The sequence below is a fragment of the Dipodomys merriami genome, unplaced genomic scaffold (genome assembly GCF_024711535.1).
Source record: "Dipodomys merriami isolate MVZ:Mamm:240054 unplaced genomic scaffold, mDipMer1.0.p SCAF_9, whole genome shotgun sequence".
Lineage (NCBI taxonomy): Eukaryota > Metazoa > Chordata > Mammalia > Rodentia > Heteromyidae > Dipodomys > Dipodomys merriami.
Window position 1 is genome coordinate 8,957,660 of NW_027206512.1, and position 121,792 is coordinate 9,079,451.

The 121,792-nt window shown below is 37.1% G+C and overlaps 2 protein-coding genes across 2 annotated transcripts; one reads left to right on the forward strand and one right to left on the reverse strand.

Annotated features, from left to right (window-relative positions):
* The first annotated feature begins 16,141 nt into the window (after positions 1-16,141).
* Asic5 (acid sensing ion channel subunit family member 5) lies at positions 16,142-43,951 on the forward strand. Its single transcript, XM_070012562.1, has 10 exons — positions 16,142-16,181; positions 20,398-20,704; positions 25,196-25,433; positions 27,886-28,011; positions 29,802-29,951; positions 31,038-31,185; positions 33,733-33,789; positions 35,856-36,024; positions 41,707-41,798; positions 43,761-43,951. The coding sequence occupies exons 1-10, from the start codon at positions 16,142-16,144 to the stop codon at positions 43,949-43,951; spliced, it is 1,518 nt and encodes a 505-aa protein (XP_069868663.1).
* A 20,871-nt stretch (positions 43,952-64,822) lies between these two features.
* Positions 64,823-118,900, reverse strand: Gucy1b1 (guanylate cyclase 1 soluble subunit beta 1). The gene is made up of 14 exons (XM_070012997.1): positions 118,792-118,900; positions 118,125-118,198; positions 99,832-99,932; positions 97,751-97,869; positions 82,309-82,506; positions 79,896-80,126; positions 78,393-78,509; positions 77,394-77,527; positions 73,410-73,607; positions 69,668-69,905; positions 68,313-68,453; positions 67,649-67,803; positions 67,260-67,386; positions 64,823-66,224 (listed from the first exon to the last, which is right to left on the reverse strand). Exons 1-14 carry the CDS (start codon positions 118,792-118,794, stop codon positions 66,201-66,203), a joined length of 1,860 nt encoding a protein of 619 aa, XP_069869098.1. The 5' UTR covers positions 118,795-118,900; the 3' UTR covers positions 64,823-66,200.
* Positions 118,901-121,792: the final 2,892 nt, after the last annotated feature.

A 121,792-nucleotide genomic window follows, 5' to 3' on the forward strand; every position in this document is an offset into this window, starting at 1 on the left:
TAACAACCAAATGAGAAGAAATCCATCTAAACTGATAGAGTAAAATGTCAACAAGACACTAAGCGATTCATGCTTCTAAACCAATAACAGGTGAAATGGTTAATTTTTTTGGGGGGGGAGATCTGGTCGTGGGGCCTGAACTCTGGGCCTGGCGCTGTCCCTCAGCTCTTCAGCTCAAGGTTAGTGCTCTACCACCTGTGCCACTTCCGGCTTTTTTCTTTTTGCTTATGTGGTCCTGAGGAATCGAACCCAGGGCCTCATGCATGCAAGGCAAACGCTCTACCACTGAGCCACCTTCCCAGCCCGAAATGGTTAATATTTCTACACACTCTTTACTACTTTTTAATACTTTAAACAGAGCATGGGGTTTCTCTCTGAAATGACAGAGAATCTATTTAAAAATTATATTTTGTAGTAAAAGCCTCGTAGACTAATCTCCAAATAACAAAAAACAAAAACAAAACAAAACAAAAAGCCACTCAAGTGGTAAGCTCTAGCCTTGAGCAAAGAAAACTCGAGGACAGTGCCCAGGCTCTGAGTTAAAGCCCCATAGGCCAAGCATCAGTGACTCATTTCTGTTAACTCTAGCTACTCAGAAGACTGAAATCTGAGGACAAGGTTCAAAACAAGCTTGGGCAGGAAAGCCCATGAGACTCTGACCTCTAATTAACCAGCAAAAAAGCCTGAATTGGAGGTAAGGCTCAAGTGGTAGAGTGCTGGCCTTGAGCAAAAAGCCAGCTACTCAGGAGGCTGAGATCTGAGGATCAAGGTTTGAAGCCAGCCTAGGCAGAAAAGGGAATGAGATTCTTTTCTCTAATTAATCACCCCCAAACCAGAAGTGGAGCTGTGGCTCAAAGTAGGAGAGCACTAACCTTCAGCAAAAAAGCTCAGGGATAGCTCCTAAATCTTGAGTTCAAGTCCCAGTACTGGCATGCATATGTGTGCGAGCATGCGCGCGCGCACACACAAACACACACACACACACACACACACACACAAACAAAATAATAGACTAAATTAAGGCCTGTAGCTAACTGTAAGTGTGCTTACCCAGCACATGTGAGTCTCTGATTTACTCCTTAGCACCATAAACAAAATGAAATAACATACCACAGTACAAGTCATTTTAAGTGCTGGTTTAACCTTATTACCAGATTATTTATGTTTGTAATAAAAGCCTTCCTTCAGTCAGTGTACTAAAACTGCCTATGTTACAAATTAGGGTCTGAAATCCTGGTGTTGAATTAATAAACAAGACAGACGCAAAGCTATTTTCTCACTAATAGTGAGAGGGGAAATGGCCATAAAAATGAAAACAAATTCCCAACAAAAATGGCAAATTTAAATCACAATAAAAGAGGGTAAAGAGATAAAAATCACACAAAATGATTTGACCCAGAAATAGGGTGGATCAGCTACTAATATAAATCTGTGCTTGCTTGTTTTTGCCTTGCTGGGATGGAGCCTAGGGCTTTACATATAGTAGGTATGTCTTCTCCCACTAAGCTACTTCTCAATCTTCAACACAAGACATTTTGTTGAAGATTAAAATATACACAGTTTGCCTAGGAAGTTTTTTTCCAAATCTACTATTGTTATTCATCACACAAGGGAAGGCTATGGAGTAATACTTCCTCCATGTTCTTAAACAGTAGTTACAGAAATTAAGGTTTCTGGAATCAAATGCTAGCTCTACATACAGATTTAGATTCTGAATGGATTTGTAAAAACCTTCAAAATGGCTAAAGTATAAGGTGAAATTTAGAGAAATTTAAATTTAAAATTTAAAGAAATCAGTCAATAAACTTTTGCTGGACCGAACACAATTGGAAAAGTCCTAGTCTGAACTCATCAACACTGTCTCCCTCACATAAGAACTTGAACATCTTACCTGGGAATTCAGAACTTCCTGTGTGGGCAGGTAAATTTAAACATAGAAGAAGGAGCATGATAACGTAACTAGTGGTGAATTGGCCTTGATACTCCTTCCAAGTGACAGGAAATCCAAATATGACTAGAGTTTTCCATGAAGAGGGAGTTTCTGGTGTTTGTTGGCTGTGGTCTTGCTACATGAAGGGACAACTCCAGCCTCTTATGATTCCTACATGTGGTGCAAAATACTATGGGTGAACTGGATGCCAGTGGGTCATGCCTGTAATTTTACCTACTCAGGAGGCTGAAATCTGAGGACTTCAGTTCAAAGCCAGTCTGGGCAAGAAAGATGAGACTCTTAACCACCAAAAAGCTAGAAGTAAAGCTGTAGCTTGAATGTTAGAAGGTGAGCCTTGAACAAAAAAGTTCAGAAACAACACCCAGGACAAGTTCAGGTGTCAGGACTGACACACAAATACAAATATGGATGATCCATGACAATTTTTATTTTATATATTATGTCTTCTCTGAATGGCTTCCTCTTGTAGTACTTTTCAATGGAATTCCTTTGATCTCAGAAATGGGTGCTTGTTTTGCTTGTTTCTTGGTAAAAGCTAGTGTTTGTATTGTATACAATGGACACTCAAAAGAATTACTATTAGGTCTTTTTGGTTGTTCTTCAATTTTTATCCTACTGCTTGTTTAAAATACACACACAAACACAAACACACACACACACTCACACAAAGTAAAAAAATTCATTCACTTAACAATGCTTTAGACTACCCAATGTTTGCTCCAAGGGAGAGGTCCTAGCAAATTAAAAGACTTCAAGGAAAAAAATGGTCTTTGATATTTTTGCCTTAATATTAAATATATACATCATAACAAAATAGCTATATGAAAATACAGCACTGATCAACATGCCATTTCATTTACCAGTTTACCACCTCCAGGAAACAACCAACTATTAACTTGAATCATATCATCTCCAAATTTTTCCATACCTTGAAAAAAACCCAATGGTTCTAAACATAGTTTTAGGCAAGACTTTCATTTCCATTGGAAGCTGTCTCTCTCTCTCTCTCTCTCTCTCTCTCTCTCTCTCTCTCTCTCTCTCTCTCTCTCTCTCTCTATATATATATATATATATATATATATATATATGTATATATATATATATATATGATTTGCTAACTCTTACTACACAGTTTTGCAAAATCACATTCATAAAAGTGCAAGGGCTATTTCATCTGGTTTATCTTACTCTACTGAAAACCTCCCTAAAAACATTGGTTCCTGGAAGCTGAAGCATATGATGCCTATTCTAATCCCCTGGTCCTTGAACCACTGAGACCTGGAGATGAGTTCAAAATATTCCTCTTTCATAAAACAGTGACTTGCTATGTATGAGTAACCTGAGGATGGTTGCAACCTCTCTGTCTTCCTTCTTTTCAAATACTGGGTTACAGGTAAGCATTACCAAGTCTGGATCCTATTCACATCCTAATTTATTTATTTGTATTTATAATCCTGGGATTTGAACTCAAGGTCTTGCTCTTGCTAGGCAAGTGTTCTGCCACATGAATCACACTCCTAACCCTTTTTGCTTTAGTCGTTTACCAGATTAGGCCTTAAATTTTTGCCCAGGGAAAAATCTTATATAAAGGCCCTCCTATCTATACCTCCCAAGTAGCTGGGACTACAGACACACATCATAACCCTCAGCTTTAGAGTTATTTTGAAATAATTCTTTCTCTCTCCCTCAAAAACCCATTCTCCTTATTGTTGCTATTTTCCACACCTTCTGCATCACCTTCCTCCACTATTACCTACCTTGTCTACTAGCATCTTCTTCATTGTTCTCCTTTTTGATTTCCTGAAGCTTTCAATCTCATGTGAGTGAATCAAAAACAGCCTGGCTTTTCAACTCTTTTTTTTTATTGTGAAAATACCATACACGGGGTTTATAATTACATAGGCAAGATAATGAGTACATTTTTATCAAGCATTGTTGCCTCCTCCTTTGTTTCCCCTTCCCATCCCTTCACATACTCCGCTCCCCACCACCCTCCTCCCTCACCAAGTTGTAAAGTTCGTTTTTCCACATAACAACTTGTACATCTCAATGTTGCAATGGGTCCACCTGCATCCTTATTTAAACGATTTGTTTTTTTCCCCTCCCCTCCACAAATTATACAGTGAAAGCAGGGGTTATACCATGGGGGAGGGACATACAAAGCAACAAAGAAATCATCTTATAAATATGTTAGAAACAATTGCATGAAAGAAAAAAAAACATTTGAGTACTTATCTTGGGGTTCATTTCCCTCAAATCTACTTTAAGATATCACCTCAGCCAGTACTGTAGGAGTTAGTGACTAGACCTGTACTTCCCATACTGATCATTTAAACTATGGCTGTCCCACATTGATATTTGAGTATAAAATGCACACCAGCTTATAACAAAAATAAATAAACGATACAAAACACCTGAAAAATAGTTGCCTACTATAATCTTTTATAGCATATATAATCTATTTATATATTATACATAATATATTTTATGTATAATCTTTTATATTATTTGTTTAAATGAAGTTTCTAGGATCCATTTCTTAGAGGCTATAGGAGGATTTAAAATTGCACATGTCTTGTCCTTTGTTTCTACTGGATATAAGCTTACACCTATCTCCAGCAAACACCTGTTACCTTTTGTCATTTTAATTTCCTGCATACCTTTTAATTCTACCCTTTTCTATTCACAGGTCACTCATTCTTCAATTTTGATTCCACAATCTTCTTAATACCAAGAGGACTTTGAGCTAACTGAGTTTTCCCTTTTCCTCTCCTCTTTTATGTCCTCATATCTCCCCATCTGGCTGCTCTTCACTGACCAGGGTTTACAACAACATCTTTCAGTACCAGCCTAGCTACATCTCATCATTTTTTGCTCTGATAACTACATGAGGCTTGAGGAAAGAAACTCAAATTATGCTTACCTTGATATATGTCAAACTCTTCACCATGCAACTCTTCTTAATAACCCTTTTGTTGAGGAAGTTGGAAACATGTTGTTATGCCCTCATCAAAAATCCATCTGAGCCAGGCACCAGTGGCTCACACCTATAATCCTAGTTAATCAGGAGGCTGAGATCTCAGGATAGCAATTTGAAGCCAGAGCAAGCAGGAAAGCCAATGAGACCCTTATCTCCAATTAACTACCAAAAAAGCCAGAAGTGGAGCTCTAACTCAAGTGGTAGATCGTTAGCTTTGAGCCAAACTTCTTCATGGACAGTGCCCATGCCCTGAGTTCAAGCTCTAGGACCAGCATGCCCTCCCCATCCCTGGCTCAAGTCATCTGATTTTTGTGTGTGTTACCTAGGGCTACTGTGAAAGAGTTATACAACCATAAGAGAGACCAAAGTATGGGGCTACTGTTTAAATCACCACAAAACTGGTGGTCAGAAGTAAAAAAATCTAAATGGCTAAGGATGGAAAGTCAACATGCCACAAGGGCCATATTCCCTTCAAAGACTCTAAGGAGAATCCTTGATACATCTCCAACTTTGGGGGCTCCTGGCAGCAATAATCTTACCATCTACCTCTATCTCTACCTAACCTTCTTTTCTGTATTACTCAATATCCACATCTCCTTCTCTCTGGCTCTTATAAAGAAAACTTGAATTTAAGAATCTTGTAAGTAAAGCCCGGCATCAGTGGCTCATACCTGTAATCCTAGCTACTCAGGAGGCTGAGATCTGAGGATCATGGTTCAAAGCCAGCTCAGGTAGGAAAGTCCCTGAGACTCTTATCTCCAATAAACCAGAATCTTGTAAGTAAAAGATGATTTTTTATGAGATCCTTAAACTGTGACATTTACAAAGACCTTATTTAAAAAATAAGGTCAAAATTCTAAATTTCTGAAGACACTTACTTTTTTTTTTTTTTGTCAGACGTGGGGCTTGAACTCTGGGCCTGGGTGCTATCCCTCAGCTCTTCAGCTCAAGGCTAATGCTCTACCACTTCAGCCACAGCTCCACTTCAGATTTTCTGGTGGTAAATTGGAGATAAGGGTCTCGCAGACTTTCCTGCCCAGGCTGGTTTTGAACCACAATCCTCAGATCTCAGTCTCCTGTGTAGCTAGAATTATAGGCATGAGCCACCAGCACCCAGCTGAAACTTAAATTTGGAGTAACTATTTCTTCTACTATGCTATGTGAAATCTTTTTGGAGAAAAAAAACTTTAAATCATTTATATTATTTGGTCTCTGGTGATTTGTGATTTTTTGACTGTTTTCCATCTTTTTGTTTTTGTTGTTTCACCTTGTATTTCCACATGACTTTTAATTTTGCATTAGCAGTACCTTCAAAGGTATAGAAAAACAATATATCAGTATTTTGCTTTTGAGTACTTAAAGGGTAAATTTCTCCCAAATGTTCTATTACACAAATATAACAGATCCAGACACACTATCCAAGTAACCTTGACCCACCATGGCTGGTACTGTATGAACACACTCTGTTGCAACCTCATGGGCTTACAAGTTAAGCATTAGTAACACCCTTCCCCCTACCTTAACCAGTAAAGTGACACTTTTGATACTTCACAGGAAATCTAGAGGGTGTTTAAACAGGGGCTGTGTCCCTCATGGCTTGGTCACAGCTGAGAAACAAACAGAAACCGCCCACAGGCTGAGCCAATGACAGAACAAGGCAAAACACGGGAGCAAAAAGCCGTCAGCTTCTCAGAGCCTTTATCTGTCAGAAGATGGAGCACAGAAGCTAGTTAACGTACAAATAAATAGGAACAGTTCATGACACTTTAAATTAATACTTGTCAGTGATCAACGCAGACATGTAATATTTTACTTCCTCAACATACAATGTTTCTACATATTATAAAGAGATTCCTCCTATATTTAAAGACCTAAAGATGCACATTTCGTTGAACTAGGATTTATAAACAAATGAACTCTATTCTGGTGAAAAGTACAATATAACAAATATAGAAAATAATAAATATAGAATAAAGAAATAATATAGAAAAAAGAAATGGAAAGGGTGAAGTTTGTTTTCTCCTGTCCAAAAAGTTTATAAGTATGGTTTCTAGTATGTCTGTCTAATATATACATATATATTGTACATATGTGTGTATATGTATATATGAAATATAAGATATGTATGTATGCTATATCAGGAGTAACATTTTGAGTTATTTTTACAAAGCATACAGAAGTCAATATAGTTGAAACCATTCAAATAATTGAGAGCTAAGATAATAACAAACACACCTCCTTTTCTCCTGTATGATTGATCTATCTTAAGACATTACAAGTTTGAATGCTCAAATTATTTTTTCTTCTACAATATATTTTGAGTTTTTTGCTATTAGCAAATGGTTATGGAAAATTGGTAAACACACTAAACTAGTTTTACTTAGTTTTTCCAGTAAGTGAGTCAATGTAAAATAACTTTTTAAATGACTAACCAGTGAAATAATTTGCAACGAATTGAAAAACTATCCATAAATTGACAAGAGTGATTTGTGGTTTTTATGAAATCAAGAAGGTCAGAAAGGAAAAGTCAGTAAACAATACCAACAAATAAACCCAGAAAGCTTGAAATATATATAAATATATATTTTTTCTTTTTCTAAACATCATAGTCTTCATTCTTCCTGCAGAGATTCATTAATTTATGCAAAATCATTGTAGGACAGATTGGGAACAAGATATTCTTTTCTCAAATAATTGCCTGTACAGATTACTTATTAATTACGAAATGGCAAAGGTGTTTCACAAAGGAGAAATCTGGCAGGTATCTCTTTACTGGACAGGAAGAACTCACCACACCAAGCACGCAGGAGAAACTGAGTGTACCTCCTTGCTTCCTGGATGCACGATGAAGCAAATGTCAGGTCTCTGACTCCTACATAAATATTTGACCTGAACCCAGTCATGAAGCTAGGCTGGACAAACCTGAATGGAGAGGTCTGCAAAACATCTGACAGGGATTCTTTTAAAACAGCAAAGAAATGAAAAGATAGGGATTTCTTCTGGATTAAAGAAGACTAAACATATAAAAACTGAAAGCAATCTATGATCTTTGTTTTGATTCTTGTAGAAATTAAATACTATAAAGTTAATTTGTAGAAGAATATTGACTATTTGAACATAGATTGAATATTAAATAATAGTGTCGTATAAAGGTAAGTTTTCCTGAATGAGGTCCTAATGTTACATTTATTCAGAAGATGTTTGATTCTTAAAAGGCAGAAGATGATACATTTAGGGGTGATGATCAAAAATGTGGAATTAGGATAAAAATTGCTACAATACAAAATATTTATGTATGCATTTCTTCTGAGTAAAGACATATACATTTAGTCACATAATCACAGTATGGGGGAAATTATGAGTATGACTTCATATACTCATTTAAATTCAAAACCTTATATACTCTATTTTTTTCCTACAAAGGAGAGAAGAAAAGGGAGTTTTGGGTGAATGGTAAATGATTGTTTTAGGGGAATCCAGTGGCTTTGGAGAACAGACAACAGCCTGGGGCAAAGTTCATTTAACAAACCTAAAACAGACTGAGATGATAAAATCTTCTCTTTGAGATAGAAATAAAGGACAATGGCATGTGACAAAATTTTCCTAGTGTCTTGACATTCTTCAATCTTCTTCTTCTTTTTTTATAACACAAATTCATTTTTTATTCTTCTTTTATCTTGTGGTAACACAACCGTGGAATATTTTAATTCACTTTTTATTAGGCTTTAAAAAGACTAATATTGCTACAAACATTGCACAGTAGAATTATTCTGCTAACAAGTGACCACAAAACTTCCACAGTTCAAGCAAACCAAAACTGAATATGGATCTTTTTAAGATGCATAGACATTTGGCATTCATGAATATTACTTCAACTCTCTCTCTTGGAGATGTCTACTACTCTGTGCTTTCAATATCTAATTTCTTAAGGGCATAACATTTTAAAGCTAGATTTAGAATGAAAATTTTATTAAATATTATCTGGTTAACATTCTCAAAGTAAATCAAATTAAGTAAGAATTTAATTAATGAAAGCTCACAGAAGGGACTTAAGATCTGGTATTTTTTTTCTTTTTTTCCTTTGATGGGTCTGGACTTTGGACATTTGCAAAGGGCTTCTTCCTGGGCTAGGAGGGGAAGAAAGGAAGGGAGCATATGAGCCTTGATTCTAGGGCAAACTCTCTGGCCTTTTAATTTCCTCTGTATTAAAATGCTCAGCATGCTAGAACATGCCATCCCGTGGGGGGGGGGGGAGGCTGCCAATTCCCCAACTTTTCTCTTTTGCATCTGGTTTGCGTTTACTTGACTTTTTTTTTAATCCAACGATATTTGTTTGCTTCTAATGACTGGAAAGCACTCTCAGGTATGAGGATCATTACGACATGCGTGACCTTTGGGTCTAGTTTCTCTCTCGCCTCTGCACAGAAAGAGTCAAAGGGTAAGAATTGAACTGAACTTGGCAGTTTCCATAATGAGATGGAGGAAATATATGGTATGGACTACTTTGTGGGGGTCTAATGAGACCTAAAATATGGAGCAAATGATGGGTTAGAGAGAGGTGCCTAATGGCTTGTATAGATTATTACTACAAGGATAGGCAGACACTTGTAAGGAAATGAGTATGTACACTTTTCCTGGGAAGGAGCGGAAAAGTCGCGATGTTGTTTGCATATTTTGGGAGTAGCATGTGGGTAGTTCATCATCAGTTTCTTGGAATGAGAGGAAGCATATCTAGTTTCCCGGGAAAGAGAGCAAGTCAAGATGATAGATCTGCATTTCTTAAGGAGGACTGCTCTTTTTTTTTTAATTTAATTTAATTTTATTTGTGAACATACTGTACAGAGGGGTTACAATTGCATGGGCAGGATAATGCGTACATTTCTTACCAAGCACTGCAGGGAGGACTGCTCTTGACTCCACTCTTCGGCAACTGCTGACATGGAAGCTTCTTGGTTTTGATTGTGGTTTACTTCCTTGAGTTTTGCTCTGTGCTTCTTGGAACAAATCTGGAGTAGTGTTGTTCGTTTTTGAGGCTATTTTGTCTTTAAGGCTCAAGTCTGGAGATGAGATCTTGCAAAGGATATTGAAAATTTCCAATGGTTCCTCAGCAAATAAAGTTCTATTTCTTTCAAAAGTTTTCTAAGCTTGTCCGGGGAAAGAGTACAGAGCCTGAAACCTTCTAATCCCCTGTGTTCCTACACTGAGTCACAAAGTTTTAAAACATAACGTTATAAAGGCTTATTTTACTGTAAGTATGCACTTTTTAAAATAAAATGTTGATTAAGAATTAATAATGAATAGTTTAATAATTTCCTTATGTCACAATCGTATCTACAATAAAAGTACAAAGCTGGAACAGATTATTTAGTCTTGCAACAGTATTATTGGTTGCCTTTTATCTACTTTATATTTTAATATGGAGTTGGATAGATAACAAACTAGGCCAGCAGGCACAATGCCACATTTCTGGATATTTTATTCTTCCTTCTTTTTTTCCCCTAAGCTGACTAAGAAAATGAAGTAAGTTGGGCCCCCATAGCTCATGTTTATTATCCTAGCTACTCAGAAAATTGAGATCTGAGAATACACATTTGGAGCCAGGCTCAGCAAAAAAAATCCAAGAGATTCTTCTCCCCAGTTAGGCAGCAAAAAGTTGGAAGTGGATGTGTGGCTCAAGTGATGGAATACCAGCCTTGAGCAATAAACCCAAGCAAAAGCACAAAACCATGAGTTCAAGTCCCAGGACTGGCAAAAAACAAAAACAAAAACAAAAATAGAATTAGTGAAGTATTCCGGGTCATATCTTTTCAAGTAAACCCTGTAGTCTCAAACTTCCTTGTCTAAATCTAAAGGAATATTTTGAAATAGTCTTCTTATCAATGTCCATTTATTGTCCTACTAGCAGAGCATTTGCCTAGCTGGTGAAAGGTCATGGGTTACAACTCCGCAAAGAAAACGTAAAAACAAAAGCAGGAGCCATATATGCCAGTTCAACAAAATAGAACTTAAAGGCCTTAAGTAGTTTTCAAAAAAATGGAATTAATCGAAGATAGTTGAAGAATGCCCACCTGTGTCTGGGCATAACTCATACTGGTGAGAATAAGCATATCTTCCTAGACACTGGACACTGATTGCAAATGCTGCTTTGTTTCCTGAGGTTACAACAAGGTCAGATAAAAGGTTTATTTCTTAATCTGTCTGTACTCTTTTATTTGACCTTTTGAATTTTTTAGTATTAATGGATCATTTTCTGCTGTTGGTGTGGGTAGTAGAGGGGTGGCAGGTGGTGATAATTCAGAACATCCTTCAATCTTACTGAGTTAGGTTTGTTATTATTTACCCAGTTCTATGTGTGAGTGTAGTGAGGCTGGAACAAGAGAAGACATTTGAAAATCTCTCTTCTGTCTTACATCCTAGCTATTATCATCAGCTGCCCTGACCTGGAAGGCATAAGAAGAGAAGTACGAATTTAACTTTATGAGTTTATTTTAAAGAAAGTTAACAAATGATTGTTTAAGAAGAACAAGAAATACCTAACTTTTGACTTTAAAAAAGAAAATAAAGGAAAATGACAAAATAGTTCCTAACTATACAAGAATTTGAAATTAAAACTTCATGAAGTCACTAACAAAATAGCAGTAAGGAAAGAAGTATATTTTATAACAGAATAGAACTATATGTGGCTGGTGACTATAATGGATTACAGTCCAGAGGGGACAGATTGAGAGAATCATGGTTCCAGGCCAGCTTATGCAAAAAGTTAGTGTGACTTCATCTTAACAATTAAGCTGGGTATAGTGGAATAGATCTATTTCCAGGCAGGTGGTAGACACAGGGAGGTGGATTATGGTTCAAGGATAGCCTGAACCAAAAGCCTGAAATGCTGCCATTAAAATAACTAAGGCAAAAAATATGCTGGCAGTGTGGCTTAAGTGTTAAGAGTCCAAAGTTCTGAATATAAACTCCAGAGCACTAAAACAACACACAGAACATTTACAAAACAAAACATGGGAATTATTAGATCAGTTTAACAAAGATCAAATACTTTCATTGTTTTTAATGTCATAGGAGAGAGAAACAAGTTTGAGCAAATAAATCATAATAAAAAGTAGTAGCTTTCTTAGGTATAATTAATAAATATATCCAGATACACGCAGGGTCATATACACAAACATATTATGAACAAGAACATATTATGGTATTTGTAGGGGAGAATTCAAATGGTGTAACACCTTTGAACAACTACCATATTGTCTAACAAAATAAATACTAGGGCTGGGCATCAGTGGCTCACATCTGTAATCCTAGGTACTTAGATGGCTAAGTTCTGACAATCATGGTCCAAAGCTGGCCTGGGAAGGAAAGTCTGTGAGACCCTTATCTCCTATTAACCACCAAAATGCTGGAAGTGGAGTTGCCCAAGTGGTAGAGCATTAATTTTGAATGTAAATGCTCAGGGACAGTGTCTAGACCCAGGGGTCAAGTCCCAGGACTGACACCAAAAGATAAAAATAAACGAATAAATAGCATGCATGCATATATACATACACATACATACAAGGAAGCTGGTACTTGAGGTGGGGGGGTCAAGGGAAGGGGTAGACAAATGAAGAAAGAAGGGGGTTGTAAAGAATACAGTAACAATATCCAATGCATAGCCTATGAAACTAGGAAAATTGAAGAGTTGCTAGAGTTGAGAGGTTTACATAGGAAAGAGTAATGAAAGGGGAAATACAGATCTCCCCTGACATATTGGAGTGTAACCTCCTTTCACAGTGACTTAAAAATAATAAGAATATATTTTTAAAAAATAAGTTCCTTGCTTTTCTTTAATTTCTTGCCTTTCTTCCATGCTGATTTTCTTGCCCCTTTCTTTTGTTGTACAGAAGCATTAGAGAAGGGCATCAAAAATTTGTGGCCAAGTAATAAAAGAAAAGTAAAAGTAGTTAATGGACTTGAGGCACATTTGCACTGGTGACTTAGGCCATGTAGCAGAGGGAATGTAACTCTGGAGGGCACTTTGGCCATTCTTTCCACATTTCATTCCAGAGGAGCACTACCTCCCATAGTCTTTCCTGCAGCCCCTTCAAGCCTGGCCTGCCTTGTATGATTTCACTCTACTTTTTACCAGGTGAACAGCAAACATAAAGCAACTTATGGACTTTTCCTTTTGCAGTCCGAACAATGAAAATAAAAATCTAGGCTTTATTTGGCATATTAACACATACTTGTGGACATCCTAAATGCCCTGTGGAGAACTATTACAAAAGAAGAAAGCTGGTATTCTTCTCAGTAGTACCAGAATTCTTAAGACTATACCTGAATTTGTAATTAATTCAAAAGGAGATCTTTCATGAAGAAACTCATGCATTATATTACCGCAGATTAAATATCATTTCTTTCTTTGTTTGCTTCTTTTTTTTTTTTTTTGGTCGGTCGTGGGGCTTGAATTCTGGGCCTGGGCACTGTCCCTCAGCTCTTCAGCTCAAGGCTAGTCCTCTACCACTTGAGCCACTGCGCCACTTCCAGTTTTCTAATGGTTTATTGGAGATAAGAGTCTTACAGACTTTATTGCCCCAGCTGGCTTTGAACCTCCTCGATCTTCAGATCTCAGCCTCCTGAGTAGCTAGGATTACAGGCTTGAGCCACCAGCGCCCAGCAGCTTGTTTGTTTTGATACTGATATTTGCACTTAGAATCTTGGCCTTCCTATGCAGGATCTAATTTTTGAGCCATACTTTCAGTCCACTTGAATGTCTTAGTTTTCTCCCAGTAAGACTAATTTGAACTTTCATGACTAAGAGTTTTCATGTTCCTAAATGTATGTAAACTATTTATACTGTAACTCTATTGATGGTAGATGCTTAAGAAACATCACCATAGTAATAGATTCCAAGAGATACATGCAATTCCTAGGTGCTATCAACAGATGGCAGCATTTACACAATAATGTATAGCCTCCAGTTCTCAAAAAAGATTACTATAAAATTAGCCCATGTATTTTACTTAATTTATACTATTTTTGTAATCTAAGGTGATATTATCTAGTGTTTCATTTTTTTGCTTTTTGCTTGTTAGGAAAAAACTTCAAAGAAAATATATTCTTTTCCCCCAAAAACTCATTCCAACTTCATTTTGATTCAGAGTTGCATGAAGAGAAAGGTAGACCCACTATCCCAAGTGGGTCACGTCAGTGTCCTCAGGTTGTCAGAGGCTGCAGTCTGGTGGCGCATGTCTGTAATTCTAGCTACTTGGGAGGCTGGAAGCTGAAGTTCACAGTTGAAAGTCAGCCTGGGCAGGAAAAGTTCTTGAGATTCTTGTCTCCAATAAGCTGCCCCACCCCCCACCCCCAACCCAGAAGTAGAACTTTGGCTTAAGTACTTGAGTGCTAACCTTTAGCAAGTAAAATTTAGAGACATCACCTAGACCCTAAATTCAAGCCCAGGACCCAGGCAAAAACGAATAAATACCTAAAATAAAACAAAAGCACAGATACATGGCAGGATTTATCATTGGATCAAGAAAATGTGGTATATATACACAATGGAATTCTATGCCTCCATCAGAAAGAATGACATTGCACCATTTGTTAGGAAATGGAAACACTTGGAAAAAATTATATTAAGTGAAGTAAGCCAGGCCCAAAGAAACATAGGTCCCATGGTTTCCCTTATTTGCAATAACTAGTATATGTCTGAGTCAAGCAGAAAAGGTCAGAAAAGTTGATGTTAGGGGAATGAACCCCAAGATAAGTATTCAAAAATTTTTTTTGTTTTTTTTTTCCTTTCATGCAATTGTTTCTAACATATTTATAAAATGATTTCTTTGTTGCTTTGCATGTCCCTCCCCCACATCATAACCCCTGCTTTCACTGTATTTGATGTTGGTATAATTTGTGGAGGGGAAGGGGAAAAACAAATCGTTTAAATAGGGACACAGGTGGACCCACTGCAACAATGAGATGTATTTTATGTGGAAAAACGAACTTTACAACTTTGGTGGGGTGGGGGGAAGATCGGGTGGGGAGTATGGGAAGGGATGGGAAGGGGAAACAAAGAGGAGGCAACAATGCTTGATATGAAATGTACTTGTTATTTTGCCCATGTAATTGTAACTCCTCTGTATGGTATTCTCACAATAAAAAAAAAAGGGTTCCAGCACAACTGTTTATCACAGCATTATTTACCATAGCTAAGATATGGAACCAACCCAGATGCCTCTCGGTAGATGAATGGATCAAGAAAGTGTGATATATATATATATATATATATATATATATATATATATATATATATATTCCTCCATCAGAAAGAATGACACTGCCCCATTTGTCAGGAACAGAAAGACTTGGAAAAAATTATATTAAGTGAAGTAAACCAGGCTCAAAGAAACATAGGTCCCATGGTTTCGCAATAAATAGTATATGCATAGGACAAGCAGAAAAGCTCAAAAGCTATGCACATATGACCATATAAGATGGATCTAAATGAAAGGAACCCCAAGATAGAGACACAAGAGGTTTTATCTTTGTTGCTGTTGCAATATATATATATATATATATATATATATATATATAATGTACTATGTGATTTTTTGTTTGTTTGTTTCTTGTGTGTGTTCTTCCCCATGGTATAACCCCTCTTTTCACTGTGTTTGATTCTGGTGCCTTGCATCTTGTATATGCATTTTTCTAGTTTGGGGAGGGGAAGGGAAATAATAAAATACTGAAATAAGGATACAGGCTGGCTCATTGTAACAATGAGATGTACAAGACACTATGTTGAAAACAAACCTTACAACTTCAAGGTGGGGGGGAAGTTGGGGAGATGGGGAGGGAAGGGAGGGTAGGGGAAAACCAAAGGAGGAGGTAGCAATGCTCAATAGGAAATGTCCTCATTACCTTATTCATGTAACTGCAACCCCTCTACAGTATCTTTACAATTATATATATAAATGGTTTCCTAATGACACTTTCTGTTTTTCACTCTAAGGTAGCTTCGCATTAGCCCACAAATGCCCATAGCTGCTTCTGTCAATATTTTTGGTCTGTAGATTATGTACTTTATGAGGTTAAACATAGCAACACAAATATTTAAATTGCACCCACACTTTATGACCTCGACCGCCATATTTTATATAAAGGCCACAAAATGAATATTATTATGGATGAAAACTGAGTATCGCTGAGGACGCCTGCTCATTGTAGTCAGGATGGAGCCGAGCGAGAAATCCAAAGTGTGTTCTGAGAAAGGTATGGAGGGAGGTAAGCCATCGGAACCATGAGTGCACTCACCCCAGACAGGAGCAAAGGGAAAGGTTTTTATTTCATTGTAATAGATGTAATTTCCAGTATCACGTCCAAGTGAAAAATATATTATTCGTTATTTTGGGAGAGTCATCTGTTTATAGAACTCAGAAATAGTTGTAAAATATCACTGTGTTAGAATCGGTTTATGTTGTTTCATTTCATTTGGTTTCCATCTGTTGCATTGTGTGTGATTTTTAAAACACAATATAACTTGTTCAGAGTTCCTGGAAATGTTACTACTATGCGCAACACCTGGTGCTGAGCCTTTTCCTGTAATTCCTAGGGTATGATGAAGTCAGTTCTATTCTTTCTGGGTGGCATATGTCACCATGCTTCTTCACTATTCATCGGAAATGCTATTAAAAAAGACCTTGTTAAGTCTCTAGAAAGTAGCTCAGAATTCCTGGGGAAGGCAGAAGAAATCGTCAGGGAGTGTATCTTCATGAGTGAGCTGGTTTCTAAAGGCAAACTTGCAACTTGTGTGTTTAGGGCAATGCTTCCCACCTGTTATCCTCTGCTGGCTTGCCACGGACCAGTAGAAAAGTCTTCCTCACCAGGGGCTTTGGCTCGTTTCAGAGAACAGGCTTATGTTGTCAAAAAACTAAGTTGGCTTTATGTCAGGGTGAATTCACCTTCGCTTCAATAGTTCAGTCATACAGAACATGTCCTGGGCAAACTACTTCACTAATTAATAAGAACAGCAACATACTGCTTTCATTTCTCTGGGGCTTGGCCAGATAAGTTATATATGTTACTTGACATTAATTAATACTGGATAGTACTAGCACTTAGGAAAAAAGTTTAAGAGCCTTGTTGTGAGCACATTAAAAAGCCATTTTTTAAATTTTAATTTTATCTTTGAGATGTTGTACAAAGGAAATTGCCATTCAATGAAGTAGTATATAATGCAATGAACCCTGATCAATGTCCCCCCCTTGATCATTCTCCTTTCCTCCCAAACTACCTTTTCCCTCAGTATGCATTGGATTTTGTAATTCTGTTTTCCTCTTTCTCTCTCCATTTGTTTCCTTCCTCCCCTTGATCCCAGCCATGTGATCCCCCTCCTCCACCCATACACTTTGGACTACCCAACTCCTGGTGTTGATTTTGTTAGATGGTGAATTAACCTTTCTAAAGAATCATATCATTTGAGGTCTCCCTTGAATCTACTATATTTTGAGTAATACCTTTGTATAAACTTATATATCACCCTAAAGTGTATATCAATATATTAATTCTAGCTTCCACATATGAAAGAATACATACATGCATCTTAGTCTCTCTGGGATTCATTTCCCTCATTGAACATTCCTCTCCCTCTTCTCATCCTGCTGTTTCTTTGCAAATAATGCAATATCATTAGTTTTACTGTTTATTTTTGTGCCAGTATCAGGGCTTGAACACAGGGCCTCTTGTCACACATCCCCTTCTACAATTTTTTCTGTTTAATACAGATAAGAGTCTCTCCAGTTTGCCTTCCAGGGCTAGCTTCAACTATGATTTTAGCAAGCTGGGACTATAGGTGTTAGCCATGGGTGCTTGGTGAAGTCTTAAATGAGAATTTGAAAATGTTTCCATAGAGCCTCACTATTTTTCTTATTTGCTACATTACTTCTAATTTAGTAGAATACTATAAATATGCAATTCTGTACAGTATTTATTGAGGCCAGGTTCCATGGCCTGAACCAGCTATGTGAATTGTGTTATTCAATACATTAAAACACAAGGCAGCTTCTATTGCTCTACTTGGCAGAGGAGGTGGAAAGAAGAGGAAGAACCTTGGCTGAGGCTGCATAGAGTAAAAGAGGTGGGTCTGGACCAGGATTAGGTGTTCCCATTCTAAGCCCACCTCTCACTCCTTTCCCTCTGCAACAGGATACCTCCCATTTCCCACTGACAGATGAAGTCAACATGAACTAGGAGAAAATTCCAAACATGTCCTATAATATCAAAAGCATCTTAGTGTAATCCTCATGGATTGGCTTTCTGTGATACAGTATCAACCAATATTATTTGATTATTGAAAGCCACGAAAGATAAATTCACCTACAAAGTTAAAACTTAGATCACTTAACTAATAATGACACAAACTTTTTTTAAAATGCTATTTAAAAAAAAGAACCCTACGTATTAAGACATACCTTCAACCCTGATTTTTCTTATTATTTTAAAGATGGAGTCTAAAAAACTTTTCTTCGTTGGTTGGCCTCAAATTATATTCCTCCATATCACAATTTCATGAGTATATGTGTATTACTAGTACCAGACTTCTACTAATGTCATTTTAACTTTAACTATTCTGAGCAAATAATTCATAGATAAATAAAATAATCAAGTAGGAAAGAATACAAAACATAATAAATTACACCTGACATAAACTGTAACACCAAAGAGGAAAGATGAATTGAAGACCTGACTTCTCAGAGCCTCACTTGTGAGTCTCAGAAGAATAACCCAAAACAGATGCTGATGCTTCACACCTGTAATCCCAGCTACTCAGGAGTATGAGATCTGAGAATAACAGCTTCAAGCCACCTGGTGCTGGAGACACATTTGTAAAAATCTTTTCTCCAATTAACCAGCAAAAAGCCAGAGGTGAAGTTATGGTTGAAGCGGTAGAGCACCAGCCACAAGAGAGCATGAGGCCTGGAGTTCTAACCCAGTACTGATTTTTAAAAAATGACCAAAGAAAGGAAAATCCTGATTTTGTTCATGGAAGTTAAATAATTTTGATTCTTTCAGGAGAAGAAATAATTTAAACATTAGTGCTAATTTTTTGTTTTAGATTATAAATTATTGAAAATAATCCATTCAAGGAAAGGTAAATTTGAAGCTGGAAATCATAATAAATGCATATGATGCCATTGAACATTTGTGTTCACATTAGGCATATTCTGAATAGCTTTTATACAATCCCAGTAGATGCATTTAACTAGCACTCCTACTTATTGATTACTGAATAAATCATCCAATGCAAGGTCAGTCTCTACCCTTGATACACACAGAAAGAATAGCAACTGTCTAATTATAGGTAAGTTGTGATTTTTTATAGGGTGCATTAGACTTCTTTTTTTAATTTTTTTATTATTAGAATACTGTACAGAGGAGTTACAATTACATGGGCAAGATAATGAGTACATTTCTTATCAAGCATTGTTGCCTCCTCTGTGTTTCCCCTTCCCATTCCTTCCCATACTCCTCCCCTCCCCCCCCCTAATCCTCCCCCCAACCCCCCACCAAAGTTGTAAAGTTCCTTTTTCGACATAACGATTTGTACATCTCATTGTTGCGATGGGTCCACCTGTATCCCTAGTTAAAGGATTTGTTTTTTCCCTTCCCCTCCACAAATTATAACAACATCAAATACAGTGAAAGCATGGGTTATACCGTGGGGGAGGGACATACAAAGCAACAAAGCAATCATCTTATAAATATGTTAGAAACAATTGCATGAAAGGAAAAAAAAAACAAAAAAAATTTTTGAATACTTATCTTAGGGTTCATTCTGCTTGACTCAGACATATAGTAGTTAATGCAAATAAGGGAGACCATGGGACCTATATTTCTTTGGGCCTGGCTTACTTCACTTAACATAATTTTTTCCAAGTCTTTCCATTTCCTAACAAATGGGGCAATGCCATTCTTTCTGATGGAGTCATAGAATTCCATTGTGTATCTATACCACATTTTCTTGATTCATTCATCTACTGAGAGGCATCTGGGTTGGTTCCATATCTTAGCTATGGTAAATAATGCTGCAATAAATATAGAGGTGCTCGTAGCTTTAGTGTGGTCTTATTTGTGATCAGTTGGGTAAATGCCCAAAAGTGGGATTGCTGGGTTATAGGGGAGCTCTATGTGGAGTCTTTTGAGGATCCTCCATACTACTTTCCAAAATGGTTGAACAAGTTTACACTCCCATCAACAATGTAGTAAGGTTCCCTTCTGTCCACATCCCCTCCAGCATCTGTTGTTGTTATAATTCTTGATTTTTGCCATTCAACTGGAGTGAGTTGGTATCTCAATGTTGCTTTGATTTACATTTCTTTTATGGCTAGAGAAGTTGAGCATTTCTTCATGTGTCTATTGGCCATCCTCATTAGACTTCTTTAACTCATGACTTTTCTTTCTTTTAACTCTTTTATGGACAAAACCTTAGGACTCTTAGCAAAGATAAAACTTTATCTTTCCAAGAAACCACTGCCATCTCCCACTGACCGGAAGAAGTTTGACCACGACTTTGCCACCTCCACTTCCTTTCATGGGGTACACAACATTGCTCAGAACCAGAACAAAGTTCGTAAAGTCATCTGGTTGGCGGTGGTGCTGGGCTCTGTTTCACTTCTAGTATGGCAGATCTACAGCCGCTTAGTCAACTACTTCACATGGCCAACCACGACCTCAATAGAGGTGCAGTATGTGGAAAAGATCGACTTCCCAGCTGTGACATTTTGTAACTTGAACAGGTAAAAAATTACTTTATAAATCATGATTACATCTATGGATTTGCTAGCGTAACTTTAGGTAGATGATTGGCATAACATTTTCTTACTTGGTATTTAATATATGTGAAACGTTGATGCTTTAATTGAACTTAAAAGTATAGGAAAGGAAATAGAATTATTAGCTTTTTCATCTCACTTATTTTCCTTATTTTTTTCTTGATTTCAAAATTATATCTTAGGTAAATCTCAGGTTTTATATTTAAATGGCTTCCTATACTTTTTGTTTGGCACTTAGCCAAAACAAAAAAAAAAAAAAAAAAGAAAGGGAGGAACATAGCCAATGAAATGCAATATACTAGTTAAGTCATAAAAAAAAGTTGTGGCTTATTCTTGCAATCCTGGCTACTCAGGAGGCTGAGATCTGAGGATGGAGATTTGAAGCCACCCCAGACAGAAAAGTCCATGAGACTCTTATCTCCAATTAACAACTAAAAAAATCAGACATTTAGCTATGGTGCAAGTACCAGAACACCAGCCTTAAGCAAAACAAAACAAAACAAAACTAAGTGACAATACCCAGGTCCTAGTTCAAGCTCCACCCAGTACAAGGACAAACCTAAAAGGAGGAAATAAGGGAGGAAGGAAGGGAGGGAGGAAGGAAGGAATAAGAAACAAAAGAAGGAAGAAGGAAAGCTGGGCCAGGAGGGGTCTGAGAATACAGGGAAGAAAGTAGCAGTCTTTGTATGGGTATCATGGAAACCTGAGTATGAAACTTGACTTAGAGGGTCACCCGAGGAGATAAGGAAGAACTGGAAGATGGAGCACTTGTTCAAAATCCACATCAATATGGCATGATCTAGTAAACGTGTTGTATTTAACCTAGTAGATGAAGGAGTAACTCCATGGTGGGGTCACCTGGACAGGTACACAGGGACCTGAGCCGAGAAAAAACTATATATAATTTAGTGACACTTCTTGAGTCCTTGATGACAACTCACTCCAAGAGTTTACTGGCAGTTTACTGCCTGTGCATCAAGTCTGAAATAAGACTCCCTCAGAGCTGTAATAATTTAGTGATGCTCTATGGCAAAGCTGGAAAGATCACAGAGCTGATTTTCACACACATGGAAGGGAACTTCTTCAATCAGTTATTTGCATGAAGGGATCACTTCATTTTGAGAGCTTTGATTTACACACACACACATATACACATATTATATACCTCCTTATACATATAACATACTTCATTTTATATTATATATGTTCACCATTAATGTACTTCATATGTGTACATATTTTATCTACTAAATACATCATATATATGTATATTATCTATGTTATGGTATTAATATATTTTAAATATTATTATTATAGATATATATTTTGTTATATATGCATATATATATATATATGGCTGGAATAGCTCAAATGGTAATGTCCCTGCATGCCAAGCCCTGAGTTCAAATCCAGTACCATCAAATAAAAAGAAGTAATATCACCTACTTTACATATTTGTCATTACATCTGATCAAGTAATATCTACTTCCATTTTCTTTTATTCTGAGAAACTTCTAAAACAGTTTCTTAAGCTATTACTAAGAACCTGCACATAATATAGGAGGTTTTTATGGCTGATGTTATTTCATGAACTGAAGCTCTCTATGAGGGCCTCGGATAGCAAAGATATGTCACCCACCTTCGCCAGAGAAAAACTATTCTGTATGTCTTGCCTCCCACTCTGTGACATGGCATGCATTCTACCAAAAGCAAAGGCTGGTGGCTGGTGCACTTAGCTGAAAGAAAGCAAAGATATGACTTCCAGAAGGACACATAAAGATCCTCCCACCCTAATTTTGTCACCAAGGAATAAAATGTAACTGGTGAAGATACTTTTTAAAAAACAATTCCTTAAAATATATGGAAATCATTCTAAGAGACTATAGAATATTAGCAAGTGTTTATTCAGAACTTCTATTCAGTGTCAGTAAGAACAGTGAAAGTCTAGAGTTTGAACTACGTATCTTTTCCTCTGTCTTGTTTGGTGCCTCAGTATGACAAAAGGCTAGAAAGAGCTCCAGCAAAGTGCCCCAGTGTGCTCTGTAGGCTTCCAGGTCATTTCTATTATTCAGCTCTATGTTGCAAAGGGTAAATTCTAGGAGTGTACAGGTTAGAAGTCGGCAATACTCTGCCTCCAGATTTGGTAGTCTGAGAATATTATATCAATCTTACCCTAGTTTGCTCACTAAGTAGAGATTTCACCTTGGGAGACCCAAGGTTTCAGTAGCAACTATATTGCAAGATTTTTCTGAGAACAAGAGTCAAGCTATAATGTTAGCTATATCCCTGAGCTGACTTTGAACTAAAATCCTCAGATTTTAGTTTCCTGAGTAGCTACCATTATAGGCATGAGGCATCAGGGCCCACTAAGTAGAATTTTTTTGGGGGGGGGTCTGGTCGTGGGGCCTGAACTCTGGGCCTGGGCGCTGTCCCTCAGCTCTTCAGCTCAAGGCTAGCACTCTACCACTTGAGTCGCAGCGACACTTCCGGCTTTATTCTTTGTGCTTATGTGGTGCTGCGGAATCGAACCCAGGGCCTCTGGCATGCAAGGCAAGAGCTCTACCACTGAGCCACCTTCCCAGCCCCTAAGTAGAATTTTTCTACAAAGTTTTACAGCTATGGAAAGAAGATAGAAACATAAAAATAGAAATAAAATACAACAAACTACTAAATGCATCTGTTTCATAAACAGTCATTGAAACTGTGAATTATACTGAGAATCCTATTTATTTTATATGTTAAATGAAAAATATGCATATACAAATGATTTCTTTTTATTGCCTTTAAAAGTAATTACTTGAGAAAAATGTTTCCACAGAACTTACTAATAGTAATAGTTTTGAATTTGAATTAAAGATATTGCTTGAATTGGTAGAGATATCTGTTTCATTAGGATTTTAGCTACATATTCATATTACATTTCAGTAAGTAATAAATTATTTTCAAAATAAAAACCAATTACATTTTCTTTTCCATTTGTCTTTATCTCCAAGGAGAGCAATAATTAATGAAACAAAACAAACAAAAGAGATCCTTATACGGCTGGAGTTGTGTCATCAAGAGCCTGACTAACTAGAAAGCATAAGACCCTGAGTTCATCCCAGTAATGAAAACTATCACTACAACAAATAACCCAAAATGATGCTTCCAGGATTAAATGAGCAAAACTTCAGGCCTAGAAATCACAGCAACCTAACTTTGTTGCAATATTTACTTCTAGAGAAAAGAGATGCTTGAGATTGTGACAGGCTCATGTGAAAACCCTGACACTCTATTTGAGTGCTTCTTCTGTTTCATTGTACTGAATCAGTTTTTATTTTTATTTTTTTAATTGTGAAAATACTGTACAGAGGGGTTACAATTTCAAGGGCAAGATAATGAGTACATTTCTTATCAAGCATTGTTGCTTCCTCCTTTGTTTCCCCTTCCCATCTCCCCTCTACCCCAAAGTTGTGAAGTTCATTTTTTGACATAATGATTTGTACATCTCATTGTTGCAATGGGTCCACCTGTATCCCTTTTGTTTTTTCTCTTCCCCTCCACAAACTATGCCATCATCAAATACAGTGAAAGCAGAGGTTATACCATGGGGAAGGGACATAGAAAGCAACAAAGAAATCATCTTATAAATATGTTAGAAACAATTGCATGAAAGAAAAAACAATTGAATACTAACCTTGGAGTTCATTTAATTGATATAAAATACCCACTTGCTATTTCTCAGGAGCCAGGCCTCATGTGTTTGGTCTATTGCTCTGGATCAGGCTTTATGATTCTTCTTTTGGGGGTGGGGGAGGAACAGCAATCATATTCATCTCCCCAGCACCCTCCTTTATTCTCCTCTCCCCCAAATGGTCTCTTTTTGTTTGTTTGTTTGTTTGTACTTATATATCTAGTTTCTGTATATGAGAGAAAGCATGTCTTTCCGAGTCTGGCTCATTTCAGTTAACATACTTCCTCCACTTCCATCTATATCCATATGATGATGGCGAGGCTGGGAACATGGTTCCTCTGAACAGATGCAGAACAGTTATGGCAGTGGCAGTTATAAAGATGGACCCAGGGAATCTGGATCCTTCCTGCAGGTTCTCAAGTACACACTCCCACTTCTTCCTTAGGAAGAAAGGAAGACTTGGGTTTGAATTTTTCAACAAGATTCATCGAGAGCAAGTGTGGGAGTCCTTTGAAGTAAATGGAACAGAATGTACAAATACAACACAAATTGCCTGAATATCTTTTTATTATTCTTGAGAGGTTATACAAAGGGTTTTCAGTCCAGCATATCCACCTGAAGTACAATGCATCTTGATCAATGTCACCCCTTTCATCCTATCTTGTGAATGAGGGAGTGTAGAAGATAAGAAGATGCTGATATTGAATCAAGATGTTTGGTCTCTGTCTGTAGCTAATTAAAGGTTGTATTCTTCTGACCGCTGCTTTTATTCCTTCTAATAGATTCCAAACAGATGCTGTAGCCAAATTTGGCATCATTTTTTTCTTATGGGACATAGTCTCCAAAGTTCTTCACCTTCAGGAAACCAGAGTCAATTTCACTGACTCTGATGAGGCTATTGATTTTGCTGTCAGCCACCAAAACTTCAGCATCACAGAGTTTGTCAAGAACAATGGTTTTTATCTCAATAATAGCACTTTGTTGGATTGTGACTTTTTTGGAATGCCATGTAGCCCAAAGGTAATAATTCTGAAGTGTCTCCAAATATCATCAAGATAATAAGCTTCCTTTTGTTTCATGATGAGAAAAAGTTCACTTCCTTGGGTAATTGACCTGAATTTACTCAACTATTACATTTGATAAGCTCTTTTAGTTACTTTTTGCTTTATAGAATCAGAAGACACAAAATACTGTGAACCTACTTGCTCTTTTCAAGAAGTTAGATAAGGAAAGACAGAGAGCAGATATTCTGATAGCCTTTCTTGTAGCACAGTTCTTCCAAAAGAAAAGCAATTCCAAAAAAAAGAGAGAATATTTTAATCTTCTTGATTCTTTATTATCACATTTTACTTTTATTGTGAACCCTATAACATTTCTATTATGATTAAGCAGCAATTATTGTTTTTGTACTGCATTATTTTATGAGAGGATGTAGAAGAAGATAACTACCCCAGCATAAAACTTAGAATTATATGTATGCACCACCTGTAAAATTCTGGAGGTGTTTTTTTCACTCCCGGAGCTTAAACTCTGGGCCTGGGTGCTGTTTCTGAGCTCCTTTGGCTCAAGGCTAGCACTCTACCTACAGTTCCTCATCTGGCTTTTTTCTGTGATTAATTGGAGATAAGAGTCTCACAGACTTTTCTTCCTACATTGGCTTTGAACCATGATCCTCAGATCTCATCCTCCTTAATAGCTAGGATTATAGGCATGAGCTACCAGCACCTGGCTGTTTTGTTGTTGTTAATATATATTCAGTACCATAGTTTGAAACTAAGATCCTTACACTTGTTCAGCAAGTGCTTCCCTGCTGAGCTATGAGTACAACAAATTTTTGTAGTAGCCATTATTGAAATAAAGTTTCACTTTCTGTCTCAGCCTTGGAGCAGAAACTCACCTGTTTTACACTTCCCATTGTAACTTTTTCCATTAAGACAGAACTCTGTAGACTTTTTCTGCTCAGGCTGCCTCAGAATTATGATCTTCCCAATCTTCACTTTTCCAAATAGCTAATATTACAGGTGTCAACCACCAGAGCTCAGCAAAAATGTATGACTTAATTACTTACATAATTTATTTTCATGGAGGATAAAGTGATAACACTAGGAATCTATTAATGAATCACATATAGGCAATTTGGGTCCCATATTTCTTATGTCACAAATGTAGTACTCTGTGTTGCAAATTAAACTTTGCAAACTCATGGTTTTAGAGTATAATTCCATATCACTTTGTCAGCTATAAGAGGCACAATGCTAGACAGAATAAAAATACGGATGGACAATTAATAGAAGTGAAAATAATTGACAGAGGTGGTTTAAACTCACCACTGGGAATTTTTGGCTTAGAAAGACTTTTGCATTTGTGTTTTACAGAAACTCAGCATTAGTAAGCCAGAAGTAAAAGGACTGAATTGATTTAATTAACTAAGAAGGAATAGCTTTAAATTGCCATACTATAGAAGACCAAGACCAGTGTTTATAGACGACTTTTATTTTTTCCTCATAAATTATTGCTGCCTTTTTTGTATTGACTTGCTACACACATAGCCAATATAATAGCTGAGGCAACCCCAAACTTTCATTATCATAGGATAGAAGTCCAATATCCATATAAAAATCCATGAAAGTCTCTGGCTTGGCAGGATGCATCAATTGCTGAACTCATCACAGACACAAAAGGATGAGATACACTGATTAGTCTTGTCTTTGTCACATGCACACCATCACTGTTGAAGGAGGAGGCTGGAGGATGTCAAGGGGCAGAGCAGTGTGATTTCTCCACAGTGAACAAATAGGTGGAAAATGGGTGGTTCCTAAAATAAATAATATTGAATAGAATTACTACAAAAAAGCATATACTCCCATGGATCCTTACTGAAACCTAGAAAAAGTTATTTTTAAATGTTAATTTTATTTCATTTTCTTTTTTTCTTTCTTTATTTTTTTATTGTGAGAATACCGTACAGAGGAGTTACAATTACATGGGCAAGATAACAAGTACATTTCTTATCAAGCTTATTTTATTTTTTATTGTAAAGGTGATGTACAAAGGGGTTACAGTTATATATGTCATGTATTGAATACATCTCTTTTTTGAACAGTGTTATTTCTTCCAGCTTTTTCCCTCCTGACTCCATAACCCCACCCCCCAGTTGTATAGTTCATTTTCAACATAGTGTCTGGTGAATATCATTGCTTAGTTTTCATTGTAGACATTATAAACACACTTCATTATACATGAAAAATTATCATGACAAAAATCATATGTAAATTGATACAACTTGCATCCTTAAAAATGAAAGCTATTATTATTATGTATATGCATATAAGTCCATAGATCCTGAGGTTTTCTTTTTTGGATATTTTTCCTTTAAATATCTGTAATTTTTAGAAAAAAAGTCAAAGCAATATAAATTCTAGAATTGATTAAAATGCTCAACTAACTATGTTTTGTTAATTTTCCTATTGAGGATTTTAAACATGTCTTCACTGAATATGGAAATTGTTTTACTTTTAATCATGGTGAAAATATCCAAGGAAAGAATAAAGTGAGTGTCTCTGGAAGAGGATTAAACTTGCTTTTCAATGTTAAGCAGGTATTGAACTTTCTTCAACCTAGACAGGGTTCACATTTAATAAGAAAAGAACATAAGTATAAAGATATGTGATTAGGGTATTTTCCACTGGTTGGGTTCTATTTTATCTTTTGTTGTTATGTTAGGGTACATGGGTGTTATGTAACTTACTGACTCAGAGAATAAAAAGGCAATTTTTTTGACTCACAGGCAGAAAACTTCCCTTGAGAATTTTATCTCCAATTAACCACTCAAAAACTGGAAGTGGCGCTCTGGCTCAAAGTAGTAGTGCACTTCCCTTGAGTGAAAAGAGCTCAGGGACAATGCCCAGGCCCTGAGTTTAAGCCCCTCAAGTGACCAAAAAAAAAAAAAAAGTCAGAAGTGGAAGTGTGACACACACACACACACACACACACACACACACACACACACACAAGAATTTCCACTAAAGTACTCTTTTATAATTTTCTGTTATATCCATTCAGGATAATTTTATTTACATCCAAATACAATGTTGCACATTGCAAATATTTGACCAATATTTTCAAGCCATTCAGATATTAGCCCTACTAATCAGATACTGATCAAAATATTTTTTATCCTAGTACTGAGGTTTGAACACAAAGTCTAAGAAATGGCCTTGAGCTATTCTCTCTAGGCTGACACTCTGCCACTTTATCCACTCCATGTCCAGGTTTTTCCTGGCTAATTGGAAATGAGTCACATATACTTTCTCACACAGATTGGCTTCAAATCAGATCCTCAGATCTCAACTGCCTGAGTCACTAGGACTATAAGAGTGAGCTATTGGCACCCAGCTAAAAACTAATCATAAATTTCCCAAGCTGGGATTTCCAAAACATTTTATATTCCAATTAAAATATGCAAATTCATTTATTTTTCCTGATATCCTGCTAAGATCAGACCTCACACAAAAATCAGAATTAATATTGTGGACATACAATATAATGGGAATAGTTTTGCGCAGATAATGAACTGTCACCTCTCTGCTTTTGATCATTGATTTGAGAGCATTCTTACAAAACCTAAAGTAACAAACTTCCAGAACATATTTTGAAATACTATGCTCTTTGACAACTTTCTGTGAATGTTTTATGTAGCCATTCTTTTATGATTATATAAAAAATTAGAACATTAGAAAAAATGTTGCAAACAATGCAATGTTTCATAAATATATGACACTGAGCTATTTCACTAGATCAGGCTCTTGCTTCTTAAAGGCTTGTAACCAGTAGAGTAAAGAAGTCTATGACTTAAAAAGAGAATATTGAGCATGTTCATTAAAGGGGTTATCTTATATTCTGTTGACCCATTTGCTGAGAAGTCATCATATTCTCAAGTCCAATGATCAAATTCCTAGAGGTTTAGTACAAAAATATCTTTACGTGACATAAGATTATATCAAAGCAATACTGGTGTTAATGAAATAGTATAAATCTTTACAAGTTCAGGGAAATAAATTTGAAATAAGCCTAAGGGTGTTAATTGCAAAGGGAGAAAAACCAATAGATTCTCAAAAGTATAGGATCAAAGAAAAGGGCCAAAGGGGAAATATAAAAAGACAGTTTGGTGAAGAAGAAGATGGAAGTCAGGCATGAAGAGCCACTGGTGTATCTGAGTCCCCATCTGTAGACAGCTGTAGGGGGTCTTTTACACTATTTACACAAAAAGAGACTGAAGCCTAGTATTAAGCTGACTATGTTGATTTTAGGGCATTCTAATGCTATGATGACATGATGCAACAAAATCCTAAATTCTAGCATTTGAGAACATGGCTATTTATGTTTCAGGAGGAATTTACTGATAAGCCCTCCCTGGGCTTTGCTGATGCTGGGATCATATTTGTTATCCATTCACCTAAGAAGGAGCCACAGTTTGATGGCTTGGGCCTGTCCTCACCAGTGGGCATGCATGCACGGGTGACAATCCGCCAACTCAAGGCAAGTGCTAGAGATGGGCAGAGTCAGAGGAATTAGGTGGAGTAATGAGTACATTAAGTCAACAACAGCAACAAAAAAAGCATGCCTTAAAATAGGGCAGGAAATCCCAGTCTCATTTTACATTCTATTTCTTCATCAGAAGGCACATGCTTGCTAAATAAAGTATGAATTACAGTTTGTTCAAAGCATATTATGTGATTTTTGGAAATAACGCAATGAGATCCTTTCTTATTACAAATGTATGCAAGTTCAAAAAAGTTTGAAAGCAAAAAGAAGTGGTTAAATTCATATATACAACCTGATACAAGCTGGGGAGCTATGCAACCCAAAGTAACTTGCATGAGAAATTCACAAGTTGCTGAACATGGTGTTTTGTCTCCAGGGGTTATCTGGGAAGAGGAAAATTAGAGTGGTAAGAGTGCCAAGCAACAATCGAGCAAGTCTGGCTTTTTTACATTATCTACCTACTGGCTCGGAAATTATCTTTATTACTTGCTGAATTTGTGTCCTTTCCCTGGACAACTGGGGGTGGGGAATATTCCTTTCCTAGTTAGTATGAGGAAAGAATTTACTCCTTCACTTCCCTACTTAATATGAAGAAAACATTTATGTTGCAACCTGGAACACTGTATTCCCTTATTTAAGGGAATTCTTGCTTCTTCTTTGTGAGTTGGCTGGTGACTATGAGAACACAACATATACTAAAACGATTTTATATGAGTTAATTTTTACACATGTTTACTTAGTTACTTAACTAGTTGGTCTACTGAGGTTCGGACTTAGGGTTCTTCTTTTGCTTGGCAGACTTGGGCCACATTCCTGTTATTCTATGAGTTAATTTTTTAGAATTATTAGTCTGCAGGACGTTATTAACTATCATTTGAGATAAATGTAAAAAATACCACCTAATATTTACCTTAGGGGGTTTCAAATGAATAGTGTAGGCAAAATAGGCCTATAGAGTCAAATTTAAAAATTGAAGAGCTCCAAGTGAAAATAAAACAATGTATGAACCTCTTTGATGAAAAAAAATGGCTGGATTGACTTAGACAAATATTTTGAAGCACGTGTTTGTTTTGTCTTCAGACAGTCCACCAAGAATACCCCTGGGGAGAGTGCAATCCTGATATCAAGCTGCAGAATTTTCACAGCTACAGTACTTATGGTTGTTTGAAGGAATGCAAAGCCCAGCACATAAAAAAGCAATGTGGATGTTTGCCTTTTCTGCTTCCAGGTAAACAAAGATGGACAATTTCCATACTCAATTACCAGTTCTTATTTTGAAACATGGGAAAGCAATACACCATCCAACTCCTTTCTCTTCTTATGAAATTCCATGCTGGAAATTTGATTCATTATCCAATGTAACTCTACTGATACATTTGAAGTCATAAAGTCCTGCAGAAATTTCTATAAAAGACAATTGTGTTCTGAAGGTAAATCCTAGCTTCTTATTTCAAAGGTTGCAACTAGCTGCTCTCTGGTACTTGAAACTGCACGTAAAGGTGTTCTTAATTTGAAAGAAAAATCAGGTCATATGCATTAAGTCTTATGGACATTTAAGATTTCACTTTGGGGGCATTCCGTACATTGTGACTACAGGAGAATTTTCAAGTCTCCTCTGCCTGAAGTTTGAGACATTTCCACAGCCAGGGACTTGCTTAAGGCCAGCGATGAAGGAAGTGATAAAGCAGGGTGGGTAAGAGTGGGATCTGATCACAATGACTGATCTGGATGATCTCACACAAGTGGATGAAGCTCTGTCTTTATTTCTGCCTAGTGAGGAGATGTTCATGCTAACTTCCAGGGCTGTTACAAGGATTAAATGAGATTAGAAGTGGTTTAAAAAGTGTCAGGCAAAGAATCTACCTACCTACCTACCTATCCATATTTCCTTAATCCCCCTTTCCATAACGTATCTATTAAAAATGTAAACCACACTAAGGGAAAACCAGTTTGCCATTATTCTCCCCCTCCACACAAATGACAAACCCTTTCTTCTCTCTTCCATTGGAGAAGCCTCAAAGATTCATTCATGCTATCTCTTCTCTTAACCAATACCATGTTCCTGAAGAGCTACCTTTCAGATCCCTGCAAACTACTGACCCATACAAATGCCTGCTCTAACTCAGATTTGCCCTTCACATTTATATTGGAAAGAACAATAAATTGAGTCATGTACTGTAATGTTTACTTTCTAGCATGTTGACTGCCTGGGGACTGATTTCCTCAAATCACACACACACACACACACACACACACACACACGCAAGCCCACTGGGAAAGATCTCAAGTTACATAATGACTTTCAGGCCAACCCAGGCTACATGAAAAGAGCCTATCACAAAACCACCCAAACAAAACAACAACAAAACAACAAAAAAGACACTGAATAAATCACAAATATTATTACTGTTTTGGCTAGATCCTCACATATCCCTTTAATTTCACTTACAGATGAAGAAATAAAAATTTAAAGTTAATTAGCTAAAGTAACTCCAATAATAACTTGAAAAAGCATTCTTCCAAATTGGCTATTCAGATTGTGGGTCAATTCCAAAGTTTCATTATGTTTTAGAAGAAAGGAAGGCATGGTTTAAAAAAGGAATTTTCTATTAACATTAAATGCAGGTCTTTTTTCTGCCTTTCAATTTTTGCAGTTTCCATATAAAGAGCACATTAGTGTATTTAGGCAAGCATTCCACAAATTGTCCACAAATTCTAAGAGGATAATCTCCTTTTCTTATTTGCCAGATTATTGACTAAACACTGTAGTCGACATCAGAGACCCCATGGGTATAGCAATAAATTCAGATGAGATTCAAAGACTAAGTTATTAGAATCAGTCCTGGGGTTAAACTCCACTTGAATGGATGTTCATTTTGTTGTTTGTCTCAGTATTAATAAATATTGGTGCTTATTTGCCTTCATTCTATCTCGAGAGGCATCCAGCCATTGTGTGTGTGTGTGTGTGTGTGTGTGTGTGTGTGTGTGTGTGTGTGTAGATTAGGTGGCTAAGTAGATAGTTGGGTACATAGATAGATATATAAATTGATAGAAAGAAAGATAGATGATAGATAGATAGATAGATAGATAGATAGATAGATAGATAGATAGATAGATAGAGATAATCATATGCATGGACAGAACAGGATTTAAGACATTCAGAGCATGCGAAGGCTGACTGTTTAGCTTTGGACAAGCAGCTTCCTGAGGCTTAGTTTCCTCATTTGTTAAATGATAATTTCCACATCAGAAGGTTGCCAGATGAGTCAAATAAGATGATAACTGTGAGCTTTAAAACTAAAAGGCTACCAACATTTGAAAACTTTTAGTTCCACTTAAGGATTTTAGAATTGTAGAGGCAAAATTGAAAGAAATTTTAAAAAAAATACCTTATTCATTCTAGGTAGTTTCATTAGATCTTAATATGTTATCCTACTGGAAGTGGCGCTGTAGCTCAAGTGGTAGAGCACTTGCCTTGAGCTGAAGAGCTGAGGGACAGCGCCCAGGCCCAGAGTTCAAGCCCCACGACCGACAAAAAAAAAAAAAATATGTTATCCTATTTATTTTACAAAAGAATAAGTGTCTGGATAGATGGATGCAGGGATGTTTGGACAGATGAAATGTTTGTCATTAAGCTGTTTATTTTATGTGCAGTCTTGGGGCTTGAAAGCAACTCTGAGGTAAGGGGTACCCTGGTTCATAATGTCCTGGGTTCATTCCCTAGCACCAAAAACACATAAAAAAAAAAGCATATGTTAAACTTACTGTTTTTAAGGAAATGGAACAGAATGTGACCTACAAAAATACTACAGCTGTGTTTCTCCTATCATTGGTAAGTGCCTTCATTTACTTATTTTGTATCAAGACTTGCACTAAACTTACCTATCAACATTAAATCATATCATAAATAATGCAGAAATGAAACAAAATAAACTGCAAGAGGGAATTTCTTAATAATAACTTAAATAAACATAGTAAAACAAAAACAAACTAAAATCCTTCAGATTTCCAGACTTGCTTTAGTTAAAAATGCACACTGACAGAGTAATATCAGGAGAGTTCAAGTTTGTTTGTTTTTTTTTGATTAGCATGCTACTTAAAATTTTGCTCTTTACAATAATAAAAATAGCCTTCTTTTTGTATGTAAATAAACATGTTTGTCATGGATAAGTCAAATCACTGATACAAGAGAAAGTCATGTAAAGTGAGCCATGTGAGAACCATCCTTTCACCTGTTCACTTTATTATGCACTTATTTTATACATGTAAAATTTTAAACAATTGGAATCATAATGATGAATGCCTATTTTTTTGGGGGGGGGGTCCGGTCGTGGGCCTGAACTCTAAGCCTGGGCGCTGTCCCTCAGCTCTTAACCTCAAGGCTAGCGCTCTACGACTTGAGTCACAGGACCACTTTCGGCTTTTTTCTTTTTGCTTATGTGTTGCTGAGGAATCGAACCCAGGGCCTCATCCATGCAAGGCAAGCACTCTACCACTGAGCCACCTTCTCAGCCCAAATGCCTTTTTTTTCCTTCTTATTTTTTTCTTGCCTTTTTCCTTTATTTTTAAGATAAGATCTTACTATGTAATCCAGGATAATCTTTTTATCTTTTTTTTTTTCTTTTTGGTCTGTCATGGGGCTTGAAGTCTGGGCTTGGGCGCTGTCCCTCAGCTCTTCAGCTCAAGCCCAGTGCTCTACCACTTGAGTCACAGCACCACTTCCGGTTTTCTGGTGGTTTATTGGAGATAAAAGTCTCAAAGACTTTCCTGCCCTGGCTGGCTTTGAACCATAATCCTCAAATCTCAGCCTCCTGAGTAGCTAGGATTTCCAGGCTTAAGCCTCTCTTGCACAGACAGGATAATCTTAATGCAATATCCTCCCTGATTCTCCTCCTAAATGCTGGGATTAAGCATGAAACTTGTGTATAATTGGATACATCTGCTTCTAGTTTATTTAGTGTGTAAGGGTCCTGGGGCTTGAACTCAGGGTCAGGCCCTGTTCCTAAGCACTTTTGATCAAGGGTGGTACTCTACCATTTGAGCCACAGGCTCCACTTTCAGCTTTTAGGTGGTTAATGGGAAGTAAAAGCCTCACCAACTTTCCTGGCTGAGCAGGCTATAAACCCTGGTCCTCAGATTTAAGCCTCCTGAGTATTTAGTATTATAGGCATGAGCCATTGGCACGTGGAGGGCATAACTTCTTAGTTTTTTTTTTTAATTGTTGTTGTAAAGGTGATATACAGATGGGTTATAGTTACATAAGTCATGTCTTCTTTTTGAACAGTTTTACCTCTTCCCTCGTTTTCTCCCAGTTTTTCCTTCTTGGCCCTCCTCCACCACAAGTGTATAGTTCATTTTCAACAATGTGTCTAGTGAGTATCACTGCTGCATTTGTTTTTACTTTGCTCTCCCTTGCCCTCCCCCAAACAGATAAATTTACATACAAGACAAAATATACAGAAATCAAAAACAAAGGACAAGAAAAAAGCAAACAAACAAGAAGCAAAATAACATAAATCCTCTTCTTCCCATTTCTTGGAGTTCATTTCGATAAATACCATTTTATATGATTGAGTGCACATAGCTGTTCAACCTTTGTGGCCTCTCCTAAGAATAACCTCACACAGGGTCTTTCTGGAGAGTTTCTCATTTCTATTAAAGATCTGAATCCAGTTACTCAATAAATTAAAGGATAACAATTCCTGTGGTTTCTATTTTATCTTCCTGGCTATCTGCATTCTTAAGCATAAACATATAAACACATTTGTTTTAAAAAAAAAAGTGGTGATGGAGTTTGTGAGCTACTTTAAAACTGAAAATGAGTGAAATCACAACCTTTAACAAACTGTCCTCACTGTGAGATAATACCTGCATATTCTCTCCTTGTTTTCATTTCAGACTACATTGAACTAAAAGGATTGTGCACAATGGGAACATATAATTCTAGTTGCCCTGTGTCCTGTGAAGAAACAGAATATCCTGCTACTATTTCTTATTCTACTTTTCCAAGTCAAAATGGTTTGAGATTTCTTTCCAAGAAGTTGAATCAAAGCCAAGAATATATTGGGTAATCACATAATTAACATGAATTTGTCTTTATTGAATGTTTTAAGTCTTAGGAAATGAAATGCTGACTAATCAAGGATGGCAATGTATGTGTCACTGAAATAACAATGAGAGCACTGAGATGTACAGTGAGAGGTCACGTCTTTCTTCCCCTTCAAATCAAATGTCTGAAAAATGAAATGATACTGGACTCATTTGCTTATAATCATACCTCCACTGTCCCAGATGGGGGTAATATTTGTGCAGATTGAAATCAAATAATATTTCAAATATGAACATTCTGTACTTGTATATTATGTTATTTGTGTTTGCTAATAATGATGTAAGGAGGTAGGATAAAATTATTGTTATTCTCAAGTGGTAGAGCATGAGCCTTGAGCTGAATTGCTCAGGGACAGCTCCCAGGCCTAGAGCTCAAGCCACACGACTGACAGAGAGAGAGAGAGAGAGAGAGAGAGAGAGAGAGAGAGAGAGAGAGAGAGAGAGAGAGAGAGAGAGAGAGAGAGAGAGAGACAAAGAGAGAGAGAGAGAGAGACAGAGACAGAGACAGAGACAGAGAGACAGAGAGACAGAGAGACAGAGAGACAGAGAGACAGAGACAGAGAGACAGAGAGAGAGACAGAGAGAGAGACAGAGAGAGAGAGAGAGAGAGAGAGAGAAAGAGAGAGAGAGAGAGAGATCTTTCATGCGATTGTTTCTAACATATTTATAAGATTATGTCTTTGTTGCTTTGTATGTCCCTCCCCCATGGTATAACCCCTGCTTTCACTATATATGATGTTGGTGTGTGTGGAGGGGTAAAAAATAAATAAAAGTTATTGTTTTTATTTTGCAACAGAGTAGATGGCAAAACACCGACACAGTATTTAAAGTATTTTTCAAAATGCATTAATACTAATTTTAATACACACTATTGTTAATAACTGCCCCATCAAGGCCTTCAATGGCACAAAAGGGAATTAGTTTCAGATCTTGGTCTTTATGCAAAGACCTAGGATTCTCCCTCTATTTCAGCCAGCCCTTAAATGAGGACTAGATTAGTGCTGTTTCTGCTACAGCATGATGCCCCTAAGAAACCATGAATCAAACTGCATAGAAAATTCTTGTGAGTATTTTTTTTCTTTGGCCAGTACAGGGACTTGAACTCATGAAGAAGCAAACAACAAATAACTTGTTTTTATTTACATTTTTAGGTATAAGACCTAACCTAGAAGGGAATCAAATATCATCTGTTGATAATTTGGACTTACATCTATTAAAATAAATACATTAATTATTTTTAAGATGATTTATCTTTGCATATCCAGTACCAGACTGAAGGTTTGTTTTCATTCAGGTGTTTATTTCTGGGATTTATTTTAATAAAAATTTCTTCCCATGTAAATTCAGAGACAATAAAATAATCTTTAAAAGTCTGGGTGAGGTGGAAGTGTTTTTATCAAGATGGACTCCTGGGGTATGATTTCACATACTCAGCTAAAAGTGTTTTTAATTAAACCCTTAATGAAAAGCCAGAGAGTAAGAAACTAGTAATTATATCTCAGTTGATACTGCTGCCTTTAGTGAGGGTATTTTTGTATTCCATTTTAACAAGGAACCTAATTTGCATGTAATATTATGCCTATTACTTTCAAATATGATTTAGAAAAGCACTTTGACTTCGCTTTGAGAGATCTCTAGAGTATTTAATTGCACAGGATATAGGCATGAGACTACAGACGTTTTGGGGGATTAGAAAAAAATTCCTCTCTTTACTGGACACAATCCCAGAGGGCACCATTTCTTTTTCTAAAACTCAGATCATTATAAATAGCTTCCTATGTATTTCATCATAACTGATGCCTGGGGGGTCTTTTCAGGGTACTTAGCAAGAGAACCAAGGCAAGTTGCTGATCAAGCACAGTGGCCCCAGGGGCTTCACAGACCCCAGACAGAGCTCGCTAGAAATCTGTGCAGAGCCAGGGGCTGGTGTCATCATAGCAACTCAGGAGGATGAGATCTGAGGATTTCAGTTCAAAGCCAGCCCAGACAGGAAAGTCCGTAAGACTCTTACATCCCACAAACTATCAGAAAACCGGAAGTGGTGCTGTGGCTCAAGTGGTAGACCGCTTGCCTTAAACTGAAGAGCTCAGGGACATGGAGCAGGCCCAGAGTTCAAGCCCCACAACCGACCAAAAACAACAATAACAAAAAAGAAATCCGTGTAGAATTATGGACTTATTTGTGCACTGGGAGCAGAAAGGAAGGAATAGTGAACTAGAAAAGACAAACGCAGTGTGTTGAGGAAGCAGACATAAATCTAACTGGCAATAGGTGAGAAAAGAAACAACTTTGAATTTACTCACAATTGTGTATGTTCATTTCTGGGGAAGAAACTAACCCCCAAACATAGACATTCTGCCACACGTGGCAGCTGCGGAACCTGTAAGGCAGATGAGGAAAATCTTAGATTAATTGAGCCAAGCATCATAGACATGAATGTAAGGATCGATTGTAGTGGCATTTAGGCAGATTTCATTAGTTGTATGAGTGAATTTTATTTATTTATTTATTTATTTATTTATTTATTTATTTATTTATTTATTTATTTATATTGTGAGAATAACATACAGAGGAGTTAAAATTACATGGGCAAGGTAATGAGTACATGTTTTTTTTTTTTTAATTTGAGAACATACTGTACAGAGGGGTTACAATTACATGGGCAGGATAATGCATATATTTCTTACCAAGCATTGCAGCCTCTTCCTTTGTTTACCCTTCACCTCCCTTCCCAGCCTCCCCCCTCCCCCCACCCAATCATACCCCCCTCCCCCCCCATGAGTACATTTCTTATCAAGCATTGTAGCCTCCTCTTTGTTTCCCCTTCCTATCCTTTTCCATACTCCCCCTCCTCTCATCACCCGATCCTCCCTCCCCCTCCCGACTAAAGTTGTAAAGTTCGTTTTTCGCCATAACGACTTGTACATCTCATTGTTGCAATGGGTCCACCTCTATCCCTAAACGATTTGTTTTTTCCCTTTCCCTCCACAAATTATACCAACATCAAATACAGTGAAAGCAGGGGTTATAACGTGGGGGAGGGACATCCAAAGCAACATAGAAATAATCTTATAAATATGTTAGAAACAATTGCATGAAAGGAAAAAAAATAAAAACAAAAGTGAATTTTCAAAACTGTTCTACCTTAACAAATTTATAATAAAAATGTCTAAAGTAGTTTATTAAATTATATATAAAATTGTTTTATAAAAAATAGTTTTTCAATGAATAATGCAGCCTTTGGGTTCAAGCCCACGGAAAAACATTTTCTTAGTGTTTTGGAACATGATATATGTTCATTTTCTCTAATCCCTTTTCCCTTATGAGAATCCACATTCTATTTTATAATTGTATCTTTCTTAAGACAAGCATGTAATCTAAGACATTAGTGAATATTTCTGGGTTACTATAACATAAAGATTCAGTTAGACCCAAAGGACTGGACAAATTACCTGTGTGAAAGACACTGCACAAACATCATAGTATTATTTTAAGAGAGGAATTTCTTGTCTCCTCAAAACACATGTGGATAATGCTTGGGAATGACCATGAATGTTGTATCTGAGAAACTAAACAATACTATCAATATACATGTAAATTAGGACCATAATGGAAGAGGAGGAGATTAAATTATTACTAAGATTTCTGAACTTCCAAGACACCTTTATTATTTCTTTTATTTTAGTAATTATTTTATAAATTGTAAACATTTCCATGACTCTCCATTATCTGTTTAAACATAATACATTTTCCTGTTACTCAGGGTTAAACCAATGAACATTAGGTACACATATTAATGATACACTTTGAATTAAGTTTATTTAGGAATATTGATTTTTAACAAACTGTAAACAACAGGAAAGAGATTTACAGTCCTGTTCCTTAGATATGTCATTCCAGGAAGGCTTGCAAATAGAATCCAACCATAATGACAATTATTATTGTCATTTAAAATTCATGTGCTGGTTGGATTACTCTTCCACTTATAGAGTAGGCAAGTTAATATTTACCCACTCATTTATTGGTTTTATCTTTAATTTGTTATGATTTTTTGCAAAAATATAATGAACAACTGTGATGTGTTAAGATTCATGGAATATTCTAGTATCTGGGGATTCATCTGTGTATGAGACACAGAACTCTGCCTCCTTGTGTCTATTCCACTGAAGTATCAACTGACAGTTAATACAGGTAGTTGTGTCATGTGGCATTGGAATCCTGTGACAGTAAAGGTAGGTGGAAAGTAGTCTGGAGAAGGTACAGAAGCTCTTTGTCAAGGTTGTTTTCTATGATAGGAAAGAGCTTCTTGAAGAGGACAGTGAGCAAGGACTTACAGTGGTGATTGTCAGAAGTGCATGCAAGAGTTTGACTAAATACCTTGTAGTATCTGTGAGCTTGGAACTGAGCGTTCATGCTGTGAGCATGTTATCCAAGTACATTATGGTTACTATGTGGGGGGCAGAAGATATGTATTTTTGAGATGGGATGATTTAAGATTGGAAGCACAAAGATCCATCCGAATGATATTGTAAAAATCTCCAGGAAATATTATGAAGCTCAGGCAAAGGTAGTCACACTCTAATATATACTGAAGGTATGAAAAATAGAATTTCCTATTGAACACAGGGAGTGTCATGCTTTACATTGTAAATGGAAGAAATATCAAGAATTTCACTGGGAATTTATTCATTTGCAAGACATACAAGTTGAAATATCAAGAAACAACTAAAGATACTATTGGAGTTCAAGGTAGAAGCTAAGTTCAAGGTAGAGGAGATAGAGCAAGAATCTTCAAGGCCATATAAAGAACTATTTTCAAAACAGTGATTCATAAGGACAATGGTGGCTCACACCTGTGATCCTAGCTACTCAAGAGGTAGAGATATGAGGATCAAGCTTCAAAGACAGCCCAGACAGAAAAGTCATTAAGACTCATCTCCAGTTAACCACCTAAAAGCCAAAAGTGGAGATGTGGCAAAAGTAGTAGAGCACCAGCTTTGAGTGAAAAAATCTCGTGCAAGCAAAAAGCTCTGTTGCCCCAATGAGGGGAAAACAAAATAAAACAACATTGTTTCATTACTCTGATCTCATGTAAATATTTCTAGAAAATATTAATAAAAGAGAGCATTTGCTCAAGTATTAAGGACTAAAGTTAAATACCCATTTATTGTACACTTAGCATAAGCCAGGTTGTGGGCCAGGTCTGCATATACATTGTGTAATTTGTCCTTGTAACAATGGGGAATTCAACTCTAAAATCTTGGCCACTAGGAATTTAACCAAGTTGTCAACAAGATGTAAACAAACTGATTTCTCCAAGGTCACATAAGTAACAACAAAAAGAACCAGGATTTGAATTAGAATTAAACATATAACTTAAAGTTTGTGAATACTTAAGTCTGTTCAGTAGATATTTAATGCTTCTATTCAAAAGAGAGGAAAGGAAATTGTTAGGTCCAGGGAAAATTCTTTTTCTTTAAATATTAACATGCCATGAGTGTTTTCCAAATAGTACATATTAAGATTAACATTGAGTATACATGATAGGTCTAACTGAACATTAGGCAGCATCTGATTTTAAAATAAATATTACCTTTTTCAGGTGGGAATTAAGCTAAGTTAACTGTGTTTCTATCACCAGGGAAAATCTTGTGAACATAGAAATAAACTATAGTGACCTCAACTATAAGATAACCCAACAACAAAAAGCAGTGAGTGTGCCTGAGTTACTTGGTAAGTGTTATTTACTTGTTTCTCAGTTCTCTTCATTTTCTATTAGCTTATTTTCCTTTCCTTTTTAAGGCTTAATTTATCAATGGGAGAAAAAAATCAGTAGTTCTTGTCATCTCATGGAGGGTTATTTACATTTAACACTTCTATTCCCATGCAACTCAGCCCCGTATCGGGCTTTAACAAGTACGGCTGATCGTCTTTCTCTCATACTCACATTCACATTTTACATTCTACAATAGTCACAGGTGATTATTTCAGTGAGGTATGACCACCTCATAACTGCACAGAGTGTCACCTCCGGATAGGGCAAACAAATAGAACTAAAGCAAATAAAATTAGGTGGTTATTTTACAACCAGTGCCTGTTCCATCCCTTTATCATCAAATTCACAATCAACTCAATTGTTTATTTTCTGGGTTTTATTGTTTAGTAGAAGATGCTATGCTGATCACATGAATGTTTATCAGCATTAAAAGATATCAGTCAATTTAAGATGAAGAAGAGACTGAGACAGGAAGAAAGCATCACAATTCTCCTTTACACTGGAGAAGCTATATTTCATTACCACACTTAGCAAAGCTAGCATGATCTAAGATGAATTAGGTGCTGAGAAGCAGGTTAGTAATGCAATCTGTTTGAGAAGGTGGATCTTTAGTAGCCAGATTTACCAAGACCAAAGGGGAGATATCCAGTCTCTGGTGGAAGGAGAGAATGAGAAATGATTGTTCTAAAGTTTTTTTTGGCAGGAAAAGCAAAATAGAGAGAAAGGATGGTGATAGGTGGGGAAAATGGTGAATGCACTTGATGCCACAGAACTGCACAACTTAAAAATGATAGAAAATGGTACATTTTATGTTAAATATACTTTAACACAATAGGAATCCAGTTATGATAAATACAGACTTCTAAACATTTTAAAAAGGCAGTTACATGTAATATATTTCGGTTAAATGGAACATTACATATTTTATTGTTTTTGTATAGTTGAATCAGGTATTATCAGTACCTGATTGATCCATGTCTTCTCTTCCATCGCTCTTTCCCAGTCTTTCCCTCCCATCCCCACCCATAAGATATACAGTTCATTTTTTACATTGTGTCTAGTATCACTGCTATATTTGTTGATCCTTTTCCCCTTTGTATGTGACCTCCCTTACTCTCCCAAATACAAACAAACAAAAGGAAAGATAACAAACAAAAATATGTCAAAACAAAAAAAAAATGTCTCCTTTCACCATTAGATATATTGATTAAAGAAGGTTAGCTGGGTGCTGGTGGCTCACACCTGCAATCCTAGCTACTCAGGAGGCTGACATTTGAGGATGGCGATTTAAAGCCAGCCTGGGCAGGAAAGTCTGTGAGACTCTTATCTCCAATTAACCACTAGAAAACCAGAAGTAGCGCTGTGGCCCAAGTGTGGAGCTAGCTTTGACCTGAAGAGCTCACAGACTGAGCTCAGACCCAGAGTTCAACCCCCACTACTGACAAAAAAAAAAAAAAAAGGAAGTTTAAACATTTGCTGCCCAGACTGCCTGAAGATTAAATTTCTGGAAAATGACATCATCCAGTACTGTCTTACCAATGTTTCATTTCTACTGTTCATGTTACACATGAGAATGAACTTTAAACTATGTAGGCTCTGTTAGGGATTTATCTAGACTCTGTATATTCTGGAAATCTGAGTTAGATTTTCAGAGACTGTATATTTACTGGGTCTCTCTTTTTGAGATGATTTGTATGGATATTTTTGGCAGGTATTACTAGTTTGCATTCATGTTACATTAAAGTTTTAAGTAATGATAAAATGCCCTGAGTTCAATCCCCAGTATCAATAAATATATCTTCATATATCTTCAGTTGTGACTATCTTGTTAGCTTTAAATAATTTAACTGCTAGTAATGTTTAATTTTCTTTTTTATGATTAAACAATGGCTTAATTGCTGTATTGCTTTCCATCCCAGCAGATCTTGGTGGTCAGCTTGGTCTATTTTGTGGAGCCAGTATGATTACAATTATAGAGATTATTGAATATGCATTTACCAATTTCTACTGGATATGCATTTTCCTTTTGCTGAAGATACCTGAAATGATCCAGTGTGCTCCTCCAACTCAGAATCATCCAGGAAAGAAAAATAGAATAGAGATGTGTTAATTTCTGGTTCAAAATGAAAATGTTCTCTTCAAAATACTTTTAGATTTAGAATAGTTAATTCATTGTTATGTGAATATATGTTGTAGTTTGGGGAGTTTAATAAAAATCATTGAAAATATCTGTTTCTTTACATGTACACCTATTTAATATCTATTTTATCTTTAACAAATAGTTACTGCTTGACTTTGTTTTCATTTTATTTCCAGCACCTAGAAAAGTAACGCCTACAGGGCAAACATTTCTTATATTTTAATAAATGAATTGGCATTCTTTATGAGTAAATATTTAAACTATACCCAATAAACCATTTAGCATAGACAGGATAATTGCTTATGTAGGAAATAGTAAATATAATCCACGCTTTATAAACTATCTGACAACTTTCACTGTTTGAATTTTTTTCATCTATCTATATAGTTAGTTGTTTGTTCCTATCATTTGGATCTACATTTTTTATATAGATGAAAAGTTGAAATAAAGATGTAATTGAAATGAAGTTGAATCTGTAATATACTGGTTGTGAACATTGGTTTAGCATGCCTTTCCTAGTAGTTTCAGCTGCTTATTTATTTAGAGAGAAAATTCCTTCAGAGTTCCAGTAGTTACACCTTAGACAATCTTTCCACCTCCCAGAATACACAGTCAATGGTGAATTTTTCATATCTTCTTTGACAGATTTAAGAAATAATAATAAAATGAAATAAGTTATGTTCAGGGCTGGAGGTATAGCCTAACGGTCATGGGATTTTTGTTTTTGTTTTTGTGGGAGTTTTTTCGTTTGTTTTTTTGGAGGTCATGGGGCTTGAACTCTGGACCTGGGCACTGTCCCTGAACTCTTCAGCTCAAGGCTACTGCTCTATCACTTAAGCCACCATGCCACTTCCATTTTTCTGGTGGTTTATTGGAGATAAGAGTCTCACAAACGTTCCTGCTCCTGTTGGCTTTGAACCATGATCCTCAGATCTCACCCTCCTGAGTAGCTAGGATTACAGGTGTGAGCCACCAGTGCCCAGCGTGCCAGTGTTTATTCTTAGCATATCTGCATATGACATGCCCTAGGTTCAATTCCCAGTATCAAAAAAAAAAAACATTCTGAAGTTGTTCTGTATAGGATTACTTCATTACATTCTCTTCTAGGCCACATGAAAATAATTCCTAAAAAAAAAATCTCAGAATGTTTACAAATACAATTATAGATCTATACAACTACCCTGAAAATTAGACCAATATAGTCTGATGGTTCAATAAAGGTAGGAACATGTACATCTTACGACTTAGTGGTCTCAATACTGATAAATATTCCAATAAATGAGACATGCTGAGACATCCATAATCTGTATATCCACTTATAGTTGATGGTGCAAAATCATTCTATGGAAGACTACACAGCAGAGAAATGCTGTGGGTAAATACTCCACAAAACTAGTGTGAGATCCTAGGAAAAAAGGAAGAAACAGGTTTTAGAAAAGAGCAAAGGACAATAAGCATAAAAGATAGCAGCTTTTGTGGGAATGTAAACTTGTTCAACCACTTTGGAAAGCAGTATGGAGGTTCCTTAAAAGACTTCACATAGATCTCCCCTATGATCCAGCAATCCCACTTTTGGGCATTTACCCAAATGTTTACAAACAAGACCACACTAAAGCTACCAGCACAACTATGTTTATTGCAACATTATTTACCATAGCTAAGATATGGAACCAACCCAGATGCCCCTCAGTAGATGAATGGATCAAGAAAATGTGGTATATATACACAATGGAATTCTATGCCTCCATCAGAAAGAATGACATTTCCCCATTTGTTAGGAAATGGAAAGGTTTGGAAAAAATTATATTAAGTGAAGTAAGCCAGGCCGAAAGAAACATAGGTCCCATGGTTTCCCTTATTTGCAATATCTAGTATAGGTATGAGTCAAGAGGAAAAGGTCAGATAATGTGATGTTAGGAAAATGAACCCTTAAATATATATTTTAATGTTTTCGTTTCTTTCATGCATGTGTTTCTAACGCATTTATTAGATTATTTCTTTGTTGCTTTGTATGTCCCTCCCCCACAGTGTAACCCCCGCTTTCACTATATTTGATGTCAGTATAACATGTGGAGGAGATGGGGACAAACAAGTCGTTTAAGGATTCAGGTGGACCTGTTGCAACAATGAGAAGTACAAAATGTCATGTCAAAACCAGCTTTACAATGTCGGTGTGGGGGGGGAGGGGGGTATGATTGGGTGGGGGGGAGGGGGGAGGCTGGGAAGGGAGGTGAAGGGTAAACAAAGGAGGAGGCTGCAATGCTTGGTAAGAAATGTATGCATTATCCTGCCCATGTAATTGTAACCCCTCTGTACAGTATGTTCTCAAATAAAATAAAATAAAAAAAAGATAGCAGCTTTTGCATAAATTAAACATGCACACATTCAGACCACACACACACTTAAGCGAAGACACATTTATAAACTAATTTAAGGAGTGTGAAAAGAGTAAGGGCTTTGAGGGGTCCTATAAGGATGCAAAAGTAATAACAAAGCAAAGATCAAGGTAACAAATATGGATACAGACTGCAGACAGAAAGGGTGGTAGAAATAAAAAAATGAAACTCAGCAGAATTAATCACAAAATCTACATGGTATAAAAAAACTGAAAGGAAAGAACAGAGAAAACACAGTATAATTATGGTTACTATGATACACCATATTAAAGAGCCAGGAAATACATGGAGTGAATACATTTAGTATCATCATTATGGGCAAAGTTTATTCCAGAACACAAGGTGAGACGTCCACTATATACAACAAAAGTTGCTTTCAGCAAACAGGTATTAAGCCTGCAGAACAGAGAATGAAGCACAGGTGTAAAGGCTGCAGAATAAGAATGAGGCATAGGTGTGACTCCCACAAGAAAGACAATGATGCACAGGCAACTACAGTTGAATGGGGCTGGGACAAACAACTGCCTCTAATGTGGTAATGTAAGAATGGGGAGATGGGAGACTGCTCCAGTCTCCAAACTTTGAGCACTGAATATATTAAGTGTCACAAGAGGAAGGAACCAGATTAACTGGAATGCATAAGTATAAAAAATCCATTAGCATTTTATTTACTAGTATACAAATAATCATTTAAAAAGTATACATGGTGGATACATTTGAAAGATTGCTTGTGGTGGGAAGTGAAATAGGAAGTGAAGAGATTATCTAGGAATAAATAAATCAGATATCTGGGCTAATGATGAGAGTATAATGTGAATGGCTAGCTCATGCCTCTGCCTCATGGTCCTGAAAATAAAATAAGAGATGGAGCTGCAAAGCCATGTTTTGTTGACACTTGAAAAGAATGATGTGTCGGGCTAATGTTACCACAGGCAATTATCAGGCATTTTGGAATATAGCTCCTTACTTCCTACACTACATCCCATTGTTTATCCAACTTAACTACTCATATTTTTCTTGCGTTTGTAGTATATAGTGAACATCTTGAAACACTTTGAACTATTAAAAAACAGACTTCATGAATATTGTTTTGTGCTTACATAGTAGTAAGGAGCAGAATATTCCAATTTTGGGATTGATGAGGTTAGCATTGTAAAAAGTACTATTTTTATGATTCTTACTAATTTATCTTCCTATAATCCTCTGCTATGAAAATAAAAAAGAATAGGTGTTTTTGAAAGATAGTAAATGGGATTAATGTCATGGAAGAGCTAGTTAAGAATGGAGATTCTTAGATTTAAACTTCACTTTCCTTAATCCTGGAGCCAACTGAAATAGAAAAAAGTGTTATACAAATGGGACTGACTTCAGGATGTCAACTTATTATGGAGGAAGAACTTTGGGAAAACATTTGTATTGGGGATTTTGTAAGACTCCTGGTGCCAAATATCCAACCATAATCTGTGTTTAAAGGACCAAAATCATAAACACAGATCACCAAACATAAATGGTAGGTTTTGAATGATACAATTTTGATATCTGAGCAAATGGGAAAATAGTCTGAAAAAAGGACAGAGTGAAGGAAACCCTTGGGTTGGTTGATCACTCTAGTGCCAGTGAAATTACTAAGGAGGGAAGAGGGGAAAAAATGAAGCACAAAACAATCTGAAACTGATATTGGTGGTGTTCAAAGCAACAGTATAAAAAATAATGGACCTTGCTCTGTCCTAAAGGTCCTCATTTGGAAACATAGTGTTTCCTTGTGAGGTTACTACTTTATCACCTCTTACTACTACTTACAGCATCTGAATATATTAAAATGTTTCTATTTGTTACTGTACTTTAAAATACATAAATTGTGTATTTTTGACCTATTTAAGTTGAGAAATGTATTATATCGTCCTTTCTTTCTGTTGAATTATTTTTGTGGTCTAAGTCCTCACATGAAAAATATTTCAAGAAAATTAGCAGGGCACAGGTGGCTCACACCTGTAATCCTAACTACTCAAAAGGCTGAGGTCTGAGAATTATAGTTCAAAGCCAGCCCAGGCAGGAAAGTCTGTGATACTCTTATCTCCAATTAACCACCAAAAAACTGGCAGTGGTGCTGTGGCTGAAGAAATAGAATGCTCACCTTGAGCTGAAAAACTCAGGCAGGAACAGCACCCAGGTCCAGAGTTCAAGCCCCATGATCAATACATGCTTAAGTTTCAAAATATTTGTTGTAAAAATAAAAGTTTAGAAAAGATGAGCTACTAGAATGGTGAGGAAGTGACAGATCTGAATCCCTTAGTCTGTGTTGCTAGACAGACATTGGAGAGTACGTGTGGAGCGATCCCTTAGCAAATGTTGGTAGCTTGGATTTGTATTTTCACGGTGTGTCTGCAAATTACCACTTACAGTAATTTAGGGGAGAGTAAACTGAAAAGTTGGAAATCATTTTGGATGAAAAGACAATAGTCATATGGTGAGAATCTTTGAATTATTTTACAAGATCTTCACACTACAGCCAATTGACCAAAAGCCACAACTCTTAAATGAAGCAATCAGATTGAGGTTGGTGCCAGATGGGATTAATAGACAATATAGTTCCAAGTATTGGTGGGGAATATGGGAATATTGAAACGTGAACATCCACAGGTCATGTGGTCCACAGATACAACATCTAAAAATCAATGTAACAGTATTTAGACACCTAATTAATACCCAGCAATTTTCCTCTTGGATACTATATGTATGCGTTATTGCACACACATACCCACACACACAAACACCCACACCCACACCCACACCCACCCACCCACCCACCCACACACACACACACACACACACACACACACTGGGTGCTTAGACTTAGTGAAGCCAGAAGACAGAAGAAGCAATTGTCATAAGAAGAGTCCTTTGCTGAGTACTGGACTCCCTGTGATTAAGTAGTTTAGAAATTTAGTATAGTAATAATTTTCTTTCCTCTTTCCGTGTTTACTAAATTGACCTAGTAATTTTTGTCTAAGGTGTTTCTTTGATTTTGATTGTTTTCTTCAGATTGTGTTCCTCCCTTTAACATTTTTTGTAATGCTGTATTAGTGATTATGAATTCCTTTAAGGTTTTGGTTTCAGCATCTAATGTGAATGATAACTTTGCTGGATAGATCAGCTTGGGTTGGCAGTTGTTGATCTTCAGTTCTTGGATTATACCATTCCAGGCTCTCCTTATGTTGAAGATTTGTGTGGAGAGGTCAGCAGTAATTCTGATTTTCTTTCCATTGTAATATAACTCCTTCTTTAATTTTGCTGCATTTAAAATAAATTCCTTGTTATTCACATCTAATGTTTTTATTTTTACTATGTCTAGAAGTGTTTCTTTCTGAATCCAGACTACTGACAGTTCTATCTGCTTCTGTTCTGCAGGTGAGATTTTACCTCTCAAAAGTGAGGAAGTTCTCAGATATTATTCTATTGAATAGGTTTTCAATGCCATTACTGTTAAATTATTTTCCCTCAATGATCCCAATTATGCATGATAATTATGCATGATAATGATGCCAATTAGCAGACTTTGCTAATGCCTGGACTTCTATTTGGTAGGTTCAGAATGTTTTTTCCATATTTTTGACTTTTTTGTTCTAACTCCTCTGTTTTATCCTCAGCTTCTGAAATTCAATTTTCCATTTCACTTCTTCTGTTACCTATGGATTCCACTGTGGTTTGCATTGTAGAAATTGAACCTTTTGTGGTTTGGAGATCACTTCTAGTATTGTCCATTTCATCTGGGAGTCTTGTATTTTCTTTGTTATTTCTTCTTTATGCTCTTGAAGTTGATTTTGCACTTCCCCTTTTATTTTATCGACCATTTCTGTCATCATTTGTTTAATGGTTCTTTTGTCTTCCCTCTCCTCTTCATTTTCACTGGAGTTCTTCCCTTGGATTGTTGTTGGCTGTTGGATTTGGTTTATTATTTTGATTGCTCATGAATCTTGTAATCTTTCATTGTGATTTAGGCATTTGATTGAGAGCTTGTCTGGGCCATGGTCCCAGCTTGGTCTGTTTGCGCCTGACAAGTGGCAGCCTTCACTTGGCCTGGACTAATTCACACTGGGTAGGCTAGCCTACACTGGGTCCCTGGGCCAGCAAATGCCTGTGTGTGTGTGTGCTTGGCCCTGAGCTAGTTGGGGAAGCTTGGTCAGGTTTGCAACGGGGACTGGAAAGGTTAGGTTCAAGTCTCCAAGACGGACGTGCACCGGGTCACCCCCACGGCCAGACTGTTCCAATCTCAGGGCTGCTCCCGCGGTCAGGTTACTCCAGCCATTGGACTGCTTCTGTCGCCTGGTTTGCTAGGCTACTCCAGGGGCTGGCTGTTCCTGCCTCACAGATCATAGGCCTCTCCAGCTTCCTTGCCACTTCCACTGCTGAGCTGCTGGGCACTCTCAAAGTTCCTCGGTGTTAGGTTGAACAGTGGTGCCATGGGAGTTCTCCAGGGCTGAGTATCACGGTGGTTCACTGCTGGTCTCTGTCTCTCCGTGCACTGTCTGTGCTGTCGGAGTTCTCAGAGTCAGAAAGTTAGCTTTGTATGTCCCTCCCCCACAGTATAACCCCTGCTTTCAATATATTTGATGCCAGTATAACTTGTGGAGGAGATGGGGAAAAACCAGTTGTTTAAGGATACAGGTGGACCCGTTGCAACAATGAGAAGTACAAGTTGTCATGTCCAAAACGAGCTTTACAACGTCGGTGGGGGGGGGGGGGAGGGGGAAGGGGGGGAAGGAGAAGGATTGGGATTAGGGGGGAGGAGGGAGGCTGGGAAGGGATGTGAAGGGTAAACCAAAGGAGGAGGGTGCAATGCTTGGTAAGAAATGTACGCATTATCCTGCCCATGTAATTGTAACCCCTCTGTACAGTATGTTCACAAATAAAATTAAATTAAATTAAAAAAAAAGAAAGTTACAGTCTGCTGGTGGGGTTTTGGAGGCCAAGGCAGCTGCCAGAAGCTTTTGCGGGATGGGGACTAGGGGAGAGATTTTTGTAATTTTTTGTCCTTATGTGTAGAAGTTATGAGGGATTTTTTTTCTTCTCAGTTTCCATGACTATCGCTTCTTTATATATTTGATGTTGTCAGTCTTTTGGGAAACAGTGCATGTGAGGAATCCCAATCTCTGGTTAGAGAGCTGGAGCAATTCCCTATTGTTTGACTGCCATCTTACTCCCTCCTACAAAATACAGAAAATTAAGAAAATGGCAGGAAACACGACACATCTCTCTATAATAATCCTACGCATTAATGGACTCAATTATCCAATCAAAAAAATAAGAATAGCAGGTTGGATCAAAAACCAAGATCCATCCAATGTTTGCATTCTGATTGGGGTTATTTTTTAATTGATTAAAGCTTCCACTAATTATGATATATGTATGCTGGAACTATGTCAAAATTAAAGAATAGGATATTAATTAGACCAAAGAAGGAGGAAATTTATGCGTAACAAACAAATCTCAGATACATAGAAAATGACTTCCTCATCCTGAGAATGCACATCCTGAGAATGCACACTCTTAGCAGAAGCTTTAATGGAAGGCACAGTTAATGACATTTATTCATCACATACCATCAGAGGTCACAGTTGGAGATAAGCACTTGATCTAAAAACTCAAGAATGTAAGCCTTTTATACTTAGCCTTTTATGCAGCTATCATTAAGACTTCTTATTATACACCATGGCTGGTCACAGACTGGCCCTTGTAATTGCTGTTCTGTGATCCACATCTAGTTCCATCATATTTTTTTGTTAGTCATGCTTCAATCCCCTGTCTGTTTTTCCTGCCCTAAATCCTGCTCTTCTGTGTTTGTCATAGAGTTATAGAAAAAAAGTCCAAGGAGTTTTATACTTCTCTGCTCAATTGACTAAAACTTTGTCAACTGAAACAGGTTGATCTAGTATCAAAGCACAAACTAAGCATGCATCTGTGCTACTTATTTCTGATTGGAGTGGGTTCATCATGCTCAAGGTATCTTGAACAATAGCCTCCAGCTGCCTACATTCTTGCAATAGTTTGGATACTTACTCTTTTACTGTGGCCAAATTTTATACATCTTTATCTCAGAGGTGGAGAGGATAAGTACAGTTTCCATGCAATGGATTGCCCCAAGGAGGACATTTAAACTTTCCCAGTGTTTGAAATCATGTTGGACAATGGTGAATGTAGTCTTGCTCCTCAAGTGTCATATGACTGGCTAGGTTTTCTTGAGAATTGGGGGAGCAACACAGATTCTGATTATCCCTTACCTTGACCCTGATACCTGTCAAGCTTCATAATCAGTTACAGTAGCACAGTAATTAAATGTACAGTAGTTAAAAAGAGTTGTATATCTGATATAAGTTAAATTCTGTTTCCTTAAAAAAGTCTTTTCTTAAGGACTTTACATATCAAGTAACTTTGACTGTCAGTGGTTGATGAGCCAGAAGATCAATATTGGTCAAGTTCACAGAGAAGGATGTGTGGTAACCAGAGTAAGAACTTCTGCTTTCCCTGAAGTCAGAAAGGTTCCACTGGAGTAATTCTGGAACATTCTGTTAAACTCAAGTCAAATAAAAATTGTTCCTATGCACAGAAGGGTGCAAGACTTCTTGGAGTCACCTTTGCATAAGTCACTTTCCTTTTATACTTTGGTAATATTCCTGTCAAGTGCAGAAAGAGTAGGCTGGGTTGACAGTGAAAGTACAACCCTTAGCAGGAACACAAATAAAAAGAAAAAATAGAATGTGGGTGGCAATTGAATGATGAACTAGATCTTTATAAAAAGCCATGACTTTGTCAAAGATAACAGGTGCCATTTAGAGCTTGTTAATTGCTCCTCATTAAAATAAAAATTGCAAAAGAATTGTCAAGTTAAAAAACCTGAACTTTTTCTTTTCTCTCAAAATACTAACGTGCTAAAATTAGTAACTTACAAAAAGGTCTTATTTCTTTTTCTTCAATCTTTTCCTAAAATTTACTCTTGTCAAAGTGATTTTTCTTTATTCCTTTTCTTACCTCCATTTCCATTATGCTATAGTACATGGAGTGTTAAAATTCATATTAAAACTACATATTATGAATCAAAAGAGAACCAATACATATATTTTTTTCCTTCAGCCAACCATCACTTTCTCCTTCAACTACTGTTTCTTTATGAAGTGTCCCACAAAAGGCTCATGTGTTGAAATCTTGGTTTCTAGCTAGTGTATTTAATTACTGAGAGGTGACTGGATCGTGAGACAGCTTCTTCAGTAAATGGTGTTGGCAAAATTGGTTAAACATCTGTAGAAAACTAAAGCTAGATCCCCATACATCACCCTGCACCAGAATCAACTCCAAATGGATAAAAGACTTCGAAATAAAAGCCGACACCCTGAAAACATTACAGGAAAGAATAGGAGAAACTCTAGGCTCCTTGGCAGAGGCTGAAATTTTCTTAATAAAGACCCAGAAACACAACAAATCAAAGAAAGGTTGGACAAATGGGATTGCATGAAACTGCAGAGCTTCTGCAGGGCAAATGACATAGCTAGCAAGATCAATAGAAAGTCCACAGACTGGGAGAAGATCTTAATTAGCCATACAACGGACAAGGGCCTCATATCTAAAATATACTTGGAACTCAAAAAATTAAATCCCCCAACAACAAATCCTCAAAAAAGCAACTGTCCAATAAATAAGTGGGCTAAAGACTTAAAAAGAGACTTCTCTGAAGAGGAAATAAGAATGGCCAATAGACACATGAAGAAATACTCAATTTCTCTAGCCATAAAAGAAATGCAAATCAAAACAACATTGTTATTCCACCTCAGCCCAGTTAGAATGGCTATAATCAAGAAATCTAGTAAGAACAGATGCTGTAGGGGATGTGGCCAAAAGGAAACCCTACTGCATTGTTGGTGGGAATGTAAACTTACTACTTTGGAAAGCAGTATGGAGGTTCCTCAAAAGAATCCACGTAGGGCTCAGCAATCCCACTTCTAGGCATTTACCAAACGATCACAAAAAGACCATACTAAAGCTACCAATGCAACTATGTTTATTGTAGCACTATTCACCATAGCTAAGATATGGAAACAACTCAGATGCCCCAAAGTAATGAATGGACAAAGAAAATGTGGTATATAGACACAATGGAATTCTATGCCTCCATCAGAAAGAATGACATTGCCCCATTTGTTAGGAAATGGAAAGACTTGGAAAAAACCATATTAAGTGAGTAAGCCAGACTCAAAGAAACATCGGCTCCATGGTTTTTCTTATCTGCAATAACTAGTATGTGTCTAGGACAAGCAGAAGAGATCAAAAGCTATGTACATATGATCATATAAGATGATGTTAAGTGAAATGAACCCCAAGATAGGGACATAAGAGACTTTAATCTTTCTTGCTGTTCTTTTTAATGTATTTATATTGTACTATGTGATTTATTTTGTTTCTTTGTATGTTTTCCCCCATGGTATAAGCCCTGTTGTCACTGTATTTGATTCCAGTGTCCTGCATCTTGTATATACAATTTTCTAATTTAAGGAGGGGAAGGGAAATAACAAAATGCTGAAATAAGGATACAGGATGACCCATTGTAACAATGAGATGTACAACAAGATACTATGTTGAAAATGAACTTTACAACTTTGTGGGGGAGGAGGGAGGAGTTGGAGAAGTGAGGAGGAAAGGAAGGGAAGGGGAAAAACAAAGGAGGGGGTAACGATGGTTGGTAGGAAATGGACTCATTACCTTGCTCATGTAACTGTAACCCCTCTGTACATTATCTTTACAATAAAATATCTGTTTAAAATTTAAAAAATTCATATTAAATGTACATATTATGAATAAAAAAATAAATAAGTATATATTTTTTTCTTCAGCCAACCATCACTTTCTCCTCCAACTATTCTTTATGAAGTATCCCACAAAAGGCTCATGTTTTAAAATTTTGGTTTCTAGCTAGTGTATTTAATCACTGAATGGTGATTGGATCATGAGTGTTCTGATCTAACCAAAATATTAATTTATGCCATTATGCATTATTATGCATAAATTATGCATTATTGGAAGGTGATGACAACGCTTGGATGTAAGACCTATTTGAAGGACCCAGGCGAGTTATTTGGGACTTTGTCTTGTCCTAGACCCTTCCCTTGAACCCTCTGATTCTTGTCCACCATGAGATGAGCAACCATAATCCACCATGCCTTTTTGCCATGATGTTAAGCCTTGCTAGACCTGGAAACTCTGAGCCAAATGACAATGAACTGAAACTGGACTGTCTCATTTTGTATCAGTAAGTTTTCATAGGAATGAAAGCCTAACTTATAAAACTACCCAGCTAATTCTCTTCTGCTATTCTTATAACTAAAAAAGTTGATTCAATTTTCTGATAAAGAAAAGCAGATCATCAAATTTAAGACAAGTTCAAATTTAGGGCAATTTCATTTCTTGCAGAAGAGTGGATCAGTAGCCTAGACTGTATCTTGTTCAAAATCTATTAATGTCATATAACTGCTGTACAAAATATGGATGAATTTAGATATGTCAAAATCATTTTCCTTTTTTGGTACTTTTTGAAGTTTAGCTGAAACAACTTTTTAAATTTAAAATTCATATATCATTACTGACTCACATTTATATCCCACATCCTATTGTTTTTAGACTGTATTAGTACAAACTACCCTGGTAGTTTTCTAAACAGATTTAAAAATTATCTTTTGGAGAGATAATAGTTACACTGACCCCTTGAGATATGAATGCCCAGTTGAGTATTTAATATACTGTTCTCTACATAAAGTACTGCTTGCTACAAAATGATATACTTTAAAAATCATCATTGCACACACACACACACACACACACACACACACACACACACACACACACACACACACAGGGGCACATGTGGATGTGATACCATGCAAAAAACTTAAAACACAAGTCAATCTTAACTCCAAAATCTTTACTGCCTATTATCCTCCAAACTTCTTTTACAGTTGCTGGTGTTTTAATTTACAGCCTCACACCATTTGGTTTGCTGATTCTGCCAATATTCTACTACTTGACACATATCATAAGCTTTCATTTTTTTTCTGGGTATTTAGAAAATGGAGTCTCATAGGCTTTTCTGCCAAGGCTGTCTTTGAACAACAGTTCTCTGGATTGAAGGCTCCTGAATAGCTAGATTACAGGAGTGAGCCACCAACACTTCGCCTGGCTGCTGTGGTTATTTTAAGGTGGAGTTTGCTTTTTTTATTCTCCTAGTTCAGCCTTGGTTTCAGCCGTCTTAGTTGTCCTTTTCTACATTGATGGGGACTGCAGACATGTGTCTCTGCACCTAGCCATTGTGCATCCCCTGTAGCTGGGATAACAAGCACTCACTACTGTGTCCAGGTTTTAGCCCCAGGTAGGCCTATAATAAACTCTAGACATCTTTTCCCAAGTAGTTAGGATTAGAGACTTAAACCACCAGTGCAATCCTCTTTGAGAGATGAGGTTTCTTTGACAGACAAATAGGTCTTCTTGCCAGATCCTGAACTTGAATTTTAGGCACTTCCTAAAACTTTCAATATCTTCAGGCTCTGCCTTTCCAGTTAATTGCAGGACACAATTTCTTTAGGGATTACCCTGTCCACTTGCAGGCAGAGTCCAATATATAAGGAACAGAGGGTTCAGGAGCTGGATAGCCTCGGTGTATGGGTTTTTTTACATAAAAGAAAGGAAATGTCTTCAGTTATATTACTGTAACTCAATTAATTCTGAACTGTATGTCATGACAATGTTGAGTTTATGTGTGATGTCTGACCAAAGCAAGACAACATTATTTTTATAATATGTATATATATTTATATATACATACATACGCACATATAGTAAATATGTTATAAATATGCATGCCATATATATGAAATATATTTTGTAAATATACATGTTGTATATGTACACAGTATTGTAAAAACCTTTGAAGGTTATATGTATATATTATATATTATAAATATAATATGTAATATATATTATACACTATTTGAGCCACACCACCATATAGATAATATGTAGATAACATATATCATATTATATATATGTTATTTTCCCTTACATATTTCAGTATTATTTCCTTGTTAACTATGATATGTTATTTAGCAGTTATATTTTGAGCTGTTTGTTCCATGTTGTAAATTCCTCTTGTCTTAACAGGACTCTATTTTTCAAGATTTTGGAAATTTTCTTCTATTTGTCAACTTTAGTTAACATATTCTCCTATTCTAGTACCCCCATGATTCTCAGTTAGGTTTTTTAATGGATTCTTGAAGTTCTTATGAATTCCTTTCATGTATCTTTGCTCTTTTTTTCCTGTATTTTATTTTATTCTTCCTATTATTTCTAATTTATCTTTTGTTGAAGTAGCTTTTACTTTATTTTTTATTTCTTGGATTTCAATTTGATCTTATTTTCATATTCTATTTGTTTATTGAGATTCTTTTCATTTTTACATTGATATATTTACTTATTTGTGAATGTTTTCTTTGAACTCTTTAAACTGTCTAAATGTATTTTCTTTGAGCTCTTTTAGTAGATTAGATGCTCTTTTAGCATGTTTGATATTAATTTAGCTTTCTATCTATCTTCTCATTGGATTACTTTGTTAGCTTGTATCCTCTTTGATTTTATGAAAATGCTTATAAACATCCTTTTTCATTTTATTAAACATCCTGATCATTTCTTTGAGTTCCATGTGGAAAGTTTCCTTCACTTCAGTGTCACTCTGATTCTTAACTGTGATGTTAGTGGTGTCTGGTGATAGATGTATTTCCTAATGTTCTCAGCTTCTTCATGTTTCTGAGACAGGTTTTGAAGGGAAATTGTGTACTAGGCCTTATTCATCTGAAATCTTCCCTTTTGGCTAGTCTCTACATTTTCACAGAGTTGGGTATTAGCTGGTTTGATGTGCTGCTTCTCTCCCTACAATTGCTTGGGGCTGTACCTCAATTCTAACATTTATTTACCCAAACTTCAACCAGATTTTAATAAAGAGAGGATATGGTTATTAATTATGCCAGCACAACCAACAATTACGCTTTCAGGACTATAAGATATTTTTATTATACTGTTGGGAGGTTACAAAGATAAGAATAGTAGATATAGGGCTAGGAAGGTGGATCAGTGGTATAGCGCTTGCCTTGCATGCATGAGGCCCTGGGTTCGATTCCTCAGCACCACATAAGCAGAAAAAAAAAGCCAGACTTGGCGCTGTGGCTCAAGTGGTAGAGCACTAGCCTTGAGGTGACAGCGCCCAGGCCGAGTTCAGGCCCACAACTGGACCCCACCCCTCTCAAGAAAAAAAATAGTAGATATAGAACTTAACTATTGAGAGAAATGAGAGCAGAGAAGAGGAATGTTAGATGGTAGTAGGTACCTAACACCACATGTATCTGAACAGATTTTGTGGAGCGGGGAGACGTCAGAAATTACAGAGGAGCAGTAACTTTGAGAGTGATAGTCCACATATAAAAACAAAGCCAGGTGACTTGAGGGGCTGAATGAGGTTGGAGGAGATGGAGGAGCGTGTGAAAAGGGTGAACATTGATCAAGATGCATTGTAGCCGGGTGCCGTTGGCTCACGCCTGTAATCCTAGCTACTCAGGAGGCTGAGATCAGAGGAACACGGTTCAAAGCCAGCCTGGGCAGGAAAGTCCATGAGACTCTTATCTCCAATAAACCACTAGAAAACCAGAAGTAGTGCTGTGACTCAAGTGGTAGAGTGCTCGCCTTGAACCGAAGAATTGAGGGATAGCGCCCAAGCCCAGAGTTCAAGCCCCATGACCGACATTTAAAAAAATTCATTGTAATTATAAACTGACATTTGAATTGAAACTTCTTTGTACATCTAGTTAATGATAATAAAATTAAAATAAAATAGCATAATAGAGAATGTAAAAAGTAATAACCCAGAGAAAGAGGGAGTTAAAACAATCCATTAGTGAAACACAAGAGGAAAAAATAAAGAATGAAAGGGAAAAATAAAAATGAAAATAAAATTTGTTTTCTTAGTTATCAAGATGAGATTTGCTCTCAGCTCTGTTCTATGCTCCAAGAGGCTTAGCTCCTTCTGAACCAGAATGATGAAAGGGTTGAACATTAATCAAGATGCATTGTAATTATAAACTGACAGGTTGAATTGAAACTTCTTTGTACAACTAAATATAATAAAATTAAAATGAAATAGCATATTAAAGAATGAAAAAGTGATAGCCCAGAAAAAGAGGAAATTAAAATAATCTATTAGTGAAAGACAGGTGGAAAAACTAAGATAAGAACAAAGAGAGAAAAAATAAATAAAATCATCTTTCCTAGTTATCAAGGATGAGATTTGCTCTTGGCTCTGTTGTATCTTCCAAAAGGCTCAGTTCTTCCTGAAACAGATCCTGTAGGAATCTGGGGTAAGCAAGTGTAAACAGTAACCAGCTATTAGAGGGAGAAACAGAACTCTTGCCTTTCCCTATTCTAGTTACTCTTAAGTGTGTCTTGGTGGTTCTCTAGAATAAGACAGATGGGAGAAAAATCTCTAGCTTTTTTGCCTCTTAGATCTCTTTTGTCATGGTAGCTCACAGGGATTAACCCTCTGTGTCACTCTTAATTCAGACATTTTCTTTAGAGATTGTGTAAGAGTTTTTTTTTTATTATTATGAAGTACTGGGAAGTTTTTCCCAGTGCTTTTAGCTGGAGAAATGCACCTAGGATCCTTTAATGATCACCTTGAGATTGCCTCTTGAGATCATACCCTCCCAGCCTGGCCACCTGTGATTTAGCTACTGTATAATAAGGGACTCTGGTGTTGAGATATGACACTGCACTTTCCTTGTGAGACCACAGGTACTATGTCTCTCCCAGGTCAGGGACTCTGCCTTGCCTCATCCCACTGATTCTCTCTTGTGACAGAGACATCTGCTAGGTTCTTCTGAGTCACTAATACACAAAATATTCAAGAATAACTTAATGCTATGCAAATATTCCCAATGAGTAGAAATGGTCTTCTGCACACAGGCAAGAGCATTCAGTTGACAACCAAGATAAACTTTTCCTGAAAGAAACTATGTTTTCTTGAAATTTTGCCTTTGCTTTTTTAAGTAATTGCACCATTTGAATCTCCCTTGAATCTCCCATATTTCAGTTCATAAATTTGTATATACTTGCATACCAATCTAACTTCTAAGGTTATATGTTAATTTGAGCTTCCACATACAAGAGAAAATATGCATTCTTTGTCTCTCTAAACTTGACTTACTTCAGTTAAAATAATTTTTCTAAGTCTTTTTTATTTCTTTACAATTGATACAATATTATTCTTTCTAATGAATGGATGAATAAAATTCCATTGTATATATATATATATGTATATATATATAATATTTTCTTGACCTATTTGTCCTTTGAGGGGCATCTGGACTGATTTCATACCCTGGCTATGGTGAATAGTGCTGTAATAAATATGGTAGCGCTGGTGGCTTTACTGTATCCTGTCTTGGTTTATAATCGTTTGGAGAAATACCCAGGAGTAGAATTGCTGGATCATAGAGTAGCACACAGAAACAGGTACTTGAAAGGGGTGATAGGGAGTCCAAGAGAGAGGTTATGATGAACAAAGAAAAGAAGAGTGGTGAATAAAGTAAAGAATTCAAAATATATCCTACAAAATTAAGAAAATTCAGGGAAGGACTGGGTAGGGAGAGATTATGAGAATGTTGAAAGGGGCAACACTACTGAAGATGCATTGTATTCATAACTGCTTTGTTAAATGACAACTTCTTTGTACAACTTCTTAAATAATAAAAACATATATAAAGCCAAGAAAAAAAAAATGTATGCTCCTATTGTTTTCAGCCCTTCAGTTCCAAACAGCATTCTCTGCTGCCCTCTAGAGGGTAATGAGCCATTAGAGAGACTGATGGAAAACAAAATAGGTAAGCAAAGGAGAAATTATTTTCCCTTTTCAGTGACAAAGAAAATAGAGCATAGTGTTTGGTGAGTGAATAATAGATTTAAACAAAATGAAATTAAAAGTCTTGAAATACATATCCATGTATCCAAATTCATTTATAAAAATTTAAAACTATGTGTGCCTTAATTAGAACTGGTAAAGTGTTATTTTTACATTTTGTCTTAATTGCTGGACGGGGTTTTTCATTTGGCATGTATCAAGGTTCATGAAAGACAAAAATGTATTATCATATTTTTCTTGTAGAGCCTTTTGATTTCTCATGATGTGAGCTGTCCATGACTTAACTTTAATATTATGTTATCAATGATTTGCAAATTTTTGTTTTATGAATTATCTATCCAGTATTCCAAATCCTCTTATTCCTTTGTTGTAATTCATTTTTCCAACAATTCTAGTAAGTGGCTATTATAATCCTGTGTTTATAATGAAAAGACTTGGCTATGGAAAGATTAGGTGACTTCATTAATATCCCAGAACTGGTGGTTGTTTGGAAAGTCAAGCTAGGTTGGATAAACTTGCAAACAGACAAATGAAGTTCAACTCTTTTTCTTAATGAATTTTATTGTAAAAATAGTGTACAGAGGGCTTACAGTTACATGAGTAAGGTAATGAGTACATTTTTTACCGAGTGTTGTTACCTCCTCCTTTGTTTTTCCCTCTTCCCTCCCTACCTCCCCAACTCCTCCCTCCTTCCCCGTTATAAAGTTCGTTTTCAACATTGTGTCTTGTATATCTCATTGTTACAATGGGTCAAACTGTATCCTTATTTCAGCATTTTGTTATTTCCCTTCCCCTCCCAAATTAAAAAAATGTATATACAAGATGTAGGGCACCAACATCAAATACAGTGAAAACAGCAAAAAAAATTACATAGTACATTTTAAAGAAGTGTTAATCTTTCTACATACATCATTCTATCACACCATCATAGTCCTTGGGGAGATCAGTGATTTCTCTTTTAAATAGATTGACAAGAACGTAAAATCTGTTTGATATTCTTGCCATTCCTCTAAACTCTATTCGTTTGAAGGGTACCATCATCAACCCATCAACCACTAACTCGTCATTACCTCTCTCTTTGGCTATCTACTCCCCATTCACTTTGGCTCATCCATGACAAGGTACTTTTAGTTTTGCTTCTGAATAATTCCATAAGCCACTATATTGCCCTTACTTGAACAAGTCTATGCACCAAATACAAAAATGCCAGTTTTAGCTGGGTGCTAGTGGCACACACATGTGCAAACCCTAGCTATTTAGAAGTCTGAGAACTGAGGATCCAGGTTTGAAGCCAGGCTGAGCAGGAAAGCCCATGAGACTCTTCTCTCCAAGTAACTAGCAAAACAAAACAAAACAAAACAAAAACAACAACAACAACAAAAAACAGACGCAGAGCTGGGGCTCATGTGGTAGAGTGGTAGCCTATAATAAAAGAAGCTCTGGGACACACACACACACACCACCACCATCACCACCACCACCAACAACAACAACAATAACAGTAACAACAAACCCTCCAGTCTTTCCTCGAAACACAAATTAATAATGGCATTTTAAAGGCATCTCATCTCTAATCCCAATCATTGCCCTCTTTCCCTTTAAATACAATTCCTAGAGATTTCATCTAAAAGACTGTCTCCTTCCTTTCAGTCAAAAAATAGTCAAGTAGTTGTATCCAGTGAAAGAATTATTTTATCCTTTAGGGTAAGAAAGCAGACATACAGATGAAAATACACAATATATTGCAAATATTGTGGGTCAATAGTGTAGGCAGTGTGTATCCTAAAAGAATCCAAGAAATTTCCAGATTAAGATTTACGAAGACAAGTAAAAGCCTGCAAGCAGTACTGTCTTCCACACAGAGCAAGGCACAGAGTTACAAACAAAGCCACAACAGATAATCTTGTAAATGTGACAATACTTTAAAAATTGTCCTCACAATCTCTTCCCCCTCACTTATTTTCGTATACTAATTACACAGTGTAGGATTTCATTTTATTTCCATCATGCTTCTGAATCCCTTTCAAGTAGGTTTATTATGATTTTTTTTTCATATATACACAAAATGGGTTTCAGTCATATGTGCTTCCCTCCCATGTACTCTCTTTTGCTCCTCTCACAACCATTGGTTCTTTCCCCAAATAATCTCCCATTTATGTTCCATTGCATTTTTCTTTAAATTCACTGTCTATGAAAGAAATCATGCAGTAGTTGTTTTCTAAGGGATGCAGACAATGAATAGCAATTAAGCGAGTTTCTCATCAGTAAAGCAATTAGTATTTGTAAAAGGTCCTTCTGGTGGTAATTTATGAATTTAGATAGAAAACAGACAGAAAATTCTAACAATTTTTCAATTTGAGGATGGTGAGTACCTGAACTGGATAAAATAGACATTTAGAAACAATGGAGATGTAGAAACTGGAATGTAAGTTATTCAGAAGCAGAGATCTTTTGCTCATGATGTATCCTGTGTTAGTCAGCTTTATGCTGCTATCATAAAATATCTGAGACAACTGATGTAATAAAAAAAATGATGTAGGGCGCTGGTGGCTCATGCCTGTAATCCTAGCTACTTGGGAGGCTGAAATCTGAGGATAACGGTTCAAAGCCACCCCGGGCAGGAAAGTCCATGAGACTCTGATATCCAATAAATCACTAGAAAACTGAAGGTGCCTCTTTGGCTCAAGTGGTAGATCCCTTGCCTTGAGCTGAAGAACTGAGGGACAGCGCTCAGGCCCAGAGTTCAAGACCCACAATAGACCAAAAAAAAAAAAAAAGATGTTATGTTTTCAATCCACAGTCTCCTGGCCCTGTTGTTTTTGGGATTGTCATGAGGTAGCAGATGATGGAAGCACTGTATAACAGATGGGAAGCAATGTTCATGAGAGAGAAAGGGCTCCAGACCCAGAATCCAAATCATGGACACATCTTGAATGAGCCAATGATTTCTACTAGGCCTCTTCTTCTTAAGCAGTACTAAGCCATTTGAGATCCTTGGGGAACAGCACAGATTCACAACTATAGCATAGCCCCCAGTCACCAAGGACAGTGACTACCAAGAATAATGTCTTCATTCCGGAGACTGATGCAAGAGAATTGTAAGTCCTAGATGAGTCTGAGCCAACAAACACAAGAGACTATGATCTCCCATTAACTAGCAAAAAAACCTGAAAGTGAAGTTGTTGTTCAAGTGGTAGAGTACCAACCTTGAGAGAAAAAAGGTGAGAGAATGAGCCCCAGTACTGTCATGCATATACACATGCACATGTGTGCACACACTCACAAGCCTTTAATAATGTTAATAATTAATAATTCCTAAAAGGAATAACATATAACTATAACAATAAAGAATTAAAATTTATAATATGTAAGATTATAACATGCTTCTGCAATATGGCATTAAAAATTACACGTTAGTATCATTGTATTGAAAAAATTGTCTAGAGACAAGTGGAAAAAATAATTTATTGTCAATTCTTTTATACATCAACATGGAACATTTATACATTTATGGAATAGACTGATAGGAAACACTAAATTTAGGGACAGACATTTTCACATATAAGTATACTATATTTTTCTGAAGATAGATATTAATAAATTATTAGTGACATTATAAGAGCAACAGGCCTTTTATTCCAATAACACATTCTATGTTGAAATTATACTGACTTTCCTGAACATGATGCCCTGGATAAAATCGCATTCTAAGCTAAGGAAAGGAAGCTCATTTCTGGAAATAGAAGGTCAAGAATGGCTCTAATAACGGTATCCTGGCAGTGCATTTCCAGCCTTATTCCTGGGTAGATTTGAAAGCCCTAATGTCTACCCAACATGAAACAGTAAATTTCAGTAAAAGCTGTGAGTAGCTAAGAAAATTTATGTCATTACTTTATTTTGTTGTTGTTACAGTCCTGGGACTTAAACTCAGGATCTAGGTGCTGTCCCTGAGCTTCTTTGCTCAAGTCTAGTGCTCTATCACTTGACCACAGCTCCATTTTTGGTGTTTTCAGTGGCTAACTAGAGATAAGAGTCCCACAGACTTTCCTGTCCGTACTAGCTTCCAACTACAATCTTCACATCTCAGCCTTCTGAGTAGCTAAGATTACAAACATGAGTCACCAGTGTCCAGTGAAATGTAAATTTTATTACAATATAAATGATCTCACTTCAAACAAATTATGATTGCTACATGACTTGAATCCAATGATTTAATCATCATAATGTGTATTATATTTTCAAAAGAAAATTAGCATACTTTAAAATAGTCACTCTTTCCTTAGCATGGTATTAATTCTTACTTTGGAAGTCTGAAAATAAATATCATCTTTTCCTAAAACTTAGATTCACTCCATTACAAAATGATTTCTATAATGATATACACCAAATATGATATAAAGTTTGTTCTAGGTTATAGTCATTAAAATATACATATACATATATATGGAGCATTAAACAGATTTGGTGAAGCATGATTATATACATACACACACAGCAAAATACTCTTCCATTTTATTTAAATTCAACAAATATTTATTGGATGCCTACTACTTGCAGGCATCACCAGTTAAGGTAATCCTTGCAGTAGATTTTAAGACACATGAAATTCACATCATCCACATTAAAAGCCACTTTACATAATATACGAAAATCTTAAAAATAATCAAAGCAGAGTGAATACTGAACAATGGATAGTATGAAATTGTCTTAGGAGTACAGGGAAAAAATCAAAGAGGACAGTCAAAAAATCAGAATCTTATCCTTGGCTTGGTGTGTGGAGATCACAGAATCTTCATCTGCAGGCCTCCATCCCAAGGGAAGAGGTTCAGTTATCATCTTGATTTATTTCCTTTAAAGAGTGGAAGGAATGTGGTTTTAATTTGCAATGATCATAAAATTTACAGTGTCCCCTAAATACAGACTTCCCTCACAATGCTGTCTGTAGGCACAGCCAGCATTAAAATTATGGGGCAAATTATCCTTAGGACCACCCAACTAAGATGGTGCACATTTACATCTCATTGGTAAACATGTCAAGCTCATGGGTAAACTGCTGAGAGTAAAACCAACTGAAAGAAGACAAATATTTAAAAAGCTACCATTCCATTCCCCTCAAGACTGGATTGTAGGAAAAGAAATATGATCTAGTCTCATTGCCTCTAAAGAACCAGGGGGTCAACAAGAGACCAAATGTCCCTGATTTCTGATATGACTCCCCATTCCTCATAGGGAACAGAATCCAACCAGCCATGATCTTGGGGAAGAAGCCAGTATAAGTGGGAGAATGTCCTCAGGACAAAGCGTTCTGGCTAGAGTTAGAGCCACAGTATTCTAAGAATCTAAGGGACTTCCTTCCAGAACTGTTTTGATTCTTTCAAATTATAAATCACTCTTCTCACTAGAAGAAACTCCCAAGGGACTTGGCTTTGAATCTGTTCCCATGGGGAGACACTGCAGCCCTAGGAAATGTCTTAGGCTTGATGGCTAAGGAAAATGCCCATTAACTGCAGCCCTTCCTTGATGGGTCTGGGGATCTCAGAACCAGTTGAGGGAGTAGAGGAGAAAAGGGCTGAGCTTGTTCCTCTCAGTCCACTTACCTCAGTCATTTTTGAGCTGGGTTACAGAGAAAGAGCAAAACTCAGGTATGATCTATCTACCGTTTTGCTTTGAATTTCATTACCAAGACTGGCAGCCATAAAATGTTCCTTAAAAGTATGCATTGTTGTAACTAGGTCATTCAAGCTGCAATTATTTCCACCAGGTTACTGAAGAGTTAATTTCTGAAAGAATTCTTTCCAAATGAAGTCTGTGTTCATTGATTATGGTGGACTCCCTATTTTCTCATTTCTCTTAGAAATGAGAATTACGCTGAGATTAGTCATACCTCTGTCCCCGTGCTTTTTCTGGATAAGAACCAGACTTGCATTGGTTCTTTTTTGCCCTTCATGGACACAGGGCCTCTGTGCTCCAACTGAAATTGGGGATCTGAATTTTCTGGAGACATAAGGCACCTAAAAGACAGGACAGAAGGAATATAGACAGAAGTAGAGTAAGATTGTATAGAGACTGGAAACATTAAAAACATATTGCAGTCTTATTTAAAGGCATTAATGCTTTAGAAACAATGGTCATGTCATGTAAGGATTTCTTATCTAATCATTTAAAACAGAAACAATGACAGTCTAAAAAAAAAAAAAACAAAAACATCCAGTTAACTCACATCAAAGCACGTTTTCCCCACAACTCAGTAAATACCAGGACTATTTCTCTTACCTGTATGTGTATTCAGACACATTAATTTTCCCCTTTTCTCCTGTGGTTTCTGTTCTGCTAGTGAGGTTGACAGTGTTTCCAAAGAGACAGTATCGAGGCATTCTCTGTCCTATGACACCGGTCACCACCTCCCCAGTGTGTATCCCTATTGTTATCTGCAGAGACCAGAACTTGACTTCAATAAGTGTCAACTTACTTACTTACATCTGACATTTTGCTTTCTTTATATTACAGAATAATGTAGATATGATACAAAACAGAATAACTATGTATGAAAACCACACACCTACTCTAGACTACTCTCCATACCCTTACCAAACTTCTGTCTCCCAAGAGAAATATTTAAAGATGATGATGATTATTATTTTAACTATTAAAGATGTGATTAGAACACCTTGTATGAGATGCAGGAAAGTGATTAATAAAACAAAAAGGGAAAGAGGTTTGATCTTGTCTTTAGGGCCATGGCACAGGCTAATTTCAAATACAAATATTTCCCATTTCTATGAAATAGTGAGCTCAACAAAATATCTTGGTCTTTACTCTCAAAATACCCTTCCTTGTTTGTATTAATGATTTACCTGGACAAGGATATGAGTCAGTTCTCCACAAAAGATTAATATTAATATTACAGTATCTTTATACTACCTTTTTATGTACAAACCTGAACAGATTCACCATCTACTTGAACCTGGCCAGCAATTTCCATCATGTCTAAGGCCAAGTGGCAAATGGACCGTGCGTGGTGGATGCATGGCTCGGGCAAACCACTTACTGTCATGTACTTATCACCAACAGTCTCCACCTAATGCAACACACACATGTACATGTTCAATGGTTAGCATATAAATGATTCTTTCAATTTTTCCACTAGTAAAAACTATCTCTCCCAATCCAAATGCATTGAACTCTGACAAAATAAACCCTTGTAAATTATTTACAAATTATGCATTCTGATCTATGGTCAGAAGCAAGTCTAATTATAGATTTTCTTCTAATAAACAATGAGTTTCCCATCTGAGATCCCTGAAAATTTAACAGAATAATTGAATACTGCATTTGTCACTAAAAGAGTGATGGTACAAAACTCATTGGCTAAACCAGGTATCAGTGGCTCACATCTTTAATCCTTGCTACTCAGGAGGCTGAGATATGAGGTGAGGATTGTGGTTTGAACCAGCACAGATGAGAAAGTCTGTGAGACTCTTATCTCCAAATAAACAGCGAAAAAGCCCAAAATGTAGCTATACTTCAAGGGGTAGGGTGGTAGCCTTGAGCACAACAGTTTAGGAAGGACACCCATGACCTGAGTTCAAGCTCCAAGACCAGCACACACACACACACTCATACATAAAACTGTCACTGCCCAAAGTTCAGTGATTTCTCATGGCTACTCACCATTTATTTTCATGAAATTTTCAGCCAGTGCTACACTGTACCTCAGAAAATGACCACAAAATAAGTGGTCCTGTTGAAATTCTATCATGTGCCAGGACATGGTTATCATTCTGGCCTTATAAAACAATATTCCACTGACTTCATTTGCTAATATTATATCTGTTTCTACTTGAAACCAATGGCAAAAATACTTATAAATGTTTAGCTGCCAGTTGTTGTTATGTCAAAGCACACTTCAGTCCTAGGACCTTTCCCAAGCTCCATGATTTCTTTATGGTGCAAAGCATTTATAGATTTCAGTAAAAGTGTCTTTTGCAGGCACCCACATGAATGCCATGTTTATAGTAAGTGTGATAAACAGTCTGCACAGATTTGGTAACCTAAGTGCAAAGAAGCTGCTGAGCATTCCACTTTAATCAGAGAATCATCAGCTCCATGAAATGCTTGTTTGGGTTACAAGGAGAAGAAGGTAATTATTTAAGGAAATAGTAAGTCATGATTCATGGAGACTCATTATACTCAGCTGCAGCTACAGTCTGAAAACAATGGTAGCAGAACTTGTAGAAGGTAAACAGAATCTCAGACCCCAAACAGCATTGCCTTGGGTGCTCCAGGACTTGCCTTATAAACAAATGGGTTTTTCCGTGAATCAGTCAGTGTGTCAAATCTGGTATAGAGATCATTGAGAAGGTTGACAATCTTCATGGCTCCTTCACCAGAGGCATGCTTGCTGCAGAACACATTGAAGCCCACAATGCCACTGAAGAGGATGGTCACGTTGTCATATCTTTTGGCAGGCACTGGACGCTTATGTCTCAGCTCATTGGCAACAGATGGAGGAAGGACAGAATACAGCAGTCTGTGGGGATTGTGAGAAAGGTTCTGTAAGACATGCTGGGCAAACCTTGGATGCTTTTGCTGTCATATAGAATCAGTGACATTGGCTCCTAAAAATCATCAAATATCAACTCTTATGTGAGTGAAGGGTGAGATCAAACACATAAACCATTTGTTCATTTTGATCATATGCTTCCTAGATTTAAGACAATCCAAAATAAAGACAATCCAAACCAAATAAAAAATTAGCTAAATAAACAAACAAAGAGAAAATAAAAATCAGAAAGGACTAGCAACAGAAAATAATGTCTGTACTTATAGTTCTGAGTTTGCCCTTGCTATGATGATGGTGACCATTTGACAGTTGTCATTATCAGCACCTGGAATGTTGTGTGATATAGTGTAATCTTGGAAACCTCTCAGGACTCAAAAGAAATTATCACAATTTTTGTCAAGTCATAGCAAATGAAATTGAATTGCTTTCCAGTCATCCCTACCTCATACTCTATGGGAAAGGCAGACAAAACAGATAGGGATTGGTCCAGATGAGAAAATATTTTATTTGTGTCCATAGATGATACTAAAACTACCACCATGGCATGAGGGTCATGCCAGGGGACTAGTTCAGTCTGTATATAGAGACCAAATCAGAACAGAATCAGAGATCTCTTGGCTCAACAAGAAGGATCTGGAAGAAATGGAGCTTTCTTGTTTGTTTCTTTCTTAAAGTCTAGAGGTAAATTTTAGATAGTTGCAATGGAAGCTCAAACTCTTTTCCAAACCATAGTGAATTTTTTCCAATGTTCATTTTTAAATTCTAAGCATAACACAGTTTGTAAAATGTTGAAGCTATACTTGATTATTAATTGTAAACAATAGAACTATTCAACTTTAAAGAAAACTAATAGTTTCACCTTGAAATACTATCTACCAAAAAACAAAACCAAAAACCTCAGTTCGGGACTGAGAAGGTGGCTGAGTGGTAAGAGAGCTTGCCTACCATCTATGGAGCCCTGGGTTCGATTCCTCAGTACCACATATACAGAAAAAAAGCAGGAAGTAGTGCTGTGGTTCAAGTGGTACAGTGCTAGCCTTGAGCAAAAGAAGCTTGAGGACAGTGCCCAGGGCCCTGAGTTCAAGCCCAGGAACAGAAAAAACAAAAACAAAAAACCTCAATTCAAATCTATCAATATAAAATTAATCTAAGATTTCCTAAAGCACAATATCTCAAAACAGAGTAAGTAGAATCAGAAAGTCAAATCAACTTTGAGGAAACCAAAGTCCTATGATAAGCCCTTCTCATCTACCTGATAAAAAAAAGTCCTAGTAACTCCCAAGGTTGGACTACTGATCTATTAAGAGATAAACATACTCTGCTACATCTACTTCCCAAGTGCATAATACAGGGTATGGACACCTTGTTCAAGCAGGGCCCTAGAACAGAGCTTCTGGCCCCAAACTTCCACATCAAGGACCAGATGCCCCAGGGGGCACAGAGCCTCTGCCATCTCTGCCAGCTTGCAGTAGATGGAGACCTCTGAATACCGATGTACCAGTGGTTGGCCACAGCCACTGCAGCTGCGATGTGAGAGGAGACAGTGGGTTGCAAGGCCTTCAACAGAGATGGGTGAGGCTTTGGCCCAGCCTTTTCCAAGGCCACCGTCCAGATAGCTGGAGCCTGTGTCTGACAAAGGGTCCTATGCAGCACTTCCTTCCCACTTGTACTAGGAGCCTGAGGGCTGGTCACAGAGCTCACAGGTGCCAAGGCTCTGGATATGGGAGGTCTACAGATCAGGCTCCCCGGGGTTACTCCTGCCTGCACTTTGAAATACCTGGTCCTTCAGCCCCTCAACTTCAGGAGACCACACTCTCCCTTTCTGCCCACAGTCTCCAGCCACATCTGTAGCCCTGTACTAATCCACTGGGCACCATGGACTGCCACGCCTCTGCCAAGAAAGACAGATAAAGCAGTGCCTGATACCAAGAGGACAACAAGAGCCCACCAGCTTCCAATGTCCCCAGAGCTGTTGAAACTGGAGTCATTATCCCTGAGCACATGATTGGCTTCAACTTTAAGTGTATGGTCTGACAGCTTCAATATTTATGTTGTTTGTTGTTATCTGTTGATATTGGTGCCTTTTTCTAAGGTTGTTTGATTCTCTATTTGACATTTTACATTTGAAAAAAAATCTTAATGAGACCAATATATGGTACATTGACAGCGTCTCCCAGTTCTACTAAAAAAAGAAACTAAATTAATGGAAAAATGTAAAGAGCAAAAGAAGAAAATTTAGGGAGAGGGGAGGTGAGTTAGTTAAAAGTTGTTTCTGTATGGAATATAAAATAAATGCATATGTACCCAATTTATAGTGCTAAGTCTCTAAAGTATTAGTTATCTTTTAACTACTGTTATAGTGTGAACTAGAACTGTCCTCCAAAGGCCAGTGTTGGGAGCTTGCTTGTTAGCCAATGGTGTTGGGAGGTGGTAAAGCCTAGAAGAGGTGTGGCCTAATGGGAGGAAGCTAGGCAATTGGGTAGAAGATAGTCCCCTTGAAGAGAGTGTTGGGATATAGATATCTTCCTGACTACTTAACATTCCATCCATCATGAGGTGAGCAGCCTCATCCATCACACTTTCAGTCATGTTCTGCAAGCAACTGGAAGAAGTGACTATGGACTTAAGACTATGAGCCCCAAAAAGAACATTAAAAAAAAACTTTCCCCGCTTTTAAGTTGATGATCTTGGCAGCTTATCATAGTCACAGAAAATGACCAACACAGCTATAAATAGAGACACCAGCCAATACTTAGCTACAATACAAAAGCAAAAGGAAGCCTACATGGTTTTCTCCATCTCCAACCAGAGCAGGATTTTGAATAACATAAACTGACAAAACCAACATGACACTGAAGTTCTTAAATGCAGTTTCACAAGCTCCATACAAAATCTGATTTTTCATGTAACAAACACACACTTGGTTTTGTTTCCAAGCAATGGCAGATGTCAAACTGTCTGCTCTGATTCTTTCCAAAAATCTTCCAAGCGCATGGTGAACAGTTCAATCTAGTTGTAGCTTAGAATTATGGAGGGAAGTAAAATGACCTCAAAGGAAGGAATAGACCTGCTTTCAACATAATTATGTAAAGAATCCCAGTATGTGATTTAAACAGTTATAGTTAAAGATAGTCGTGTACTATTGTGTTCTCTAATTCATCTATGCTATTTAGAAAGTTATTTCATGAGTTGAATGCACAGCACCTGCCCAGAGGTATCTACTCATGTGTTAAAATTGACCTTAAAATTAAATGGTATTAAAATAAAAATTGAACACCCAAGATCCTGGATAAAATCTCTTAAGGAAGTCAGGAATTCACTGCCTTTAGTTAATATTTGGAAGCAAGCCAACTGCTATCAGAATGCAAAAAGTCATAGGTGCCTTTCTAATCTGAGTATCAATCTTGACTACAGTAGAATTGTGATATACCAGGAATAGAAGCCAGACCTCATCTTTAATCACATTCTTACGTGTCGGTCTTTTTCTTTTCATCTTCTAGAGCTCGTAATGTGAGCTGCAGCCTGTCCGTGAGGATTTCCAGTTCCTGTGTCAGTTTGTATTCCTCCCTAAACTGCTCTCCCAAAAGAACGAGGTCACGCGTGGCATCGTGTAGAGGAATGTCACTCAGGTACAGTCCTCTCCTTGTCAAGTCGTCAAGGTTCATCACACTGCCACACAGAGAAATGAGTCAAAGTCAGGCCCAATTCATCCACATGACCAGTCCTGTCCTAATTACTGCCAGGGGTTAGTCCTGCTATAGACTAACATATAGAAGGTCACACTGAAGACTTAATAATTCAATTAATACAATTACTTTGTTCTCTGACACATTCAAGAATCTATCAAAATGCAGTAAACTTGAAATACATTTTTATTAAGTTGTACTTTAAGGAGCCATTTGCTTAAACTGAAAGATACAATTAGAAATTACCCCATGAAACCTGCCCAGGTGCTTATTATGGGGCTGTTATTTCTTTCATTTTCTCATATTTTCCTTATCAAAAAAGAAAAATTAATTTTACTTCCTTAAGAAGAAGAATATTGTTCTCTTGAGAAAACAGATTTTTTTTGGTCCACATGATTTTTATGATGGTTGTTTTTCCCATTTAGAAACAATAATTAAAAGTGTACAAGTAGCATGGAGGTTCCCCAAAAGACTCCACATAGTGCTCCATTATAACCCAGCAATCCCACTTCGGGCATTTACCCGAATGATCACTAACAAGACCATACTAAAGCTACCAGCACAACTATGTTTATTACAGCATTATTCACCATAGCTAAGATATGGAACCAACCCAGATGCCCCTCAGTAAATGAATAGATCAAGAAAATGTGGTGTATATATACAATGGAATTCTATGCCTCCATCAGAAAGAATGACATTGCCCCATTTGTTAGGAAATGGAAAGACTTGGAAAAAATTATATTAAGTGAAGTAAGCCAAGCCCGAAGAAACATAGGTCCCATGGTTTCCCTTATTTGCAATAACTAGTATATGTCTGAGACAAGCAGAAAAGGTCAGATAAGATGATCTTAGGTGAAATGAACCCCAAGATAAGGACACAAGTGTTTTCTTTGTTCTTGCTATTGTTTCTAACATACTTATAAGGTGATTTTTTTGTTGCTTTGTATGTCCCTCCCCTAAAGTATAACCCCTCTTTTCACTGTATTTGATGTCGGTATAATTTGCGGAAGGGAAGGGAAAAAACAAATTGTTTAAATAGGGATACAGGTGGACCCATTGCAACAATGAGATGTACAAGATTCTGTGTCGAGAAACAAACTTTACAACTTTGTTGGGGGTGGGGGGAAGTGTAGTCGTGGAGATGGGAGGGCAGGGAAGGTAGGGGGAAAAGAAAGGAGGAGGCAACAAGAAATGTACTCATTAATAATTAATAAGAAATGTACTCATTACCTTGTTCATGTAACTGTAACCCTTCTGTACAGTATTTTCACAATAAAAAAAGTGTACAAAGGGGCTGAATTGTAGCTCAAGTGGTAGAGTGCTTGTCTAGCATGCACAAAGCCCTGAGTTCATACCACACTAGAAACAGGGATGGGGGGAGAGAGTAGGAGAGAAGGAAAGAAGGAAGGGAGGGAAGGAGGAAGGAAGGAAAGAAGGAAGGGAAGGCAGGAAGGAAGGAAGGAAGGAAGGAAGGAAGGAAGGAAGGAAGGAAGGGAAGGCAGGAAGGAAGGAAGGAAGGAAGGAAGGAAGGAAGGAAGGAAGGAAGGAAGGAAGGAAGGAAGGAAGGAAGGAAGGAAGGCAGGCAAGCATATTTAGTCACTGGTGTTAGTGGCTCATGACTGTGATCCTGGGAACTGTTCAAAACTAGTCCTGACAGAAAACTCTCTAAGATTCCACCTCCAAAATAACCAGCAAAACCAGGCTGGAGACAACTAAGGTTTTAGAGTACCAACTAAGCAATAATGAGGCTCCGAGTGGTAAAGAGCCTGTCTAGCTAACATGAGTCAATCCCAGTACGAAGAAAAAATGTGAGGATGTTGTTATTAATCATCTTTGATTTCAACAATATTTTGTATACTTAAGTATTTCTGATATATGTGGGTTTTGTGTGTATGAGTGTGTGTGTGTGCTTGCATGTACGCATGCTATTCTTAGTTCTGGTTCTCACCTGTCTATTCTTGTTTTCTCTCACTAACTTTTCTTGTTGGTTTACACATTATTTGACCCAGTGAGTTCTATTTATCTTTGTAACTTAAGTCATTTTGGAACCAAAATTATAATGCCCATTGGCTCTGTGAAAGTTTTGGCAAGTATAAAAATGACTGTTAAATATATTTCACTAGTTAAAATTTCTTAAGGTTTTATTATTGCTCTTTAATTCAAGTGAAAACTAATAATTTCTGTTAAGAATTAATACTTGTTCTAGAACGGTAAAATTTGGTTATGATTTTACTAAACATTTTGTATTAACAAAAGATTTCTATTCAAGATATTCTCAGAAATGTTCATAACTCAAAGGAAAATTTAGTATGCCAAAATATAAAAATAATTGAAAATTTTATTGACAAAACACACTATCTTTTTAGATTTTGTTAAAACAAACATGAAACCTAAAGCCCTCTTGTAGGAATAAATCTATCTGGCCAGAAACTAGTTTATTTGCTAAATTATAGGCAAGGTAAGTTCACATAAGGAGAAAAAAAAATTAAAAGCCCAAAATGGAAATAAGTAGTGAAAATTTTCATATAATGTGTGAAACTTAATTGAACTATAAACATTTCATTGCTCTAAAAAATTCTTATTATTTTAATAAAGTATGAATACAAGTATTTTTTGCTGGTAGTGGGTGGGATTTGAACTCAGGACCTAATACTTGCTTGACTATTTGACTAGTGCTCTACCACATGATCCATGCCTCCAGTCCTGCTTTTTCCTAGTTGATTGGAGATGAAGTTTCATGAACTTTTCTGTCTCAGTTTTAAACCAGAGTCTTCCATGTCTCAGCTTCCTGAGTAGCATGAATCACTGGTATCCAGCTATGAGTCCTTCTTGATTTCAACTAATTATCTTGGAATTATTTATTTTGTAAGTAAAACTTCTTTTATTTGCACTTTTGCATTATTTAACATGAGTTCAATTCTTTCTACAACCATAATCAGACACTATGACAATCTATTGGATCCTGTCTGTATGCAGCAATCAATAATACACTTGAAACTGATTCTCTCTCCAAAAAAGCCTGTGTCTAATGGAAAGCTTTCATTCTACAAAAAGAAGAAGAAAATATCTGATAGCAGAGGTATTTCTAAATTTCACAGAGTATTAATGTTTAAAAATTTATACAATTCATAATTTTGTTTCTATTAATTTTATAATACATTTTTATCAGGAAATAAGTCATTGTTGTTCTTATAAAAGGCCATTTTATAATATATACCATATCCTAATGAAAATAAATATTTTTAATACTAAGTGGCCCAAATCCAAAAATCATTAGAGTTTTCTATAACTTTTTCTGTCATCCTATAGTAAAGTTCATTTAAGGGTATTAACTGTACCTGGGTACTTATGCTATCAGTCCAGGTGTTTTCAAAATTGTTTTTCCAGACAATGCTTCTTTTAAAGATACAAAAATACCAACTTGGTTAATTGTAGATTAGTCAACCCTCATAAGTTCTTCAAAAATAGATTATGAGGTGGCATGTGCATGATTTCTCGAGTTTATTAACATGTTTGTTGAGCTCATTGCTGTCATGGAGCATTATACACCAAGGGTTGGAAAACCTAATTTTACATCAGCATATGCAAGCATAGGGAATAAAATTTTATTATCAGCGCATTCTGTATACATATAGTAAATATTATACTAAATCCCATTAATATACACAATTAAGATATGTGAATAAAAATATAAAAAATTACATGTTACGGAATTTATTTAAATTAAGATGTAGACATTAATTAAAATGAATTCCAAAATTATTACCTTGGTGAACAAAGGAAAAGTATGCTATCTGCTTCAGGTAAGTAGATCATTTGACCTTTGAGGCGTAAGCAGCTGATCTCTGTCCCAGTCAGTTCACCTTCACATTCTAGTTTCTCTACATCCAGCAGTCCTTCCTTGAAAAGGTAAGACAGTGTTGATTAGTGCTTTCTTCTACCCAACCATTGAGCAGCAAGGTAACAGCAGATTGCTCACCAATCTCCAGAGAAGTCAGGGTACCAATTAGACCAGGAGGGGGAGTTTCTCTAGGCAATTAGCACTGTTTCTCCCTTTCAACATCAGGGAGAAACAAATATGCCAGGACCTTCTCCTTTCATTCAGAAGGGCATGCTTCTGGTCATGTATTTAAGTTTCTGTCCCCCCTGACTTTCCAAAAGGGCTGCAACATACATTACTGGGTTCCAACAAAAATAAACAAGCTAACCTTCACAGAGCAGCTGACAGTAGTCAGAATGAGGAAGTTGTACACTTAGAAGATTGATTTTGCTAAAATTATCCTAGGAACACAAACTATGAGATGAGGAAGCCATCCAAATTACCAACAAGATTATTTTATCATTCTTCTATTCCCACAAAAAATGGCACCAAGAATAATAAACAACTTAAGGAAGGCTAAATTAGCAGCATAGGGTAAAGTTAAAGTCTTCATTAGTGCTTTGAGTTCTAAAATAAGCATTGAGGCTGAGTGGGGAGCAGAGGTGTTGGTTTTATTATGTGAATCTCAGACGTACCAGCAAGACACTCTAAAACTTACTTTAGGTCATTCAGACTCAACTTGACTGAAGTCCAAGCTCCTCAGCCAAGCTACAGAGCCAGAGCATTGCCTTTTAAAAGCCATCATTTTTGAGAATTGTTTTTATCACCCTATAACCTTTCCGTCTCATTGAACATGACAGTTGATACTTCTTCTTCCTCTCCTTTTCTAATTTCTAACACACCTTACTTATTCATATTTAACTTTAAAAAAAAGGCCTTGATTACCTTGCTTCTTAACACAAACACTGTATTGATGTGTGAAAGGATCCCATGGAAACTAATGTCAATATGAGGACGAACCAGAGAGAAGACAGAGAGAAGACTGCAGTTCCCAGGCTGGAGCTAAAGTGGAGGTAAAGAATAAAGGGCACTTCATTAATTAAAGTGACTGTCGTAATTTGAGGTTCACAAGTAGGTTAAGCAAATCTATATTAAAAATAGAAAAGGTACTCCATGGACTTAGATTTTTCTTTATGCCATACAGTGATTACTTGGACATCAAATTACTACAAAAGGCCAGGTGCCAGTGACTCACACTTGTAATCCTACATACTTGTAAGGTTGATAGCTGGAGATCCCAGTTCAAAGCCATTCCAGGCAGAAAAGTCAGTGAGACTCTTCCTTCCAATTAACCAGCAAATATTCAGAAGTGGAAATTAATTCAAACCCCGATATCGACACATGCACACACACACACACACACACACACACACACACACACACACACACACACACACACACACACACATACACAATCACACACAAATACATACACAAACACAAACTCAAACACATACATACACAAAACAGTTACATAGGCAAGAAACTTTATACATCTACAGTTACCTGAAATTCAAAGGTAGTCTAATACAAAGAAAATAAACATTTTTCAAAAGAAGAAAGAATAAAATATGAAAATATGTTAAATGCCTATGCCTTAAATTTAATTTAAATATAAAAACAACTGCAGACACTTTCTTCAAGTTCATCCAAAGAAGGTTGGTATTAACAGCCATGAGTGACATTAATTGGTTGCTTATGATGGTGGGCCAGGCACTGGACTAGGGGTTCTTTGTGTGTTCTCTGCTTGGGTCAGATCAGAGGGAAGAAGGGCAGAGGCAGAGTGATTCAAATACTTGGGAGCAGTGGCAGTATAGCACCACTCTTCTGCTGACAGATTTACAGATTTCCCATTTGGAAGAATCCCGAATTCCAAGTAAAAAGTGCCTCTATCGACATGCCTCCTAAAGCATTTAGTGGATGAGAAGAAAAGTATGGTTTTAGGAATATAAATCTAATGTTCGCTGTAACCATATTTGGTTCTTTATTGCTTTTTCTACCAATTATCTCTATCCCTTTTAATTCTTTAGTGCCTTTCTTCTCCCTGAAAATGTCCATTTCTGATTGTCTAAGCAGTTTTCAGAAGGTAGTGTGGTAGAGATTTACTCTCTACATGAATACAGAAGTTAGAGCTAGTTGCTATTACAAAAGTTTTCCTTTGCTCATGAAAAGAAGTCTGTCATTCTCATAAATCTCTTTTCTCTTAAGTGATTAAAGTGGAAATAGACAAAAAGTGTCCTGGATAAGGTATGGAAAGTCTAAGCACAGTTAGGTTAAAATCCTGGCAATGTGATGTGTGATGTCACCTTGTACACACTCAGAGGGTGGAGTTCATGAAAGGTCAGGTGTGACAAGTGTTAGATTCTGTGGATGTGTGTAGTGTTTTACCTGGGGGAGCACTCTGTATATGGCATTGCCACACTGAGTGACTACTAGGTCCCGGTCAAAGATGATGTGAAACGGAAAAGCTTTGCAGAAGGTATATGGGCTGATACGTGACTCCTGGGTGCCATTTTCTTCAAATCTGTCAAGGTCCTCATAAAAATCCTCTTCTTTTGACTCTTTTTCTTCAATTAAAAATTGAGTATGATCACATTCTTCATTTCTTTGCTGAATAACCTGAATATCAAAGGGAGGAAGCTATGTTAACTGTTGTATTTCAGTTTACTTAAAATACCTAAATATGCTGGGCACTGGTAGTTCACACTTGTAAACTCACAAGGCAGAGATCTTGGGTTCGCCATGCAAGGCCAGCCCAAGCAGGAAAGTCCATGAGACTCTTATTTCCAATTAAGAAAACCAGAAGTTGAGCTGTGGCTCTAGTGGCAGAGTGCTAGCTTGAACAAAAAGTCCCAGAGACAGCACCCAGGCTCTGTATTCAAGTCCCAAGACCAACACACACACACACACACACACACACACACACACACACACACACACACACACACACACACACACACACACACACACACACCCCTATATATAACTGGGAGAGAACAAGGGAAGGGGTGGCATTTTCCAGAAAGAAATGCAATGCATCTGACTTATGAAACTGTAAGCCCACTTACATCATCTTTACAATAACAGTAAATAAATTTTTAAAAAGAATTGGTTATGAGAATTACATTTGAAAGCTAATTACAATTAGAATCTGTATAAGTCACTATACATGCCCCAAATAGAAAAGTATTTGTATCCATTGACCTATGAAATGAAAAGTTGGGAATGTTTATAAATTGCCAACCTGGCCTTTTGGTTAGAAACAGTGGAAAAGCACTCCCTCAGCATGAGGTCTGTTCAACCAGGCACACTTATTCAATGAGTAATATATAAAGCACATGTATCACCTCCTACTGTGCAAATAGAGCTATTAAGACAATAGAAATTAAAATATAGAGATGAATATATTAAAGCTTCTGTGATATCATTTTTAATACATCACTTGTCAAGAATTAAAAAAAATCAAGCCAAGTAGTGTCTCAAGCCTATAATTCCAGCTACTTGGAATGCAGAGATGAGGGTAAGTGAGGCAAAAAAAGAGTTTGCGAGACTCTGTCTCCCTGAATGACTGGTTGTAATGGTATACACCTGTCATTCCAGCTACAGAGGAAGCCCAGTGGTTGAGTGCAGAGGTGCTGTGACCCCAGTGAAAAAGGAAAGTATAAATAGGAGGATCATGGTCCAGCCTAGCAGGGGTTTGTATCAAGGCCCTATATCAACAATATGCAACACAGCATCAGAGCTCGTGTGGTAGAGCTCCTGCTTAGCAAGCACAAGGTCCTCCAAAACCCTTAGTACTATCAATCAAAAAAAAGAAGAAGAAGAAGAAAGTACTGCCTTCTAGGTAGCCAAAATAGAGGTTCTTTGTATTCACTGTGTCTCAAGCTTAGGGACACTGCAAAATGGTACTGTGGACTGAACTAAACACATAAAGCAGCTTACTGGGAGACCATATGATCAACGATAGGAAAACATTGTGATACTTCTTGTTAGACAATTGTAATATATGAGGTACATTGAAATTACCACTCAAAACTAATGACCTTTGTTAAGGTGCTAAACTAAGCTACTTTCGTGAAACTATCTTGATTTTTTTCTTTCTTTTTTCTTTTTTTTGGGGGGGGCTTCGGTTGTGGGGCCTGAACTCTGGGCCTGGGCGCTGTCCCTCAGCTCTTCAGCTCAAGGCTAGAGCTCTAACACTTGAGCCACAGCCCCACTTCCGGCTTTTTTCTTTTTGCTTATGTGGTGTTGAGTAATCAAACCCAGGGCCTCAGGCATGCAAGGCATTCTACCACTGAGCCACCTTACCAGCCCCAACTACCTTGATTTTTTAAGCCACTTTTTTCACTGATAAAACAATCTAACTATATTTCAGTGCAGACAAAAATATGCACAATGAAAGAAAAAAGAAATCGGAAAAATCTTTTCTAAGTTGACATGAATTTTCTGCTTGACTATACACTGGATGGTTCTCTTGCATGCCTCAACCAACACCTCAACCAATCATATGTTCTTTTGCTTCCCAGCTGGCAAGCTCTCACAGGGAAAGCAAAATAAATCTCCCCTTGCCTCAAGCAATGCATAATTAAAAGTCTTCTGCCTCCTTGTAAAAAATAAACACCCTACATAGTACATTCCAACACCAAATATTAAATATTGCTTGGGATTTTACCAGTCTGGCTTATACATGCTTCTTATGAATTCCATTACCAACTATAACTCCAGGAAAATTCAGACAGTAGCATTTGCAATATCAAAAATGTCATCAGTGTTCAAGACAGCTTCTATCCTTGATCCTTACCTTCATGTCTATTTCAGTGCCATGTATTTGTTGAGCAACAGTTTTGATGATCCCAATGACAATATCTTGCAGTCCTTCTCTCTCTGAGTAGTAGTGAAGAATAAGTCCTTTGCCCTTCTCCGCATCAGTACACCTGAAGGAAGGTGCACGCATGCCTGGGTAGATGGTAGCAAGGTGATCGTGCAGAGCATCAAGGTTCTGCAGTAAAAAGGAGAGAATGACGAATAAATGATACTTCCATAATAACAGCACAGTCTGCAATGCAAGAGATGGAAACAGTCTTTAATCTGAATTTACTGGGTGGGTCAGCACAGTAAACACATACATAACATAGCCTTTACTAGGATCTGTTAGGCAAGTACTGTACAGAAGTTGAAGGGAAACTAACATAATTAAGACAGATATGTGTGGCTGTTAATACTTAGAGCATTTGAAGAAAAGACAAACAACAAACAAGTGGCACATAAAAAGAAATGCTTTCCACAGAACAAAGAAGATAGTTATGTGTGAAAGCAAAGGCAAGTGTACATACAGAGGTTTAGGACAGGAGTATGTATAAGTTGTGTTAAGTAAAGAATGGCCAAAGAGACCTCCTCTAAGTAACCTCCTTCTGTTTTATCTACTACTATCAATTTATGTTTAACTACATTGAAGTAAAAAAACGTATTGTTTGTGGATAAATTAAAAAATACATTTTACAAATTAAAGTAGTATAATATCTTCCTATTCCTAAAGGTAAAGAGTTATGGAAACTCATGAAGTAACTTTAATTGAAGTGTTAGAGAAGTATACCACTCACTTAGAACATGCAAATTTCTTAACATCTTGTACTATATAATAAAATGTAAAACTCATTTGTATAAAGAGGCCACAATAAGGATCTAAACTACATATTTAATTTGGTTCAATATGATGCTGTAAGTAGCACTTAGTTTGCAGTTTGTCAGTGTATCAGTGTGGTCATGAAGGCTGATACTTTGATTCAAATACAAGCTTCAATGACCTTCTCAATTGGATAAATCTGATTTCTTTTAACTTGCCTCTATCATACTGCTTTTTGTTTTCTTTTTTTTTTTCAAATTCTATCTCTTAAAATCTAGTCAGGTTAGTCCCTAACCAAACCATCAAGTTATCCTGATTGCCTTTAGCAGTTTCTATTACATGTAGATGTAATCCAAGATGATGACACCAAGCATTGGAGAGTTTATATGAACCACAGATCTTATATTTCTTTTTTCTTGGTTGATAGTATGAGGGTCTATTCCTATGATAAGTTCTTCACTGAGAAGAAATAACTGAGGACTGCTGTCCACAAACCCCTAGATTACTTGTAATTCTACTGAATTGTGAAAAATCTTGTGAGAGAAAATTTCCTGAAAAAATGTAATTGTCAACAAAGTTGTATTTTTTCTCCATTTTCCATAAAGTCAAAATTGAACTTTAGCTACATTAAAGACATTTTTCTATTATAGTCCAGCCTGGTTCTTGGATTGTATGTAGCTCATTAAAAAGAAAGAAAACGGTCTCAAATAGGTAATTTTTTCAGTATTTCTTTTAAAAAAAGCTTAAGTATTTAAAGATGTCATATGTCCATAAACACTTGTAGTTATTTCCATTTTCTATCCTTGGTATTATCAGCCAGTTTCCCATGAAGTCAAGACAATGACATGCAGCAATGCTAAATGGCATCATTTGTGGTTACCTTGGACCTAATGGAGGTCAGATTCTGCAACTGATCACTCCAACTTGTATATGCTGGATCATTAAAGATGCAGGTACTACACCATAGGAGTGGTTTGAACCATTTGCTTTAATAATTGGACTGAGGACTGAACTCAGGGCCTATATACTCTACCACTTGAGTCATGCCCCAGTCAATTTGCTTTTTGTTTTACATATAAAGTCTCATTAACTTTGCCTTAGTAAAGTTACATCTACCTCTTTGAGTAGCTGAGATTATAGGTATGAACCATTATTTAATATGAATAAAGATGTGAATAGTATTAGAATGTTAAAATTGATAATAAAATATTCCTTACCTGGTAAAGGCAAGTGGGAAACTAAAAATGCTGAGTAAGAATGTTCGAGTTTTATGGATTTTTTTTTTTTGTGGTTAGCAACTCTACGGAGATCAGCTGTTTTATTGAATTTGTTACTAATTAATTGGACAAGTAAAGTGCTTTTCTGAAGCATGAAAGATTTAGCACCACTTAATGTCATATTGATTTTCTTTAGACAGTAGCAAACACAAAAGATACTCTTGGGGTTTCTTTAGTTACAGCTTCCCTCACTTGTTTTTACTGTCTCAAAATTAAATGATTACAACTTGCTTATTCTAAGTAATGGGATTAATAATTTGAAATGAAATTATTTTTGTTTGAGTCAATTTATATTGCTAATAAATTTGGCATTTTCATATTTGGATTATAATTGTTGCAGCAAATTTAAAAAGTCACAGACATGATTCTCAGAAGAACAAGAGAAAAATCATTTGTAGACTGGATAGTCCTGTCCCAACAGAGTTGAATATTCATGTGACTATAGTAACACATTCTGAGGAATCAAAGTTTGGCATTAAAACCAAAATTCTGGACCTGGGTGCTGGTGGTTCATGCCTGTAATCCTAGCTACTCAGGAGCTTGAGATCGGAGAATCACAGCTTGATGCTAGCCTAGCAAGAAAGTCCATGAGGCTTTTAGTTCCAATTAACTATCCAAAAAGCTAGAAGTGAAGCTGTGGCTCAAGTGTTAGGGCACCAGCCTTAACTGAGAGCTCAGGGATAGAGCATAGGCCCCTGAGTTCAAGCCCTGGGGCTGGCACAAAAAACAAACCAATAAACTAACAAAAACCTCTGATATTGTTTTAATTCTCTGAGTGACCTTGGAAGCATCCTGGGTGCTTAATGGCCAAATATACAGAACTGTACATATGCATAAAAGCCAAGGAGACATGAAAAAATTATCAAAACATATTCTACCACATAAGGAAAGTGCCAATAAACAATGAAGTTTATCAATAACTTTGGCAATGTGGCAGGACACAAAATTAACCTATAAAAATCAGTAGCCTTTCCATATACCAACAATGAACAAAAAGAGAAAATAGGAAAACAACTCCATTCACAGTAGCCTCAAAAAAAAAATTCTAAGAATAAGCCTAACCAAAGAAGCAAAAGACCTTTATAGTGAAAGCTATAAAAATTTGAAGAAAGAAATCAAAGAAGACACCAGGAAATTCCATTTTCATGGATGGATAGAATTAATATTGTAAAAATGGTTATACTGACAAAAAATGGTATACAGATATAATGCAATTTGCATCCAAATCCCAATGAAGTTCTTTACAAACATAGAGAAAATAATCCAAAAATTCATAGGGAACAACAAAAGACTTTGAATAGTCAAAACAATTCTAGACAAAATAGTAATGCTGGTGGTATTACAATCACAGACCTGAAGCTCTACCACATAGCTATAATAACAAAAACAACTTGGCATAAAATAAATCCAAAGATCAATGGAACAGACTAGGAGACCTGGAAATAACCCATATACTTACAGTTATCTGATACTGATAAAGGTGCCAAGGATATCTAGTGGAAAAAAGCCTGTTCTTCACTATTCTATTTAGAAAACTGGGTATCCATATACAGAAAACTAAAAATTGGCCCTGTTTGTCACTGTAGACAAATATCAACTCAAAGTGTATCAAAGATCTCATCAAACATGAAACTTTGAACCTACAACAAGAGGGAATAGGAGAAACACTAGAACTGATAGGCATAGGCATAAACTTTTTGAAGAGTCCCAGGATCACAGCAAATAGGAGAGAGACTGGACAAATTAGATTACATCAAAGTAAAAAGTTACAGCACAGCAAAGAACTTAGTTACTAAACCAGAAGGACAACCAACAGACTGGGAGATTTTTTTTTTATTGTGAAAATACCGTACAGAGACTGGGAGATCTTTACCAGCAATACACCAGATAAAGGCCTAATATTCAAAGTATACAAGTCGCTCAAGAAAGTAGCTCCTCCCAAAGCAAATAAACCAATCACTAAATGGGCAAAGGAGCTAAGGAGAGACTGCTCAGAAGAAGAGGTAAGAATGGCAAAGAAATACATGAGGAAATGCTCACCGTCCCTGGCCATAATGGAAATGTAAATCAAAACAACTCTGACATTCCATCTCACCCCCATTAGATTGGCTGACATCGTGAATTCCAACAACAATAAATGTTGGCAGGGATGTGGGGGGTAAAAGTGAACCACTCTCGATAGCAGTCTGGAGGTTCCTCAAAAAAAAAACAAAAAAACAAAAAACAAAAAACTAAACATAGATCTTCCCTATGAGCCAGGGCATCTACCCAGAACATCGCAAGCTAGGATACCATAAAGATACTTGCACATCCATGTTCATTGTTGCACTATTCACAATAGCCAAGTTGTGGAAACAGCCCAGATGTTCTATAAAAAGTGTGGTACTTATACAAAATAGAATTTTACACAGCCATTAGAAAGAATAATATTGTGTCATTTGCAGGAAAATGTATGGACCTAGAACAAATCATGTTAAGTGAGGTAAGCCAAGCACAAAGAGAAAAAAGGCACATGTTTTCTCTCATATGTAGAAGATAGATATAAAATACACTGGGACATAATAAATTATACATGTCTGTAGGTATTCACACACAGTGAGACCAAAGGAAGAGATTCTTAGGAGAGGAACAGAAAGGTACATGCCTATGTACATCTGATTATACAAAGTAATATTTATCAAAGTGAACTCCAGGAAATGGAAACAAAAGTTTTTTTTAAATTTTTTTTCCTTTCCTTTCTTTTTGTCTTGTTTGTCTAGATGTCTTTGGGAGTATAAGGCGAAGCACAAAAATGGAGGATGTCCAAACAACAAATGCAGCAACAGTACTCACTGGACTCTATGTTGAAAATGAACTATACAGTCTGTAAGTGGGGACTGGAGGGAAACACTAAGAGACAGAGAGGGATGGGGTGACACCTTCCAAAAGGCAAAGTACTCTTTGCCTGACTTATGTAACTATAACCTTAATGATTTTTAGCATTTTCAAATTAAAAAAAGAAGAAAACCTGAAATATACTTGCACTCATTTTCTTATTGTCTTTATACAATAATTTTTAAAAACGATACTTTATTTTGAGATATCAATCTAAGATTAGTCTGAGGATGTAATTCTTAGACCACAATTAAAGCATTTGTAAATGTCTTATCATTTACTGTTTCTTTTTCCTCTTAGCTAAACTGATGTAATTTTTCTACAGAGCAATTCTGCTACCTCTTGTCTATTTCACTTTGTCAAAAGAAAAAGTTATTTACAAAAGAAAAAGTAGTTCTGGTGCCTAGGAAAGTGTGCTTGGGTTCCAGGCTTAATGTGCTCTACAGATTTAGAGAGAAAATCTTTCATTATTCCTTTGAGAAATTATAAAGTCCATACTTTTGAAGATCATGCAATGCTTTCAAATAAATGTAAATTTTATTTTTGTAATAAGCATGCCAAAAATAATCTCCTTCATAAGACAAGATCTGTAGAAATCCCTAGATAATCCTCAGGAATAGAAAAATATGAGCCCTGCATGGAAAGTTTTAAGGAAAAGAGATTTTTAGTTTCCAAGAGTGTCCTAGTAGATGGAAGAAAGGGGATGCAGTATATTGACCTCATCCCTGAAACTGAAACCTGAAATCAGTCACTGAAAATTCTCTGTTCCTCTTTCTCTTCCTCAATGTTTTGAATGATGATTATGCAGCATGGAAATATCTCATGAAGTTTTGTAAGATGTCATTTTAGAATTTGATGACTGAAAACACAGTGACCTCAATCCTAGATAATACATAGCAGAAAACAGACATAACATATAAAATCAGAGCAAGTAAGTTATGCTTTCTGTCTTTGCTTCTGGGAGCTATCCCCTAAGATATAAATACTTTCCAAATGAAATGTTCAGAGTCATTAAAAACATAAAAAAGAAAACCCTATATGAAAAAAATACATCAGAGCCCTGAAAATTATTTAAATAGGAACACTTGTCTATCTATATATAGTTATACAATCTTCTCAAGAGGAATTTTTTGTGTGTATTTGCTGGTCCAAGGGCTTGAACTCAGGACCTGAGTGTGCCCCTGAGCTTTCTTTGGTGAAGGTTAACACTCTACCACTTGAGTCAGAGCCCTACTTCTTGCTTTTATGGTGCTTAATTGTAGATAAGTGTCTCACATAATTTCTTTCCCAGGGTGGCTTTGATTCCCAATCTTCCTATTTCAGCCTTCTGAGTAGCTAGGATTATAGGTGTGAGCCACTAGTGCTCAGCTTCAAGAGAAATATTTTAACCAAAAGAAAAAAGGAAATAAGTCAAAGAATTATATCTCTAAAAATATATTAACAAATTCTTGGGTTTTAAACTCAAGTTAAAAATAAATATATAATGATCCCTCATCCAAGAGCCCATCATGGCTCACACCTGTAATCCTTAGAAGACTAAGATTCATAAAATTTCCGTTTGAGGCCAGAGAGAGCAGAAAGTTCTGGAGACTCCATCTTCAAAATAGCTGGCCAAAAGCTGGACTGGAGGCAATGCTCAAATGGTAACCAGCTGAATGAGAAAGTTAAGTGTACCATCCCTAGTACTATAAAATAGGAAAGATCCCTCACATATAATTACCATACAATGCCACATTTGACAATCCATATTTTTTGAAATTTTGAGACTATATACTAGTTATTCAAATAGATGAATCATCCAGTTTTAAAATATTTATCATTCTTCACAGTATCTTAAAAAGTAAAACTAAACTTTCATATGTAAATTTTTTTTTTGCTTATGTGGTGCTGAGGAATTGAACTTAGGGCCTCAAGCATGCAAGGCAAGTGCTCTACCACTGAGCCACCTTCCCAGCCCCCCCTCATATGTAAATTTAAAAAAAAATGTAGGTTGTAGAAATTGTCATTTAGGATGCTGAGAAAAATGTTTCTTTTGAAATTCCAGAGTTAAAAATAAAGGGAATTGTACATTCTTTTCAAAGAAACATAAATAATTTAGGGAAGTATTAGAATTTTACAGCTGTTCAGGAAAATCCTCATATTTCCCAAAATAACTCTTAGCACAAACATTTAAGAATTAGATAACTTGTCAATCCTTTGCTGCTGATAGGCTGGCCAAAGTACAATTGTAGCTTATAAGCCAAAAATCTTGAGCCAACAGGAATTGAAGAAAGTCTCATTGCAAATTGAACACAAACACTAGTTGAGGAACATATATGAAGTTATATGAACTGGGTGAATAAAGGAAATTACCACACCAGGATCAACTGCTGATGCTAGTAGTTCCAGCAAATAATGTAAAAGTAGTGCAATATTCAAATGAGATCTTTATATATTTCAATGAGCTCATAATTTAATTCCTACTGGTTGTTTTCTAAACTTGCATTTTGCTTATTTATTTATTAATAGTCAATGTGACAGCCCTTGATGTTTATTTTAACTTCATTTGCCTCTAAAATTCTTGTGCTGATAAAGAATAAGAATGTCATTTTTCTTGTGTTTTTCCAGCTTACTCTGCCCATTTGAGATGAAAATAGCACCAGTTTTGTGCTAGAACACTATCTTAAGGCAACCATCAACCAACGTTTGCATTTATACAGTCAATAGTCTACAGATACAATCTAGTTCAACAGATACATCTATTCAACATCAAACAACTATATGTTAATGGGCTTTGAACCGCAGAGAAGAATTTGGAAAACCAGAAATTTTTAGGGTTAGGGAGAGATGTGGGTAAAAAATAGGAATAGATTGGTGTGGGGAGGCACAGGGAGAGTTAACTATGTATGAGTCAAGTGGAAAAGGTCAGATAATGTGATGTCAGGAAAATGAACCCTTAGATATGTATTTTAATGTTTTTTTGTTTTATGCATGTGTTTCTAACGCATTTATAAGATTATCTTTTTGTTGCTTTGTATGTCCCTCCTCCACAGTATAATCCCTGCTTTCACTATATTTGATGTCAGTATAACTTCTGGAGGAGATGGGGAAAAACCAGTTGTTTAAGGATACAGGTGGACCTGTTGCAACAATGAGAAGTACAAGTTGTCATGTCCAAAACGAGCTTTACAACGTCGGTGCGGGGGGGGGGGGGAAGCGGGGGGAAGGAGAAGGATTGGGATTGGGATTGGGGGGTAGGGGGGAGGCTGGGAAGGGATGTGAAGGATTAAACAAAGGAGGAGGCTGCAATGCTTGGTAAGAAATGTACGCATTATCCTGCCCATGTAATTGTAACTCCTCTGTACAGTATGTTCACAAATAAAATTAAATTAAATTAAAAAAAAAGAATGTCATAATGTAATGCCACTGAAAATGGGTGGGTAGTCTTGCTGTACTAACTTGGATCTTATTCCCAGAGGTCCTATATTGTGCTATCCTTAGGATTTTATAAAAGCTCTTGACTTATTGTATAAGTATAAACACACATACTATCATAGACATAAAGGTAAAAAAAGAATCTTATTATTCCAATTATCCATTGCTCTATACTAGATAATGTCAAAACTATAATTGCTTGCAACAATAATTTATTAGTATCATTGACAATTCTGTGGGTTGCTTGGCTACCTATGGAAGTTCTTCATGGACTTGAACTCACAGAGAAGCTGGGATTGATGATTAGCTATAGTAGACTAGTTTTCTTAGATGAGTCACTCAATATCTCTGAGTTATAGTTGGGTCTTTGCTCAAAGCTCAACCAGGCGAGGGGAATTACATCTCATGACAGGTTCAGGCAAAGCCATGTTATAGAATGCATATGAGCTGCAGATATTGTTGCAGCAATCTGCAGAGAACATTACTTGCCACTAGAAGTAGTCAGGAGCATGAACTGTGGTGGAAATGCCATCCATTGAGCCTTCATCCCTTCAAGTACTTTCTCCTGGAATTTACAAATCCTGTCTGTATTCTACAGTGGTTTAATTAATATACTAAAAGCCTAGGTAGAAATTTACATAGCCTAAGCATGAAACCATGTATTTCAATGTTGATTTAAAAACAAATATATAAATGCAGGGAAATCAATAAAAATATCAATGTATATTCTACAAAATTTAAGCAATGTAAGGGAAGTGGTAGGTTGGGAAGGATGGGTGACAATGTTGAAAGGGGTGATATTAATCAAAATGAATTGTACTCATAAACTGCTTTGTCAAATGGCAGCTCCTTTGTACAACTAATTAAAGATTATAAAGGTAATAAAAATATTTAAAGTAAATCAAAAAATAAAATCTTACTGTAAATCTGGTGTTTAAAACCAATATATCTAGATAATATATGTAAAATCCAGCCATCAGAAAAAAATTTCTTTACCGTATTCAGATAAATCATTTTTCAATTATGCATTTGTTTTTTTGCCAATAGCCTATAAATGGATAGCTTAACAGAAAATCAGATCCAAATTTCTACACAGAAAAATGTTTGTAGAAAGTTTCATATGTTTTATGTTTCTTATGTTTTATTGCTGTATCCAACTGGATTCGGGGCTACTTTCTGGTTTAAAATAGGCAAAATGAAAAAAAAATAATTTAAAGGTAAAAGAGAAATTATATAATCATGGTCATAAATTTTGTATAAGAAGCAAAATCTTCCAAAAAGAAAAGACATGCTAATATCAGTTATTTAGATTAACTAAGCAAATGATAGTGGGAACAAAAAGTACTTTTTTGGAAATAAACTACAGACACTCCCTACATTGTTCTTTGTTTAATTTTTTACTTATTTGTTTGTTTGGTGCCAATATTGTGGCTTGAACTTAGAGTTCTGCATTCTTGAATTTGTCACTCTAGGCTGACACTCTTCAACAAGAGCCATGTATCTGCTTCTGGCTGTTTGCTGTTTAATTGGAAGTAAGCATCTCACGGACTTTTCTGCCTAGGCTTGGTTTAAATAGATCTCAGCCTCCTGATAGTTAGAATTACAGGCATGAGCCACCCCACTGATGTCTGGCTCATATGATTTCCTTGAATTTTGGATACGAAATTACAGTAAGGGATGTGTATTGTCTCCTCTGTAGCTAGGAGGATAGGTGTGAACCATGGGTGTGAGACATGATCAAATAGTCTTCCATGCTGTTTTCACAAAGCTATGTGTTGCTAACTCTGAACTAGTAGAAATTTTAGAACAAAAATTATCACAGACTCAAGACATGTACATTGAAAATGGACTAATGAACAGTGATTAACCTTTACCAGGTGGAAAAGAGACTAATCTATTTTGTGTTAAACTTCTATTTCAATTTATGCTTCACCTCCGAAGTTGTATCAGAGTTCATACGGATCATCCATAATAAAATAACTCCTCCTGAGCTACTACTGAGTTTGTTTTCTACTGGTGTTTTCTTTCTATGTTCGTTCCAATAATGAATTATGAATTCCTTCTTTAGAAAGATGGTCACTCATCTAGACACCATCTGTGGAGATATAGCCAGTAAGGGATTATGCATGTCCTCTTGAAGTTTACATTCCAGTCTAACAAACAGGAAATGATAATGTGACATGAGAACTACTGTGGGTGGGAAAACAGTTCTCTGAAAGCAGGAGAAAGACTACGCTCCCAATTCACTTGGATGGGAGATTGGAGAGAGGAGAGGTGTCTTGGTAGAACCAATTTGACCTGTAGGTGAACTGGATGTAGGGAGGTGAGAAGGAGCCAGAGGATGTTCTAGGCAGAGCAATAGAGTATGTACAAAAGAGTGAATCAAGTGTAATTCACAACAGACTTCTAGAGTCTCACTCCAGCTGCATTAGATCAGATTTTATGCAGGCTCTCTAGAGCTGACTTGAAGGTGTTCAGATTTCAGAGACTAGGGATGGAGGTCCAGATATTTATACTGACTATTCCTAATGACATTGAAGGGCAGTGAGGATGAGGTGGGAGTTGTTGGGTTTTGGTGGAGGCAGGGGTTTTGGAGCTCAGTGCAAAAAGCCTGGTGCTGTGAAGTGGTGTCTTAGTCACAAGCCCCAAATCGAGCAGCCCTGGCTTTCATCTGCTGTATGCACTGAGGTTCCTTCAGATTTGTCTCATCAAGGAGTTCTCCTATTAGTCAAAATATTCAGTGTACATGTGCAAATAACTTGAGGGGATGAGTGCAGTTCGAATAGAGGGAGGGATGATGCTAGAAAGAGTGACATAGATCAAGTTGTATGGTCCTCAAATTGACATGCTGAATAGCAACCCATCTGAACAACTTCTTAACAATAATAACAATAAAGAGTTCTATTTTTTTGAGGGGGAGGGGTCTGGTCATGGGGCCTGAACTCTGGGCCTATATGCTGTCCCTCAGCTCTTCAGCTCAAGGCTAGCGCTCTACCACTTGAGCCACAGCGCCACTTCTGGCTTTTTCTTTTTGCTTATGTGGTGCTGAGGAATTGAACCCAGGGCCTCATGCATGCAAGGCAAGCACTCGCTCTATCACTGAGCCACCTTCCCAGCCCCAGAGTTCTATTTTTTTTTAAGAGAGAAGATGGGAGAATCAAGACAGAGACAAAGTTCTAAAAAGTGGTTAAGAGTGGCTAAAATCAGAGAGAAGAGATGGGATGAACAGAGGATAAAAGTAGATTCCATTGCCGTAAATGTTTAATATTTCCAACCACAAATGAAAAACCAATCAAAAGTGTAAGCAAGAAAATGCTATGGTGAGATGTGTTTATATTTCAGATGACTGACTAGCGTTCTAGAATGGATAAGAGACCCGAGATGTAAGGAAAACAAGGTGGAAGACTTATTTAATTTCCAGATGACTTCCCAAGGATGTGTGGGAGAAACATAAAACACAAATGACTGAGTTTTCCAAATCTAGTATTTAGTAAATACAGCTAAAAGTTCTTATGATTGATTAAAACTAGGGAGTGGAAAAAAATAAAAGCTTTTAAAATGTCTTCACAATGAAGGCCAGTTCACCGTACTCTCTCCTCAATGGTTGAAGTGTTCAGTGAAGAATGTTTGATTAATGCACGAGAAGAAAATGTCAGTTTTTACGTGTGTGCTAGGATTTTAAAACAATGTATGAAAAAAATCAATTGATTTATTGTATAGTTACTTAAATAGAAAAACAACTGCTTAAATTTTGTTGACTTAGCCTAATCATAACAAAAAGATCTATTTTTAAGAAAAACATTTTTAACATACTGGATTTGTCATGATATTAACCAGAAAAAAAATCAAAAGTAGATAATGTTGATAAGGTAGTGTGTGTATATGCTGGTAGTAGGGCTTAAACTCAGGGTTTCTCACTCTCACCTGGCTTTTTCAGGTCCTGACCAGTGCTATACAAGTTAATCCATCCCTCTACATCCTAAAAACTCTGTCATGGTCTAGATTAGTATTTTCCTCATTGTTATCATTTAAAGCTCAAATGGAATTTAAAGATATATTTGTTAAATTTTAATGTAAAATTAGATAAGAGCTATTTGGTAGTCTTTTTTGCTCTGTCGTAGGAATCTGGTAACTGTTGTATCTCATGGATCTTTGGAGGACACAGATGCAGAGCTCAGAATAAGTAACATCTGTAACTGCTATAGGTCTCCCTGCTAATAGTTCAGATAGGTGGTCACAATAATCACAAGTGGAAAACTTCCTAAAACTGTTTCATTACTGGGTCTTTGAAAGCAATAACATTGAGAATGTGACAATGGTCAATATTAGAAAAAAAAAAAACAGGAGAGGAGCTGTGTGCTGGTGGATCGTGCCTGTAATGCTAGCTACTCAGGAGGCTGAAATATGAGGATCAGGATTCCCACCTGGGCAGGAAGGTCCATGAGACTCTTAACTCCAACTAACCACCAGAAAACTGGAAGTGGAGCTTTGGCTCAAGTTGTAGAGTTGTGCTTGTGCACAAAAGCTTAGGGACAGCCCCTAGGCCCTGAGTTCAAGCCCCACAAACAACCAAAAACTAAAATAGGATGGGTATTTAATTATTATGGAATTATTACAATTGTATGCTGATGTATGCAAATCAACAGTAAAATAAAACAATTTAAGACTACCACCAAATCTAAATTCCCTCACAATTTTTTAAGTATCACATCTCAATCCATTCAAACAGTCTCTTAAATACCACCAATTCCACTTTAATTTCCGGACATCCCAGTAGCAGCTTCATTAGAAAGAGGAATGTTTTGTGTTTTTTTTTGACACTAGTTTAGTAAATCCTTGGCATGAGCTGAAAATGAGTTTCCAACATGATTTAATACTGTTTTACGTTTCTAAGAAAAATGTCCCAGTGTAAACAACAGACATTTTGATTAAACACAAAAGTTCTTATTTTGGCTGTTAAATAAATAATGCAGCTGGCCTGCAAGTAGTTTACATTCCCCCAACGCTGGGCTTGGGTTCAGCTGGTACTGGACTGACATCATTTTCCAGCAAGATCTGGCTGCTCTCTGCAGCTAGCTTAGACATGTTCTCTGCAAACAGCTCCATAATTTTCAGTGTTAAGACATTGCAATAGGAGGGTCTCACAAATGCTCAGCTTAAAATAGAACTGTAATTCCAGAAATACGCTCTCATTTAATGTGTAAATTTATATATATACATATATATGCATACATACATATATATAGAGATACAGATACGTGTGTGTGCGCGTGTGCGTGCACGCACGTGTGTGTGTGGGGGGGGTCTGTATGGCATGAACTCAGGGTTTGAATGCTGTCCCTTTGCTCTTTCTGCTCAAGGCTGGCATTCTACTACTTGAGCCACAGCTTCACTTCCAGACCTTTGTTGGTTTATTGGAGGTAAGAATCTTATGGATATTTTCCGGCCTATGCTGGCTTTGAATGGCAAACCTGGCTTTGAACCACAATCCTCAGACCTCATCTATCTGAACAGCTAGGATTACAGGCTAGGGTGGCCATTGCCAGGCTGTAGTAACCACTTTTTGTGTGTGTACCAATCCTGGGGCTCGAACTTAGGGCATGAGCAGTGTCCCTGAGCTTCTGTGCTCAAGACTATCACTGTACCACTTGAGGCACAGCTCCACTTCTGGCTTTTCTGGTGGTTAATTGGAGATGACTTTCCTGCCTGGGCTGGCTTTGAATGGCAATCCTGAGATCTCAGCCTTCTGAGTAGCTAGGAAAACAGACAGGAGCCACTGACATCAGCTTCTAATGACAACTTTTAAGGTAATTTTAACAAAAACTACAGTATAGGATAAAAATCTTTGTGCTTTTGTTTTTGTTTATTTTTAATAAACAAGCCTGAAACTAGCTTTATAAACTTTTCTACCTTCTTTCTTATTAATATGCGATATCAGTGATCAAACATTTTTTGAGGTGAACATAATTAATTCTTTTTTCTGTTAAAGCGTTTAAATAAGACGTCATAAATTCTATTTAAATAGACTCTAAGTTATAGGAATACTTTACAAACAGAGTATAAGACTATGTTATATGTTTAAAGCACAGAACTATGCCACTTGAATACATAATCATAAAAAAGGCAGTTGAATAGATCATAATCAACCTTAAGAGATTTTAAAAGAACACTAATTTATGACTTGCATATTTAGTGTCAGCAGCTAGGAATTAAGAAGACATATGATATAAAAGTGCTAAAATAGGCTGGGAAGGTGGCTCAGTGGTAGAGCGCTTGCCTTGCATGCCTGAGGCCCTGGGTTCGATTCCTTAGCACCACATAAGCAAAAAAGAAAAAAAAGCCGGAAATGGCGCTGTGGCTCAAGTGGTAGAGTGCTAGCCTTGAGCTGAAGAGCTGAGTGACAGCGCCCAGGCCCAGAGTTCAGGCCCCACGACCGGACCACCCAAAAAAAGATCTAAAATAGAATAATAATTATGATTTTATGTGAATAATGACACTAGGGTTCCTTTTAAGCACTCTTGTATAGCTGAATAAATAAAAGTATTCTTGAGAACCACAATTTCAAGTGGCACTGTTGTAGCCCAGGCCTATCATCCTAGTTACTCAGAAGGCTGATATCTAAGAATCACAGTACAAGATCAGCCACTTAACCAGCCAAAGGTTGAAACTAGAAGTCTGCCTCAAGTTTTTTTAGTACCAGTCATTAATGCAAAAGTAGAGTGAGATCTGAAGGCCCTGAGTTCTGATTTCAAGCCCCAGTACTAGAACAACAACAACAACAACAACAAAAGGAACCACAAACTCAGCTGCGTGTTTGTGTGGCCACACCTATAATTTAGGGATCTGAGATTCAAAGGATATTTGCTTGAAATAATCCTAGTCACTAGACTCTTTCTCCAAAATAACCAATAAAAAGCTGGACTACCTCAAGTGGTAAAACAACAGTCATGCAAGCCAAGTATGAGATCTTGAGTCTAAATCCTAACACCACAAATATAAAAAATAAAAACTTCAAAACTTCAAAACGCACAACTGCAGAACCTCTAATCACTCACCTGCAGAAATTCTCTAACATTTGATCCCAGGACACGCAAGATGGTGTCATAACCAGATTCTTGACAGAAGACAAAAAACATCTTCCCAAACATTTGGAGGATTTCCCCAGCATTAAGATCTGTTTTGTAGGTTTGAGGCGGGGGGCAGGGGGAAAGAGGGGGAAAACACATAAAATAAGTGAGATGCTGTTAATGAGAAGAATGAAGGTAAGGTCATGATTTAAAATATCCATGATTCTGTGCAGTGTGAATTTGGATCAAGAGACAAAAACTCTAGTCAGTACAATACAAGGGACACAGTATTTGAAAACACAATATCTTAACATTATTGGTGTCTCTTTGTACTTAACTAGCAATGTAACTATTTCTCATCATCTATAACTACTTAATTTTGTTACTATATCACATCTATTTAATGAATTCTCATGTCTTCAGATATATAGAAGCTGTTTTAAATAATCAAGAATACTCAGAACAATATTTTGAAGCAAAAAATTTCTTTCATATAAATATATAAATTTACATGAATAAATATATAAATTTATATATACATATATATAAATTAAACAAAGGAGGAGGCTGCAATGCTTGATAAGAAATGTACGCATTATCCTGCCCATGTAATTGTAACCCCTCTGTACAGTATGTTCACATAAAAAAAATAAAATAAATTTCTTTCATATAAATATATAAATTTACATGAATAAATACATAAATTTATATATACATATATATAAATTTAACAGGTGAGCAGAAGCAGTATGTATATCAGGATCCTGCTTTTCTGTATTGTCATTCTTATTTCCAAAAGTTTCAGTTATAAATATTATCTTATTCAACATATGGGTGCAACAGTTTATAAAAAGCAACTTCTTTTATTGATTGGCTTTTTTCCCTTTTCATTATAATTTTATTGTCTTTAAATAGTTGTACTAAGGAGTTAAAATTCAACATGTTTAATACAGTTTGATCAATATCATCCCTTTCATTATTCTCCCGATCTTTTCCAACTTCTCTATCCCCTCAGTTTTCCTAGTTTCATTTTTAGATATAAACATTAAATATGATTACTGCATTCCTCCATTTTTCCTTTCCCCATTAATCTACTCCTCTTCCGTTCATCCCTCCCTCCCCCAACTAAAGTAGCAGCTTCCTGCTATTCATTTTGTTAGCCTGTAAGAAGTTGTTCAAAGGAGTAACATTACTGAAATATTTTACTTTTGCGTTGTTACTATTTTTACCTTTGCATAAGTAACTCAAACACTACAAAAAAATCTTTATATGTGAATCTAAATGAAAATAATCTAATGTTTTTTTAGAAAACTTCCTTCAATGTTGGAACATATTTTTCAAAAGACTTTGATGATACAAAGTCATTCTCCAAAAAAGTCATCTTAATTTATCATTAGATTAAAAATTTGCATGATATCTCTTTTAAACTCCACTTCTAACCACCCTGTTTTTCATGTTTACAAATATTCAAACTTACAGATATAAAGTTTGTCTCATGTTTGTGTCAATTATGATTACTAATGAAGCTATATATTTTTCTTTGCATTGTTAACCACTTACTATCTAATTATTTTATTCCACTAAATTAAGCTAATCAGATTGATTCTATTCTACATGAAGTGTAAACCAGGATAAACTTAGAAATATGAAGATTACAGATGATACTTGGAGAGAAACTATTCTTTTTCCTGAGAATTGCCTTCTTCTGTAATAAACTCTCTCTGAGAAAGGACTTCTGGCTTTGTCTTTGCCAGTGGTTGGCACAACTTATGATAGCCAACTACACTTGGGTGACTACTACATTATTGACACCATAACTGAAGTTAGCATCCATATTGTTATTCCTTCCTAGTGGATTGCTTTGTAGAAAAGGAAAGAAAGCCCTCTTTATATTTTCCATTCTCTAAAGATCTTGTGAAATAAAGCATGGGAATCAGCATACTTTGTCCTAACATTGTATGCATGTGCAGTTCACAACTTGTATTTCTTTACACTTGATCTTGAAGGATACATTCTTTTGAGCTACTCTATACAACTGAGACAAAGAAGGAAAGTGGCATCCAACTTACTGAGGACTTTGCTTGCAGCAGCAACCAAATCATAAGTTTTAGAATCATCATATATTATTCTGACAAGAAACTGTCCTTCTTCATCTAACTGGGCCTCTTTTCTGGAAAATAAAAATGAGAGAATGATGAGAGCTGGGAGTTTAAATACAGTAGCAAACACACCTAAAATCAATATATAAACTTTTTTTTAAGGTCATGGGGCTTGAATTCTGGGCCTGGGCGCTGTCCCTGAGCTCCTTAGCTCAAGGCTAGCGCTCTACCACTTGGGCCACAGCATCACTTCCGGTTTTCTGGTGGTTAATTAGAGGTAAGAGTCTCACAGACTTTCATGCCAGAGCTGGCTTAAACAGCCATCCTCAGATCTCAGCCTGCTGAGTAGCTAGGATTATAGGCGTGAGCCATGGGCATCCGGCCTAAACAGTGTGTTTATATCTGAAATATGCTTTGATTTTAGTAAGTCTTTTTAAATTAACATTGTGATTAAAAAGAAATATGTCCCATCCTTCTCACCAAAATCAAACTCTATACTTACCTATATTTTAGTAAAACAAGTTTCCATAGTACTCCAAAGTCCAATATAATGACCTGTGTTAAATATAACCAAGCTGATTGTGGACTCCCTCTAAATTTGAGATACTGTCAATATAATTTTTAGAAAAACACACATTCTTGTGTTTTTGGAACATACAGATTATAGGATGGAGATAGAAAGAACATAGAATTGGGACTTTTGGGCATGATGACAAAGAACGCCTCCCTAAGCACCTGGCATGTAAGCTGCCATTAGTAGCCATTAGCAGCTCAGCGGCCAGCTGAGGAAGGTTAGAAGGGGTTATGGGACTTGGCCTGGATGAACACAGAGAGGACCAGTGCAAGGTGAGGAGAGGCGAGGCTTAGGCTGCTTGGATAGGAGCAGTCACAGAGACTGATGCCTGTGGACAGGATTCATCTGTTCACTGCACTGAGAAAGGGCAATGGCTTGTAGCATGCATTGTGAGACCAGAGAGGGAAAATAGAGCAGGCATGGGGCAGTGTTTCAAAGCCAGGTGAATGTAGAAGATAAATTCTGCATACTTTTCTCATAGATTGCATAAGGAGTATGAACAAAGGAGAAAACTCAGGACTGACACTAGGATTTCTGGCCCTGCAACTGGAAGGAAGATGTCATCAGTAGCTGAATTGGGAAAGATTATTAGGGGTGGACTTGGGTTAAGATCAAGAGTTATGTTTTAAACATGAAGTTGGAGGTGCCAAAGGGGACTGATAAAAATCATCAGCTATATTCATTGCTTATTAAACACAGTAGCTCAAAATAGACACAATGTTAGTGGAGGAAAATTATAGTTAACATTTTTAATAGTGGTCATGGTTCTATAAATACATTTATTTTGATAGGATTTGGAAGACTTCTCAAAACAAGTGTCCAAAAGAGAGGGCTAAAGCATGGTTCAAAATCTCTCCAAAAGTGAAATCCACAGAGCTCATGGAACTTGGCAGTTCAGTCTGACTCTAATCCCACTCACATAAATCATTGTATGTAGACAGAATACAAGGGGAAGTGATCAGAGGAGTCAAGTAAACTTCAAGGCAGACCATTGTCACCATAACTCTCCTCAGAAGCTCAGAAGCTCTTTTTCATTCAAAGAAACATTCCAGTGGTGGCTTGTCTTCTGTCACAATCTGCACATAAAAATATTCTTCAGGACACTACCCTACAACTATGCGTAGCTGGGGGTATAACTCAGTGACAAAGCACTGGCAGGCACAAGACCCCAGATTCAAAAAGCAACCACGATTTTGTTAAGTTCAGGGATCTGAATTTTAAAGTCCACAATTTCATAGCTGAGTGAATTTGAGAAAACCAGATTTCATGTGATTAAAACCTCTTTTTTTTCTAAAATGGAATAGCAATGTAAATCACCTCCACAATTATAAATCTAAACATAAAATGTAAATTTAGTATTCTTTTTTCCAGACATATAACTATTAATGGGGACTCAGCTCATCATGATCTCTCAAATATTTCTTTCATTTCCTTCTCTTTCTTTCTTTCTTTCTTTCTTTCTTTCTTTCTTTCTTTCTTTCTTTCTCTCTTTTCTTTCTTTTTCTTTCTTTCCCTCCTTCCCTCCCTCCTTCCTTCCTTCCTTCCTTCCTTCCATCCTTCCTTCTTTCCTTCCTTCCTCCTGCTCTCCTTCCCTCCCTCCCTCCTTTCTTTCTCTTTTTCTCTCTTCCTTTTTTAAAAATTTTCCTATGTGCTGAACTCAGAAGTCCTGTGCACTATGCTCAAAGCTAGCACTTTATCACTTGAGCCACATTTTCACTTCTGGTTTTTTGGTAGTTGACTAGCAATCAAACAAGCCAGCTCAGGCTAGCTTCAAACTTGAATTTTCAGATCTCAGCCTCCTGAGTAGCTAGGATTGCAGCCTTGAGCCACCAGCACCCAGCCTCAAGTCTTTTTTGAGCTATCCAAAGATATACAATGTACAAGCTCTCACTTCACTTTTGATGAATGCTATTTTAATTTCTAATCATCAAAATACATAAAACATGGGAAATAAAAACTGAAAGGAAAAATGACATACCATTTCTTGAGAAAACCTCTAACAACATCATCTTCAAGTTACTCAAGCTTGAATATACTGGCATATGTAACAGTATATGTTGGGGGAGCATCCTGGTACTTGTGCTTGGCACCTGGTTGTTCCTGAGTTCCTTTCTTCAAGGTTAGTACTCTACCACTTAAGCCACAGCTAAACCACAGCTCTACTTCAACGATCTGATGGTTAATTAGAGTTGAGTCTCACTTTGCTGTGTGAACTGACCTTAAACCTGGCTTCAAACCTGGAGCCTCAAATCTCAGCTTTTTGAGTGGCTAAGGATTACAGATATGAGACACCAGCCCAGCCCCAGCCCCCCTTTTTTTCACTTAATCTGAAACATACATTTTCATTTTCTTATGCCAGGGTATTTATTTATTTATACATTTACTGAATCAGGATCAGAATCTTTTATGTAGCCTGGCTGGCTTGAACCTTTATTCTTTCTGCCTCTCCCTCCAGAGTGTTAGGATTATGGGTATGCACTATCCCACATGGTAAGAGAAACCTTTTCATGACATTACACTTAGTTCTTTATGATGACCACATAAATTTGCATTGTCTATATATAGTGAAGTGCTGGTAGTGAGTTAGGATGCTTTTATCTTTTCTGAAAGTAGAAACATCATTGTGATGAATGTCTTTGTAGCTAATATTTCTATGTAAAACTAGAGTACATTCCTAGGCATAAAATTGCTGGCTTAAAGCAAGACACAGAGAACCTAATAATTATAATTTTTTCATTAACAAGAGTCCACAGATGGGAATTTTGAAGTCTCTGATTTAGAACCTATTTATAAAATACACATAAACTGTTAATTAAGTAGATAAGAAAATGTAAATTACTTCTAGTTCACTATGCTCGGTTTCTTTTTCCAACTGGAGTAAATCAAACTCCATAAATTTCTGAAATAAACTTTGTTTCTGCAATTCCACACACTCTGGGAAAACTATTAAGTTAGACAGATGCATCTACACATAGAATTCACAGATCATGGGCTGGGAGGGTGGCTCAGTGGTAGAGCACTTGCCTTGCATGCCTGAGGCCCTGAGTTCGATTCCTCAGCATCACATAAGCAAAAAGAAAAAAGCTGGAAGTGGCGCTGTGGCTCAAGTGGTGGAGTGCTAGCCTTGAGCTGAAGAGCTGAAGGACAGTGCCCAGGCCCAGAGTTCAGGCCCCACAACTGGACAAAAAAAAAAACGAAGTCCTTATCCTTACCTGGGTAACCCCTCTGTACAATAAACTTACAATAAAAATACATGCACTAAAGAACACTACTTAAAATAAAGCTCAAAACACACACACACACACACACACACACACACACACACACACACACACACACACACACACACACACACACACACACACACACAAAAGAATTCACAGATTATTTTCATGGAATTAAAGGAAAGCCTTTTCCAGATATTCTCTAGTCATAAGCTAGGTCATCCTCACTTGTTTTTACTAAAGTGAAATATTTTATCTTTTGAGATTTATTCTACAAAATGTTCCTTTACAGTAAATTCTCTGGGAGCAGAAACAAAAAACTAAACTACTGTATATGGGAACAACCATCTCTTTAAAAATTTGAGTTTTCAGAAAATGAATTTCATTAAATCATTTGTAAATATGTAAGATTGATTATTTTCATGTATCTTAGGAACTTTTGGGAATGTTGGATTGCTCATTTTTCTCCTTCCCTACTTCTTTCTTTCTTTTCTTTTTTTCCTTTTGTCCTTCTTTCTTTTTTCTTTCTTTCTTTCTTTCTTTCTTTCTTTCTTTCTTTCTTTCTTTCTTTCTTCCTTCCTTCCTTCCTTCCTTCCTTTCCTTCTTTCTTTTTTTTTGTTGTTGGTCATGGGGCTTGAACTCAAGACCTGGGTGCTGTCCCTGAGCTCTTTTGCTCAAAGCTAGCACTTTACCACTTTGAGCCACAAATCCACTTTCAGTTTTCTGGTGGTTAATTGGAGATGAGTCTCACAGCTTCCTGCCTGGGCTGGCTTTGAACTGTGAGCCTCAGATCTCAGCCTCCTGAATAGATAGGATTACAGATGTGAGCCAATGTCCCCTCCTTCCCCTTACTTCCTTTTTTGTTTCTTGAAGGGCTTTTACCATAAATACTATAGTACCTATTATGTTTCATGCTTATAATATCAGTGAGCAACAGGGAAGTCATAAAGGCCACTGCCCTCACTAAAGTTGCATTTTTGCTGGTAGAAAAAGCAGGAACAATGGGTGTGTGGTGTTGACACATAAATGCCGTGTCAACATACTCTCCCATAACTGTTATATCCATCACACATCAGCAAAGAGTTGAAGAGGCAAAAAGTAATCTCTTTCATCAGCCACCTAAATCCTCCTAAACCAATTCCTTTCTTTCTTTAGCTCATTCTTGATCTGCTTCCCTACTAGGGAGAGAAGTAATTTGTGATACCTCGAAGCCTAGGGCTTGTGCACTAAAGTGAGGGGAGTACATTCAGTGTGAAGGGAGTGATAACCAAGATACATAATGTCAGCAAGGCAGTTCAGCCATTGAATCTCCTGGCAATTCCCAGTCAATGAAGCCTTCTATTTGTCTCACCTTGCTCATTAGCACAGGTCTAACCTCCAGACAAATTTATATTAGATCACTCTTCAAACTTACATTTGTCTTAGCCTTCAGGTAGCATAGAGATTATAAGGAACACTTAGTACTCTTCAAGAAACATCTGATACTACTCTTTTGGGGGGGAGGGATTTTTAATGGTTTCTTTCCTGTTATATATTTCTCTCCACAATTTTGGAGCCTATTTTTTTTTTACCTGCTACCTGAAATCACAGAAGACAAACAGGAAGTAAAGTTAAGATGTAAGCTAATATTTAGATCATGTAGACAACGTTCATAATCCAACTTATAGTTCCTCATAATCCTCTAGAACTTGCTTTGTTAGCCCCTAACTCTTATGCTATTCCTTAAAAGCAAAGAATAATTTATCTTTGTATATGTGTGTATATTATGATATATATACTTGAATATTACATATTATATTCAACAATCCTAACCATTTAAGATTTGCTTACTTAAAATACAAAGTGTTTTTGAGGCTTGAATGATCAATTCTAGTTATGTACACTAGCCAAATTTTCTAGACTCACTCAGTCTTCCAAAATTATTTTTGAGCATCAACTTGAAATTGTTGCATTTCATGAAACAAATATGTAATTTCTCCACTAACTAAAAAACAAATTATATATAAAAATGTATATGAAAGGAGGACCACTGGGTTCTTTGAGGTATAATTTAATATCCCCCAAATAAAAGACCATAAACATATACTTTCATTTTTTCAACTATTTCTAAATTACAAAAAAATTACACAGAAAGCTGCCCATTTGCTACCATAGGAAAATGGGATTAAAAATACTAATCAGATTCTCAAATGGGAACCAAATAAGAAGTAATCATGTTCTATGTATTTGTAGTCACATAATGGTTTTAACATTGAATATGTATGTGATTTTTTTCCCAATAGCCACTTCCTTTTTTCTAGTCATGCTTCAAGGTTGTTATTTGTTGGAACTTAAATGAGTTTACTTCTACCAATTCCATTTCCCCCCAAATAGTAAGAGATGTACTTATTAATTGCTTAGGAACACTATAGGCTAACACTATAAGGTAACCCAAGTGTCTGGAATGAGCAAGTGCAAAAAATATGTTAATGTTTTAAAATGAAGGAATAAACTAATTACATCATTTCTCTTCACATTTTCCATGTTGCTGGAAAATACCGATAGTTTATTTTCAGTCAGTCAATATGCCACTGATCATAGCTTGCATAAGTGACACAAAAGCAACATCATTTGTTTGTTTAATTTACTTATTTTGGTAGTTTTGGCTTTGCATTCAGGGCTTCATGGTGGCTAGGCAGGCATGCTACCACTAGCCATACCCCCAGCCTTCAGCAACATTACTCTTGCTAGATTACTACTTTATTTTTTTCTTAATATAACTATCCTCGCTCTTCATAGTTATATTACCAGTTCTGAAAATACATCCACAGAAGTTTCAAATGAGCTTTTTCATAAGCTTCCCTAGACAGATGAATTCACTTAATCGTGGTGTGTGTGTGTGTGTGTGTGTGTGTGTGTGTGTGTGTGTGTGTGTGTGTGTGTGCCTGTGTCTATGCACTTCATAGTTATTGGTACTGAGGAGAGCATATTGAGAAGCAGCTCTTCTCAAAGCAAAGAGCTTGCTCAAAATTTTGGAGGATCAGACTTTTTGTGCCAGATGTGCAGGTTGGTAAATTAAACCACCTTTAAAATACTATAATTAAGATCATCTGTCCAAGGGCTGGAACATTATAGAAGGCAAAAACCAAGACAGTGCTCGTGTGTGTGTGTTTGTGTGTCACAAGTGCAAGCAAGTGCAGGGGACAGTTTGTATGTTTTCGGTGTTTTTATTTTTAGTTATTTATTTATGTATTTACATCTTCTGATATTTTCTTGTTTTCATTTAATTTTACTGTCAAGGTGATGCACAGAGGGGTTACAGTTACATACATAAGGTAGTGAGCACATTTCTTGTCAAACTTGTTACTCCCTCATTTTTCTCCCAATTTCCCCCTTCCCTATTTCCCCCCACAGTTGTACAGTTCATATTGCCTTGTGAGTATGGCTGTTGTACTGGTTCACCCTTTGTCTGTTTTCTCACCATTTTGTTACTCCCTTTCCGTTCCCCGGATTAGATAAATGCATATACAATGCCCAGGGTACCAAAGTCAAATATAGTGACAATAAGGTCTAAGCCATACGGGAAAAAACACACACAAAAAAGAAATCACATAGTACATTTAAAATAACAACAAGAAAAACCTTGTTTCCGTATCTTGGAGTTCATTTCGCTTACCATCATCTTGTATGATTATATGTACAGAGCTATTGAGCTATTCTGCTCATCCACTAGGACTACCCTAGACATATACTAGTTATTATAAATGAGGGAAACCATGGGAACTATGTTTCTTTGGGTCTGGCTTACTTCATTTAACATGATTTTTTCCAAGTCTTTCCATTTCCTTAGTTTTTATAAATAAGAATAGAGAGAGGTCCTTCCCACTGGGAGACAGCTTACATCAGGATAATTCCCAATCTACTTTTGTCCAAATCAGTGCTCTGTTCTCTTATTTGTCAAATAAGAATGAAGAGTGGATCCCTTTGCTACAGTGCCATTTAGATTCAGTGGGTTCATGGATATGATGTATTTGGGGCACTGTAGAAACATATGGTAACTTCCAATCTAAGTGAGTTACTGCATTCAGAGTGAGACAGCATAGTGAACATTCCCATCTGGTTTTCTAATTTAATTTCAGTATGACAAATATTAATCTGCAGTCCGTGGCACCAAGTTTAAAAAGCATCTCAAGGACCTGCTTTTAGATTCAGGCTAAATTCATAACTGGAGTCCAATCCACAATCCAGTAAATATCTTGTGATATATGAAATTGGCAATGCCAGCAACAGCAATCATAATCCTTGTAATATGTTCACAAGAGACTGTACAAAAGAACTACATTCTTTTTTTTTTTTTTGTCGGTCGTGGGGCTTGAACTCTGGGCCTGGGCTCTGTCCCTAAGCAATTCAGCTCAAGGCAAGCGCTCTACCACTTGAGCTACAGCACCACTTCCGTTTTTCTGGTGGTTTATTGGAGATAGGAGTCTCACGGTCTCTCCTGCCCAGGCTAGCTTTGAACTGCGATCCTCAGATCTCAGCCTCCTGAGTAGCTAGGATTACAGGCGTGAGCCACCAGCGCCCGGCTAAGAACTACATTCCAAAAGGAAGTAGTAACTTTCATTTCTTTATCTTCAACCAATACCGATATAAAAGATGTTCACTTTGTATAGTAATGTGATTTTTCTATGGTTAACAACAATGCAATGTATATTGGAAACTGTTCAAAGGCTGGGCTTACCTTTTTTCACCATTCCAAAAAGGCTGGATATAATAATGAGATGGACTAGAGTAATTGTTTAAGAATGTGTACCAATATGAAAGCATCAAATGGTATAGCTGTATGCCTAAGTATATACATTTTTTATTTTTCAAGTATACCTTGATAAAGATGGGAAAATGTCTATCTTAACAGAGCTGATATTTTATTAAATCTTGAAAGGTGATCATCCTTCTGACATTACATATTATTATTGCAGGAAAAGTATATGTAAAGACTATTCTCTATAGTCTGGAAATTAAGAATGTGAATTTATGAGTATACATATATATTGTGTGTGTATGTGTGTGTAAAGCATGACAATATTTTGTGAAATAGTACTCCTGAATGCACCATGAGGGGAAATTACAATTTGAATATGAAATGTTTCTCTTACGTAAGATTTGTTGCGCCTCTTGATGCTGAGAGGTATGTATGTTACAGGAGGAATGGGAAGAGTGAAGAAAAGAAGGGACTGGTAGATGAAAATCAATAGGATGTAGGTTCTGAAAAGTTTCCATGATTAAATGATTTGAAGATTAACCACCAAGGATTTCAATACAGCAACAATTTAATATTTCATGACCCAACTGGCAATGAATGGTAACTGGATAAGATTATGTAATGATACCAATGTCACTGCCCAAATAGAGAATGAAAAACTTCAGAAGGCTGATCTTCTACCTTGATTAGAAACTGCTAGGACCTCAGTATTTTTTGATAATGTTTGTGTATGAAAAGCTCTCTCTTTTGCTAGGCATAAACTAGGAGGACACTATTTAATTTTCCTGGGAAAGGAAACAAAGTAGCAAATGCAAAAGCTGCAAATCCTCTTAGTCTTCCAAGTTGTTACTTCTGAACTCAGCCAGTTAGACTTCTGTGGAGTGCTCATTTCCTTAGGATGCTTTCCTGTGGATGTCTGCACAGCATCAGCCCCTAACTATGGTTTGCCTTCCAGCACATGAAAGTAAAACATTTGTCAGAGTCCCTGATTCTGGAGAAAAGAGAAGAGAGAAGAAAGAACATTGTTCTTGCAAACAGTAGCCATGTCTAGTTAATGTTCACCATCTGGATATAGTAATGATGAAAATGTAGATTTCCTGCTTTCTCCTCTTATATGCTTAGCAACAATGAAATATGTGTTCTGAAAAGTCTCCATGATTATATGAATTGTAGATGTGATGTGTAAAGTCCTTCTTTCATATACAAAATTAAATGATATGCTTCTATGAACTGTTTTAATTCACGAAGATGCAGAATGCAAGGAAATTAAAGTCTCCAAGACCAGCCTTGATTTCTTGGGCGAGGTCAGAATGTAAAAACACAGAAACAAACCAAGAAAAATGTTGAAATGATGACCTGGTGTCATGTCATTCCTAGCTGTCCCAGTTGAGGGCAGGTCCATGCCAAGAGCATACTGTAGGTGGGTGATTAGTGAGTTTATCAGCTAAATGGCTGTATGTTCCTCTATCTTTCTAGCTAACTAGAAAAGATAGAGAGAAAAGGTCTGATTTTGACAAGCATATAATTTGCTTATATTTTGAACTCTTTATTCAATGGTTTATTTTTTTCTGAGAATGTTCCTGGCTATGAAAATAAACCTAGTTTCAATTTTAAAGTTTATTATATTATATCCTAGCTTACAATTGTATTTTAAAAGAAGCATTCAGCCTGATATTAAAAAAAGCAGTGAGAATGTCTACCTCTTCAACTTACAGTGCTGAAGTTTCAACACGAACCATCATTTAATCTCTTGGAAAGTCAGATTTATTGTATAAAAATTACTGACCTAGAAAGTCATCTCTTCTTTCAAATAGATGTAACACTAAATAATTGGAGTAATGGATGAAAAAATTCAAGTGTAAATATAATAAGATGGGTGCCAATGGCTCATGTCTGTAATCCTAGCTACTCAGGAGGTTGAGATCTGAGGATCCCAGTTCAAAGCCAGCCCAGGCAGGAAAGTCTGTGAGACTCTTAATCTCCCATTAACCACCAGAAAACTGGAAGTTCAGTCTAGTTGAGCTGAAGAGCTCAGGGACAAGGTCCAGGCCCAGAGTTCAAGCTACATGACCAACAACATAACTTACCATTATCATGTTAAAACAGAGCTAGAGGTGTGGGTCAGCAGTAGAATTCCTACTTAGAAAGTGCTAGTTAAACTTAAAAAGTGCTAGTTAGAAAGTCCCTAGTTAAACACTCCAATACTGTCAGGTACTAGTAGCCCTCACCTGTAATCTTAGCTATTCAGGAGGCTGATATTTGGGAATCACAGTCAAAGCCAGCCTGAGTAGACAAATACCACACAGACTCTTAGCTCCAATTAACCAGCAAAAACTGGAAGTGAAGATATGACTCAAATGGTAGAGTGCCTGGCTTGAACAAAAAAGGCAAACAAGAGCATTGAAGCCCTGAGTTCAAATCTCAGTAACCAAGGCACACACACACACACGCACACACACACACACACACACACACACACACACACACAGAGAGAGAGAGAGAGAGAGAGAGAGAGAGAGAGAGAGAGAGAGAGAGAGAGAGAGAATCTCTAAAATGAAATAAAACAGACATAGGCTTCTCTCTACTTAACCATGAGTACAGAAAGGTGTAGAAATTTAGTTCATATTCATGAATGTGAAAATCTGATTAAAACATGGCAAACTATTGTGAGGCATTATTTGCTTTAATTTGTTCTAAGAATAGTAAGAGCACATATTACATTTGGAAACAGCAAAGAGGGATGTGGGCAGTGAACAGACCTGAAATATGTAGAGAAATAGTATAGACTAAAGGAATAAGACATACAGAAAACCTAGTGAGAAGCTATTAGAGGAGCATGAGGGAAACTAGGAAGAGAGAAAATGAAAGAGGGACTAAATTAAAATTCAAAGTACTGCTACTAATTCAATCAAGCAAATGAAAGCAAAAGAATATTGTCTCATCTACTAGAGAGGTCAAGTTGGAGGTCTGGGAGTACAAGGCCAGCTCAGCCAAATTTGACAAAGCCATATCCTAAAATCTAAATATAAACAAATGGGCTGGGGGCATTATTAAAGGATTTTTACCTATCATGTGTGAGGCTCTGGGTGCAAGCCCCAGTATTTCAAGAAAAAGAGGTGGGGGGGAAAGTAAATGAACAGGAAAATGTCAATGACTTAATCACTTATACTAGAGGGATATGAAACACTTAGACTGATGTAGTATGCAAGATGAAATTAATCGTAGTTACTACTGCTATTAATGTTGTTGTTTGATGCTTAGGCTCCAACCCAGGTACTTTCATTCCAGATGCAGGCAAGCCCTCAACTACTTAGCTATGCTCTCAGCCCTGGGTATTATTTCCAAAAAGGACCTTCATCACTTTCATGAGAGATGGGGAGAAAAAAAGTTGGAAAACTTGGTTCTAAAGTGATATAAAAATTAAAAGCAACTATTTGTTAAGCAGCTATTTAAGAACTGTGTTTTGAAAGTTTTTTTTTTGTTGTTGTTGTTGGTTGTTTGTAATAAGACTTGAATTCAGGGCCTTGGTGATATACATTAGATATTTCAATCAAGGCTAGCACTCTACCACTTGAAGTTCAACTCCATGTATATCGTTAGAGGTTAATTAGAAATAAAATTCTTATGGGCTTTTTTGCCTAAGCTGATTTTGAACTGGAGTCCTCAGATCTCAGCCTCTTGAGTAGCTAGGATTATAGCCTGAGTCACCAGGTCTGGCATGCTTTGTACATACTATTCAATATATTATGACAGTTCAATACATTAGTGATTATTTTTTCTTATGCTATATGTGGAAACTTTAGGCAGCTTGCAAAGCCCACACCTGTTTATGCTTGTTTGAACCATAACATTTATTTGTAATTAATAAATTCAGATGGAACAGTTAATTTCAAAACTGGAAGGTCAGTCTACATTATTCGACAATCAAGCTGCTGTTTCCATGCTTCCATATTTGAGTTATAGACAGGAAAGTTAAAAAAAAAAAGACTAAAAATATCCTGATATCTCTAGACCTTTCAAAGGCAAGTATTACATCATTTGCTTTTCTGTCCTCAGTACCTGAAACACCAAATTATGCTACTTAAAGATGAGCTTAACAATGAATGAAAGAGAAAAAAATCTATAAATAAAAGTATGCCACCTGCTGCAATCAGACAGCCACAGAATCAAATAGGAATCCTTTCCACAAGGGAACATAAGTGACAGCCTTTCAGTCATGATAACACTGTCAAATATACATATTTCATACACAAATTCAGATCCAGATATTTATCTCAAATCAGAACAGGGCATATCAATACTCTTGTGTAGTTCTCCAGATTTTAAGGATGGACAAATAATTGTAAGCTTCAGAAAGAAGGCTTTTTGTTTGACTGTGTGTTAACTGCTTGTGTTGCTATGCTGGGAAAACAATCCAGGGCCTTAGATGTGTTATGTATGCATTGTTCCAATTTTGTTTATTTGGCCAGTTCTAGGGCTTGAACTTGGCTTGGACACTGTCCCTGAGCTCTTTTCCTTAAGACTAGCAGTCTACCACTTTGAGCCACAGCTCTACTTCCGGTTTTCCAGTGGTTAACTGGAGATAAGAGTCTCACAAGGACTTTTCTGCCTGGGCTGGCTTTGAACCGTGATCCTCAGATATCAGCCTCCGGCGTAACTAGGCTTACAGGCATGAGCCACCAGTAGCTGGCTGATAGTATTTGTTTTGTTTTTTATTACACTTAGTCATTTTTTGGGGGGGGGGGGAGGGTCCAGTCGTGGGGCCTGAACTCTGGGCATGGGAGCTGTCCCTCAGCTCTTCAGCTCAAGGCTTGTGCTCTACCACTTGAGCCACAGCACCACTTCCGGCTTTTTTTCTTTTTGCTTATGTGGTGCTGAGGAATCGAACCCAGGGCCTCATGCATGCAAGGCAAGCACTCTACCACTGAGCCACCTTCCCAGCCCCCACTTAGTCATCTTGTAGTGTTGTTGTTGTTGTTTCTTTTATGCTAGTTCTTAGGCTTGAACTCAGAGCATCAGTGTTTTGCTCAAGGCTGGCACTCTAATCCTTGAACTCCACTCCATTTCTGGCTTTGGGGTGGTTAGTTGGAGATAAGAGTATATACAGTGGAATTCAATGCCTCCACCAGAAAGAATGACATTGCTCCATTTGTTAGGAAATGGAAAGACTTGGAAAAAATTATATTAAGTAAAGTAAGCCAGGCCCAAAGAAACATAGGTCTCATGGTTTCCCTTATTTGCAATAACTAGTATATATCTGAGACAAGCAGAAATGGTAAGATAAGTTGATGGTAAGCAAAATGAACCCCAAGTTAAGGACTCAAATGTTTTTTTCTTGCTTGCTATTGTGTCTAACATATTTATAAGATATTTCTTTGTTGCTTTGTATGTCTCTCCCCCACGGTATAACCCCTGTTTTCACTGTATTTGATGTTGGTATAATTTGTACAGGGGAAGGGAAAAACAAATTGTTTAAATAAGGATACAGGTAGACCCATTACACCAATGAGATGTACAAGACGTTATGTCAAAATTGAACTTTACAACTTTGGTGGAGGGGGGATGAGGGGAGAGGACACGGGAAGAGATGGGAAGGGGAAACAAAGGAGGAGACAACAATACTTGTTAAGAAATGCACTCATTATCTTGCCCATGTAATTGTAACCCCTCTGTACGGTATTTTCACAATTAAAAAAAAAAGAGTATCAAGGACATTCCTGTCTGAGCTGACTTCAAACCACAGTGCTCAGATCTCAGCCTCCTGGGTAGCTAGGATTACAAATATGAGCCACTGGCCCTCAGCCATGTTAGAATTTTTACCTCGGATGAATTTATCTTTATTAACCATGTGCTCCTGTTCAGTTAGAAAACCTAAAATTGAACTCAATAATTTCATTCAACAATCAACTTTAACCATAGCTGGCTCAGGAAAAACAGATATTTCTAAACTAAGTATTTGGATGCTATTTTAATGTGAAGAAATCTAGACTGGGTATTTTCTAAATTGATGATGGATTTTTCACATCATCTAAGAACTGCAATCCTTACAAGGACCAAGAATACTGAAAACTAAAAAGCAATTGACAAAATGAGATTTTAAGTAAAGTCTGGGATCTCTTGATTTCTTCCATTTGGGCTGATATAGTGCAGAAGTGAACAGATAAACAGCTTGCATGGTTTTCCCTGGTCCAGGGGCTAAGAATGGTGTTTGGGTACATTTTAATAGTTATATAGATACATACCTATACAATATTTTTACTTAGTCCACAATACATAGAACATTTTCTACCTTTCACTTTAAGAGACATTTTCTGTCCCTTGGTCTAGATAATTTTTTTAAACAAAAATGAAATTAAAGCTCTTGAGAAATGATTGTATTGCCAGTAAGAGGATAAGTGGATACTGAGTTTACTATGAAATATTTTGGCTCCTATCCACTAATAATTTTCTGTCTGGAATCTGTTACTTAGGGTTTTATTTGTCATTAAATGTTTGGCATCTTTCTTAGAAAGGATGGATGGCTATTTCCTACTAAACTAAACAAAAATAAAATGTGTTATGTAACATTTCATAAGCATTCATTTAGATAGATACACAGAAAGGGAAGATAGAGGAATCTGGTACTTACTGAGGAAAAGACAAAGAATCTTTTCTCACACATTCAATTTATCATCAAATGCTAAAAGTGAAAGTATCTTGGCCCAATGACTAGAGATTACCTCTGGACAGTCAGGCCAAATGGACAGGATGGCTCAGAATTAGGGCAGCAGTCTTTTCAGTTGTACTATCCATCCCCAGACCATGAGCATCTCAGCTCTGGAAAGCAAATCATCTTTCAGCAATCATTTAGCAGTCGCTCAGGAATTCTGGCCTGAAGACCACTGAGTAACTCCAGTCTCCTCAGGACAGAGCTCAACCCTGCTGTCTAGCTCAGATACTAAACTGAATCAAAATTAACCCGTGAACGTCCAACAGTACTTCCATTAGCAGTGCTGTCATTGCTGACACTTAATCTTTCAAGTAATTTTAAAGGAAGAATATCTGTGTGATGTGTTTCAGTTTTACCAAAAAAATTAATAAGACTAGAATTATGATCACTTGAACAGTCTAAGAATATTAATGGTGACTCACACCTGTAATCCTAGCTACTTAGCAAGCTGAGATCTGAGGAGAATAGTTTGAAATCAGATTGGGAAGGAAAGTCCATGAGATTCTTATCTCCAGGTAACCATCAAGAAGCTGAAGTGAAGTTGTAGCTCTAGAGATAGAGTCTTGAGCAAAAACACTGAGAGATAGCACCCAGGCCCTGAGTTCAAGCCTGAGTATGGGCACCCACACACCCAAAAATAATACTGTTTAGTTAGGACTGGTGACTCACATCTGCAATCCCAGATAATAAAGAGTTGGAGGTCAGGAAGATCTCAGGCTAGCACAGCTAGCCTAGTTAGTGCAACCCATCTCAACCAATAAGCCAGGTATGGGGCTTCATGTCTAATCTTAAATATGTGAGAGGAATAGTTAATCATGGTCTAAAACTAGCAAGGATTCCAAAACATAATACTCTATCTAAAGGCAGCTAAAGCAAAAGAGTTCTGGTGGTGTGGCTCAAGTGGTAGAGTAATCATCTAGTAATTAAAAGACTCTTAGTTCAAACTCCAGTAGCAAGAAAATAAGGAAACTAAATTTGGAGCTACTTAAGTTAAATGATACCAATGTTTAAATCAAAATTCATACACACTTTATTAGAGTGTGACAATAGTCTCAGGATGCTTTGGTAGTTAAGTTTTCATTGATGGAATTTGTACATTTTTAGATTTTTATCTCCCCTAAGGAAAATATGGCCAATATAAACAAATTTCTCAATAATTTAGTTTTAAAAGTAATCTATGTAGCATAATTTCATATTTCTGTATTTACCAATTATCTAAATTGATAATGGCCAAGTCAGGCTATCCCTTGGCTTTTTCACTTCAGCCATGGCTTCATTTCTTGATTTTGTGTGTGTGTGTGTGTGTGTGTGTGTGTGTGTGTGTGTGTGTGTGTGTGTTAAATTGGAGTTTCACAGACTTTCCTCTCTGGGCTGGCTTGTAATTATGATCTTAGATCTCAGCCTCACGAGTAGCTAGGATTATGGCTATGAGCCACTGGCTCTAAGCTTTGTCAAGCATTTTAAATGTGATTGAATGACATAATGACCACCACAACCATCATCTTTTATTATGCTCTTGAAATTCTAATCATATTTATTTTTATAGTATATCTATGAGAAATTTGGACATTAAGATCAACAAACATGGGGTTAAGGATGGGTTGCTTACATAAATGCACAAATATGGTGATGTAAAAACAGTGTTGTATATAAGTTGCACTGTTTACAACTTTGTTTCTACCAGACAAAGTAAACAATATAAAGGTTTTAGAAATGTGGAAAGAAAACTTCAGTCTTGAAGTCTCCTAGAGTGCCTAGATTCCCATTTGATGCAATAATTTGCAAAATGCAACTTGTTTGTATGAGATATATATGCCCTCCATGGGTAACAAAAATGACTCATGGAACACGAAGGAAATTACTGAATGCAACAGGCCCGGAGGAAGGATTCATTGCATTTAGAATCTTTCATGGTTACAAATAATGATAAGCAATAACTGTCATGCTATTGCATAATAAAGCCTGTTAACATTGATTCTTCTTAATTTCCTTAGGGAAAAAATCAGCAAAAAATAAAATGAAATTACAGTGCACAACAAAATCAGAGCAACTGATAAAAACAATTAAAAACTGTCCACCCAAATAACTCTTCTATCCACTTCATGGACTGTGAGAGTTTGACATGTTTTTGGTGTGGTGAGTGGGTGGGATCTCCAGGAGAGGGGGAGGGGGCTGGTTCTGTTAGGAGTGCTCAACTCAGAACAAGGGAGGGTCCAGAGAGATGCTGTGCGTCTTTACAACAGGGTTAGATCCTCAAGTGGGTGTGGTATTTCTGTTCCCACCAGAGCATCAGGCTCAAATTTCCAGACTGAAATTATAGTTGACCCCTCCACCTCAGAACTGCCAGTAGAAAACAAATCAAAAACACTCCCCATCCCCACAGCTCCTCCCACTCACAAGATTTCATGAAGTTAAGCAGAAAAAACTCCAGTTTCACTTGATTTCAGGTTGAATAAATGCATTTGATCATTTGTTCAAGAACTACCCTGAGTGTATTTTAAATATATGAAAAGGTGGGTGCGTCTTTTGCGTCTTTTGATGATGTGTACATCATAAAAAAGGTGGGGGGGGGTACACGAAGGAACCAGGTCTTCCATTTGTTTGGAAGGCCTCTGTTTAAACCTACGAAATCCCGGAGGTGGCCCTGCGCGTGGGAGCTGAGCAGCCCACGGAGCCTCGGGGCCTCGGGGATTCTGGAAGAGCAATTCCCACGCTCTGCCCTGGTCTGGACGCAGCATGGACCCCAAGGGGCTCCTTTCGGTGGCTCACCCCAGTGTAGCCCCGCCCCGGTCGGCCCTCCTCTCCGGGTCCCAGCTCCGGAGCGTGGGAGCGCAGCTGCGGCGGGTAGAATCAGGCGGAGGCGAAGCAGAGGATGCGCACCCACCAGCCTTTGGGAAGCCGAGGATGCAGCGAGGCTGGGGGCAGGGGGAAGGGATTCCCCAGGGGCCGCCTCACCCTGGGACACAGCCTCCCTCTCCCAGGCATGCTCCTGCTGGCTGGCTGGAGCAGGTCACTTACTTGATATCTTCCCACACCTCGGGGCCGTAATTGCGGATGACCAACAGTTCCAAGGCGTGATTCACAAATCCGTACTGCAAGGAAGCGCAGGGGGAGATGGAGCGTCAGGGGCCCGCCGCGGTGGGAGGGAGCCTGGGAGCACGTCCTGGCTCCCCCAACCCGTCCCCTCACCCTCGGGCTGCGCTAGGTTTAGGGCTTAGCATACCCTAAGATGAGTGGATCGCCGAGGGGGACACCTCCTAACCCGGGGCAGATAATGTCACCGTCCACCCCATTCCCACGCCATCTTCATAGCCCTGCTCACCTGTCCGGGTTTGCTCTGGGGACCGCGCGCGCGGGGACGTGTGCCCGGAGCCTCGCCAGCCTGGGCGCTGGGTCTCCCACGCCCGCTGGGCCTGACCCAGTCCGGAACACCTCGCGCCCGCCGCACCTCCCCTTCCCGAGCATGCAAGGCGGGGGCACCGCACCCGGGACCCCGCTGGGAAGCAGAGGCATCGATCCTTCGGGCTACTAAGGCGGCCGTTCCCACCTGGGTCGCCAGGACCCGGGGTCAGAAAGCGGCCAGGCGTGGCGCCCCCGGGGACCCAGAGTCACCTCTCCGCGCTTCCCGGGGACGGTCAAGATCAGCCCTCCCCAAGGTCTACCCAACCTGCCTGAAATCACTCACCATGGTGTCACAGCCGGAGCCCCACGGGCAGCATCCACGCACAGGCTCGGCCTAGGGACCCTGGCTACCGCCGCGACAACGCAACCGGGCTGGGGAGGCAGCATAGAGCTGTCGGGAGCACCTCAGCCCCCACCCGCCTTGATTGACAAGTCTCTTCAACCAATGGCTAGTCGAGCCACAGGGGCCGGTCGCTGCTTTCCAGTCCTCGACCAATCAGGGTCAGAAGAGGGAAGTAAGCTGCTTTTGGTGCTTTTACTCTCAAGGCCTTCCCTCCCCCTTCTGGTGACAAGGCCTTCATTTGAGGCCCTAACCAGGAGGACTGGAAGCTCTAGCAGTGCTCTTTACATGAATTCCGTTGAAGGGGACAAAGAAACAGGGAAATGCATTTGTTGTGATCTTACTACACGTATTCTAATGGAGAGATTGAAAGTTCTGTCTTCTGGTGATGCTCTCTCTCTCTCCCTCTCTCTCTCTCTCTCTCTCTCTCTCTCTCTCTCTGTCTCTCTCTCTCTGTCTCTCTGTCTCTCTGTCTCTCTGTCTCTCTGTCTCTCTCTCTCTCTCTCTCTCTCTCTCTGTGTCATGGAGTCTTTAAAAGAAATATGTCCATGTGATGGTCAACCTTCTAGTGTTTATCACGTTCTTGAAGACAGACACTTCCTCTGTGGCTTGGTCTTCCAATAGTTTACGGTTAATGGAAAGTTAAAAGTATTGATGAATGTGTTTTACTTTTAGTGAATGAGACTTCAGAGAGCCAACCGAAATGTTCAGTAACATTTGGGTAGTTTGGCGAGCTACATTGAAGATATCCAACTCTGTCTTTTGTAAAGTATACAGAATCCATGTACATTTTGGGTTTGGAAAGTGACATCAGTCTCTACATTCAAGTCTCTAACCCTCTAGAACTGGTCTTGGTTGTTTCTCCAAGGTAACTGTTGAACTAGAAAAGACGCAGTATGAAATGTGGACTTTTAATTAATCATCCTTCAATCTGTATCTTAACAGGGCAACAAATTACTTAAAGCTTGGAGTCTTGGAACAAGGAGGTCAGAAGAACAGAGGCACCTGGATTGTAGCTGTTAGGCAGGTTTAACTGTCCACACAGTGTAAGGTTGAAAGTAGGGTCAACCTTCTTGATAGGACCTGAGAAGCCAGGATGATGTTCTAAAATATGAATGATTTCTTGTGAGAACATTCTAAATAGGGCTAGAACAAATGTCAAAATAATAACAGTATATTGCTGCCAGATGTTGTTGAAGGTTACTGGTATTGAAATAAAACAAAGCAATATATAATCTAAAATTTTTCATCAATGATTTTATGATAAAATGAATTATAATAGTTAATACAATGGAACATCTCACTTTATGCAACTATTGAATATGAAGGCATTATTGCTGGGTACCAGTAACACATACCACTTACCTAACTACTCTGAAGACTAATATGCATAAGTTTATGGTTTGAGGCCAACCCAGAAAAAAGTTCACAAAAACTTGTCTAGTGAAAATGCATGGATGTGCAGATACATACCTGTCATCCAGTTAGCTGTGGAAGCACAAATAGAAGGCCCATAATCCAAGATTACCTGGGTCAAAAACATCAGCGACCCTAACCAGAGGATAAAAGGCTAAAGGCATGGCTTAAGGATTATAGCACCTACCTAAGAAACATAAAGACATGAGTTCAAAATTTAAGCTAACCTTTAATATTAACCTTTTCATTTTCTAAACCACTAAATTTGCACATCACACTACTATGAAGAAGCACAGGATATTAGATACATCATGGTAAAGAAATATATATTGTTGTGTAAAGAAAGATATCAAGTAGAATCACCTTCAATTTTCAAGTCATTCTATAGAATATGCAAGGTGCTAGCTGGGTGAAAATAAAACATGTACAGCCACATACATTTCTATAAGCACAGACTGCTGGGTGAGAGAAAGTACAACAAAGTGTTGCTATAGCTGTTGGCTGGAGGGATCAAACTTTTGCCTTTTATTCTATAGCCTCTGAATTTTTCACTCTCATAGATGTAACAATTTTAAAATGTAAAGAGATATTTTAAGCCATGTTTTTGTCTAACTTTGAACAGCTGTGTACCTATGGTGTCTCAATATACAGTATTCCACTGGTGCCTTCATATTAGACTTTACAGTTACTTACCATCCCAGAATTTGCTCTCTGGGGATGAAGGGTGAGGGAAAAACTGAAGAATAAGCATTCTACTAGTCTCTCTTTGTGTCAATCTTTGTTTCTGTCTGTCTCTCTGCCTTTCTGTCATTTTAACATTCACCCTTTTTCCAAAGTCATTTGTCCAATTACTATTTTTCATTTATTATGCTCTTTCACAAAACAATTTTGCATTTGTAAATAATTTTCACTATTTTTTGATTATCTCATATTTATTCTAGAGCTATAGGAAGTTCATGAACCCATTGCTGGCTTTTTACTTGAGCCACAAGATAGCACAAAGGATATGACATTCAAGATCAAGAGGCTCCCTCAGGGGGGGATCACCAAGCTTCTACAAATAGCAGATGCATTGTCATACTGCTGACCAAGGACTACAGAAATAATACCATGAAGTGCTTTTGGCCATATTCTTAGAAATAACATATTTCATTATCTTTTGTGTTTCAAGCTGAGGAGAATCAATTGAAGAAAAAAAGGAGCAGCTTAAAGCATGGTTTAGCCAGCTTGAAAGTCAATATTTAACTATTTGGAGATCATCCAATAAATGAAAAACAAATATATGGCAATATAAAATGTCAGCTGAAACAATACAATTTTAGTTAATAAAAATAAATTAGGAGGTTTGATACTAAAACATACTATGACCACTATTTTCAATTTTCTGAACATGATAACACTTTACATTGAGGATAAAGAAGACATATTTTGGGGTATTAAGCTCTGCTTGCATTCTTTTAAAGCTTTGATGCTCATCCCACTTTTTTCTGTAATGGAAGCAGAGTTTCTATGATGGATGTTTTTGTGT

Excerpts from the sequence above, each read along its gene's own strand:
- Gucy1b1 (XM_070012997.1), bottom strand. Across the intron at positions 82,507-97,750 it reads ATGTTAGAGAATTTCTGCAG|AACCTTGATGCTCTGCACGA; the intron begins GTGAGTGATTAG and ends TTTTTACTGCAG. Across the intron at positions 67,387-67,648 it reads GTGTCTGAATACACATACAG|GTGCCTTATGTCTCCAGAAA; the intron begins GTAAGAGAAATA and ends CCTGTCTTTTAG.
- Asic5 (XM_070012562.1), top strand. The coding sequence starts at position 16,142 with ATGGAGCCGAGCGAGAAATCCAAAGTGTGTTCTGAGAAAG. Across the intron at positions 28,012-29,801 it reads TGCTTTTCAATGTTAAGCAG|GAGGAATTTACTGATAAGCC; the intron begins GTATTGAACTTT and ends TTTATGTTTCAG. Across the intron at positions 31,186-33,732 it reads TTTGCCTTTTCTGCTTCCAG|GAAATGGAACAGAATGTGAC; the intron begins GTAAACAAAGAT and ends ACTGTTTTTAAG.